General features: G+C 37.2%; 2 protein-coding genes across 3 annotated transcripts; one reads left to right on the forward strand and one right to left on the reverse strand.

The window, feature by feature from the left end:
* Positions 1-35,479: 35,479 nt before the first annotated feature.
* On the reverse strand, positions 35,480-104,392 carry MYOF (myoferlin). Of its 2 annotated transcripts, XM_054071577.1 has the most exons (54): positions 104,161-104,392; positions 98,843-98,898; positions 97,871-97,962; positions 87,006-87,114; positions 85,647-85,731; positions 83,298-83,458; positions 82,669-82,797; positions 82,047-82,109; positions 81,884-81,934; positions 80,286-80,316; positions 79,686-79,801; positions 78,908-79,034; positions 77,551-77,654; positions 76,755-76,823; positions 76,592-76,635; positions 76,093-76,175; positions 74,702-74,740; positions 72,100-72,224; positions 71,533-71,649; positions 70,985-71,162; positions 70,009-70,133; positions 69,410-69,516; positions 67,018-67,210; positions 65,775-65,930; positions 64,584-64,715; positions 63,942-64,105; positions 62,048-62,162; positions 61,827-61,932; positions 59,963-60,105; positions 59,486-59,659; positions 57,102-57,213; positions 55,582-55,659; positions 53,585-53,766; positions 53,336-53,494; positions 53,083-53,181; positions 52,649-52,810; positions 51,968-52,133; positions 51,286-51,362; positions 47,535-47,546; positions 46,178-46,276; positions 45,413-45,538; positions 44,506-44,661; positions 44,303-44,394; positions 42,814-42,984; positions 42,130-42,278; positions 41,766-41,905; positions 40,796-40,884; positions 40,615-40,710; positions 39,852-39,993; positions 39,442-39,541; positions 38,346-38,539; positions 37,233-37,342; positions 36,742-36,889; positions 35,480-36,265 (listed from the first exon to the last, which is right to left on the reverse strand). In XM_054071577.1, exons 1-54 carry the CDS (start codon positions 104,246-104,248, stop codon positions 36,230-36,232), a joined length of 6,177 nt encoding a protein of 2,058 aa, XP_053927552.1. In that variant the 5' UTR covers positions 104,249-104,392; the 3' UTR covers positions 35,480-36,229. The 2 variants fall into 2 exon arrangements, with proteins under 2 accessions (XP_053927552.1, XP_053927553.1); XM_054071578.1 differs by lacking the exon at positions 74,702-74,740.
* A 1,588-nt stretch (positions 104,393-105,980) lies between these two features.
* Positions 105,981-120,002, forward strand: CEP55 (centrosomal protein 55). Its single transcript, XM_054071664.1, has 8 exons — positions 105,981-106,404; positions 108,094-108,378; positions 111,472-111,537; positions 112,921-113,062; positions 115,151-115,467; positions 116,829-116,900; positions 117,539-117,664; positions 118,575-120,002. Exons 1-8 carry the CDS (start codon positions 106,225-106,227, stop codon positions 118,758-118,760), a joined length of 1,374 nt encoding a protein of 457 aa, XP_053927639.1. The 5' UTR covers positions 105,981-106,224; the 3' UTR covers positions 118,761-120,002.
* Positions 120,003-129,410: the final 9,408 nt, after the last annotated feature.

Raw genomic sequence — 129,410 nt, forward strand, 5'->3', positions numbered from 1 at the left:
TTTACTGTCTGTTTTAATCACCTTTAGTGAGGCAATAGAAGAGCAATATTTCTCTTCTTATACATATCTCTTGCACAAATAGATGTTCAGAATCTAATTCACTGTGGCAGGTCCTAACATAATCAGTTCTCCTATGTATAGTAATTGCTATATGGTGTATTTAATATATTTTAGAGTTATAATGAAAAAAATCAATAAAAAACAAGCGAGTCTCACTTTTTGTTAGCTGTTTCTTCCCAGAGTTCATCTAAGTTCTGTGTAGGAACAAATAGCAAAAAATCATAGGTGCTGAGATTCATGGCTGAAGTTATGTAAAAAAGGTCATACTCATCTGGTACTAACTCATAAATTTGACTGTATTAATCTCTTATATTGCTTTGACTGAAGTAGAATAATATTGATGATAAATACAGTCTATTTTCCCATTCAGGCTGCTGTTAATTGGAACGATGAGGTTACTTACTGAAAGGAAATAACTCTAGGATGGGAGAAAAACAGGCATAGGTGTTGCATTGCTTGTGAAAACTTGAACAACTAGGGTTTTCTAATTATTGTTATTTGTTGTTTGTTAAAACAAATTCTTTAACAAAGATGACAGATTTGCTACATTTGTTATTTATTGTAATTTTATAAATATTTTTATTTATATTACTTATGTTGATATACTGACTGTGTGTCGGCAGAGAAAGAAAGCATGTTGCCTGCTTCAAGAATGCCGAAGTTCTGATTTTTGTTGATTTAAACACCTAGAATAGTGATAGGTTTTCCTAAGCCTTCTTGAGACTTAAAAAGTTGACTTGAAAACCTGAAACACAAAGTTATTTCTGGTATTAACCTCTTGCATGTCTATTTGCACATATTTGTAGAAGAGAATGTTCAGTGGTATTTTGGCCTTTTGGCTCTGCTTGCAAGGTAAGTAAGATTGAAAAAACATTAAAGTGATTTCAGAAACATTCTGTTTAGACTTGATGTAAAAACATTTAAAATATTTTTGGATGGCAATGGTGGAAATTTTGTACATTTTTTCCAAAGGCTGAACCATTACTAATTCAGTGTTTCCTGATCTTATCCACACAATGCGATAGAGGCTTTGAACTCCTTTTTCAAATAGTATACCTCAAGAGTAAATATTACAGTGCTATGTTTTTACTTCATAAATATGTCATTACTGTGGTTAATTACTAGATGCGCCAGTCTTCTGGGGACTGACTTAGAGTTTAAACTGAAGTAGTGTAAAATAAGGGCGGAACAACAGAAAAACTGAAACTGGTACTGAGACTACAGAGAAAGGGTTTATGTGCTAGTGTATGGGCTTACTGTGTTAACAGAAAGCACACCAAAAGTGTGAGAGCCTGGTCATCTGACCGCTCAGAAGTCTGAGAATAATTTAGTAATATTGGTGTGTTCCCAGAAGGGAACAGGAACTTGGTAAATTGCAGCCCCAGCTCAGAGTCAGTGTGGTCAAGTCTTGCATTGGTTTTGGCAAAAAGAGGGTAGCAGCGATAGTTCCAGTTTTGCCATTGGTCCAAAGGGGCTTTGACATGTTTCTTCGAGTGACTGGCCCAGGTGTTTGTGTCTTTAACTGCCTTATCAGGAGTGTTTAAATACATAGCAGCTTGCTTGGTGATGGCAAAGAAACAGATGATGAAAACAATAGTAAGAGAATAAATGAGAATATTCAACTCTAATAACTCCAACAAGAAGTTTGTCTTGGCTTTGTCTGCATTGGGATTCTCAAGTGTTTTCTTTGACATCCTGCTAAGGATACTGTAAAGAGAGAGCTTTGCTTTACTCTTACAGAACAATTCCCTAACTATAATTCCCAATTCGGCTAACTATAAATGAATGCAGTTTCATGTTTCATATCCTCCTCTTCATCAGATCAGGTACTCAGCCAAGTTGCGGTTGGCAGATCTCATTCTTTGTATTGTTAGCATGCTGCAAGACCGCAGTTTACCTAAGCCTCCAGCCCCTTGCTTAGCTGCTGCCCTCGCTTTCCATAGTCGTCTTTGAACTGCTTTTACTATAACAGTTAAAAGGGTTTTTTTAACCTCAGCTTTTTCCTGGCCAGATGAAAGTAAGGCTTCACGGCCCATAAAAAAACTCTATGCTACTGATGGTTTTCACCACAGTACTTTGGAAGTAGTACTGTTGTAGGAAGCTGCCAAGGTGCATTTCTCTACCCTTATGGACCTGCCCAAGGCCACACAGTGAAGTGTCACTCCTCACTGGTTTCTGTGTTTCCACCTTGGTGTGCCTGAAGTGCTGCTGGCTTGTCCGGTGCTCTGGGAGGTTATCCACCCTGGTAAAAACGCCAGATAATTAACTAATTCACTGTAGTGACGGTGCTGGTGTGTGTCAGGGCATCCCCCGCTGCAGGTTTCCGTTATGGCCAGTTCTTAAACTCAAGTTCTGCATATGTTTGCTTTTCTAATGTTTCAAACAAGTTTTACCAACCTCTGCAGGAGCTGCTTCTCTGGTCAGTTATATTAGCGGACTTCCTGATGACATGTTTCTGACTTGAACTGGATACTACTGTCCATTCAACAATTTGATAATTTGTTTTGGCTCTGTAGAGTCAGTCTGAGGAAATAAATTTCTTTCTTTAAACAGTCCACTGTTTAATCTGTAGATGGATACCTCTCAGACTCTGGCTCTTTCACTTGGTTGACAGTTCCCTGCTGTCGCTGACTGACTGTTCAGCCTGTGTTTTACTTTGGGGACATCTGACTTCTGTAGTTTCTGTTTTCTCTAAAATCATGAGTTCTCAGCCGGTGAATCTGAAAGTGTGTGGACATGCTGGAGATCAAGATCTCCTGCAAGTTCAAAGGATGCTGTGCTTGTTTCTTTTGCGGTTTGGATTCTTTGTTCTTCCAGAAGGTATTCTTTAAAACTCATCTATTTTACTAGTAGTCTTAATTATTTGACTTCGTATGAGCCTCATGTAAATACTAATAAGGAATGACACTGCAGCTTCAACTGTTCTGTTGGTGTAGGAATTATGCCTTTTTTCCAAAACCACTGTATTTTAAAGGAAAAGATGTGCAGAAAGCACAGCTCAGGAGAGGCAGAACAGAGGAAATGTCATCTTCATTCTGCTTTTACTGTGGGAGCTGGTTAGCTTCTTACACGGATGTGCTTGGAGCAGTCTTGCTTGAATGCTGGTGAGCTAGTGTGGCCTAAGATAGGGGAAGTACCTAGCCAAAAGATTAATCTTCCATATGGAAAGAAAGCATAGGGCTTTCTATCTCTGGCTTCCATAATGATGTCTTTATGCAGCAGAATAGCAGAAAGAGATCCATGATCTTTTTTGGATGAACAACATTTTGATCTGCTGGAAAACATCCAAGTCTAAGTCCTGACTGCACTGTTTCCTAGAGAATATCTCATCTCCTTGTACTGGTATGTTTATGATGTGAGGTTTTTAGCAGGACTGTAAGGGTCACAATTTTTCAGATGATCCAGTATTTAGAGCAGTGCAATGTTGTTAGAGTTAAGATTGGCCTACTGAAATTTAGTGAAAAGACTGGATTCCTGGGATGACTGCTTAGAGAGAAGGAAAAGGTAAAACCAAGAGTTGATGAGAAATTGTTTGGGCTGAAAGGATGGATTCATCATATCTGTCAGTGGAATTTTCAAATAACAGGCCACCTTTTAGATGTTCTTGCATCTGTGATCTCTGCTCTGAAAAACCTCTGCTTGCATTCTTTCATCTTACAGCTGGAATATTGAATAAGTGACCTTTTCTGACTCAGACACATTGTTGTCTCTGACCCCCTCAAATGATGGTTTCACCTTTTTTGCTGCCAGATGCCCGACTACCTTCCGTCTCCCATTTCTCTGCACCTCAAAAACTGTCCTTCATTCCTAGCTGAGTCTTTCCTGTTGGTCTGTCACAGAACTGCTTTTCTCACCACTTGCCTCTCAGATCATTATAATTGACAGGCATTTACATTTTATTCCACTTTAGGAAAGCAGCTTCCATATGGAAAACACATTTTATTTGATGTTTGATTTAGCCAGGAGCTGATCTTAGTCATAATAACTGTTTTTCATTCAGGGTTTCTGCTTTTCTTTCTGCATTTTCCAGCTGGACTGTTTGAGGCATAGGAGGTCAAGTGACTTGTCCCAGACTATGAGTCAGTGCTGTGAATTTGGACTAGGACCCAGTATCCTAAAGGCTCCCATTCCTCTCTGACCATCACTAGACCATGCAGCATCTCTGAAAGCTTGGCTCTATGGAAAAATACACATTAAGAACACTGAGTTTGAATCTTTAATTCCCAGAATGTAGTTATTGAGCCTTGTTCAGATTATAATAAAAACATGTTTTTTTAAGTAAATAAACCATGTAACAACTTTCTGAGTTTTGGCTTTGTCTCTTTCTCTGCCCAGCTAAGTAGTGGCAAAATGTTTTTTATCAGCAACTAATGCAGGAAGCGAAACATGAAGGGGAAGAAATCTAGAAATGTTTGGCCTAACTGTGGCCATCATTTCACACGTTTTGGAGAGTCTGACTCCTTTTGCAATTGCATTTGGGTCCCTCTTACATTATATTTGAGCATACCACTCTTTACAATTTGAGATTCAAACCCTCCTTGTTATCTATGATATATACCGAGTTTTTTCAAGAGTGCCTTCTGCAACTCTTAGACTTCAGAGATCTTAGTTTAAGACATTTTGTTTTCAGAGCAACTCCGCAGGGTGATAGGGGCACCCCCCTGCATTTTATGAAGTATGTTAAAAATGCAGGAAGTTGGTGCAAGAGTTTCTGCTAAGTTTGGGACTCCAATCTGAGTGTTCAGATCTGATATATCAGGGAAAAAAATTGTTGCTTATGCGTTAAAGGATTTTTGGCTATTGTTGGCTGGTGGTTCTCTAAGGAAAAAGATACAAAAATTACTTGTTTATGAACAATATCAGTGTATTTCCAGAGTATGCATTTTCATAGAGTTGATCCCACAGAGACTTCAGCCACAGATTTTGCAGTCACAGTACCTGTAGCTTGTTGTGTACTCACTGGAGAAGTAATTTGTCTGCAGACATGAACTCTTTTGCTGAAGTCTGGTCAAACCTTTTTCTGTTTTCTTTCCCCATCCACTGGCTGCTCCTCCTAGTCTCCAATTGCTATATAAAGGTCTCCCCCAGCCAAGTCGTAAGTCCTTGTTCTCAAGCATTATACTACTACGCATTATCATCTGAATGTATTGATGGGGCAAAGTTATCGCTGCTCCCTGAAATGAGAATACCATTGCACCAAAGCTCTGCAGAAGACTTTCCCAAGGCAGGGAAGAGGAATGGGAATGTTCAGATTGATTGGTTCAAGAGTCATAAAATTATAGGCTGTCGAAAAGAGACTTTTATAATGCAAAATATTAGAAAACCTTAGCTTTTGCCTAATCAGCTGTGATTAGAATGAAGCTGACAATGGTATGTTGGTTTGGCAAGAGCCACTGTTATATTATCAATACAGCCATCAAGCTGAGTTCTGAAGAAAAGGAAACAAAACCTGACTCGTAGACTGCACTGATTTTGCTAGGTACCACTGCTACAACTTTGCATTTCCTACTTTCTTTTTAATAACATACAGCCCCTGGCTGATGCCTCCCCATATGTGATTGCGGCTAAACTGACTTTTAATCTTAGAATAAATCTATCATCAGTGCTTTTGAATTGCATATCTGTATTACTATAAACCAATGATAACAGCACACCTGGTTATACATTATATCGTCCTTTGCCAGATATTTGAAGTACAGAAGTTCACCTCATTTTGGAAGTGCTTAAGTGTGATGATGTCACACTGCTTTTGGTTAGCTCAGCAGATTACCAGAGTTTGACTGCTTCATGTGTCACATATTTTTGCTGTTCTTCAGAATTTATAACAGTATTGATGTTCGTTTCTCTTTAGACTTTTCTAGGTAAACAGTTGTAGCAGGTCTGAGACCATTCCACCACACATGCAAATTAACCAGCTTACTAGGTTTTAATTTAAATTTGAATTTAAAATTTGAACAGTTTTATAAGCATCTAAACAGAGGGAAATAGAGATGGAATTCTCACTGGTGCTTCCCTCAAAGTGTTGAGTAAAGCGGTTTTGCTGCAGTGTAATTTAAGGTTGCATTGAAAAAATGGGCACAGGTGAAATGATGTTCACATGCGATAAGATTCCAAAGGAAATATTTCAAGGTTAGCTATTTTTAGAAGATATCTGCTCTTTGAAATTCAGTTCTCGTGGTAATTCATATTCTCATGAAAATTTCAACCAACTCCTAACAGAGTAGAACTGGAGCAAGTCTGTCTGGTTTTGATTGTAAGTGGAATCAAAGCTGCTGGTTCATTCTTGGACAACTTGAAAGATCCTGACTGACATAGCTGAAGCTAATTTTTTGCTGAAACTTTAGGTGAATTTGGGCACTACAGTTGAGGTTCTGATTATAATTCCTCTGTAACAGACTCCACATAATCATATGCACACGTAACTTTTAAAACTCATTTTACTGATAAAACTCATTTTACTGATATTCACAGATTAAGGAAATGTTGCATGCAGTGGCAGTTGTGGTGGGGGAGAGGAGGGTATTTGTTCAGTTTGTTTGTTTGTTTTGTTCAAGCTTGAATTTGAACTCTGGAGGTAGGATTTTCCAAAGAATATGTGTCTTGGGTATTTTTGAGATGTAGACAATTGTGAAATGGAGAACATCTGGTTCACCATTGTTAATCGCTATTTGGAGAATGCCAGTTTGTTGTTACTCACACTTCATGGTGAAAAGAAAATATTTTGTTTTCCGATATTGTCTGTTGTTTTTCTGCTTTTGAAACTGTCCTGAAATAACGGGACAGAAACAGCATGCATTTTGTAAATATAATGAATGTGTTATGTAAGCGATGAGTTTTGTTGTTGTTGGGGTTTGTTGTTTTTTGTTTTTGTTTTTGTTTTTTTAGCCCTGCAACCGGGAAACGGAGAGTTTCAGTGCTAGCTCAGTCTGGAAAGATGCGCTACTCTAAATAGCAAATTACCGTTCTGCTTTATTGTGAGGCTACAGTATGCAAACTTGCAGTGTAAACTGTTGCATTCAAATGAGAGAAAATGAGGGCTATGGAGGCTTGCCTGGTTTTTCACCTGCTGCAGTGAACTTCTGACTTCACGGAATTTGTATAAAGCCTAGAAAAGCATTGAAGTTTAACAGCTACCAGTCTTTCATCAAATAATTTGTAACCACCAGTGCTCGGAATACAAGTTGTTCCCTTGGGTTTCATATGTGCAACACAAGAATGTAATTTTACTTTCACTCTTCCCGATTTTGCTTTTGCTCGTATTTAATAAAAATTGCCTAACACTTTGTAAGGTCTGCTTTGCAATGTACTTTTCCAGTCTCCCACAACTGTAGTCAATAAGGAGATTGAAAATATTTCCTTTTTTTATTTTCTTTTAATTTTATTTTCTGCTTGGAACAGACCTTTATATTGCCAATAATATTTGTCATGGACATTTCTTCTCTCTTCCACAGTACTCTACAAACTGGGCAAATGATCATTTTGCTCATGATATAGTAATTAAGTAATATAAAGTACATTTCAGCAAAATTCCCATTAAAGGCTGCTCCTACCTTTTGAATTTCCACTGTCCAATCTATTTCTTCCCAAAAATGTGCTCTTGAGGTTAATTGCTGACCATAGTTTTCATCAAAGGTTCTGCCACATTATTGGAAGAGGTTAGCAGTATGAAAAGAAAGGAAAAGCCATAACACTCTCTTTATTTATTAGTAGGTTTACTTTTACTGCAGTCATGATTGAGCATTTTTCTGCAAGGAAAATCCGTTGGAGGATTTGAGTAAAAGCAAACAGCTTCCTCAAATTGTGTTACTTACAATAACTGGAAAGTTAAATTCAGCAAGCCCTGGTGGTATTTTGCTTGGGGGAGGGGAAAGGTACCTATATGTCTAAGATTCCCTCTGAAGTGGGGAAAAAAAGCTGTGGGAAATCTACTTTATCTTTATTGAATTTTCTTTTTAATCAGTTATGACATGGTGCACCAAGAATGGCTATTTCCCTCTTCCCACCCCCTCCAATGAATTCTTCAGCAAGTAGCAAATTATTTAAGATAAATGCCTACTGCTGTAGACAGCTGCCAGAATAGAAGTGAAAATAAACTGGTGAAAGGAAACTGCCCAGTTCATGGAAAGGGCAGCAACGATATAGTGCAGCAAGTCCATGACATTTCTGGATACACATGCTGAAAGACTTACCCGGGCTGGCCTGCTACAAATCTCCCAGTAATTCATTAAGGGGAAACGCTCCTTGCAACATTTCACTCCTATTTTAACACCCTTTGTCTTTACCTTCCATACGCGGTGGGTTCATTCCTATGTCAAGTGAGCCTCAGTGAAACCAGTTTTTCATTCCCGATAGAGCATACTGTTTTGCTCAAGTAGTAATATTAGATGGATGCTTTTACTGTAAGTATTTTAACAGTCTGTGGTATTTTTTTCAAGGATTGGGGTCATAAGAAGGATATGATCATTGTGATCTAATAAATAATATAGAATTAAGTAGTGTGACTAGTGACTGAAACAGGGGTGAATGTTATGTTTTGCTGTAACTTTGGGAAAACACATTGAAGAATCAGTCATCCTCTAAATATAGTGCAGTCAGCTGTATATTAAGATGGAAATACAGAAATCTATCCTGGTTGTTCTAATCTGCTTCAAATCCTTGACATTACAAAGTTAATTTATTTTCATTATCACAGGGGCCAATTTGCTGTAACTGTCTGGGGAGGAATCCCATTAACTTCACTTTGAATTTTTCTGAATGCTGACTATGGGATTTGACCTGTTTAAACAAAGAAGCTTAGCATTTATTTCAGCTGGTATTTAGTTACATCAAGTGTCTCTATTCCTCCTTATGTAACTTGACAACTCTAAAGAAAGTTGTAACTGAGTCCTGCTTTAGTAATTTTGTATTTCTAAACCAGATCACAGTGATGCCACAATACTTGCATTTACACAATAGTTACTGAAATATGTTGGCAGAAGGCTGAGTCTGGATAACCTGAATATATCCACAGAAGTAAAACTGTCATCTATTGCGTGTAGTTTACAGTTTTATGAGATTAGGCAGTTTGAGAGGGCAAAGAATGGCAATACTAATATTCCTGGTATACTTTTTTTTTTGAACTGTAACAGCCACACAATGGTGTAATGGCAATCGCTGCTATATCTAGACCTGATTTGGTTTTCTAAACAGCAGTGCAGATCCTTAAGCGCTGTTTGTGGAAAATGGTTCTATCAAGCATTCTGTTTTCTTCAGGCTTACTTGCTTTGTCTCCCTGCACAATTCCTTATCTGTAAATTGCTTCCTCACAGTACCTCAGCATTGTCTTTTCAAAACCAGACCTCCAGAGGAATGCAAAATCAAAGTGCAATTAGTATGAAAAGCAAATGGTAATGAAAGTAGAAGAACTAAAAAGATTAGTAAGCTTAGTAGCTAACAGAGAAAAGAATGAATGATGAGTCTTAATAACTGCTTTGAGTTAATGTGATGGATATACTATTAGCTAATGACTTGCTATTACAAACATCTCATAAAGCAAAGTGATGCCACCTGGTAAAGCAGTAGATTCACTGTTTTTTATAACTCTAAAATTAGTTCTGTTAAGTAGTGAACTGTGTATAGTAACTCCTTGCAGAGGTGGTTTTCTTTGTCAGATGAGCTGTATTAACAAGCACATGAAGATTTAACTTAGCTCAAAAATGGAGACTCGTTACAGATGGAAATGAAGCCAAGGTACTACGCTGTACTTTAGAATATTGTTAGAAGTTGACTGCTATATGTGAACTGATCATCTTACAGAGTCTGGTTTTGCTGCCTAAAAAAAGTGATCTGAAGTACTGGTGGCATGCTTAGAAGGAAGCAGCAAAACATAAAATCTGATTAATTTCTTTTCAGAGTTCATAGAGGGTTGGGGCCTGTGACGCCCACTGCTGTCACCTTTTATCCTGAATTTATTTCTTGATGGGAACACAGAGGTTTGTAATACTGCTGGAGATGTGACAGAGTGGTTTGTCGACCAGGTTGTGAGAGAGATTTCAAAGGCTTAAGTAATGCATGTGCTGAAATCTTATGAAGTCTCTCAAAGAGTCTGGCACCTAGTGTGCATCTACCAAAGGTGCAATTTTCTCTTACTTCATTTAGAAACCTTAAAAATGAAGGCTACTCTGTTTCACACTGCAGAGTAGGCCTGTCCAATAATAGCTTTAGTTAGTGCTTACTTCTCTCTTGTTTGGTTTATAATTGTTTATATATGACTTCTTTAGGTGTTGACTAGCTTTGTGGAGCTCACTAATGTAGAATGGTTAACAATGTCCGTTAAATAGATACATGTTTGTTGGCAGTTAGGAGCTTGTTTCGGTCTCTATTTCTTATCTGCTGTCTTTTTTTGGCTATAAGGTTTTGTTCCATACCTTGGCTGGTACAATGCACTTCATTGGTGCTACCATATTTTTTTTTCACCTTTTAAATTTAACTCATGTTCTGTTACTGCTGTGGATCGTAAGACAAACTTTCTAAACAGATTATTATAGTTGTGCTGATCTGGTAGTTTCTGAGTAATGGCTTTCAGCTAACAGAAGCTGAAAAACATATACTTGTTTACATAAAATTTGCTCTATACTAAAAGAAAGCTTACTTTTGGAACCTTCTTCTGTATAAACTTCAAACTTCTAAGTGCTTAATTCCAAATAACCATAGAATCATAGAATGATTTGGGTTGGAAGGGACCTTAATGATCACCCATTTCCAACTCCCCTGCCATGGGCAGGGACACCTCCCACCAGACCAGGCTGCCCAAGGCCCCATCCAACCTGGCCTTGAACACCTCCAGGGATTCGGTGGCCACAACTTCCCTGGGCAACCTGTGCCAGTGCCTCACCACCATCATCATGAAGAATTTCTAATCTAAATCTTCTCCCTTCCAATTTAAAGCCATCCCCCCTCATCCTATCACTACATGCCCTTGAAAACAGCCCCTCTCCAGCTTTCTTGCAGCCCCTTCAGGTACTGGAAGGTCGCTGTAAGGTCTCTCCAGAGCCTTCTCTTCTCCAGGCTGAACAACCCCAGCTCTCTCAGCCTGTCCTAATAGCAGAGGTGCTCCAGCCCTCTGATCATCTTTGTGCCCCTCCTCTGGACCCATTCCAGCAGTTCCATATCCTTCTTATGTAGGGGATTCCAGAACTGGAATGGCTCTTTTCATTAAAATCCAGGTGTTAATTTGAAGCTTGGAGGAGATGAATGCACTTAGAGAGGCTTCCAAAGCTTGAATCAGAAAAACGTTTCTGAGTTGGGTAATTTCCTATTAATTCCTTACTGTTGGCTTTGTTCTTTTTTTTTTTTTTTAGCCCTGGGCACTCTACTTGTCCTTGGAAAAGACCAGCAGGTTCAGAGCAGCCTTCTTCTCTTCCACCTCCTCCTTTTCTGACTCCCTCACAAGGTTCTAGCCTGGAATTGTAGGCCAAGTTAACTATAGATCAGTCTTTCTTCGTGGAAAAAAAGGACTCATTTAGTGTATATGCTCACCAATAAGCCGGCATTTGTTTCTTACCCATGTTGTGCTACTAGAGAAGGCGGACAGAGATCTTCCAGGAAAAAAATTTAAGAGCTCTTTTAATCAAATCTGGGGAGCTCTGCATAGCATAGGACAAAATTTTATGGAGCATACTTCAGAAAAACACCATTGGCTGTAGCGTAGCCTGTATACTGGTCTCAAATATACACAATTCTTATACCATTTTAAAGTTTTGTTTAAAATTATATTATCGGTTTTAATAAATTAATATACATTTGGGAGATCTCTTTGTGTACAAATAAGATGATGTATGACCTTAAAATTAGCATTTAATATGTTTCCATAATCCATAAGATTTTGTTTTTATATAAATAGTCTCTTAATTGCTGTATGTGAAGTGGGAATGGGAATTATATACTCCACAGGCTTTAAGAAAAGGAGAGAGGTGTAGGGTTTTTTGTAGGGTCTTAAAGGTGTAGGGTTTTTTGTTTGTTTGTGCCAGAGCATTCTTTTTTTTTGAAACAATTAGTAACGTTGAGTAACTAGAAGTCATTTTGAGAACATTAGCTTCAGAAAAAGGATCTGTGCCTTACTGAGACAATATTAAACACTTTTGTGTGTTCAAGGCTGACAAAGTAAAACATCTCTAATTCTTAATCTGTTCTGGTAGGTAAAAGTAATAGATTAGAAACTACTGTTGATTAAATCACTATTTGCATGTAAGGATTATTTATATTGTTTGAGCAGGGCAAATGTATACAAGGAAATCTCGCTTAAGTTAAAAATGAGAATCCCAAATTTTAAATGAAAGCACACATACAGACCTGTAGGGCGGAGTGTTTGCCTTACCAAGGTATCTTAGTTTAGTATAGCAAGAAAGGAAAGAAAATCTATGATGCATAGTGCAAATATGAAGGGGCATTATGAGCAGCATTGCTTTGCTGATCATGCTTCAGCATCAGTAAAACATCCCTCATTTAGGAAGCATCAAAAATAGAAAAACAAGAGACTAGGAAGAATAATAATGTAAACACACCTAACCGGGCATGAAAAGAAGAAATGGCATGAGTTAGAAATGTCAAGATTCCATAAGGCTTCTGCTCCATCAAAAATTAAGGAAGAAAAAAGATTTCAAATATGGAACTTGCATTAATCCAGTTACCACAAGTGTGTGCTCCGAGAATTGGCAAAAATTATTGCTAGGATAGGACCTGGCAAGATTGCTTTCATCATGCTGTTTTTCTTTGTTGTGTGTTGTGCCACTGAATGTATAATAGGAAGTGTGTCCTGCCATTCTGCTATGACATTTTAAAAATGGCCAATCCAACAAAAAATCTGAGGTTAGTGTACCCGGAACAACTGGTTACATTTTAATCTGGAAAAGAAAAGAATTACAGCAAGTGTTAGGGAGGAAGGAGGACATGTGGAAAGCAGCAGGTTTCAGAAATGTAAGTTTCCAAGTGTTCCAAAGCCTTGGAGATATATAGACGTGAATAAAATAACTTTACAGAACAGTGTATGCTGTAGTGGATAGCTGCATATTTTCTGAATTAGGTCAAATAAAATGCTGGATTAGCTCATCCCTACCTCAGCCACTTCAGAAAGAAGCCAGGAACCTCTTGGAGTTATCAGACAAGTAACAGCTCAACCATGACTGAAGGTGCAGCCCAGTAATCATGCACCCTTTCATATGTTTAATGTTCTCATTCCTTTCTTCCTGGGATTCTCTCTCCATCAGCTAGTTTGCCTGTGAACAGCTGAGTATTTCCCAAGGGCTGAAGAAAGCATTTACTGCTAAATTCAGGACATTGGCCCTTTTAGAATTGGGCTTGGGTTTTAGAATTCCTTGTGACAGTCTTCATTCAGGTGACATAGAAGTTGTCATAGCTTTGTCTCCTAGGTAAAATAAAACTCTCAAGACACTGGATTTGGAGTTGCCTTGATACTACCATGCTAAAATACACCACAGAGAAGCCAACTCCAACACCACTAAATTTATGTAAACCTTTAGTATGTGAGATCACTGCTAACAACATTTGTATTTGATGATGGCTACTTGCTTAAGAAGGAAGATAAATAGGAATTAAAGTGGATTGCAAAGCAATTCAGTACATTTAAATGAATACTTTTAAGTAGGAGAGCCTGGTGTGAGTGGGTGTGCTGATATTGTCCTTCTTTAAAAGGACTGGTGTAAATTAAGACCCTTGCTGTGTCAGTAAAGTAATGCTGGAAAATGTGTGCATATGGCTGAGTAATGAAATGAGTCACCAGGTTCTCTTCACCTTTTCAGTTGCTGGTCCACTGAATAGAGTTGCACAGGTATTGAAAAGCTTGGAGAAGCCCAAGCTGAATTGAAATCACAGTAATAGCAGGAGAGAGGGTAAAGTTTTCTGTAAAGATTAGGAAGGAGAACTGGTAAAGTTCTCTTCAGGACAACTATGAGTGGAGGCAATGACTTCCTCCTGTTTCTGTCTGGCAAAGTATTTTCTGTGTTGCTATATGGATGTCTTTGGTGTCTGGGTGGTCTTAAATATTGCACAGTAATTCTAAACATTTCCAGTGCATTCCCAGTTTTGGAATTCTGAAGCATCAGGTGGTGCTGGCTGATGGCCAGCAGCCTCATCCTTGTCATCAGTGACCTTTGGAATGGATCTGAATGCCACATATAAGTCTGTCGTCAATTATACTTCTGTTCCTTGCCCCTTGTTAGTTACCTTCCTATATTCAGCGCTGCACTTCCCGTTGGGACTTTATTGTGAGAACACAAACACTACTGGCTTGCAGAGGATCCCTGTGCTTGATTTGGAGTGAGTAGACAGAAGGCAAGAAGGCAGTGTTGACAGTAGGTTATGAGAGTGGGGGTGACTTAGGCACTGCAGAGCAGGCAGAGCCCTGGGAGCAGAACACTCCTGCCTTAAAGTGAGAAAAGAAAACAGGCTGGTGTTGAGAGTCTCACAGCAATGACGGGGACACATTTTTCCCCCCTTTCTTGAACACAGCTGGATGTTTTAAAATATCAAAGAAGGAAAAAAATAGATGGAGGAGTTCAGAAGTCTGTCTAAGTTTTAGGCTTAAAATTTTAGTTACTACTATATTACAGTTACTGGGTATCTGGAATACCCTCTTGCTACCTTCAAGGAAGGGTATGCAGTGGGGAAAAGGGGTATTCATTTATTCCTGGGGAGGAAAAGTGAAAACCTCCAGCTTCATGCTTAGCCATAACCATAAGCAACAAATCAGCTTTCTGCTGTCACAACCACCAAAGTGCATAAGACCTTTATTGGAACATAAGTAAAGTGAAAAGATGGCAGTCTTGTCTCAGAGAACTTTCTGAGATGGGCATCCTCTCCATGTACAAATAGTGAAACTGAGCTCACAGAAGTTCTGGGACTGGCTGTAGATCCCTTAACACAGGATGGTCAATGCTAAAATGTGAAATTATTTGAGAATGAGCTTCAGTGAGCTGCCATGGGGGTTATTTGGATGATTAAGAATCACAATGAGTAAATCTATCCCACAAAGATTTACCTAGTATCACATGACAACTTAATGGCTGTGCCAGGAATACAGCCCAGGTCTCTTGGCTTCCAGTCCAGTGACTTATGCGTGGCCAAACGCAAACATGCTGATTAATGAAAAAGCATCAACGTGGATTTTGGCAAAAGTAGGAACCCATATTATGGTTGAGATGATAAATGCCAAAAGGTTGTTAAATTCACCTCTTAAAACCATTCAACTTTACAAGTACTTTAACATATCTTAGTTGGACAAATGAGTGAAAGAGAACATATGTAAAATTCCTAATTTATCTTCTTTTATTTAGTTATTTCTGTAATTCAGGAAATTAGTCCTGCTCATCTAGAACACATTTTCAAATTAGACTGAGTTTAGAAAAAACAACAACCAATCCATTTTTTCTGTTGAGGTCTCGGTTAATTGTAAGAAATTTTATGTTCCACTGACTTTAGTAATGTCTTAGAGTTTTGGATGTTTTCCCCTTGTGGTTTGTTGTCATTTCCAGATATTTTTGGTACTCTTTGCAGAAAGCATACCTGATTTACTGTGTCTCTTTTAACTTGAGTTACAAAGTTTTAGAAGTTCAATAATAGTTTTTCTTGCTATGAAAAATGAAGTTCCTAATGAAAAAGGCTTTTATATGATGATTGATAGGTCTACTGTATTTCTGGGTTTAAAATTCACTTTGTTCATTTTTTGTAAAGTAGAATAGTGTCAATATTACATTCTATTCAGACAAGTCCACTAAAGGCACTCAGATGTCAAAATGTTTCAAAAACATATAAAAAAATAAAGAAATGAATAGAAGCTTCCTTGTTCCTTAAATTATTACTGTGTTACCCTGAACTGTAAGTGAACCCTTTTTGCTTATAAAAGAAGCAGCTGTTCATGCGATTGAAACCATGGTTCATTACAAGCTGACCTCAAATTCAGGAGTAAAACTTCCTCTATTTTACTACAACTATTCAGACGTAGACTAGAGATAAACAATAATCAAAATCAGGATGAAACTTGACTGGGAAACCCTCTATACTCTTTGGCAGAATTATAGCAGCTCTTGGATCACCAAGAGTGATATAATGTTAAATGACCCTAAAACATTCCCTTCTCAAATGCAGCAGGTCTGTGCTGCCAACTCTGTAGCAAACAAAGGCTGATTGTAATGACTCCTTAAACATAAGAGTATAGAAACGTTAATTATCACATTTTTTCACATGAAACATTTACAGAGAGTCAAGATGAAAATTGTATATTGATTTTACATTTCTTTTTGGGTAAATCATGTGATTAAAGCATATTTTCACTGTGTGTGCATCCTATTTGAGTTTCATATCTTTCCTAAATGGTTTTGCTTTTTAGCTAATTTTGCAATTATATTGGATGTAAAACTAATGAAAGTAAGCTAATATGACACTACTCTATTTTTACTGAAGATGTACGTCTAGAATAATGTCATACCATTAAAAAACGTAAGCTAAATTAATGCTCATTACTAGCCAATTCTTTTATAAATGAAGTAGGGCAGTGACATAGTGCCTTGAATGTATGTTTCTCTCTTTTGGTCTATTGTGTTTATCCCTCTTCTGTAGCCCCCTTGTTTGTTGTTGACCAATTTTGAGACACAGCAATCCTTTCTAATATTATACATGACCCATATAATGAGACTTAGGGATAAGATCTTTCACTCTTTACTGGTGTGCTATACCGAGAACCTAAGATTTGATGATTGCATATAAATAGCAGATTCTTTGTGAATATGTGTGTGTTTGCCATGATAGATTTAATTATATGGGTTTGGGGCAAAAAAACTTTGAGACAGACTGAAATACAATATGCATCATGTAGAAGCAATATTAACATTACTTGGAATTCCTCGTACTATAACTGTGTTCAGATAATTTTGTTTTGCATTCTGACCTAACTTTCTTATCGGGACCTTAAGAACTTGGTAATGGGAATGTATCTCTGGGCTTTTTAAATGCTTTATGGAAGTGTCTTAAGAAATTGCTGGGGGAGAGTGAAAAAAAGAAAAAACCTTTTCTCCTATGCTTAGAAATCTGCTGGCTGGAGATGTGTAATACTGTTTTGAGATAAGCTGATGCTGTCTTCCATTGATGGATAGTTTTCTCATACCATATTCACCCATTGAAGCACTTGTGGTGTTTGACTTCCATTAATCTGCATAAAATTTGTTGCTCTCCTTTGCCCACAATTTTGAGAGGTCTTTTTGCCAAAGATGAGATTTGTTTAAACTGTCAAATCTTTGAATATTAGGAAAGCAAAATGCATTTCTGTTGAAGTGTCATTTTGAGGGAAGGTAGCTGAAAAGCTAAAATTGTAGTTTTCTCAGAAGTACTTCCTTAAATTTATTGTATCTTTCCTCATAATGTGTGTACCGCTTGCAGTGTCTTTTACTCTATTCAGTAGAATTCCATGCCATCTTTGTCCAGGCCTATTCCCTGCCCTTCCTCAAAAAAGCCAGGAGGACACCACCTAACTTTCAGATCATGATTTTAGTAATTCCACTGTTTAGATTCATCTCATCACCTTTCAACTGCATGACATTACTCATGCCTGCTTGCCAGAGGATCAAGGATCCTTACGTGGCATCACACATTGAAGAGGTCAGAATCCCAAAAAAATGGACTTTTTTCTTTCTCCTTTTTTTTTTTCCTCCTTAAGATATTGCCTTACTGGTGCAAACTCAGCCATAGTCTAAGCAGGAAAAAAAAAGAGGAAAAGGAGGGAGGGAGACTGGACGTTTGCTTAACTGTGACCACACTGTATGACATGGAGTCATGCTTAACACAGACCACAGATGTCTATTGCAAAATATGACAGCTCTTTTCTCTCTCTGGACTCTTAGGGATGAATCTCTCATGTGTTGCATGTATCCTCTTTTCAGTTGGTCTTTATGTGGCTTGTTTTCTTCTAGCTGCCGAACTCAATCATTATAGTTGTGCTCCTTTCTTGTGTTAAAGGTCTTTACTCTTTTGGATCTCTCTTCTCTGCTTTTAAACTTCTCGTTTCTCTACTTTCAAGACAGACTTTCTGGTTTTGTTTTACTGTCTGGTCACAGTCCTACTGATTACCCATTGCATTTTTTCTGTAAGATGGATAGTATTTTAGAATTCATCTTTTAAATTATTAGTGAGTGATATTATGGTCATTAGCTAAGTATGTCTACCTTGAGTGTAATACGGGATCCTATATATCATGTCTGATATTTAGACCCAGCTGCCTTCTTTTTGAAGTGATAATCTGCAAGTACATTTACACTGCAAGTATGCAGTGCTGTTGGTCTTGACGCTGATGAATTTTTTGCTTTACCCCTATAAATGCCCTGAAATGTTTAATGATCTAAGTGATCGGGAATATTGTTGTGCCTGTTGTAGCTGAGTGTAGAGTTCAGAGTGCTCCAAAGCCAAAAGGAGCACTTGGTAGGAGTAGTGCCACCTGCTGAACCCATGTTTCCATTTCTTACAGCATCCTGGCTTATCCTATGGGTTCCCTTGTCTGCCCAGGTTGACAGTAAACTCTTCAGGTGACTGTGTGATGGCACAGCTTGTAGACAGTCTCTTCTGCTTCACTCTTCAGTCCGAGATTAATTTCATAGATTAATGTGTCATTTTAACAATTTTTCAGTGGTTTGGGTTAAAGATGAAGTGTCAGATGTAACTTTTCATTTCCTGCCTATTTCATTTTAGGGCAGGTCTTTTGGCATTATCTAATCAGTGTGATATTTTAATTCAGCTCTTGACATGTGACTCTTGCTCTAGCACGTTTCAGAACCACTCAAAATGTCTGCAGCTTAAAAATAAGAGCAAATTGTGCAAAATTGATATGAGGAAGAAAGTAGACTTTTTTTTCTCCTTTATTCCTAAAAAACAATAAAACCTGGTTATCTTAACATAGCCTAGAATGGACTCCATTTAAAAAGACAAAGATAAATGTGTTTGGAAGATGCTATTTAGATGTGGCTCGTGCAGATAAGAAACTGGTTTAAACTGTGAGGGACAGTATTATTTTAAGGGACTTCTTAATATTTTGAGACTTTGAGAAGTGGTAGATGCAAAGTTATCCACAGCCACCTGTTAATAGTAATATACATACATATGTGTACCAAACCCCAATGCTGGGTAAAGCCTACAGAGAATTTAAATAGCCGCTTTCAAAGCCGGCTGTGGAGTGTGCTGTTTGATGTCATTCACTCCCTCTCTTTTAGGGAACTTAGATGTCCCCGTGATCATATTGAATTGACTCAGGAAAGCATAAAGGGGTCTAAACATCTCCAAGGGAGGTTTTCTGTTACCCAATGCAGAGGCTGCTCATCTTGTAATGTAGTTATATTTTTTTAAAACAGAGAGTCAGAACAAAACCACCCTTCCATGACAAAAAATAAAACATCGGATGCCTTAAACGTATTAGCCTTTCAGTGCTGCCCTTGTTGTGATATTACATCGTCCGCCACATGCTACGCTGTGATTCTCTTGAAGTATTTGTTTATTTCTGCAGTGTCTGAAAGTTTGTGCTGTTGGTGTTAAAAACTCATAAGAAGGTAGCACTGTGTCTAAAGATCTTACAAGTATAACAGATGGGATACAAAGGAAGGAGGGCATTTTTATTTATTTCTACTTGCCCTTTGTTCGTATTTTGTTTTGCCCGTTCTGCTGCTTTATGTAGCTACTTTATTTTCTAACTGCTTTCTGGAGCTACTGGGCATTCTCTGTAATTGCACATAGATGCCTTCTCCCTTGTGTATCCCTTTCTTAGTCTATCACACAACTTTTATGAGTTTTTCCATTTCGTTTTACGTTTCTTCTGTTTTCACATTCATGTACAAAAATTTCTTTCAGCAGTAAAACATAATTAGGTTGTATTCTGCTTCAGACTGTTTGGTGGTCCCAGGCCTTTTGGGGAATCTCTTTCTAGCACTTAGGCTCTTGTTAAAAATGCTGCTTAGTCTGCTCTTGGTCTTGCTATGCAAAAGCCAGGGGGTCACCCTTGTGGTTAGGAAAGATGTGTCTAAAGCAAGAATGAAAACTGAGCTGTTCTTCTTCCTCCTGGTCTACTCTGTTCTTGCTAGCCACAAGATATTACAGCCTGGAACCCCTTTCACTTGGTTGCAAGAACAGTAACAGTGCGACCTACACACGCGAGTCCCCAAACACAAACACAGCCATTTGCTCGCAGTATTAGGATGCTGTTGTCTGTAAGGAGGAAAGGTTGGGGAACTTAGTCTCCTCCATGGTTGCAGAGAGGCTAAAGAAGAATGCAGATACTAGTTTTTGCAATCCAAACATGTTAATGGGGCAGATTGTTTGCAGAGGAGAACGTAAGATAAGTTCTGTTCTTGTTATTTTTGCTGCCATTTTTCTCCATAGCTATTAAACTAAGAAAATTTTAAAAATCAATGTAGTATATGAAGAAATAATGATAGCTGGACTCAAAGCTAACTGCCACTGCAGTGTTCTTCAGTTGCTACTCACGGTTTATGTCATAATCTCACTGAATGAACTCTTAAGAAATTTTTTTTTTCATTGTCCCCACTTCGTAAAACTCAGAGTATTCTCAAAAACATCAAACTGTTAATGAAGCGAACATTAATACTTTCAGAACAATTTACTAAATGAGTGAGGCTGGGAAAGTCTTATTTCAGCCCCAAGTTCAAGATCTGTGAACTGGCTTAAATCCAAAGGCTTTGACATAGTTTTTGTAACTGCGCTCATGTTGCCTTTTGTTTTTATTTGGTTTCGGGTTTTTTTAATGTTTACTTTAATCACTTATCTTCTGTAATATAAAACAGACTGCAGTGGGAGGGAACAGCGTGCGTGGAAATTACATGCAAAAAGGTTTGAAACTCAGAAGTCCTTAAAGAAACCCCAACTTCTCAACCTTTTAAATCAAAGAAGAGATTTATCAGCTATTCTACTTTACTGTCAGTATGACAAATTTGGTATGAGTCAAAACTTCTGGCTGAAAGCTCAGAACAGCAGATTTTCAACTGCCTAAAGATGCAAGTTTTGCCTTGTTGTTGATTCTTGACAGAAATCATAGTGTAAGCTCTCCTCACTTTCCTGAGACATCAAGGGATGGTGCTGGCTTTCCTCCAGCTGAGGCAATATTCCAGGGAAAGACAGCATAGCTAAGCCAGTCAGCTGCCTAAAAATGGCTGTGTTCAAAAGGAAGAAAGAGTGAGAATAGAGAATGTCTTCTCAAATGAAAAAAAAAAAGTTATTTTAATATAGATTTTTTTTGTAGATTTATTCTGACTTACTCCTAAAATGTGCCTCAACAGTTTTTCTATTGGATCCCTAGCTTATCATCCCTCTGCTGGAGGAGGCTGAAAAAAAACTGGCTTAAAGAAAAAGAGCAAAAAAAGAAAAATGAAGTCCTCTATTTTAAAAACTAACCAATCAAGCAAACAAAATCCTAAAAAAAAATCCCCCAAAAGCCCAGAAATATAAACCCATCTCAAGGAAAAACAAAAACACCCACACTAAAAATTAAACCAACAGATTTAGTCAATGAGTATCATCAAAATTTCATTCAATCTGAAAGACATCTCCCCCAAAAGCTGAGATGGGTGAAAATAGCATCAGTTAGTTTACAAATCAGTGACTTGGAGACATTTGAAATTCAGCATCTTTTAGTACCAGTTATGAAGTAATTGTTCCATTAAACCAGGAGATGAGATCAAAGAATAAGAAATTATTTGATAGGTGGCTGAACTAAAACATCTCAGTGAAGTGTGCCCTGTTTTCCTGCATGTGCTTCCCTGGGCGAACAACTTCCATGCAGCTAATGCTTTGTCCTGTATGGCTTCACTGCAGTTTGTGACTGCCTCTTCCCATTGCACATAGGAACATAATTTCCATGGAGTGACAGCAGTTCCTAGGATCACAATGATGATTTTAATTCTGTTTTCCTTCTCTAATATAGCTATATATTTCTGATGATTTGTCACTGTCTATTGGTGTTGTTTTCAAATTTATTTTCATAACATTTCAGTAGGTCCAGGCTTCTTCAGTGCACCTCTGGAACTGAGGATACAAATGCATTAAATCTTGCTCTAATGAAGGACCCAAAGAAATTGTATTCAGCTGTAGTTCTCTCCGCTTTGCTAAGATTAATGAATTTCAGTGCTCAAAAGGCCAAGTCTGTGTTCACCACAAGCAGGAAACCCACAGGTGGGTGCCTTTGTCAGACAGGAAAACAGAGTCTGGTGAAAATAGCTTTGATATGTGTGGTCACCAGGTCAGCTCTAGTATGTTATAGTAAAGCTTGAATGGATAAATGGCAACTGTAATGTGTGTGTGTGTGTAGTTTGTTTTCCAGATACTCTCAGCATCTCTGGTTTATGCAGAGGTCCACTATTGTAGTCACCTGTGGGCTACTCTTCCCTCACTCCCCCACACCCCATACTGTCAGCATTCTTTGAGTGGGGAGGTGGGTGTGTTGGTGGTGTGAGGTTGGATATGTGAAAAGACTTAGACCTTGGTGGCATTGGGACCAATTTATTTTCTTTGGGATTTTTTTTTTAATTGGAGGGGTTTTTTTTGCCATTTCTCTTTGGTCTTTTGATCCTGAAATGATTTGATAAAGGTTTAGCCTCTATAACACTTTGTTTCTCCTGGCACATCCTAAAAATCAACAGTCTTTGAAAAAATATTCTAAACAGAACTGAAAGTTCCCCCATAAGCTGATGGCAGAATCTGAAGATGTATTGTTTGTGTGCCTTATGATAACAGTAGTGACAAACAATTAATACTTGGTGAGTACAGTCCAGGATTTTAAAATAAAACAAAGTATTTAGTGAAAAAACAAAGTGAGCACCACCTTTACACAAGATAATAATTGGATAAAATTAACAACAGTCCTTGAGGGCTAAAATTCCACATTAAGTGGGCTAAACATCAGTTTTGATGTAAGTCTCTTCCCACAGGGGAGGCTTCAGAGGGTGTACTTCAGACACACCTGCCCTGAGTTCTTCTCCCTTGGTAGGTGTAGGCTGTTCCATGTGCTGACTACTTTGACTTTGATTTTCTGTCATCTGAATTTTCATATATGCTGCTGGTCATCTAGAGGCCTTGTGTATTTGAGATGAAGCCTGGCCAGCAGCTTCAAGCCTCGTTAGGAAAGGATGGATGAGCGAGGGATTGACAAACAATACAGCAGCATAAGCCTTTGTTTCTTAGGAAACCAAGCTAAAATCCTGAATTTGGAGAGTGTTTCAGTATCTGCTCAAACCTGTGTCTTAGAAGGGACTTGAAAACACTATTACTTTCTGGGTTTGTCTTTTCTTGCTGTATTTGTCTGGTTTTCGTGTTGCCTTATATTGGATCGTACAGAAATATGCAAATTTAATGAGTTTAAGGTACCTTACAAGCCTCTCAATCCATCTTTTCAAACATTGGCTTAGAAAAATTAGAAAAGTCATGTCGGAGCATAGAACCTTGAATGCTCAGTCAGGTGGTACTGGATTCTGTGACTTCTTTTGTTCCATTTAACCCTAATATCAAGCTCACTCAATAGGACAGAAGAAAGAGTTCATGGGACAATCCATCAGCTTAAAAATGGCAGGGGCATGTTACCTCTCCCTGCCTTTCCCATTAGTGGCTGAATGCTCCCTCTTGCACCCCCAGTTTGTGTTTTAGTAGAGATTCCTACTCCTGTTGCATTAAGGACATGTGCCTTGTTCAGCATCAGCCAATGTCAGTGACACTGAAGTTGGTGCATCTGCACAGTTGGGCATAATTTAGCACAAAGATAAAGCTCTGATGCTCAAAGCAGGATACTAGTGATACTCATGAGGGACTGTACATTCTCAACACAGTTTATTATATGTGTATGGCACTGATTTGACTATAGCAGTGGAGAGTTTTTTCTATTTTAAATACTCTTTCAGGCAATAGCTGTGTAAAAGGTACATTGAAATCTCAGAGAAAGTTGTTTCTTTTTTTTCCTAGAAGATTAAACCTTGGACCAGAATTTAATAAATCTGGTTTCTGTGACCCCTGACCTGTTGGATGAGAGTGAGCAAATCATTTTATCACCCTGTGCTTGTTGCTTACCTAGTTAAGTCTGTTCATATGCACTGAAGCTAGATATTTTTACACACCTAAGCCAAGAGTAAGAGTGTTTCCTTAGAATATGAGATGGCTTAGTCTGATGTGACATTTATCTTCACTCATCAGAAGTGCAGTCAGTGGGGAGTTACCCAGATCTTTGTTCATGAAGATAAATGTCAAATGATATCTATCTACATTCTTATATAGTGTCTATCACCATGGTATCTGAATGCCTTCCAAAGCAATAATGTACACAAATTAGACCTCAACCAGTCAGCAAATTATCATCATAAAGATGTCACTGACAATTTTCTGGCAGTGGCTGTTTGGATCGAATCTTTCCTGTTTCCTTTCATTCTGTAACAGACAGCAAGGGATAAGCTTGTTTAATTATTGGGAGGGGAGGGTGGAGAGGATTTAAAAAGATAGGCTCGGACAGTATGATGGAATACTGAATTCATAATAAATTCTTTCTTTCACCTTCCTTCTAGTTTCCTTTTCTGCCCAGGAGGCTAAAGACATGTTCTCTCTTCTAAAGTCAGTCTAGGAGTAAGCACTGCCAACAAGGCCAGGTGTAATTTAAAAATATTTATGCATTGTCAGTTCTGGAATTAATCTTTCTTAATTGAATTGACACGAACTCATGTCTGCAGGTAATGTAAACTGTCAAACACTCTGCCAGTGACAGCATGTTGGTCAGGGTGGTGAAGCTAATGAGAGATCTAAATTATGATGGAATATCTCAGTGTTGGCTTTGGAGCCTGGTGTTTATAAATGCATTAGTAACATCACATTAACTACAGGCTACAAACTCCGGGGTTCAGAAGAGCTAATTATTTGTTTGCAGTTTCTAAAAGAACTGGAGATGAGAGTTGTACCTCGGAAACACTTTAGAAGTGTATTTGCTGCAGTGAAATTTCTTTTCCTTGAAATGCATGTAATGGAATTTTTAAACATAATATATTTCATCTGATAAACAGTGCTTTTATAGTCTGGAGATAGTGTTTTAAAATACACATATCAAAGCATTTATCAGTGCTGTTTAGGAGGGTCTTACCCATTTCCACTGACAGCTAGATCAAGTCTGCAGTTACCTGTTAGCAGAGCCCTTATCACAGTCTGATAATGATGCTTTCCTTCCCTTCCCCTCATGGCAAAACAAAATTACTCTTAGCTTTCTAAAATCCAGAGAGTGCAGGGAGCATACTGTGTATGTGACAGAAATAATGGATAACGCTTCTGTTGAAGGAGGAAAATTAGCAGAGAAGCCTTTGCTTGCCATAGACAACTGTTCATGAGGATTTCCCAGGATCTTCCATGCTTGGTGAAGCATCACAGGCTCTGCGTGATGTGCTCAAGGGTGAGGCTGCAGACAGTTTTTACTGAGAGGAGGTAGGAGCTGATGAATCCGCAATCTGAATGATCTGTCCTGATGAGTACTTGCTTATGAGCCCTCGAAAATACTAGTGAGTATGAAAGTGGTTTCTGTGCCGATTTAGAGTTCAGACCCTCTTTACTGCATGCAGGCTGAGCTCAGGGGAGATTTACCATTCTTAGTGCAAACAGGATGCTGATTAGGTTTTAAATAGTAAGGTTTTTATCTTGATGTAGATGGGCCATAAAAGAAGACCTAACGGATAATAATGGGTCCAATGATCCATTCGTCCAAGAACTATGCTCTGAGGTAGAGCCCTGGGCACAAGAAGCTAAAATGTTTGACTATCAGTTTGATATTGGGACAGTCTGCCTGTGGGTTTAAATGCGGGGCAAGACCCAAAGGATCCCAAGAGTCCTTTCTAGCCTTTTTACAGGTAGGATTCTGAACTGATAAAAATTCCCTTTCCAAACTCATGGATGTCCTAGGAGAACTAATGAACATAGTTTACCCCTTTTAGTCTTTTTCTTACAACTTTTTTCAAGGGACAAGATAATCCATAGTAAAAGTAGGTATCCTAGAATTTCACTGGCTTTGGTTTGTTTTAGAATAAATTATTTTCTGAATAATTGGTCATAGTAATTCAAGGCTGGGTTAGATGATGCCTTGAGCAGCCTGATCCAGTGGAAGGTGTCTCTGCACATGGCAGGGGGGTTGGAATTAGATGATATTTAAGGTCCCTTCCAACACAAACTATTCTATGATACTATGATTCTATGAATTTGACATAAGTTCACAATTGGAGTGTTTATAACTTTTGAGAGGTACTACACAAGAATGTTGACTTAGCATATGCTGTCTGTTACAAAGAAGACCCTTCCAGTTATCACATCAGAGTGCAGAGAAGTGAAGGAAGGATTTTTCTGGGTAAGTGAACGAAACCAGCTACAGTTTGAAGTAACCTGGCTTGCTATAAGATGGGAAAAGGGAGATAGTGTAGTAAAGGTTAAAGGATTAGTCTGCTAATCACTTCAAAACATAGTTAAGGATTTCCTTACCTACTGTGGCACTTCTTTCTGTGGATGGTTTACATAATGAAAGCACAGAATTGTTTGACACATTTGGAGGAAATGCTGATTGAGTTTAGCCATGCAGCTCTTTGTACTCAGCAGGTATGTATCATGCTATCAATGTTATTCTTTGCATCTTATGCACCAGAATTGCTGCTCAAAGACTGTGTTGGGAAGTGAAGGCTCTGCAGGTTGTCAGAGTAATGTGTGGCTGAAGAGTTGCAAGGGAGCCGAGTCTGCTGCCAGAAAACACAATCAGGGAACCTGGTCAGGAGCCATTCTTCTTCTCTGCTGATGATTCTCTGGTATCATTAGGACTCCATTGCTTATGAGTATTATGAGTAACAATACCACAGGCTGATGGTTGTTAGGTAAACTCCTTCTCTCCCTTAAATCCTCCCCAAACCCTACATCCCTCCTTGAGCTGCTTAGTGATTCTATGTCCTGTGCCAAATAATTTATTTTAATGGGGTAATTCTGAGTTATGAGTTAAGACAAAGAAGTTTAGAATTGAGTTTCCTTTAAGACATACCATTTTGTTCTGAAATTGGTTAAAACTACTTGTCTTTTTCAGACGTAAATCTTCTAAAGAGATGTACTTACCTGAAGGAACTAAGAAACAGAAGCAAAATTTTAGGTTTGTGAGTTTTACTTTTGGCTGTCAGGTATTATTAATAACAGATTATCCAACACCACAATGAAGGTGTTAGCTAATGTACACTGACATCTGTAAGGGCAGATCTGCTTTGTGGTGGAAAACGCATTGTATGTAAAGAGGAGAAAGGCTCTTTTTTGGTGTAACTGTCCAAGTGGCGTTACATTTATGAGAAACTTGTTGTTCTGTGGTCTTTCTTAGTTAACAGTCATGGATGAGCAATGTAGATTTTTGGAAAAGAAGAGTCCTTTGATAGCCCTGTTGGAGTGGGTCCAGAGGAGGACTACAAATATGATCACGATCTGGGGATGTTCAGCCTGGAGAAGAGAAGGTCCCCAGGAGACCTTATTATGGCCTCTCAATAGTTAAAGGGGGTTTATAAGAAAGTTGGGGACAGACTTTTTAGCAGGGTATGTAGTGAAAGGACAAGGGGTAATGGATTTCAACTAAAAGGGGGTAGATTTAGATTAGATATAAGAAAGATGTTTTTTACGATGGGGGCAGGTTGCCCGGAGAGGTGGTAGATGTCCCATGTCTGGAAACATTCAAGGCCAGGCTGGATGGAGCTGTAAGCAACCCAATCCAGTTGAAGATGTCCCTGCTTATGGCAGGAGAGGTTGGACTAAATGGCCTTTAAAAGGTTCCTTCCCACACAAACCATTCTATGATTCTATGATAGCAGTCTACAGAAGCTGTCATGTTCACTGCATAACGTTATTCTCACCAGATCACTCCAGTGTTTTTTTTCCTCCAGGAAAATAAATAATCGGTGTTTTTCCTAATATATCTTCTTACAGCGTTACAAAGCCTGAGAATTCTGTAAAGCCACATTATTACAAGGCAATGGCTCATATGGCATAATTCAATATACTGCTAATTTGTCTGCTATTATTTTGATTCCTTCCCTGTTGCTCCTCTTGTCTATGTAATACTAACAAAGATTAAAGACTTTTAGAACTAGCTTATAGGAAAAATGCTGACTTGATAAGACTACAGTTCACCAAGATCTCTGCACCTATGTCTTCATGTTAACACTTGGCTTTCACATTAGAGTTCATTCTATGGTGTTGTGGCTGCCAGCTATTTCCACATGTTTTTTCATTGTTGTCTTATGTGTGGACATGTTAAAGTAGACCTGTTTATTATATTTTGACTGGTGTTTCATCTCATTCTCATAAGGCCTAGATGATTTTTCTGTTTTTCTGTTAAAATTACCGTAACTTATATTAATCATTGTGAGTGATAGTGTGGGTCAGGTCTTTTATATTCATACCATTGAAAATGTTTAGTTCTCCCTTAATCCTGGACATATGAACAATGAAAAAATAAATTAATAATAGTAAAAAAAAAAGGACTAGAACATAAATAAGTAACTAATTCCCCTGGCCTTGTCTCTGTGAATCAATAGAAACTGTTTCTACCTTGTGCAAGGCTAGGAGTAGCTTATTTGGTTGGAGCTACCGCTAGAGAGACCGCTTCTGATTCAGGGTAAAATGTAATTGCTTCATTATGCATAAAAGAAAACATAAGCTCATTGGGCTTGACATTTCAGTTGAGGTGTTTGTACTGCAAAGGTAAGACTGAGTTGGAGACTTGCTGAGTTGAAGACTTTTTCCCATGCGCTCCAAAAGGGACAAAGAACAGATGGGTCGTTAGAACTGATGCTCACAGCAGAACTCTCCCATGATCTGGCAGGCTGAGCCTTCTTTTGCTGTGCAAGACGGGTTTGGGTTTCCAACCCATTTTTTTTTTCTCTACTTATTGCCCTGAGAGCACAAGTTTGTTTCCAGGGTCTTTTGCTAGTTTGGGAGCAGGGGATGTAAGGTCCTCTTTCATTGCTTTGAGGGATTTCCATTCCTTTTTCCTTTAATTTGCTCCTCCCTGTTAATCGCATGAGAGAAGCTTAGCGTGTTAAGTGAACAGATAATTCTAGGTCCATGTATATGAGCAGGAAGAATTCAGATTTGCATGAAAATGTGTATTCCTCAGGTTAGACCTTTACATTTGGAAATAAGCTCTTTTCAGGTCTATTTTCCCTCCATTGTTATGTGTTTTATTTAATGTGAATGGTGGATGTTTGGGGAGGGACAGAGGTTTGTTTGACTATTCAGACTCATTGGCAGGGTTTAAGTTGGCACAGCGTGGGGCAGAGCAAGATGAGTGTGGACATCTTATTTCTAATTAAAAACGCATGCACATATATTTGTGCAGTTGAAGTAAAAATAAGTCCCTTCTCAGAGCTGATTGCTGCTACCGCTCTACTTTTGTGTGTGTGTGTGTGCAATTGTGTGTTTCCAAACTCACAGCACAGTGGGATCACCCCATTTTGTTACAGGTTGCTTTTAAGGCAAGAACAGAACAAAAAACTAGAATAGGTGCCCAGTGACAGAGCCCTTCTGTGGTAACATCAGATGAAGATCTCGCCAGGTGTTCTGAGTTCCTTTTGTTCTTGCAGAAATACTTGTCTCAGCTGCGTTTTCTTCTTTCTTAATATTCTAGCTGCAGCAGTTGCACATTTGTAGGGTGTGTACAGTGCAGGCTTTTGCAGGAGGGCGGGTGGGTTATGTGGTAGAACATGTGTGTTGTGGGCTGGACGGATCTGATGGGACAGGATTAGTTTTAGAAGTTTAATTAGCTGCGTCCTACTCCAAAGTGGGAACTCCTCGGCCTTGATAAAAGCCCTCTGCAGTGGATCTCTGCCCGGCGAGGCAGTGCCAGGGGTCCCGAGCAGGAGCTCATTGCGGGGTCCCCGTGGTGCTGGAGCCTCTGAAGGCCAGGGTCTGCTCCTTGCAACCGAGAAGCGAGGGAGTAAGGCTGAAAGGAAGGCGCTGACTGACTGTGCCACCAGTGGTCAGCCAGAGAGCTGTCTGAACAAACAAATGCTAATTATGTTAGCGAAAACAGAGGCTTTGGGTAGCCAGGAGTAAAAGCAGAGCAGATGCATCTACAAAATACTTCTGCAAAGTTTCTCCCCTTGAAAGCAGGATGTTGTCTTTTGAGTGTTAGGGAATCTGGTATTTTGGTGCTGAAGCCTGATGCTTTTTTTCTCCAAGTCAGTGATATCTGACCTCTAAAGTTTTGCTACTAAGTAGACTTTTCATTTTTTTTTTAGCATAAGTTAGTGTCTGTCTTTTACATTTAGTGTAAGTGTTGGGCTTCTTAAAGGATTCTTTATCTCACCTGATAAGTTGTCACACTTGCAATGTCCATCCCTATTTTTGGTACATGTGTGGACAAGCGGCTAAGAAGTTTTTTGGTTACTTTGTTTTTCTTTATTTATTTATTCTTATTTTATTATTTATTTTGCTTATTATATTTGTAATCCTGTGAGCAAATAAATTCTTCTGAAGGTCGTTCCTGTGCAGCTGATGTATTCTTGTCTCTCTAAGTCTGCCTGCAGTCCTGAAACAGAGTCTTTAGGAACCTGCTGATGACTCAGTTTGCAAATATTTTGTGTGATGACTCCGTCAGCTTAAGATGTTCTTCTCAAGGGCATAACCCATGATTTCTTTCCACACAGCGTGGTATTATGTTTTGAAGTAAATAAGAGAATATTCCCACAACGAAAGAAAAATTAGAAAGGGTGTAGGAGTAGGCTGGTCATGTTTCCTTTTTTTCTGATTTTCTTATTGAGGGGCATGGTACTAAATGGGAATATATATCTAAAGTTAGCAATGCCATCAGTGCCAATGCATTGTGAAATCAACGGTGACTCCAAAGCTAGTCCATGAGAATTAGAGGTCGCTTTGTGTTATTTTATCCAATAACCCGAGTAGTAAGAAGTGTGCACTCAAGCCTAGAAAACTTGGGAATTCTGCAAGGAAGGGTATCTCTCAGAGCTGTGAGTGCATAGTCCTGCTCCCAGTTGCACAGCGCTGTCCGTGAGAGGAACACTGTTCTGAGTGTGGGATCCAGTGAGTATAAGAGCTAGAGTGTTCTGTAATGTTGTACTAATATGTAAATGCAGGGAGGTATTACAGCTTTTGTTTGTTCTTATTAAAGCAAATAATATGGTCTGTCAGCGTGTTCCAACACTGATCTAGAATCTGCACTAAAGCGTCTCTTTTAACCTTTGGCAATTTTTTTGGCCTTTCATTTTGTAGGTTTTGAGGGGGAAGAAGGAGTCTTCATGTGTGCACATGCATGGTTTTAATATAGTCCTTAAAGAAAGGCATCTGATTTATATGTTCTCTACCTCTCTGTAGCTTACTTTAGATACTTGTTATATTCTTGTTATTCTGCCACTTTCCAGGCTAGTGCTGACCTCTTAAGCTCTTCTTGTACAGGAGCCCTTATCCTTGGATTACTTTCACTGTCCACATTTGACTCTTTATTCATTTATAATGTGCCTCTTTTTTGAGACCTGTAACAAAATGAAATATGAAGTTTGACCAAAGGAGGATTATGATTGATACAGCACTAACATATTATGGTTTATTAATTGTTCATTGTTCCCTCTTTGCTGATGCCTCTATCTTTATTATTTCTCCTAATTGCTGTTTCATATTGAGCTGATCTCAATGGCAGACCCAGCAGAGGACACAGCTGTGTGAAGGGGTCCTGATGGGAGTTCTGCTGCTTAGGTGCAAACCTACAACTGTTCCATTACTGCGTAACAACAGGTGCACTTAAGGTTTATATAAACTCTCTAGTCACTCCTAGTTCTACGTCTCTTCCTTTCCGTCTTCTTACGGCTGAGCAGGTTGGCACCTCACCTTCATTGTGAACAGAAGTTTCAATATCTCCAAAGGTGTGGGCTGAAGGTGGTAGGCAGTCTGAGGGTACAACCAGCTGCAGTGTAGAATGCCCACATTTTCTTTTAGGAGATAGTTGTGGTTCATTTTCTGTTTTATTACCATAATTGCCTAACAGTGACAGGAATTACACAGGAGACTGGAAGCATAGGTGCAGGTAATTTCTCTGCCTGAGAGGTTTAAGCCAAAATCTGCTGCCTGGTTGAGCGTGTGATTACTGATGCAGTGTTAGTGGGAACGCTTTCCAGCATGGTGGTTGTGGTAGTAGCACTGAAGGGAATGGAAGGGAGGTGGTTTGTTCTGCACATCCCGAGTGGGTGCTGACATTCTGTTGCAGCCCTGAGCTGTGGGGTGTAAGGCATGCTCTTGGGCTCATGTAAAATGGTGCTGTAGGCTCATTGTCTCTCACTGACCTCTCTCGGTAGCTCCCCTAACAGAATTCAGCAAGACTCTCTCCCTTCTGTGCTGCCATGGTGGATCTCTTTGAGGTGGCTGGCAGTCCTACTGTTCCTTTCAAGGTGTCTGTGTGTCTCCTGCTGTGTGCTGAATGCCCTGGTGCTTTTTGCTGCTAGTCCTGACGTCTTGTAGATCTGGGAAAGGAACAGAACTGCCATGGAGTCATTCATAAGCAATTATAATGCACTCAGAGTTCTTTATTAGCTTCAGGGAAGTATGTTTTTTCCCTACTGTGTTCCTCATCTTGCACTTGTATAATGAATGGATTTCATCTCTTAGCCACAGCAAAGGTTACAAAGGGTAGCTTTGTGGTCAGAGCGTGGTCAGACTCAACAGATATGATGTGTACTCTCATTTCTTTTCTCCGTATGAATTCTTAATACCTGCTGCACACAACTCTGAGCAACAGCAGGTCCTGTGTAAAAAGGTGAGTGCTGTTGACTAGCTGAGCTGGCATTGGCACAGGATTCAGCCCTGAATCCTGCAATCTCGCTCTTTGGTACTGCTTTCAAGTTGCTAGAAACTTTGGAATTTGGTGGCATGAAGTGGAAATCCTACTTATACAACAGCATTGAAGCCTGTGGGGACCAGACTTGGAGTCACTTCCTCTTTGAGCGTAATAGGCAGGTTCCAAAGGTGCTTATAGCTGCACCTTCCAAATACACTTAGAAGCAATGGATTTTGATGGGACTGTGTTTTCCCTTAACTATTAAATATATCTTGTTGTTAATCTCCATATACCAGATGCATTTACGTTACAAGTGAAACAGAAGTGCTGGAAGGACTTGGTGAACACATGAGACTTGGGATGTCATCTTGTGGTTGTTCAAAGAAATGCAAGAACAGTGTGTAGGTGTCAATGAGTTTACTGCCACTTTATTTTATGCTGAGCTGGCTTAGGTGCAAATTTTTCTTCTTGTGCTACATGATGATTCTTTCTTGAACAACCTGTCTGCTTGTAAAGTACATGACAGTAGCTGTTAACCTTCTTACAGCCCATTCCAGTAGTCAGGGTTTGGGGTGACTACGGCAAGCAATCAAAGTCGCATGCTGCTTGAATGCCTGAGTGTATTGACTGTGGCTGCTGTTGTTTGAATTTACATGATGTCAGAGACAGGATGATGCTGTCATACTGCTGGCAAGTGACATACTGCTGTTATTTAGCTATTTTTGTTAAAAGCACTTTAGTTTAGTTTTAGCCTTTCCGTGGCTGTTACAGCATGCTACCATCTCATGTCTGAATGACACACAGGTGCAAGGAAGGTACCATCATCAAACATTTTATTTTCCCAGAACAGAGAAGTTACTTTAACCCAGATTATTTGGGGACCAACTGAGGATGGTGTGCTGAGGACTTACTGATAGAATGCGGCTGAACTGGTCCCATCAGCTCACAGGCCAAAGTATTTGTCAGCTTATCAATTTAGGCAAAGCAAACTCACAGGAGGAAGAATTCCTGGGGTTAAGTAATTCCCTGTTATAAGGAAGAGCGTTATCAGGTACATACACATTCTACTCTTCTCTTCTGTGGCTTCATAGCATGTTTGCTGGGAACTGGAGCAGTACAGAGCTGTCCTGGCCAGTGACCATCCCCAGTAGCCAGTGCAGAATACAAGCTGCCTAAAGTTGTTTCCTACACAGGGCTAAATCCTTGCTAACTGTTTGAACTAGGCAAAAAGCTATCGTATGTTGGAGTCACGCACAGCAGCTGCACCACAGATTACAGATTTCACTAGCATTGTGTGCAAATATTAATGATCACATTTTCTTTCTTGTGAACACATGTTTTCTTTTGTTTGTTACTGGAGCAGGCTGAGAGACAGAATGGCTTCTCAGACTTTTCAGGTATGTTTTTAATAGCATTGCCTAATTGTAGTGAAACCCTCAAGCCTCTGCATGCTTGGACAAAAAGGCATCTGGAAGTGGGTGAACTCAACTCAGAAGGGCAGTACCTGCCACTCTTCAAATGCTGGGTGAACAGGCCTGCTCAGATCTCTACTCCATTTCATAATTGTTTTCTGGGGAATGCTCTTTCAAATTAGATGCTTTCTAATTACAACACTTAGAAGCAACACACTTTCTTGTCTTACAGGGAAAATAAGGCTGCTGTGATTTTTACCGTCTGTCAGATTTATGGCATTGAGGCAAATTTCAATAGCGGATGATCAAACATTAGCTCATGCAAATTGTCAGTTATTTCTGGAGTGCTGTTTCATTATTAGTGAAGGGACAATCTATCTGATTAGTTCCAGCTCTGAGCTCTTGTTCATAGGTCAAGATGCTTGAGAGTTGAAAAAATAAGGGTGGTGTTATCTTTTTGACAGGATAACTGCTGCTTGCACCACTCTAGCCGATGGGACTTCACATTCTGGAAATCATTTTATGTGATACCTTCGCCTTGTTCAACAGAATTAAGTCAGTATAATTTACTTATTTTGCCTGACAAGCGCATGTTTATTATACAGTACGGTATTATAAGAAAGTTTTAAGTACCACAAAACACAGTGACAAAGATTTCTCAAGACTAATTCATTCTTGCAGTTATTTTTGTCATGTTTTAAAGACAGCTGAGGTTTTTATCCAGTCAAGAGTAGGACAGTCATATAAAATGCTGATTTCAGGTTCTGCTGCAGACTTCTTAGATTTCAAGCACTAGAGAATATTCAGGGAGATGTGTCTGCTTTGGCCCTCTATCAAAGTGAGGTGGAATCCCAGACTATAACCTGATTTTCAGTGCAGATTATATTTTACTGTGCCTGGGGAGAGGAGACAGGCTAAATTAAATACTTCCCATGTGCAGATCGGATTTCAAGCAAGGGTTGAATCTGTGTTGTGTATCCTCTTCTGTTTTGATTCAAGATCATCTCTAAATATATATAAATATATTCAAGATCATCTCTAAATATATATAGTGAAACTGCTCAACAAATTTCATTTCTTTACTAATTTCCTAATTAATGAAGGAATTCATTAGGACTTTGTCCAGGAGCATTTCCTCGTTCTTCACTGTAAAGATAACAATAAAATACCTTAAGCTCCAGACTTGTGGCATTACACCCTCTGATAGACACTACACAATACCTAATGCATTGTAGTTTTGCAATAGATAAAGAAAACTGGAAACTTGCATTTTACTTGTGGATAAGTTTATTTAAACATCTGCAAATTAGTAAACAGTATATTATTTATTTCTATGCACATGCATTTGTTGTTAATATACATACATAGCATTGTCAAGTCTACAGTACAGTAACTAAGAATTTTAAGCAGCATGGTGCTGAAGAATTTTCTAGAAGCAATGTTTGACCCTTCTTTGATTGCACTGTGAGGTTTCTTTGGTATACATAAGTACTGCTTGTTTTTCGTTAAGTTAAAATGCAGAGTTTCAAAGTGTGCCCAATAGAAAGGAATTCTCAAAAGGAAGTATCCATTAAAAAAAATAGAGATAGCAATAGCAGGAAGCCTCCTGAGTGATTTTTACGAAAAGTCTAGTTTAAAAGCAAGAAAGTCAGAACTTTACCATGTGTAGTTACTACTGAAGTAAAAAAATGTGCATGGAACATGAGGGAGTTTATCCTTTGTTTTTTAAAAAACCCTGTCATGACCCCTTGAACCTTGGGTAACCTCGGTTAAATTCTTACTTATCTATTTTACAGTTCCAAATACTAGCAGATAAAAAGGACGCAGAGCTTTGCTGAATTTGGTCCACAGCCTGAGGCAAAACTTCTTTACTATTTAAAAAGATGAGGTAAAAAAAAAGTCTTCTTTAAATTGGTTTCACAATCTTCATTGACAAATAGTTCTGTTAGGGGAAGAAACATTTCAGGTAAAAAGCTGTACACAAAATACTTCAGTGTAGTTTTGTAAGAGACATTTGAGGTATTAAAATGGATCAGAATATATCCAGGGTATGGTAATTTCAGTTAAAATACAGTAAAATGAGCAAGATATTTCAGATTGAAGTACATTGAAATCCAGACTGTAGACTATCTATTAACTATTTTTAATTGTGTAGGTTATTAACACTTCTAAAGCACTCATTTGTTGCATCTTCAGTTAATTGGTTAGTTTTAACATATTTTTTAATTGTTTCTCAATAAAAATCAGTTGAAATTGTTTAGCTATATATTGTTTAGCTAGTGTTATAATACCTATCTTCCTGCTAAATCTGAGTTGGTAGGATCTCTTGTCTGAGTAAGGAGTGTATACTGTTGATTAATCATACATAAACTACCTTCATACCACAGCTGAAGAACAGTAACATTTAAAAGTTCTTACCGGCAATGAATAGAGGAGTACTGCCACAAATAAGAATAAAATCAGCAAGATGATAAGGCCTATGAAGAGCCACTTAAACCTGCGCCACACAATAAATTTCATTGTCTTGCAGGGATTTGTAAACCAAAGGAAGGAAGTATCCGGTCGGCTGCATTTTGAAAGAAACAAGTATTACTCATACTATAAAAACCAAGGAATACTTAAGGGTGAGAGCATAATGCATTAAAACACTCCGGTTCAGAGGCTGAAGAAAACACAGGTAGTTTTGTAATGTAACATAGCAGTTTCAGTAAACATGTGCCATTAATACTGAAACCACCTTGCATTCTACCCTTATGCTTGCAGAAGGAAACAAGTCTGACTTCTATAAATAAAATTTTGCAAAGGATAATTGATGCCTAATAGATCCTTTACTGCATGCAGATTTTGTCAAGAACTGTAGTAGCTAGATGTCATATGCTTCTCAAGCTAGTGAGAGAAAATTATCTTACTTTGGTAGATCTAGTTTGGGGTTCATGTTGGGCTCGTCTCTTCCTTTACCAGCTGGCCTTTCCTCAGCTTCTTTTTCATTGACAACTTCCAATGTCATTTCAACTTTGCCCTTCAGAAAACATGCAACAAGAGACAAGAATCTTCTTAAAACGGCACTAATAGCACTTGTTTGGTACTTACAAAGCAGAGTTTGGGATAGGCTGTGTGTGTGTCTATGTGGTTTCCATTTCCTTCTCAACATTTACTTATTTCTGCACTATGACAGTCTTGCAAAACAGTATCGGAAAATGAAAAATAGAAAAAAAAAAATGCAGTACATAAAATGGTTCTGCTAGTTCATTTGTAGTTCTAAGTTATACACTTTTTTCCCAATTTAGCAAAACAAAATCTTCTTTTCTTTCAAGTGCAAAACAAACACAATTCTTCTCTTCTTTCAAGAACAACTCAAAGACTGCATCTTTCCCAAACAAATAAGCATCTCATTTTTTATATTGCTGGGGTTGACAGATATTGCAGAATATTTTTCCGCATTTATTAAATTACACTAATAAAGTTTAGAGGTAAAAGCATTAGAAAGAAGAAGCAGAGACAACTGAAAGGATTAATATTCTAGCAAGTGATAAATAAGCATTTGTATTCTTCATATAACAATCTGAAATGCTTTAGGTATTCTGATTGCCCTCAGAATCATGAAGCTAGTCTGCGTTCTTGGTATATAAATCATATTTGCTGTGTACAAAAATACTTTGGATTTAAACCTTTTTACTTAAGTGTTTAATGCATTTAGGACATTAAGCAATAACATGATAAATTCATTCACAAAATAACTCTATTGGCTACTTTGGCAAGATAACACGACTCAATCTGCTGCCGAAGTCCTTCAAGTATTAGAAGGTTTAAAAATAAATTCAAGTATTAAACTCACTTTAAACCAAAAAATTGCTGATGGAGAAAAATACCTGAAATTGTGTATGGAATGTTCTATTTACTCCTCCTCTGTCTATCCACTGAAAGCTAACAGCTAAGTGTGGAAATCTTTGCAGTCTTTCTTTATAATTTGGAAAGCAAGGTGAGCATGTTTTAAGTACTTTTTAAAGAAGTAATAATCATACCGCTAAAATACGGGAGCCATCCTTTTCGACAGAACATGGCCACCATCCTTTCATGGATTTCTGTTCAAAGAGAGAGGTGGTCCTTGGAGCCTTCTGAGAACTCTCTGCCTTGTATTCTGGAATCATGTCTAAATTGCACTTCTCTGGAACTTTTGCTGGAATGATTGTTTTATGTAAATCAAGTTCCACAAAGCCTAGAAGGTGGATAAAATAAATAAACATTGTGTGATACAACCAACCATACAGCACAGTGGTTTAACATCAACCTTTTGTATTTCTAAACATGTTCTACAGGAAAAACAATCAACATACACAGTACATTCTTGTTTGTCTAAGAATGTTATGAGACAGGGAATTGGGATGCATCAGGCTGTCTTTAAGCCCATCTTGCTGGTGTAAAGTGCTGGTGTCGATAAATTGAACTTAGCAAGTTCTCTTCACCCTTTTATAATGCAAGATCACTTGATTTTTAAGAGGGCTTATTTTTCTGCACACACCTAAACAGAAGATAATCAAATACAGCAGTATAATATTAATGTAATTTCTGATAATTAAATGTATGATTTAGCTAACTGTAATAATGGTTATAAATCAATTATTTGTTTTCAGGTTTTGAGGCCTGTATGGTTTGCATGTAAGCTGAAGACTTTGGAATTGCCAATACAGGGCAGAGAATCTTCTGCAGAGCAGTAGCTCTATATGAGATTAATAATGGTGTGAAGAAGAATTAATAATGATGTGGATCACTTAACCTAAATTACAATACTCCTATTTAAAATTTAAGTACTTTTGTTTTAAGTACTTATACTAAAAGAAAGAACTAAAGTAGGTTTTCATGTACATTATGATTTCATGCACTTTGTGATAGGGTTTACCTGAATGAAAAGTATCTTGATTTGCCTGCAAGTAAGCCTTTACTGAGTGAATATTCACTCATTCATTCATGAGCACAAGTGACACTGTACTATGTGGGAAAGCAGGAGTGTATTTGCTACTTAGTGGCTCACTTTGTAAACACAATCCTTTTGTGGTAGTTTAAAATTCTTTGGTTTTATCTCTTTGCGACAACAATAATTCTTTTTCTTAGACGCCTTACCCAGGTAGTCATCCAAGGAGAACTTGTCGTTATCCCATATTTGAATGATCAGTTTGGGTGGGATTCTGAGTTCTGTCTTGTCAAGACTCCAAAAATGTTCCTAAAATTTAAAAAAACAAAACCCAAGCCCCTTTTAAAATTGCTTATGAAAATTCAAAGCTGTGGTCTGTTAGTACTTGTGAATTCTGGGGATGGTGCAAGTATTAAGGATCTAATTTTGCCCTTCCTAAGAGGAGACTGCTGTTGATGCCAGTGTGTTGTTCCTGACTCAGAGGCAAAACCCAGTCTTCACAACAGCAGTCTGAGAGAAGTATGCAGAACTGAGCCAAACTGTCTCATTCAACATGTAGCTACAAAATTATGAGACTAATTACAATCTGCATTCTAAATATTGAAATCTTAGGAAATACCTTTTTGGAAACTACACAGAGTTGCTCTGCTGGGAGATAGTCAAAAGGAAAAACAAATCTCCAGTTAAAGTTCCCTTCACCATCCAATGATCGGTAGTGAACATCGGTTTTCTGCTTATTTTCTTCATTACCAGGCATCCATCTGAAAATACAGAGAAATGTGTCTGGTGTTTGCCATGGGACTACAGTGGTCCTTGTTTGTACTGTAACTGTGTCATTAAGTGACTGCAAACAAGCTGTAAGAGTTGTTCACAGAGGGCTGACGAATCTTTCACACCCTTTCTCAGTTTAGTTCCAAGTTGGCACTGTAGATAGAAACACCTGAACTGAATTTCTGATCTGCTAAGTACAGTATTGTATCAGTGGTGAGTTGTTGGTATTTTTTTTTTTCCTTTATTTTTTAGGATAAATTAGACTAACAGCCTAGTAGTATATTTCTATGATTTCTATTGAATTTTCTATATTAAGACTAGGAAACGTACAAAAGTAAGAATCCAGGTTATGCAGCATCAAATCTAACTCACTATCTTTTCAGTTGCTTCTCAACTCAAGAGATGAACTTCTGGGATCTTTCACTGCATGTTAACTGCTCATCCTTTATCTCATAGTATGTCTGTATTTTCCGATGTTAGCACTATTTCAGAGGCTGTAGTGTGCCTTGACTTGGCTGAACCAAATCATCTTTGGAAACCACGGTCCGGGCATTCGCAGAACATTCTGAATGTCATTCATTTCTAAGTGTTACATGACAGGGTGCTCCTACCCTTTCACGTAAATGTCACTCATTTCTTCCCCTGTGATGCTCTTTTCATCCAGAAGGACATCTTTGGTGTTCCAGACAATCACCCGCAAGATATACCTAGGAGAGAAGATGTTTAGGGAAAGAGAATTGAATTGCCTTCATCATGGCGGCGAGATGGTGTGTGGTATCAGCAGATACTCACTTCTTGGCTTTTCGGGGAGTGATGTTGTAGGGAGGGCCTGGAGGTCCTAAGCTTTTGGGGAAAACATCAACCCACATCTGGAGCTTTCCCTGTAGCAGTGGAGAAGATGGATGAGGGATGGTTTGTTGCATAGACATTTGTCATGCTAATTCATGGAACTGCCTGCTGACATGCTTAGTACTAATTTTAGTTATAGAGCAGCGCTCACTCAGGTTACCAATGTCAGAACTGTTACGGACTTCAGGTAGGATGGAGCCAAATCCCTCATGTTATATAAGCTTCTTCAATTCAGTGCAAGTTAGGTGCCTACATAGTTCTCATTTGTAGGTCCCACTTTCTGTTCTCTCAGAGGTGGTATTAAGTACAGTGTCATACGTGTGGCTGATACTTTACAGCTAGTAAGTCTATCCAATGTAGATGTTCAGTCCCTGTAACTAGACTTTGAAGTAAGGCAACCACTGCAGATTTTACACTGTATTTCAAATGCAAGCCCCTTTATTTTTGCAGATAAGTTTACTGGTTGCTGGAGAAATTTAGGAAAACAACCACTGGTTAGCTAGTAAAGTCTGGATAACAAATGTTAGCCTTTCTTCCTCTCTAACAGAGAAATAAAATATAAGACTTTGTGTTTAAACTAGCATCTCTGGACCTCATAAAGAAATGACAAGTTTGGTCTCATTTGCTGAATGTAGCTATTACAGAAAACTCTTGTGCCAGGCTGTCTCCCAGTTATTTCAGTTACAAAAGAATAATTTTTTCCCAATGTCTACTTTGTCAGCACTTAAGGTGTTATTTGGGGGTCTTAATGGCACAATACAACTGCATTTTGTTGTTTCTAGACTAATCTGCTTTAGCAGCCAAGCAATATTAATTTGCCCTAGGTGATTCCGCTCTATTGACAACATGATATAAATGCAGGAACACTCCATTTCTGGATTCAAGAATGCAGAAGTAAACCAGTTCATAATACCTGGGAGATGTTGGGCTGAAAGGTGCTATATAAGGTCCTCGTCTCCACATGTTCAGGTACCAACCCCTGGGTTCTAAGGATATGAAGGGCTAGCCGCTCTTCACCTGGACCAAGATGCTGATGTAAAATTTTGTTAGCTTCTGAAATAAAGTAAATGGGAAAAGAAGAGGGACTCGTGAACCAGAATTTGTATATGAACTTTTCTAAAATTTTTAAACCAGATATTTAAAATTGAGCAGAAAACTATGCTCAATGTTAAAAAACTCAAAAATATTTTTCTACTATTTCATAAATAGCTGAAAAACTTGATATTTGTATCCATATTAATTTAAGACAGAAATATAAAATAAGTGAATATGCTCACCAGCTTCCTCCAAAGTATAGTCTCGTCCCCCGTAGTTAATCCTTCTACCATTCTCAGAGAGAATAGGAGGAGCATAGCCTTTAAACCTGGCTACATTTTGCAATAACTGGGTTGGTTTCAGTTGATCACGCCAGGTATTCACCCCTGAACTTTTACGGAAGCAACAGAAACACATCCTAAAATTATTTACCATTCAGAGCAATTACATGTCACGTAAAGTGTATTATTAAGCTAATTCAGAAAGGGCAGCACTGTAACTGCCTAGATTGAGGCCACTTCAGTTTGATACAGTGACATAATTTTGTACCAGCTCAATTACCTTCCAAGACTGAGTGGGTTTTTATATAATCAAAACAATTTATGCTAACAGGTACTTTCATATTTATTTCCATAAGTAAGACAGAAAATTCTATAAAGTGTGTGCTTTCTGGACAGAAATAACACACATTACCCTATAAAGAGAATATTAAAATATTTGACATCATGGCTTTCAGTCAAGGCTCTTCTGAAAACTTTGCAGCTTAACGTGGAATTAAGATGATAAGACTGCGTGCAACAAACACACATGAGAAACCATAACATTGTCTTATAACCATATAATTAAGATGAAGGAAGCCCACTTTTTTTTAGAGACCAAGTACTAGATCATACAGATAAAAATTTTCAATAGACAAAATGACTTACATGCAGTACTGCTGTGGGATACCACAGTGAGATCCATAACGAGAAAGGAATCTGTTCTCAAGATCAATTATAGTTTCACCCACTTTTTCATCACGGGTCAATGTGTCATAGTCATAGACTGAAATTTTCAGATCCTTCTCTTGAGGCAAGAAACAGCTGAGTTCATACATTCTAAATATAAAAATATCCGGTTAATGCTATTTCTCTTTTGAGCAATACTTTTAATTTTAAAACTTAGCCCCTTCACTTTTTAGATTGTTTTTAAGGATAAGTCTTTACAAGATATTAATGGGATATTTCCATTGCTGAGAAATCTAGCAGTACTTACTGCTCTTGCTCCGATTTCTATTTGCACTTCTTAATAATAGCATTTGTACTCCTATCTTTCCTTTCCGCATCATGTATTACTTAGATGTTTTCTGTGCGTCAGAGTGAGTTGGAACTGAGAAGGAAATTACTGTGGCTCTGCCAGCCACTCTGTAAAAAGGATGCTTGTTTGATCCATAGTTTATGATTAGAAATATTTATTTTTTTTTACCACAGTACAAACACAGTTAGAGTCTTAAAAAGCATGGTCCAAATGTGTAGCTTCTATGACTAAAAGGGATTATTCTGTCATCTCGATGTCCTACATAAAATAGACTGTAGAGTTTTCTCAAACTAATTCTCTGAATTTACTTTCAAGACACGCAGCCTCGTGGTTTCCACTATTGCCAAATCCATTACCTTTAAGGTAAAATAGTCCATGGTTAATTATTCTCTTCATCTTTTTGTTTGCTTTATTTCTACTTTTAAACTTTGATTTCCAGAATCACTCACTCTTCAAAAACTTGGAATTTCGAAGGTACTTTGTACCTGTAATCAAGTCTCTTTGTTGTCTCTTTCTTTGCATAATCTGAACAACTGAAGTCCTGTAGCACGTCATTGCAAAGTATGCTTTCCAAACTCCTTTGTAATCCTTCTTCTTCCTGTCCTCCTTTCCTAACTTCCTAATTTATCAAAATCCTCCTTTAACTCTGGACACCAAATCAGAATTTCATTAGTAATTATAAATATTACATAATGTCTCCTTTCCTAATTAGTATTTTCCTATTAATTTATTTCAAAGATATCATTAGTCTTTGAAGGAAAGACCAGTGTACTGGGAACACATGTTAAGCTGATCACTCATTGTGACATCCAAGTAGTTTTCAAAGTTAAAACTTTTTCCATATTCTATAAGCATGTTTTGTTATTCTTGCATGCATAACACAGAGCAGTTTTAAGATTTATATATTGTTTGACTTCATGCACACAATACAGAAAATCTATAAACTAGCCAGACACCTGTATTGTCCAGTGTTTCAAAGGGAAATGCCATATGCAACTTCATTCACAAGTAACTGTCGGCATAGAACTAAGCACTGGATATTTAAAAAAAATGGAAACAATAAACAATAGGAAAACATTCTAAAATAAAATAAATTGAAAATACAAAAAAGTTTGTTACCTGCCAAAAATTGGGTTGAGTGTATTAGGAACATAATTATCTCTGTCTTCAATTACTTTTTTACTTAAGGATATTTTTATATAAGGATCACACTATTTAAAATAAGAAAAAAATGTTAAGAAATAGTTAGCAAGACTGACTTTATTTAATATATTCTACAACAGAGTTATCTCACAGATGTTCCAAAATGCAAAAAGCCTTACCAATCCATTATTATCCTGAGGTTGAAGCTGCAAAGCTCTAACAATATAAATTCGCACAATACACTCTTGAGGGCCACTGTCTGGTAGCTCACGGAACTGTCGAGGAGGAGGCGGAATAGAGGGATCATCTGGTAATGCATAGATTTTAAAGGATCCCTAAAAAATAATATAAGGATTCAGTAAAGAGAAATGTAGAAAAGTCACTCTGCTATGTTTGTGTTTTTTTCTTATTTATCCTAAACATACACAGTCTGTTTTATACAGGAATAGCAAATATATAGCCTGATCCACAGTCATTTGGAAGCCTTTTGTTTTACTCCAGTGCATTTTGGATAAGACTTACCACAATGGCAAGATTTTACCACAATTACTCAATTTGCTCCAGCTGAGCACAACTGCATATTCATTTCCCTTTCCAAAAGAATCATTTAACATTTAGATTTTTGAGGGTTTGGTTTGGGGTTTTATGTGTATTTTTACATACAATATTAACATTGTTTCAATCTTTAAAAATCATAGACAGACTCATAGAAACTATACAAAATACCTTTTCCAACTTTATTCTAAAAATGTACTTTGCTCAGAATAGCTGCAGGTGAAATTTTAGCCCTGTTGAAGAGGATCTGGGAAAGTTTTATTCCACAGATACCAGGGAAGGTCACATTATCAGGAATTGTATTTCTTTTAGATTAGCATGTATCACATTTAGTGTGAGCAATGTGTAGCTGTACCTTCCTTGAAAAAGAAAGGCCTGTACCTAACTAGTCGCAAGCATCTGTTCGCCCTGTTAACACATGCATCCATATTTAAGCTGAAATGCTTGCATGTGGAGTTAATGAAATGAAAACTACTTACATAGAAAATATTGCGTCTAGCATTTTGTTGTTGCCCATTATTTGCAATTTACCTTGAATTCCCCGACTACTGATGGATCGTCATTGTCCTCAGATCTGCCTCTATATAGTTTAAATGTATCAGAGAAATCTGTTAAGCTATTAAATTCAGGTACTTTTTCCAATTCACAGTCGTACACCTTAAGAAAAAGGAAAATTAAAAAGTGCAGTTTAGAAATTATCAGCTCCACTATTGTGGCATTGCAAAGTGTATTCTATGCTTGATGGAATATCTTAAGGAACCAAAGCATTTGAAACTATTTTAATTTTACATCAAAGTGGAAGCAAATGCAAAGTTTGGAGAACATGCTGTCAAGCTTCATTTAGACATTGTTGAAAACAGTAACAGAGTAAATAGCATTTCACAAACTTATCTTTACTTTCTTCATTAGGCATATTAGATGAGGAATGAAAATGGCCTGGCTTTAACTTTTAACCATCAGACAGTAAAAGTACTGACCCTCTGTGTTCAAACTTCCTCACTGTGTATGTTTACTTGGGGTGCGCCTGGCAGCCAAGGAAGTCAAGAATAAAATTCCATTTGACTGAAGGCTTGATTAAACTCTTAATACATCTCATTGTACGTGTAGTTGAGTAGAAAAGAAGCAAAGATGTCATAAAACCTTCATTTCACCACATGAACTAGTAGTGGACCTTCACAGGAAATCCTGTACAGCTGAATTTTGAAGAGCATTTATAAAACAAAGGGCACAGTTCTCACCGGGTTTTAGGCCTATCAACATTGAGAGATGTTAATTTTATTTTATCCTGAGCAATACCTTTAAAGTGTCATATCCTTTTTTAATATACTGTCCACATTTTTCATGTTCCCCTACTGAAGCATAAAATTTGCTCCACCAGTCAACGATTTCTTCCTCCTTAAAAAAAAGCAAATTAAGAAAAAAAATCTTTTATTGTGAGATGAAGCCTCTTTTATATCATGCTGCACATCAGAAATAATGAAAAATCAAGCATGCTAGAAGACAGTATACTCTAAAAGTTATTATCAACTAAGTAATGTTAAAGGTTCATCTGAAAGAGAATTACAACGTAAATATTAAGACTTAAAAGATGGACTTGCTCTTACTCAGGTTTAGTTATTTAGTGTATAAATTCAGCTATGTTGCTAGTCAACAGCCAACCATGTCCAAGCACGTAATTAGTTACTGGTATCTAGATATGTATGTCAAAGGACTGATTTCTGAAGGTGTGTGCATTTCTCTCCTCCACCTCCTGGCAGCGCAGCCCCCCGAGTTCTACCTTACGTAAGTCAGAGGAAGTGAATGTACACTTAGCTGATGCAGTCATTGTTTCAGCTGTTAAGGAAAAACATCATCATACCTGGTATTCATTACAGGAATTTTATGACTGTAAAAACTACAGCGAACATGTTGAAAACTTTTTCTTGAGGGATAAAAGTGCTAGTTTGCCTTCAGCATTCCCATTTATTTCAAAACTGTTTCTATATAATAACACTAGGACAGACCTGTAACTGCTTTATGAACACATCATTCCATTAAAACCAGTGGAAATTGTCTGTATAGTGACAGAACTTTGCAGCTGGAGATCTATCCTAATGTTTACCAAATGCAGTTGAAAAGGAGGAGTTGAGACAGTATTTCTGTGGGTTTTCTTAATATTTGTATTTATTTAAGTCTGATAAGCGCTTTGTTCAACAGAGTGCTATTTTCTCTATTTATCCTCAGGGATTGCATAAGAAAATAATTTGCCCCATATTTCAGTTGGTAGTGAATAGTATTCATTTGCTGCAAATTAATACAAACAACAGTGCTCATTCATTGTGTAAATTTGAAAAAAAATCTTTATGGTTGTTTGGATGTAAAGAGAGTCTTAAAGTATTATTCAGTTATTAAAGTATATTAAAGTATTATTCTTAAAGATCATTAAACGTGAGGGGTCTTTTCTAGTATATAGTGGTTATTATTTCTGTCTTGCATATTTTTCCCACATTTACCATTTTACAACTGATTGTAGGTTTTATGTAAAACATTTTCAGAGATTACTGTTCTCATTCACACACTTAAAATGCTAATTTAGGAGGCAGTATTGATTTTCAGTTGGACATTTCATTTACAAGAAAGCAATGTTTAGATTTTTGAAAGTAGTGTACTTTACCTTTTCCGTAAGCTGCTCATGAGGATCAATTCATAAAAAAAGAGCAAAATAAAAACAATGGTAAGGATATGATTTGTAGTATTTTATACAGTTAAATAGGCTTTAAAAGTTTAGAGTTTTGTGTAAAGTATGTATATAACTTTCTAACATCAATAATTTATAAATAGTTTTGAAGAATATTCAGACATTATGTGCTTAACTTATCCTTTTTTTTTGCTGCCGTTTGTGTATTCTAGATATTAAACTGGAGCATATATATAAAAATCTTAAAAAGGAAGTTTTCAGGACTGTAAGAAATCATCACCCTGGGCTTTGTTCTTCACAAAGCAAAACTGTCAGAAACTTGATTGTCTTATTGTATCATGGAAGCGTTACACTCTGGTCTCCTGTTTATTGACTGCCACAGTAGCATCATTCCCTGCTTTCAGTTGTGGTTGCAGGGAGTACTGGATCTGATTTACTTCAGGTGATAATGTTTTTAAAAGCACTTAGAAAAGTGAATCTATTCCAGAGATTCTTTTCTAAACAGATTTCACATACATAAAATTCAAGTGATTTTTTTTCCCCTTTCTGAATATTTTAATATTGCTTTATAAAGCAATTTGCTGATACTCAACAGCCTTTTCCCTTTTCCTTCTGCTATCGTTTCTTTTTTTTTGATTTTTTACAGGCTGTAGATTTTCAGGAGTCTGAAAAAGAATTATGAAATACAGTAACAACAAGTAGATGTGTCTACAGATTCATCTGTGTAGGTGGAATAATGGTCTGCACAATCCAAAATGCTTCACCTGTTGAATCACTGATACTGTAATTATGACCCAGTAGTCCATTAAAAGCAAGCATCATGCATCCCCTTCGGAAACATCATCAGCAAGTGTGATTTGTCCTATTGCTTATGTATTACACCTCATGTTTTAATTTAAAGACATCATTGCTACATTTTTGAGCAAAACAGAGGAAATATGCAGAACATTTTATGAATACAAGCCAATTGCATCAATAGGTCAGGACATCACTCTGGTATATCATACTCACCTACTCTCATTTCTACTTTCTAAGTAATTATCTTGCTGGCATGTTCAGGTCTACTGCATTTTAGTCTTGTCTAACTTCAAATACAGCATAATTTTTTCAGATTTGTATGGGAATGTCAGATTTTCTAAAGGCAATTGGAGTGATTTATTCTCAGAAATCATATAATTAGTGATTTGCAAAACTTACTGGCAGAATTAATGAGGTAATTTTTAATATTTTGCCATATTTAAATTTTACTTTATTTAAACACTGGTTTTTAGTGTTGACAACATGAAGAATAGCTTGCAAAATTACGCAATAATAATTTAAACTCCCAATTTAAAGCCTTTTCACAAAGTTTATTGTGTAGAACTCTGACTCTTTCATCAAAGCATGCTGTTGGAAGAGTTTAAATTAGTGGGTTTGGGTTTATGTTTGTTTTTTTTTTTTTTTGACATACCTTCAAATGTCCCTTCAAATAATGCAGTTGGTAGCTTTGGGAAGAGGAGGTTAAGAAAAAAACCAAACCAAAACCTCAAGACCTACTTTAAAAATTCCCAAAGCAAATAATTAGTCTTCAATATTAGGATATTATTGTTACTAAAACTGGTAAGCAGGACGTGCTCAGAGAATGCCGAAACAGAATAAAATACCATATGATAAATTTGAGATTTTGGAGTGACATATCCACATGGTAAAGATTATTCATTGGTTACTGTCCTTTTTTTTTTTAATGTACCCCGCGACTTCACTGTAGATCGCTATACATTAAGTTTTAAAGACACCAGCACTGAACTATTAGCTTTTTGAACATCTTGAAATTATGGTAAAAAAATTTAAGAGATACAGTGGATCTCTATAAAATAGTTAGAATTTTATGTATTGTAGATTTATTTTATTCTCCAGAACATAGACTTTTAAATGCAGTTTATATACTAATAGTGTTAAATAATTCCCGTTGATTTTTATGCTTTTAGTACATATATGCCAAATAAACTGACACACAAAAAAGGTTTTTAATTGTTCATTCATATTGTACACACATAGTAAGACTTTCAGAAGAAGGATACCTTAATATTTTCAAGTAATCATACTAGACTTATAAGCATCATCTCCTCCAAAATCTCTCTGTGGAATAACTGCCAAGAGAAGCCTCACGACCACATCACATTAACATTCTTCCCCCATCCAACCCCATTAACTCGGTATATACATACATGCACTGTTGTTGGAGAAGCCATTTTGCTGAGTGCTGTTGACATACTGCTTAAACACTGGAAATCGGAATGTAATTGATGAAATTTTGGCATTGTGTATCCTCAGGGTGTTGTCTGTACATCACTTACACTTTTCCACAGTTGTACTCACTTCAATTTGAATTGTTTTGAATATTCTTTCCTCTCTCATATGGATGCTATCACTGTATCTACTGTTACAACATAAATGGCTTGGGTGATTCCAAACTCTAAAAGAAATTGGGTTTCACCTTATGCAGCATTTAAAATTCTCCCTCTTATAGTTTAAATCAACTACACAAGTTCAATCAATTTTGCCAGTGTTTTCAAAGTGCTAAGTTTTCTTTATTTTTTAATATATTTTCTAAGTTTTTAAAAGAAAATAAAAATTCTCTGTACCAGCTATAAAGCTGGTATATTACAATGGAAGGCCTAATTCACATAAAAGTTAGAGACTGTTCTAAATGAAATATTAAGGACAATTTACATGTGTAATGAAAGTAAATACAAGAACACAGTCTATAAATTAGAGTCTGAATATTATGACGTTGAGATACAGAAGAAGAAATGAAGGACAATAATGCAACCAATAACATACTGAAATAGCAGTGAAAGTTCAAAAGTTTAAATTTAGTTGTATTTACTTTGGGACCTCAGTAACAAAAAAAGACTGCATTTTTTAAAAATCAAAGTTGTGGATTAAGAGCCTGCAAAACTACTCTATAAGAGCATAACTTTTGTGCTTCCTTTAAAATAACGGGCCATCAGAAATTTGTGAAAACACCTTCTAGATAAGGGGAACATTTTGCAGTCCTAAAATAACTGAAAATTTTTCCTTGAAAATGTACTGTCTGAAATTTTTCTTCACTCCTGTTCCAACTCAAGAGTAAAATTCTGCAAGCTGAATTATTTGTTACCTGGAAAGTAAAATTGTATTGTGGTGGTCCTGAAAGAATCAGAGCAGTAGAGAGATTCACAAGGCACAACAGAAAAGGAAAGAAAAGAAGTGTTAGAGGAGAAAAAAAATTCAGTGGTTCTCAGTCTCATGGTAAGAGAGGCAAAGCCACAATTGTGATAAAATGAATGGCTGAGGATCTGTGTTACTACAGCTTTGATTCTGTACCCATCAAAGCATACACCTACTTGTAGCTCCCCTATTTAGAACCATCTGCGCAAGATCAGGCTGCTCTAAAGCATCACCAATGACAACCCGGTAACGTTCTATCATATCTGTCTTTCAGTACCTACTGAACAAGCCCATTCATTATTAAGCTTTTGGGTGAACATTACCATGCACAAAAAGCTATAGTTCGATGTTTACTATATGAAAACAGAAGTTAAAATGATTAACATATTTCCTTTGCTTTCCTGTCACAAAGTAACTTTGTTCCATCTGGCTTTCCAGAAGGTAGCATGTGTTTCTGGCCATTTTGCTCTCTAGATAGTTTCTTAGAAATCACAGATCTGAAGAAGAAAGTCACGCATCAAATTTCAAAGATTACCTGAGCTGCTAGCAGTGGCTGTGTGTCTTCCATTTCTATTACCGTATCCCGGCGAGGTGCAGCACAGAGTAGACTAACTGTAAGCCAAAGATTTTATTAAGGAAACATGGCATAGGAAAATATATCTTACTAAACTTATTAATCAGATTTGAGACCCAAATAGTTAGAGAAGATATAAAATAATTCATTGGCTGGATGTTTGATCCTTCAAAGAAAGCTATGGGTTGTCATTTTTTTTGCTAAAAATAGATAATATACTTTGGTGTAGGATACACAAACTTTTCTCAAATATATAGAACTAAAAAAAAAAGAGTAGAACTTGAAAAAAACATAGAGGAAAATGTCAGCATTCTGTTCAGAGCATTCTTGATGAAATACTGGATCATTACTTCGGTACTTAGTGCGGGGGTAATCTGCATGTGAATAAATTACAAGCTGATACTAAAGAGGAGCTTCAGGGAACCAGTACACTAAGTCTGAGAGTGAATTTGCCTTTGCACTGTGTCCTCTTATGCTCCACAGAATATTGCACTAATTACTACTCTGTTAGATGTTTTTTTCTTTCAGATCACATTATGTCCAAATAAGTACAAAACACAAGATGATTATTCATCTCTACAGTATGCAGAGTATACACCGAAGAAGTTATTCTAGCATCGCATAAGAAATAAGAACTTTTTACCTTTCATATGTGGTGCAATGTCTTCTTTAGTAGTGTAGGGGTCACAGCGAAAGCTTTCCAGTAAATCAATAGTACACTGTCCCACGATGGGCTTCCGTCCAAATGGTCTGTGGTCTACTACTTTAATAACAAGAGATGGAGCGTATAACTCCTCTTTTGGCAAAAGCTAAAAATGAAAGGTTAGAGTTTGTTTATAATGCAAACAGAAAGAAAATTAATAATAAAAGTTTTCCCCACACCCCGCTAAATTAAAGCTGTTAATTAATTTATTTATTATTGCACTACTATGTTCTACGGCTGCATGGTGAATGAAAATTTCTAACCTTATATTATGATTCAATAGAAGTCAGTAAGAATAATTTTAATTTTCTCGACTCCTGCAGAACTCCCATCTTAGCAGTAAGAAAGCAGCCACACATCTACTGTTAATTCTATGCCTTTTCAAATAAAAATAGATATACTGCACAGGATTGTGCATATAAAATTGTATAATATATCAATGACTGTAGAGATGTGTTTACATGATCTTTATCAGGATTTTCAGGGTCAGTAAATTGCTTAATTTAAAAAAGCATATGCAAGTTCTTCTGTTCATTCTTGCATAACAAATCCTTGGCCTTTAAAAGTACAGGATAACTGACTGTGCTAGAGATGGTTGGTATATAGAGTTTTTCAACATACAACTTCCATGAAGAGAATAGAAGATGGAAAATTCGGTGTCTTTTTGAGGTTTTTGATCACCACAGATTCCACCATTTGACCCCCACATTCCACAATAAGGCTTGGAGACATAACAGGTGCCAGTTGGTAGTTTTTCATGTTCCGCAACCCCCAAGCCAGAATCTGTAAAATAAAATCCAATGTAAGCAAAAGCGAGAGCAATACGCTTAATATGGTACTCAAAAAGTATTTTCAATAATAAAATGCAACTGGCAAAATATTTCGAGGTGGTTGCCCCAGGAAAGTTAAAGAAAAAAAATAAACTCAAAAACACTTAAAGAAAATAACCTTCCACTAAGTAATACATTTTTTTTCTTGCAGCAAATACACAAACTTACTACCTAGAGGAGGAGACAACTGTACTTGTATTCAGTTGTTTTAAGAATAAATCATACCTCAACAGCAGTGCGTTGAACTACTGGTCTGATTCCTTGAGGTACCATATAAAGCTTTGGTGCTCTTTGTGATGGAAGAATTGGAAGGTTGGCACCACCCTATGAGACACAAACATGAGTATAAGTTTCTCTCATCTTCCTTAAATGAAAAACCTTGCAAATATTAGGACAATTCTTCACATTATGACTCACTGTGAAAAGATACATGATATATCATATTGTATATACACACAAAAAAATATGAGGTACATACCTTGTCCCTCAAAATAAGTTCTGCAGCAAAAAGAATGTCTCCACTAGCTTTGCCATTATTTATTACGGGATACCAGAGCAGTTTTGGTGTGATGTCCTCTTCAGGGATTAACTTGACCATAGGGGAACAAACACTTCTTCCAAGGAATTCATCTTTACCCTGCAACAAAAAAATAGCGATCTTAGCCATTAATGTTATTCTCAGTTAATATAAATAGAAAAGTGATCAGGGTAAAAAGCATCTACCTACCACTTGGTCACTGTCAAAAAGTTCAATAACAACATTAGGTGGGTTTTGGGCTACTGTCTGTGGATTCCCATAGATCTCAATTTCATTAAAAATGAGAGTTTGGTCCCATGTAGGATTTAGAGTTGAATGAATTATCTCAGTTGTTTTGCTTTGATGGAGGAAAGAAACATGAGCATAGGGATCTGAAATACCATACAAAGGTTAAAAGCACAGTTACAGACAAACAAAACCTCATCAAGCCATAAGGCACACAAGCACAACTTTTATCAAACAGAGTGTTATTTTCTTGTGTTGTTATTAGTTCTATAAGCCATTGTATATAAACCAAAAGCCCCCACATACACATAATTTACATTTAATGGAGCAAATTCCATTAGATTACTAAATAGCTTCCTTTATACAGTCTAATGATTAATAGAGTAATAAATGAAAATGGTAAAACATCTTACAAATCAGAAAAAAAATGTGAAAGCTAAAATGAAACACTGGCTATACTAATATCTTCTTAAATATTGTCCATACAAGCTTTTTTTGTTGTCTCTGTACAGCCTCATAAATAATACAAAGAAATAATTCCAATTCTGACCAGTTGCCAAACAATAAATTCTCCCAGGTTATATTGCTCAGATCAAGCTTTGGTTTCAAACATGCTTATTTATAGCAACCTTCTCTTGAGAAACAGCTGAATGATTAAAGTGATCGAGGCTCAGTGTTTGGCAGGTCTTTAAATCATCAAGAGCTCTGTAGAAGGTATCCGATGATGGTCATTAACATTTCCTGTACAAATTGCAACTACTAAGGACTAGAGGCTATTTTAAAGGTTATCTTTAGGTCAGTTTAAACACATGTAAACATCTGGATAGGTCGGAGTTTTACAAAATTTGGTTGACTTCAAACTAGTTTTAGACGGAAACAGAATGTACATGTGCTAGTTTATGTATGACCGCATCGGAGGTACCTATCTTGATTTCTACATACGCAAATTAGAGGCATTTACTACTGTTGCTTTGTATTTCTTTTAAGTGCTGCATATTGAACTAAAACCAAATACACACTGGCAGCTGTACCAAAAAACCCTCATTACAGAAAACAGCACTAAAATATCTATAGCTCTCTCTCTTCTGTAATAAATTAACAAATGCATTACACTTAACTCAATTGTTAATTAAAACAGGGAGAAAATGGATGAAAATGGAAGTTGATGGGGAAAGAAAATTTTAAGCTGTCCATTTAATCTTTAGTTTTGGCTGAATTTATGTAAAGAAACCGTAAAGTCACAGTCTTACAGAATCTAATTTCAATTTCCCTCTGACTTCCCAGTGGAAGTTTATTTCTAATTAGCTAAATTAAATACTTGATAACCTGAATATTGAATTAGCATGACTACAGAGACGCCAGATGGATACAACACTGTTCAAATACCTAAGAGCTGGAAGTAAAAAGGCAACAGGTACACTTGTATAAACAAACAACCAATCTTATTGGTAAGGCACAATGAACTCGATCCTAGAGGTTTTTTCCAACCTAGTGATTCTATGAATCTATGAAGTTTTCTACAAGTTTTTCTCAGTAATGAATTAATATAAAATACTGAACACTGAGAGGTAGTAACAGTCACCCAGCTTTCTTCATACTTGTTTTTGTGCAAGCTTCCTGCAGGGCAGCTTAGGAACTGTATGTAGGCTTTGTTTAGAAGGAGAAGCTAAGAGATAAGGAAAGGGTCGGTCACAGGAAATTCACATCTTATTTGAATACCCATTCCCTGAGAATTCACTGGCAGAAGCAGGCACTGCACATTCAGAGCACATCATTTTTGGCACCTTCTGGTGCAGTACTAACCAAATCTGGATCATACTTAATGAAGCTGAGACTTCCTTTATGGTGTAGTTTCAGTAGCTGGGACCTATGCACAGATCTTAAGCATTTAAGATACTAAATGAAGTTACTAGTTCATTGCAAAAGTGGGTTTTCTGCACCAATAGCAGTGTTTGCCATACCTGAAAAACTGTCTTTATCTAAAGCCATGAGATTTCTTGCTTGGTAAACGTAACAGCGAAGATGGTAAGTGTAAACTCCTGTATAAAATAAACAAAAAAAGTTCAACTGCATTATACAGGTTTCTTTTCTGTAGTGAAGATATTTTGAGTTTATAAAAATACCTTACACATTTTAACTCAAGCACTGTAATATCATTTCTGCTTTGCCTTTCTAGTGACGTGAGTACTAATACCAATGAGCCAGCACCTGAGAACATTTATTCCAACACAAATTAAAGTAGAAATTAAAAAAAACCCCACTAATACTATTTGAGCTATTTCCCTCCACCCCACCCCCCCAGCAGGATCATCTAAAATGCTTCTATTGAAAAAGATTCCTATTTGAAGTGGTGTGAAAATACAGCTCCTCTGAAGAGAATCAAGAACCGGGCATTCCTGTGCTTAATTTAAGTATTTACTACTGGACTTGCAGAGACCTGGGAGTTAAACATTTTTAGCTATTAGCTCTAGAAAAGTATTCCAATTGAAACTCTGCCTCTTTGGCTAAAAGCTTAAAACAAGCAAACAAACAAAAAATCACTGCAGGGAAGGTGGAATAGCTTAAAAGGGCAATGTGAGAGCAGCGCAAACCCAGGTCAGCATGTGGCTAAGTTACTACAGCCTTTCTTTAAAATATGTCAGCTATAACCCTTTCAGCCTTGGAAAAATCTGAGTCTCTTATAGCCTCAATGAACTAAAACCTGTGAACACTGGCAGGAAAAGGTGGCATTTTCCTCCTGTTGTGGTTGTTATTTAAAAGAAATTGCAATAATCTTCCACAGCTTCTGAAGATTGAGGGAGCCATTCCCAGCAGCCAGATCAAGTTCTGTAGAGCCCAAATGAGAACAAGTGATTCCATCAGCGATCCTCAAAAAGGATTTTGAGCCTTGTGAGTGGATGGGATCGCCTTATTAACTGACAGTGGCGGTTCCCACCTCAGTGTCCCTGCTTTTGTGAATCCAAAAGTAGTGCTTCCAAGGCATTTAAAGCCTTTAAAGGTTGGCAAAGTTGCAGTTTTGTTCAATTTGCCAACTCAGCTACATGGTCTTACAGCTTCCTCTGGTCCGGGCATCTGACCCTGCAGTGAGCCGGTTACGTGAGCTAAACCAGTAAAAAATTAACTGTACATACATCATCTCTGCTGGCTTAGCTCCCTGCATTGTTATGGAGAGACTCTAATGCACAAAATGCATCATTTAAAGCACCCTAAAATTCAGGTGCTGCAATAGTTACCTTTAGAATTACAGTCCATATAGGTTTTAGAAACGTCTGCATGACAATGGACTGAAATATTGAAATGACTGTCATTTTTCTTTTGGTGGTCTAAATAGGGCCCAATCAAGGATCAGAGAGTAATTACAACAGGAGGTATATAAATCTAGATGTAAAACAAAGAATTACAATTTTGTTTGAGACCAGGGAGGAACAGACAAGAATTGTGAGAAAGAAATTGTTAAAGAACATATTGTTAAAGAACATACTGTCAAAGTAGCAGGAAACAAGCGGTGTATTGGCACCAAACACCTTTGTAGCTGAGTCCTTGGTTTTGTCTGAACTCTTGCCTTCTCCATCATCCACAGTGGTGTCTGCTCCCTGAAGTTATATATGAAAGAAAAAAGGTACTGCGTATTTACAAACATAGTAGAAAACTGATAAAAGTGGACTGTGTGTGTAAACAGGTGTATCAGTCGCTACTCCAGGACAAGGAGAAATTTACTTTCCTGAGTAAAGATACTTTAACAGCCTCATGTCCAAAGATCATTTCTTGTGGCTATTGAAGCTGTGTAGATATCAGATCCAGTCATTTCATCTTGGTTTCCAGAATGTCTTATTTCTGGAGATACTCTAGTTACCTATCAGCTCTTACTGAAGGAGAGGCTGCAGGTCTTCTGCGCTGAGAACTGCTCTAAGGCTTTATCCTAGCAACAGAATCATAGAATCATAGAATAGTTTGGGTTGGAAGGGACCTTACAGATCATCTAGTTCCAACCCCCATGCCATAGACAGCGACATCCAACTAAATCAGGCTGCCCAAGGCCCCATCCAACCTGGCCTTGAACACCTCCAGGGATGGGGCATCCACAACTTCCCTGGGCAGCCTGTATCAGTGTCTCACCACTCTCATGGTGAAGAAATCTTTCCTAATGTCCAGTCTAAATCTGCCCCTCTCCAGTTTATACCCATTCCCTCTTGTCCTGTCCTCACAAGCCTTTATGAATAGCCCCTCCCCAGCTTTCCTGTAGGCCCCCTTCAGATACTGGAAGGTCGCTATAAGATCTCCTCGGAGCCTTCTCTTCCTCAGGCTGAACAACCCCAACTCTCTCAGCCTTTCCTCATAGGAAAGGTGCTCCAGCCCTCCGATCATCTTTGTAGCCCTCCTCTGGACCCATTCTAACAGCTCCATATGCTTCTTATGTTGAGGATTCCAGAACTGGACACAGTATTCCAGATGAGGTCTCGCAAGAGAGGAATAGAGGGGCAGAATCACTTCCCTTGACCTGCTGGCCACGCTTCTTTTGATGCAGCCCAGGATATGGTTGGCCTTCTGTGCTGTGAGCGCACATTGCCGGCACTCATCGAGCTTCTCATTGACCAGCGCCCCCAAGTCCTTCCCTGCAAGGCTGCCCTCAATCACATCATCTCCCATCTTGTACTGAAAATGGGGATTGCCCCCACCCAGGTGCAGGACCTTACACTTGGCCTTGTTGAATCTCATGAGGTTCTCAGAGGCCCACTTCTCTAGTCTGTCCAGGTCCCTCTGGATAACATCCCATCCTTCTGGTGTGGCAACTGCACCACTCAGCTTGGTGTCCACTGCAAACTTGCTGAGGGTGCACTCAATCTCGCTGTCAATGTCATTGATAAAGATATTAAACAGCACCGGTCCCAGTATGAACCCCTGAGGGACACTACTTGTCATGGATCTCCATCTGGACTTTGAGCCATTGACCACTACTCTTTGAATACAACCTTCCAACCTGTTTCTTATGCACCGTACCGTCCACCCATCAAATCCATATCTCTCCAATTTAGAGAGAAAGATGATGTGGGGGACCGTGTCAGAGGCTTTACAGAAGTCTAGATAGATCACATCTGTCGGTTTACCCACATCCACTGCTGCGGTTTAGTTAGATGAGAAACTGAAACAGGAATTTTTAAACTCTGTGGAGCCAAATTAAGTGAAGAAAGAAAATGCTATAAATGAATTAGGGGTTGAAATTTGGTGCAAAAAAAGAGAAATTAAGCAAAAAGTACTAACTTTTGTTAATGCTATACAGTCAGACTCAGAGACATTATTTTAGTAGCCTCACATTATTTGCTTTAGTTTGTATTTTGGTAAATAGAGCTAATCTATGAAGCTGTGTTAACCTGGAAATCTGAGGAATAATTACATTGTGGTGATCTGTTTGTGATGTATGAAATTCTGGCCTCTCCAATACTTTGCTCTCCTTTCCTGTGTTTGGCTGTTCATACAAGCAAGTATTAATCAAGGGCAGCTATTTCAGTGCCTGTTCTTTCTTGTGCTCATGTTAATACATCTAAATTATGCATATGAAAAGCTTGAGTTATCTTTTCACTTTACTTGCAGAAGGCTCATGTGTAATTCGGCCTTTTGCTCTAAATCTCACGTAATTTAATAATAAAAATAATTTGAAAAATAAAGTAATAAGCATGTCATGCAAGAGGCTCTACTCCAATTTCAGTGGTCCCTTTCAGATTTTAAACAATATAAACTGTATTAGATCCTCAGTTATACATCAGTCTAACAATTTAAGGACTAAAATAGCTAATATACTCAATTGTTTACTTAACGTAAATTAACAGATTGAACTTTTAAAGAGTTTTTTCATACTCTTTTCCTTACCAAAGCACCTTCAAGTTTAAAGATAGCAGCTGCACCATGTGTCTCCGAGGGACCCATTTTTCGTCTCCATCGTCTTCGCCGGAAAGTATCAGAACTGCGTTGTTTCCAGTGAAATTTCCAGCCAATCAAGGAAGCGTATTCCCATCCTTCTTGATCTTCATATGACGACATTCCCTGGAAGACATAAATCCTTGTTATCCACAGTGTATTACAAATGTAATGAAAAAAATCAGCACTTGCTGTGGCAGACGTAATAATCCCCTCATAAACCAAAGCCAGAAACAATTTACAAAAAGACAAAGAAAAGGAATATAATGAAAACATACAAGGTTGTTCTAGATTTTTTTGTTTGATATTAATTTTTTTCTTTATTCAGGACATGAGTAATCTTGTGGGTGTAAACATTGGTGTATTTTTTAAAAAAGACACTCAAACTGTTAAAATGTGCAAGTCTCTGACTGCATCTCTTCTGCTTACCCTTCCTGCTGCTACTGCTTGTGCTGGATCCCTTCTACGTTTCCGCACCAGTCTTAGTCGTCGATGTGTATGGTACATTTTCTCTGCAGCAACCCATGACTTTGGTTTAGTGTCTGGAGGAATAGTAATTCCATATTCCCATCCTATAACAGATTAGATTAATTGGTATTTTTCCAGAAAAACAAACAAGTTACAAAGAAGAAAAGCAAAGTTATTGTTTCTACAGAGAGGTCGAAGCTTTACTCACACAAGACTAGATATCGCTGATCCTAAATGCCTAATAGCTAGGAGACAAGTGATGACATTTTATGATGATGCTATGCTCTAGTATATGTGACAATAAGGATCTCAACATTAAAGCATATACAATACATTTTAAGTTCTTTTCTTTGCGTACTTGTTTGTTCAAATGTTAGGTGTTTTGATACCACATTTTCATACTTCAGTACAGGGAAAACTCATCCTTAACTTTCGATAATTCTGGAATATCCTGTGTACTTTTGCAACTCCAGCAGCTTGGCTTTGAAAGGAACACCAACTATTTGAACCCTGATCGTAAAACTTGAAACCTGTTACTGTATTTTGGCTCTAAATATTATAATTCACTTGTCAGGTATCTGGGACTCAGACTTTTATTTAGATTGATTTCTTATTAAAAAGTTACTGCAGACTCCTGCCAGAGGTTCCAGTTAAGACAGATATCAGTACTCTGCAAGATAAATAAAATAAATAAAATCTTTTTTTCCACTCAAATTATTTATTTTTTATTTATTATTATTTATTTCATTTATACTTAAAAGCAATAACTATCTGAGAGTTTTCAGTCTTTTAAATCAAATTAGAATTCATGACAGTTTTGCAAAATTCTTCCAGGATTTCAGATTCTTTACAGAAAGACTTGGAAGTCTTTTTCATTTCAGAACTGCCTAATAACCAGTTGCATGCTGTTAAGATTTCATTCTGATTGGTCTTGCATGGCTCCTTTCCTACACAAATTCAGCACAGTTATTCTGCTCTTGACAATGTAGGAATCCTCCACACACTTGCATAGACTGTGGCCACTACAAACAGGTTTCTGACTTCCTCTGATCCTCAGACCTCCTGGTTCACCTCTTAGCATTGCGTGGTGACTTGTCCCCTGGCTAAAGGCTCCTGGTTAAATTACCAGATGACAGATCCAAAGCTAGCTTTGCCACATATTCTTGGTACAATAACAGAGGCTTTATGTCTCAACTTAAGCTTCCTGCTTCTCTGAAAATACCCAAATTACTGCTACTAGTCCACATCTTACAGGCCTGATCCTAATCATTGGACTGCATTAACACTAGTCTTGGGGAAAAATGTTTTGGAAATTTACTCCAGACAAGGATGGGTTCTATTTCCAAGCACATCATTTATGCATACAGATTTCCCAACTGGAGCCTCTCATTTTAGTAAATTGTTGCTTGCCTTAGCCTTCATTTTTTTTTTTAACTTTTCAAAGCTTTTGGCTCAATATTGTCATCTGCTGCAGCCAAGATCAATGTACAGTTTCTTAGATTATAAGATTATTTCTCTAGTAGGCACATATAAATGCATTTATTACATATACAGTTTACAATACCAGTTCCTTTTGATCTAAGAAAGGCTCAATGAGAACAGTGAGTTTGATAGAACAGTGATTAAAATGAAACAGATGCAGACAGTGAACACTTTCTCAATGTCATTTTTTCTGATTCCTTAAACAATTGTTACCTAAAAATTTCCTTGACATTTTTCCATAGGGCAACCACTATCATGCTTGGGACATTGCTACAGTCTTGACATGTGTCCTCCTTCATTATTGACTATAGCAGATTATCCTGCAGATAAACAATAATCTTACCGTGCTCATCCACTGCTCGATTTAAATCAGATTTCCAAGCATCATCTTCCCACATCCATCCAAGAGGACATGTGAACTCATGTGGCGGTGGTGCTTTTTCTCCGTTCTTTTAGGGAAAACATAATAGTACTGTGCTTTAACAGATTAAATATACTGTGTAGCAAATTCTAGAACTCCTTCATTTAAAGCTTTACTTGTCCAGTGAAAAATATAAGTCTTACCACATCTGTGTAACTCTCTTCAGCTGCCTTCCATTCCCCTCCAGGATAGCGACTCTCATTTTCATATACTTCATCAGTAAACTCAGTATGACCAGCATCAGCTTCAGTCAACAAACTGCAAGTCCAAAGTAAATATAATACTAACCCTAACGTATTTATTTCTATATATATATGGAAATAAAGCACAGAGTGTGCACATGTGCTGGAACTCGGGACTGTCCATCTTTGTGAAGATGCTTAGTCGAGCACAGTGTAGGGCTCATCTGTATAAGATGAGCTACTTATTTCCTGAGAATATCTTCCTAAAACTAAAGCAACTCCAGTAGTAGTAAGCAACAGGAGGAAAATGATTCATAAGAATGAGTGACTAGCAGGAGTGTTTTAACCACTGTGTTATTCAGGATTGGCTTTCAACACTTCTTCTTGGAAAAAGAAAAAACACCATATATTTAAGTGTATGAAAACCCCAGAATGCACATGACAGTTACAGGCACTTCTAATTTTTATATATCTAGCTGCTGAATAAGATTTGGCAATGTATTTAATTTTGTTCCCACTTATGCTGCTGACAAGGCAAGTAATCAGTTGGCTAATATTTGTCTAACTTGCAAGTAAAAGAAAATGAGAACATTAAAGGAGGCAAAATAGCCGTGATTTCCACTTGTCATTAACTATGAGTCAGAAAGAATGAAAGTGTGTTCTAAAATGCCATCTGCTGGTCAAATAAAGCCATGCAGATTATTTTCCAATAAAACCAGATGCAAGGCATATACATGCTTATCCATTTTAAAAATAGGGTTTTCTCAATTATCTGAGGAAATATTTTTCTTCATGTCAAATTATTAATTGAAAAAACCCTCGTTTTCATTTTTCATGGAATACGAAAATAAATCCATCCATTCATACCTTTGAACTCACTTAATTTTAAAACAGATCAAATAATAGCACATATTTTTCCTGCACAGTTTTCATATAGCAACAGTCCTGTATTATTTCACGATCAGAATTCAGGACTTTCAAATGGACTGACCCTTTTGTTTAAAGAAAAAAGAAAATAACCTCTTTTTCATGCTGGCCTTTCATAAAATAAAGAATTTACTGAGCCTGGTTTAAAGTGTGGCAACACAAACAGCTGAACTGGCACAACTCAGGAGTTGGAAACAACAAACAGAGCAAGACTGAACCTGCAAAAGCTGGGGGAAGATTGGCACCGCATGAATTCAGTTTGCTAGCGGAAGAATTGTCATATAGCACCACCACTTTAGGGTCTGAAAATGACCCCTGCCTTGAGTCAGTTTGAGAAATAACCTGTGACAGTTGTTTAATGAGGTCAATGGAACTTCTCAACATTTAGTGAAATAAACAAAACCCTTCCACCCACTGTATGCCAACAACCATGCAAATGCTTTAATGGTATTGATACAGCATGAACTGCAGTTTTATACTGGATATCAGGGTTAAGTTTCTATCCATAGAAGATCTAGCTTAACTAAGGGAACTTAGTTATCTAAGGATCTGAGAATCTCACATGGACACAAGTGATCCTCACAGTAGCTTTCTAGGGCAGGAAAACTATTATTATCCCTTTTTTAAAGTCGAGGCGCTAAGACACAGAGAATATAAGGAATACACCCATCACCACACGGGCACATCTAAACCATAAGCTGGATCCTAGGAAATGGATGGATTCTTCTGTTGTGTGTTTTATTTTATTTTTTTAAAACGGTAATGTTAATTTTAGTGTTAGCTAACTTTGACTATTGACCAGGTTTTGCTGTGCTAGAAAGTCCAGTTGAAATCCCATTTTCAGCCAAGAAAACAGAGAGGAGCCTTTACTCTATGCCTTGAGAGTCAATTCCTTTATTCCTGCCTGCATAAAATTAAAAAATCTGACCTTCTTTCAGGATCAACCATCCATTCTCCTTCCCACTCCCAGCCCTTTGGGGGTAGAAAGTATTCTCTTTTCAGTTTGATTTTTCCTGTGACATCGGAAAACTTGTGGCGACCAACAAGTCCTGAGGTACCCCACTTTCCAAAAAGAAGAGCCTGATTTTCATACTGTTTAAGAAGAAAGAAAAAAATCAATACTTTAGGAATAATAAAAAGCTTTTAGGATAGAAAATTAAAAACTGCTATAACTGAAACATAGATCTACTGCTACAACAGGAAAAAGCACTTGTATCCAAGTACCATTTGTAGAAATGAAGAAGCAATTAAAATGAAAGGGTTATTCACATGCCAAAATATAATGGTTTAGATCCCAATCTTGATTACACTGATAAAAATCTAAAATATATTTATTTGAAATCACTGGAATTAACCAGATTTTTACCTGATTAACCAGTTCAGAATCTGTGGTAGGCACAAGAGACTTCATTATTAGTTGCCTTGAATAGGGTCTATTTGTTTCAGTATAATAAATACTACTCTCCCTTTCTGCCTGGCATGCAATAAGTAAATTCAAAAGAGCTCCAATTTAATTGAATTCCTAACATTCACATCCAAGTATAAAGTAAGAAAGCAATGATGGACATACCATTTCTGCAAAAACACTGAACGTTCCCTCTGCAAAGCTATTAAACTTCTTTTCAACAGCACTGAGTCCAAGCCAAATGTTAATTCGCAACTCCACAGGCATTTTGACATCTTTCGTTTTGTCCTGTGGGTACTGGCATACGAACAGAAAGAGTTATTCTTTGTTATACTATGCAGGTATTTCAGCTTTCAGTAAAATATATACAATAACAGAGATATGAGTAATAATACAAGATTTATTTATCTCTTCCTGTACTGCATTTCCTCAAGCCAATAACAAATAGTTCAGGAAGCAAACATTCTTTAATGTTACCTGCCCAGGGCACATAAGAAACAAACACAGTAACAGTAGTATCGTCCCTGTTCCTGTATATTCTCTTCCAAGATTCATAAAGCAATTATTTTTTAATTATCACAACAATTGAAATTTCAGCATTAAGGTTCATGTTTCTAAACAGGAGACTCTAGAAATGCAGAGTCACAATGGTTCACTAAGTGTAGATGCAATGCATTGTAACATGCACGTTAGGAGCATTTGCACGAAACCATGAAGACATAGGCTTGTCTGCATTGAATCAGGAATATAGCTACAACACATTGACAAACTCTATAAATGCTATTGTCCTACAGTTGGATTGCCTTTTTCCTGGTTATATTTATTGCAATTAAAGCCAATATTAAATGGAGAAGTGCATTCCTGTTCAAGAGGAAGACTCGAGGCAGAGACATACCAGGGAACTTCTGGGTGTAGACATGCTCTACATTACTTGCAGAAAGCCATCCAAAACTTTGAATAGGTTTTTGGAACCACTCTGACTGTTAATCACACTAATTATTCCCTCTGAAAGTCTCCATTCACCCCAAAACACCAAACCCTGTAACACTTCAAAAACCCTATCTCAATTTTGAGCTCTTTCAGAAAAGCCTCAAAGTTAATTGCTGATGTTGGTTCCAACTGGCTTATGATGAATTTCACATTATGTGTGAAATTTGATTTGATTGTGGTATTTTGAAGAAGCTACATACAAGTTGGCTTTTAATCTGTCCTGAGTTTTGATACCTCACTGTTCATAGCTTGTTTGCATGTTTCGTGCTCATGTCAGAGGGTATCATGGTTTAGGTAGTTAAAGTTAATTATTTTTTAAGGCACGGAGGGTGGGGGGTGGTGGAGTGGGGTGGGTGTGTAAAGTACCTTTAAGAAGATTGTTTGGGTCTTTCCACAGTATTTACCAGATGATTCGGGGCTTGTTGTGGAATACAGCACTTGGTGTGCAGGAACCCGAGCATAAGCCAGTCTTTTCTCCCCTCGGATCATCCATATGATTACATCAGGCATGCTGTTTTGTGGCTGTGCATTGTTTGCAGAAAAAAGAAAATTTAAACCAGTAATTAATAGAATGTTAAACCAATCTAATGCTTACACAACAGAAATATAAATTAGGATTTATTCAAATGATTTATGACTCAGAATGAATTAACATGAATTTATGATAAGCAGAGGAATTTTTTTTACTTTGCAAGTAACTTAGTTCTGAAACTATCATTAAAAATACCATTGAGATTGCTGGAAAGCAAGTAAGTTTTATTAAAAAAACCAATTCCTAGCTTTTGCAAATTTTTCTAGAGACTTTTATATCTGGAATGCAAGTAAATTTTATTAAAAAAAACAGTTCCTAGCTTTTGCAAATTTTTCTAGAGACTTTTATATCTCGATTCCATTATGGTGACTCTAGTGACTCTTCCCAAATGCTAATACTTTAGACTAACCTGCTACATTTTTAAGTGCTTATAATGCTTCCCCATTAACAGTAGATCATAGTAAGCCTTTTAGCAGAAGGCAGAAAGAGCCTACTATCTTTTTGCAGCTTGGTATGCTATCTGTGAGCCTGCCAAATGAACTGCTCTTTTTTTTTAAATTAGTAACTTTTCAAAACCAAAGTGACAAAGAAAAAATAAAACATTTCTACAGTGTTGTGAAGACCAATTACTAGATAACCAAGATGAAAACTTAAGATATTGCTGAAAACTTAAAAAACACAGAAACAAAGAGGTTTAACTCTGTTAGGAGTTGACTACTATGGCTAAGAGGCTGCAAAAGTACAATGTATATAGCCTGCAGTCCCTGAACCAGCAATGCGACTTGCAATTCCGGAAGAAAGAAAAGGACAAAATACTGTCACCGTTAAAGAGAACAGAGTCTATTCTACAAATCTTAGCATGATTAATTCCCAACACACTTGCTCAGTGAAGACAGCTAACACACTAGAACATTATATTTAAGTAAATCCTAATTACAGAGGGGGATGTGTTTACTTTCACAGCATCTAAAATTACTATTCTAAGGAGAGTGGATATTGGCTGGTGAACATTACACCAGTTTGTGTTAGACAGCTATTTCTAAACTAACTGAATCACTGGTATTACGTAGTACTAACCTCTTCACTCAGCTGCAGTAACTTATCCAACCAATCCTCAATTTCTGCCAGAGTGGCTTTCACTTCAGTAGCTTCATTTCTCATCCTTGCTGCTGCTTCTCTAATCTGTTTGAGAGACCTGAGGCGCAGTTTTTCTATCTGAGTGTCAAGGACTGTAATATTAGATTTGCCTTCTATGCGGGGAAATGGTTTACTGAAAAGAGAAGATTTATTATGGTTAATAATGTAAGTGAAATTTATTTAGTCACACACTAAATATGGACATCCATACAGTAGCAACAGCTTGAGTGCTATTATTTCCAGTGATTGCAAACCACTGGAATAGTGATATAGCATCTACTTCCTATCACTAGCTATAGCGATATAGCAGAGAGTTCCACCTGACAAAGTGTTTACGGTAAGCAAGGGAAATGCTGTGCTTACATAAAAAGCACCAGCATAGAACAGCTCAAGGTATTTACTGTAATGTAATTTCTGCTAACCAAACCAAGCAAAATCCGTTTCCCTGTATCTCTGAATTAGAAAATTATTGTCTCAGCATGCACATCTCAGGGATTAAATCAGTGCCTTCAGATTAGGTTCCTTTCTTTCACTGGAAAATGTGAATTCTCAGAAACTCAATATACAAATATGGCTTGTGTCTATCAGTAGAGTTATTTAAACCTCTGGCAAGAATTCAAAAAGGAATCTGTGACACAAAACTTCTGACTCACCAGAGGGCAGAGTAATGGTTCAGTGAAACCAAGAAATCCTGTAACATCACAGGAAAAATCAGCTTTTTTGAGTTGGTGGAGGTTCAAGGAAAAGGCAGCTTTTCAAAGACAATGACTACATCCCTTTAACAGAGTTCATTAAGAGGTCTTTAATATCATAATTTCTAAAAACACTTCCAAGTTTGAAAAGACTGACTCTTTTCTGATGTATTTTTAATGACAAGACATGCACTTCTAACAGCTTTGATTCTGCAAAACCTTAACACTGACTATTGTGCCTTCCACTACAGTTAGTCTTACTAGTCCGAATGCAAGTGCTGCCTGCCATGGGTGCAAATACTTATACCTGAATCAAATGCACAAGATCAGAACTTCCAGAAAGTCACCTCATTTTAAGTTGAAATAGCGCACTGAAAACTCTCTCAAACTCCTAACTCATTTAAGCTTTAGCATAGCAAGGAAAATCATTGTATGAATTCCACACAGGGAATTCTCTCTTTGACACAGGTTTAATGAGTTTGCTGAAAGAAACCATAAAGAACATTGCATCCTTTGAAGAACTGGAAGCTCATTTGATGGATGTACCCAGGCGCTACCCCTTCACAGAGTGATAAGGTATTTTATAAAATAATGGACTGAAGTAATAACAGTGCGGATGTGTGTCAGGAGGATGGGCTGACATAACTGATATAAAACCTGAAGCTCCTACACCCGCTAGATGGCTCCGTGTCACAATCGTTTGCCCTTCATACTTTGCTTTCCTAATGTATGTCAATTCTCTCTGCTTTCTCTCAGATCACAGAAGGTATTCTATGAAGCTACTAGTTTATATTTTGCCTTAAGCTTTCTGTCATATAATTCTTTGCTAGTATATATCCAACATTTAATTTTTCCTCAGTCACTTTTATATTGGTTCTACAGCTTAATGAATTTATTCTCCCATTTCGTATTCTGTTATTTCCTCTAATGGATAATAACTGTTCTCTCATTTTCCCTTTCCTTTTCCTGTGCTGTTTCATCGCCCACTTGTTTAATGTTTTTCAAGCATCTCTTCCCACTTCAATGTCCCCTATTAATGTCTCTCATACAATTACTTCCTCTCTATTCATAATTGGTTCTCCTTCAAAACTCTCAGTGCTGACTCTTACTCCCCTCTCTGAACACGCACACACATACAGCACTTGTTGACTAAAGGCTTACACAAAAATATAAACTCTATGGCCTTTAAGCTCTAAATAGCTTTTATATTTTTTTTATTCTGGGCTTATCAGTAAATCACAGAATTTCTTCCTTCAGTCTGAGAAATAACATTGAAACATGGGTAAACAAAAAGGTATACGAGGAATTCTAAAGCAGGCAAGATGGAAGAAAGGCAGCAGAGATCCACAATTTCACATTTGCAGAACAGTTCTGACAGATTTTTTTGAAGAAATGCTGTTTTATTATTGTCAGTGACTAGGATAAAGGAGAATTACAAAACCAGATGGATGACTTCATTAGCAATATCCATGCTGTTTTACTACTTTCAGAGCCTTCTGGAATTCCAGTTGTCAGGACAGCTCATAGGGGTAATCAGTTTTATAGTCCTTAGAATTTGTTTTCTGACTTAGTAAAGGCAATAGAAAAGATTCTGAGCAGGTCAAGAATGATAATGTAAGAGATAAAAAAGATGCTTTTACCTTATATCTTCTGTAAGTTCATCAATCAGCTTCAACCACATCTCAGCTAATCGGTTTTCAGGAATTTTAGCCTGCATTCCTGATTTTAAGGTGGCTAAATTGGATTGCTGGGGAATTTAAAAGAAAAGGATTCACACTTATGAACTTCCATTGTGGTTTATGATCAATATGTGTTTCAAGACTAAAGCCTAAATCAAAAAAGACTCAGATGTTCAAACTTGATTCATATTTAACAGGACTATTCCTATGTTCTTTCTCACTGTATTTTAAAATACATGATAATACACCTACATTCCAAAGCAAGTAACAATTCCAGAAGCTTAAAATGCCCCTACCCAACACCAAGGACACTCCTTCCTATGGGAATTCCCTGCAGATTCAAGCAGGAGTGTGTTGAGCCTTGCCACAATGCAGACCTATGATTAGCAGCACCATTTATTCCACTCAGCTGTTTAATTTTGTATAGGAAAAAAGGAGGGAAAAGTGTCAGAAAAATGTTTCATTATTTGCACAAAATGTCACTTTTTGATTACACTTCAAAATTAAAAAGAGTGAAAATGAAAAGCATACCAGCAAAAGAAGGATCTTAAGTGTCTTACCAGTCTTCCAGCCATGTTTAGGATTACATTCACAGGGTCTAATCTATGACTTATGTCCTCCCAAAACGAAGTCAGTGTTACAACTGGCTTTGTGTTTGCCCATGGTAAGTAGTAATAGTAATTACCTGGTGTGAAACATTTGGATGTTAGAGTTAAAATTCATGTCATGTACATACTATACACTGCACAAGTTGCGAAACTTATTTCATTTATGTACTACAATTCATTAAGAACATACAAGCTAGCCCAAACTCGTCAAAGGATTTATATTTTTCAGCCAGTGTAGCATCTGTTGGATGGTAAACTTCTACTTCAAATCATTTCAAAATCCAATTGATTTTTTCTTCAATATGTTTCAATATATTATGTGTTAACATGTTCATTATTCTTTCTTATAATTTACTGATGTAGATATCACATTAATATAAGTGCATTTCTGAAATAAAATATTCAAATAATTATTTTCCAGAGTAAATCTGATTACTTAATTCAATACACAGAAAAAAAGAACTCCTACTCTTTGCAGTCAATAAAAAGTTATAGCCAAAATACATTTTCCCGTGATCTAGCTAGGTTGTTTTCTTCTAAGCTGACAGACACTTGGTTTAAAAGCAAAGTTTTGTTTTATTCTAAATCAGAATGTTCAAAGGGTAATTTCCCCACTTAAACCCTAGTTTTTAGATACCTGCAAAATGATGTGATTTTTCTTTTGCTGATTTTCTTGTGCACATCTAGTACACGGTCAAAAGATTTCACTGAATTCTGCGAACATTTCTTTACTAAACTTAGTAGGCTTTGCAGCATGTATTCCATACATGTAACTTCATCTTAAAAGCTGTAAAGAACCACAAGCTCTTTTCTGTCACTTTTTCAGTAAGCTTTTAGTGCAGTAAGGGCTGTCATTCCAAAGCTATAAAATAGCACCTCGAAAAGAGAATTTTGCATGACCTTATCCCCATACCAGCAATAACCTTACCATCAAAAACAGCACGGCTGTATTGAGTTGTTGATGCCAAAGGTTTACAGGTGGTATCAAACTTGTTCCCATAGTTACCAATGCTAACTTCAAACTGGATAGGCTCACCAGTGTCTTGCAGCATGGTAGCGGAATGAAACACAGCAGCCAAGGAGAACTTTCGTCTGCGCTGGTATTTCTAGAAGAACATTTTCAGTTGTATTTCAATATTTGTAAAACAGGACCCACAATGATAGAAAATAATAGCAATTTTTAAATGAAAATAATAATTCTAATATTTTTACTAATTTCTGAAAAGCAACCAGAAACATATGTGTGTATAATAAATTACTGTATTTGAGATTATAAAAATGTTTCAAATTAATATTTCATTTTACAAGAAACATTTTTGTAGACATACCATCAATAAACAACTCTCTGAATTTTGAGATTCATCTGAAATCATATCGTTTAAATTGTTTCAATTTGGTAAGATAGAATCATTCTCTAAAAATAACCAGCCAAGGCACATTTCCATTACCAACAGTGAAAATTAAACAAGGATTTACCTCAACAACCAGTAAGTCATCATTAGGAATCACATCTAACTTGTTATTAACAGGTTTGCTTTCCAGTATTGTAGACAGTTCAACCAGAACTCTCCCTCTATAAGCAACTCCTTCTCCCTGTAACATAATCACGTGTTAAAACAAATTTTTTTTTTCTCCTAAAGAAGCATACTCTTCCTTCAGCTGTACATGACTCTGGCTTCACTGAAGTGTTCTCAAAACTTCTGCAGAGGCACGAATTTATTCAATTTATTTGTTCAATGTTATTTGAACAAATGAAACAAAGCAGTTGTCTTTACCTAATGCTAGGAGTGAAACATATGCTTTGATGAAAACAACAAAATAAGTACAGATGCTTGCAGAGATGCACATAGTGAGAACCGCCAAAAAAACAGCTTTAAAACAAAACTAGCTCAGAATGGAAAATTTACTAATCATAAATATAAAATATTATTCAAAAAGAAACAGAAAAGTTAGTGAAAAAAACCACTTAAATATTAATCCATTCATTATTAAAAGCAACTGGTGTTAATCCTTTTAATGAAAACAATGAATAAAGAAACTGACCTTTCCAAAGTTTAATTCATCATATGGATCTGGGAATCCAGTGTATTCTCTTGGACTTCCATAAAAGTTTAGGTAACAAGGCCCAAATGTTGGTAAAAAGCCAATTTCAGTTTCTCCAGTGTTTACTAACAGAAAACATTACCATTATATCTCTGTTAATTATCATTCAGAGCCAGAAAAACAATTTAACATTACTATCAAATCAAATAGAACAAATGTTAGGTATTAGTTAGGTATTAGTTATTAGTAAAGTAAGAACACTTCATTCTCTGGGTTTACTATATGAACTTAAAGTAATTATACCAGTGACTACTTGTTCCTAACCTCCTCCTTCATTGTACAGTACTTTGTAGATACTACTTCATGCAGTAAAACTCCACCAAATAAACAGAACTTCTGCCCCACTCCAAATATCAGGTTTTCATTTATGTGAAAGAGTAATACACTCTAGTGTTCACAGAAAACATGTTTTCTAGAAATAAATGAAACCGTTTAAAATAATATTTGCCATTATTTAAATGCACAGGCCATTGTTCTAGATAAACAGCTACAAAAAGGATGCACACCATAGCAGGAAAAACTCCTACTATACAGCAGTTAATACTACTGTTCTAATGTTTAGTATAATTTTTTTGTGGTTACACTTCAGGGTAAAACACAAACTACTGCAAACTCTAATCAGAACCGCTACAGTGAATTGTTTCTCACAAGATCCCTTTTCAGTAAGCTAAAAATCATACAAGATTGAAAGTCTGCAAACTTAGTTAATCCTGATCACATTAAACACTGATTTCTATATTATTCTTATTCCACAACTAAGAAGCTAAAATTTCCTAACTTCTTAATCTATCTCATAAAAAGAATTAATATGGATTTAGATATTTTTGTCAGTTTCAATAGCTAAACTAGGAAACTGCACACTAGAACTATTGTTTATTTTCACATATTTAAGACATGTAAGAACTTGAAAAGGTATTTCCATTGCTAATGCTTACTGCTACAAGTTTATATTTTTGAACAGTGTTCTGCTTTTTAGCAGAAAAATATATATAGGGAAGCCTCAGTATCATTATTACTGTGGCTCTTGGGTTTGCATTCATGCCTTGCCCATTTATTAGATGAATGAGATGCTAAAAAGCTCCTTTTAGAACTCATTACAATTTATACTCAAGGGAGTTAATTATTATTTCAGTAACAATCAAACACAGCTCAAAGCTATTGATTGAAAAATTTTATAGTAGTGCAAAGAGAATTGAACAAGGTAAGCACCACACATGCAGAAAAACACTGCATAGTTTTCAGTGAACAGGAACACTTATACATTCCTCTCCTTCTTGTATTCTAGCCTTTGTCTTGGAAGAAATGATCCTGGTATAAAAAGGTAAGAATTGGGTTCTAAATGTTGCAACAGATACCACTTAAGAGTGATCTGCAGCAGAAAGAAAGATGTGTCTACAACAAGAAAGGATAAGGAAGTGAAATTAAAGGGTTACACCTTGTATGACTTTGCCACTGTGACTACTGAGTGATGCATAATAAAAATGAATGTCACGTCTTGATGTAATTTCCTGTCAAGACAAAGTCACATGAAATCTGTAAAATGTACAAAATGATCTGCAGTTTTCTATTTTGTGCTTGGCTAATTTCATATCCTTACATCTGAATTGGAAGCAGATCAAAATTTGAATGAAAAAGAATTCAGATTCTCGTTGGAATACTGTCCATTTTTTAAGAAATGCTACCACTGAGCTGCTTATATCAGGTCTCAGTATGACTAGATTTAAGCTACAGATCTGTGTTGAATTAGTACATTCACTACTTACCGATGCTAATAAATTAAATGGAATATAAATTTAAAAACAAAACAAAAAACAAAAAAAACCCTCTAAAACCTGGAATAAAAGGAATATTTTTTGTATCTTTCACATTCAAAATTCAATTGTTTACATTCAGAAGGCTGGTGATCACATAGTACAGAAAGTAATTCCAAAAAATTATTTCAGCCTTTAACGTTATATTACTTCTTAAGAAAGATAGTACATGAAGTATTTGTGTGGATGAACGTGTGTTACATTTCAACTGCACACCAGATGTATTTATTTCTTGCTATATAAATATTTACGAAAAAGTCTTTAAAAACTGGATGTCAATCTAGACAGTTACATAAAAAGCTGTCTCTCCAGGTTTCAATATTTTTTTTTATTTGTATAGCCAGCTAAACATAAAAAAACCAGCCACTAATTATTTTAGGCAGTTATTTACTACTGCAAGGCTCTGTAGCTGCAAATATAGCTGCAATCTCATAGCTTAGTTAAAAATAGCAAGCCATTGTTAGACTAAGCACTTTATAATTAAAGCAACTGCATGCTGAACTCAAAAATGCAGCTTGAAGCACCAGCCAAACAGAAATGTTTTCAAAGCAGTTCCAGTGCCAAAACTGTTTTATACAATTACTTATGTTTGATACTCTTCAATCATAACGGTGAAATCTTTTAGACAAATAACTACTTAGAAATATTTTTTAAGATGATGGGTTTTCTTAAGCAACAGTTCTCAGTTTGGGCAGTGGAAAGAAAAATCAGTAACAGATGAAGATATAAACCTTCATATGATGAAGCCCCTGCTCCCGAAGATGAAAGTTCTATATTATGAAAAGAGAAGAAGTTACATGACAAGTGACAATAACATTTTAGAAACACATCACAGAGCAATTGATTTTAAAATAAAGTTGAAAGCCTGAGAAAATATAGAGTTCATATGGGCCAGAATTCAGCCTCCTGATTAAAATACAAAGGTATTATTCTTCCTGTACATATTCCAAAGGGAAAAAAGAGCATGTAGCCGACAATATATATCGTTTTGATGCTTCTATTTCAGCTTTGTATAGTTCCTCCCTACAAAACAATTTTTTTTAATAATTTTGAAATCTTAAGAACATTTAGGAAAACTGTTACATTTCAGGGCCCACTAAGATATCTTCACATACTGGAGACCATAGACTACTTTAGCTTCCCAATCCTTCAGAAGCCAGACCAGGCTTAAGGGATGGCACTGACCCCAAAGGAAGATAATCCGTGGTTTTACATGGAAATAGCCATTCCAGTGTCTACCCCAGTAGAGAGAGAATCCAAATAAGATTTTCTCAGTTACTTAAGTGCCTGGGTTTGAAGTATAAATGAGCTGTGATTCAGCAGTGTTCAAGCGTTCTGTGGGTAGTACAAGTGAGCCCTCAAGAGCTCAGACCCATGGATTTCCCATTCCTTTTTTCTCTTTTGCTTCTAGTGATGTGTGGAATACATGGAAAGAATGTTTGAACAAGTCTTACTTCAACAGCAGTGCTTCTAAGAGGACTGGGTTATAAGCTTGAAGTTATGTGATTGAAAATACAGTTCCAGCTGTTAAGATAAATACTTGGCTCAAGTCACTACAGGATTAAAGCCAGTAATTTTGTTTTTAAACTCCTGACAGTGCAACCAACTTAAGGTCAAATTGGTCTCTTTCAGAGAAGTACATATCATATAGATTTCATAAACACAACAGAAAAAATAGTACTTTAGATTCTTATTGTGGCAATGGCGGAAATGGGTTTGAGCCAGTGTCCTTCAACCTAGTGTAGACAGTCAGATAAATAAATTTTGAGCCTGTTTAGCCATGAACTTTACAATTCTATATGTACAGCTAATATGCCGTACTATCTTTATTAAAATTTTTTTTGGCAAAATAAATAAATTAATTAACTTCATATATGTAACAGAATTTCAAACTAGTTACTGCCATTTCCATGGTGATGTAGTTTAAATGTTACAATTGTAACACTATTTTGAAAAGTCCCACAGCATTTTTTCTAAGAGCATTGTTTTGAAAACTGCAGAAACAGATAATCTTGTTGCTACAGAATTGAGGAACAATAGGAAAATATACTTCAATATCTATCTTTGCTGTTCCTCATAACACAAGAGAAGATAGCAAGTTACATACTGATCAATCAATTACCTTCTACTTCTCCTCCAGAAGAAGCAATTTTTGAGAGACTTAAATATGTTGTTCCTACTATATCGTTTTTTGTAAGACGATCCCTACAAAATGAAAACCAGAAAGATTTTTTATCAATGTAATGCTGGTCATCCTACACAGAAGCAAACTACCAGTGACTAAATGCACTCCAAGATAGCGTACAAACATTTTATATCAATAGGAATGCTTTATTATTATTAACACAGATGGTAATGGCTACAAAAGTTACAATGGCTACAAATGGTTACAAAAGTGGGCTGCATCATGAACTCCCCTGACTTTTACACTATCAACTAAACAGCAAGTGCTCAATGCACAAAATTAATAATACTGTCATGTTACGCTAATCAAGTCTCTTATAAAGAAACAGTAAAGGAAGATACTGAAACACTTGCTTAAATACATGTATAGAACCAGACTTTTCTTCACGTTATGTAATTAACTTTCTCTAGTACTTTGATTAAGAATCATAACTCACCAGTCAACAACTGCAAGTTTTATTTTCTCACACATTGAGGGAAACTGAAAAAAAAAAAGCAATTAAAATATAATAACCCATTACTTATTTCACCTCTGTAATGTTGATGCCCTGAGTTTTGGAAGGATGGCTGTTTTCTATAGAAACAAGAGAAAAAACTGACCTTGACTTGAAGATAAATAATTTTATTCCACTCTGGATTAGCATTTTTCTCAATTATATTTGTGCAAACCTGCAAAAAATGAAACCAACTATGCAGCACATCAAAGATATAACAGATTAAAGAGCACATACTAAGTATGATTTATGTTTACAGTAGCTACAATTTAATGTGCTTTCACACTGGTACTGATCTCTTGTATCACAGCAGAGAAACAAGATGAAGGAATGACTTGATTCCAGCTTGCTTTATGCATATTTCAGAGAAGATGAAGAATGTATTCTATGGAAGAGCTTATATTATTTCATAGTCATATCTACAAAATCCTCGACATTGCTGGGCGTGGCAACTTGACTCTATAACATAATAAAGGACTGACATTTTTCTTCTTAAAAAAAATAAAAAGATTGGCTAGCAATGAATATAGATTGTGCAATTGTGCTTCAGCTCCAATGTGGTATTTGAAGGAACACATTCATAATAAAATGTACAAATACTATTAACCTGTCCAGAAAGATCTATATCATCAGTTACTTAAAGCAATCAGGAACAATTGGTCGGCAAGCAATCTGGCACGCATCAGTTCCTACCATTTAGTCATACATTCCTTTTATTAGTCATCAGTTTTACACCCATTCTACAGTACCCTGTAGCTTGTCCTCATTTTATGAAGTGAACTTTAGGGCTAATGCTTTTTCATTTCCATAATTACAGTAAACTTAAAAATTTATATTGGCATATGAAATCTTCCCTCAGAATTATAATCAGAATGCAAAGATTGAGATATTTACTAAATTACCTTTTTCCCGGCAAAAGAAACTTCTACAAATGGATCTACCAGGTTTTTCTTGTCTGGTTCTCCTCCAAATATTTCCTTGACAGTCTGTGCAAAAGCATCATCCACTGGAGAGGTGTCAAAAAAGCAATTAAGCTTCATGCTTTTAAAAATTATTTTATTTATTTATTCAGCCTACATAAGAAATCACTCATAGCAATTCCACCAAAATCAACCATCTTACAAATCTAGATACAGTAAATTCTAATCTGATAAACACTATGCTGAACAGTGTTACTGGCTAAAAATGGAGAATTTGGGCTTAGGAGCAGTTTCAAGAAAATACATTTTTGAAACATCATACAAAATGCTGATGTGTTCCTGAATTTAGAGGCATAGTTTTATTTGAAAAATATTATACATGTACCTGTAGACATTGCTTTTTGTTGTCACAGGTATAGGTGAGAAATTTTGCTAAGAAGATATAAAAAGTCACCTATATTCTATCAGAAAACACTGGCATATAATGAGAGAAAGAGCCTTTGTCTCAGCAACATGGAGTTGACACAAGCAAAATCTCACTAAACAAATTGAAGTCAACATTCTTAAAAGCTCCCCTGCCCTCCAACGCTGTTTCTTTGAGCTTATGGTGTTCGACTTCTAGCATGCAGCTTTCTGGGAAATGGCCAGTGCCAGCTCCTTATTTCCTGGGACCACTCAGGAGCAGGTTGCTGGCAATACAGCCTGAGTTGGCCGTCACGGCAGTGGCTGACTGATTTCAGCAGTTCTATGGCCTCTCCCCCACTGCAAAATAGCTGCAGCTTTGAGCACCTATAAAGAATTAATGGATTGCTGGGAAGAGGAAGGTGCAGGGGTCCATCAGCGATACTACTTATCTACTAGGATCCAAATGGCTTGCAGAGAACCAGCTGTCTGATAACCCCTCAAAGGTGGGCAGGGTTTTGGATCCCACAGGAAGTTGACACACGCACTGTATGCTTGAGCTAGACTTGCACAGAACATCCAGCTTGTCTGCAGATCAACTGCACTTGAATGTTACTTGCAAGTACTTCTGCAATTGGAGAAAAGCTAATGAAGATGATCCTTTCCCACTACCAGAAACTGTATGGCCCACTCAGCAACAGAGAAACATTACTAATCTAATGGGTAATATATTAAATCATCCATTACAAGAACTAGGCTCGCTGAGCATTACCAAAGAACATGAAATGGGCTACTTAAGTCATCACAGAACTATTGGCTCAAGTAACAATGTAAAACACCCATGCTGTTTTGTGTTCAAGCAGTGTTTCTGGACACATAACATAATTTTTTCTAATGGTCATCAAACACACCTATGGACAAGTGAGAAGTGACATACTTTGTGGAATGTCCTCTGCTCTGTAGATTTTGAGAAGGAAAGTGACCCATCGAAGAGCAGTTCCAGCAGGTAATAACAGATTGCTTTCCACATCGTCACTTTCATTCTCTCTTTCCCTTTTTTCAACCTGTTGGGAGATACAGTGGTATATAGTGTCTGCTATATGAGAAACACAATGTGATTACAGAACTAAGGTGATTAGTTAAACTGGTGCCCACAGTACTCTCCAGAGGACTGCTGTCAGTTTCATTATCAAGAATGAGATTTTGTCAGATTATCAAGACACAAAAATGAATTCTACCTAAACTCTTTTACGTACATGTTTATCTCCAAAGTACTGAATTACAGGAGCTCATTATAATCACACTTTAAAAATCATCATCGTCAGATAATGGTGATTTTGGCAGTTGTACAATGCAAACTTCATTAATATGTTGATCAGGCTGATTAGCTACGCTAAGAAGAATTAAATATTAGCTTGCATAAAACACAATCTAACTCATCTCTGCTTCCAGGATGCGAAGAAGTATCTACAAATGGTAGATAAATGCACCCAGAACTGGTCCACAGTTTGCATAACTTGACAAGATAATAAAATAAGCTTTGAGTTAGCCACTTAATATTGGATGCCCTTGGAACAACTTCTAAATCTCATCTTACTTTTAAATATTACTCACAGAGTGAATTACACAGTGAATTTCTATCATAAATGATGGGGGGACATGAATAAATATCTGTGGGGTAGAGAGGGGAAGAAAAACTTTGAAATGAAACTCACTGGTGGCTCATCTCCAGTTCCTAGAACAAACATGCTGACTTTCATATAGCCTTTAGCTCCTGAATTCGTATCTTCAGGATCATTCAGCAAAAGCCATTTTCTCATGACTGCATGGCCTAAAATAAAACAAACACCATGACCAATATCCCTTAAAAAATGGCAGAAATCATAAAAATCAAAGTCAACTGTTCCAAAAGCATGCTTTATCCTAAACCTAATTATTAAATCATTAATATTGTTAAAATTTATTCTGTCCTAGACAGGTCTCAACAGTGCCATTCAAAACAAGAAGTCTAGTGGTGTTAAAACGTTTTGGCCTGATAATTCATAGATATAATTATCAAACATTTTTGCATTATTTTCCACATTTTAGGTCTTTGATATCAAAACTAATATCCAAATTTGGGTGCTTGTACTTCATCTTGAAACCACTGAAAGGAGTTATATATTATTGGATCTTTTTAAGTTTATACTTAAAGCTTATACTTGCAATCTCAAATAACTTTCCATTATCTCTCTTCTTTTACTTTTGAAATGTAATGAAATATTCCAACTTCATTTTCAAGCTAGGAAAGAGGCTCTGAAGTAACTGTTACTTACCAGGTTCATCATAAACATAGCCAATGTCAATCTGAAATAAAGATCAAAGGCATTACCTCTGAAGAAATACCAAATCAGAAAAATGCTAGGGTAACTGCCCTCAGGTTTTTAATGAGTGCTACTACACTGTTTACTTCTCACAAACAGGAAAGTTTACATAGCACATTCTTGGGACGAGAAAGAGAAAATGCTTTACATTAAAAAAGATGGGATCTTGAACAGATACAGCAGCTCAGAAGAAAATGCAAAAGATGTATTAGAACTAACAGTTGTAGTTACTTTCTTCTTTCCTCAGATCCCCAGCTTTTTCATTTATCACAGACAGAAGAGAGGACTAGCTTACTGTTTCTTGAATTCCCTACGTTTCCCCATTATTTTAGGTTCTGATATGCTTTTCAGAATTATTTTGTTCCTATTTTCTGCTCAAGACCTCATCTTTCAGTTCCAGAAATGAAGCTTGTTTCTTTAAGGAATAATTTCTTTTTTTTCTTTCATGAAGATTATAGGCAATTTTCCCCCTCACTGTGCCAAATCTGGGCAAGATTGCACATATACTGTGACAGTATTTCAAACATGTTCAGGAAGGCAAGTTTGTTTGCTCATGGCAATTGAGGCTAGTATTCCTGGCTTAAAGGGTGATTTTCCAGAGAGAAAGCTCTTGGGGTTTTCTTCTGGAATGTGTATCTGCAGGAATAGAAAGCGGCTGAATGACATGCTGACGCATGCTTAGTGAAAGAGCAGTCCTTCACAGAGCGATATACCACTTTCTGAAACACTAAAAATTACACAGATAAGTGGGAGGCAAAAGCACCCAGCTCTGGGGCAGGAACAGCATCATTTAAAAAATAGTACTCTTCTATATTTGCATATTTTTCTAAAAACATGACCTTGAGACTTACTGAATTTATGCAGTAGAAAATAAGCAAACAGAAAATAGCAGCCAACACCGATGCAAATGTTATAATAGGGGATCCCAGTAGTCACTACTATTGTTATGTCAATGCTTTGTCTATATTGCTTTAGGAATACCTTCAACAGGCATTGAAGTCTACCTCCCAACATTGACCGTAACAAACACAAATAAACACAATCTTACCAATATCACCAGAACCACAGAAATGACTTGAAGTAAAAGACTCTTCCACCATCTCTTTTACTTAACGAAATTCTGACCAAAAGAACACTTTTCCTCATTACTTGACAATGTGTGTATCTTTATGCCACCACACACATCATTATTGTCCCTATTAGTTACCTAATAAAATTAACTCTTCAAACCCTAACTCATACCAAATAATCTCTGATACCTTTTGAGGAAAAAAATTACTTTTTGGTAAATATTTTTTTCTCTTGGATGCAAGATAGGGAATTTGGTGTGTAGACCATACAATTTTCTTTAACAATAATATTCTACTCAAATATGAAAACTGTTTACTAGTGCTTTGAGCAAATGGTCTCTAGCACGAGAAGCAAGACATCATCAGGTAATTCTTTGGCTCCATGCTAAAGTAGTATGAATTTAAATATTTAAAACATCTGCTTTTCTCGCATTTTATGTAATTCAGCCAAGATATGGAAGTTTTTTTTTTTATACTAACCTTAAATTCTCCCATTAGACAGTCTGCTCGCAGAGAATGAGAATCATACACCTAAAAAGACAGACAATCATGAAACAGGAATGTTCCTAAACATCATAGTGAAAAGGCTGGACAATGCTATATGTACCTAGCAGGCTTTTGGGCATGCATCATTTTTTCTTACCCGAATGCTAACTGTTTCATCAAGCAACTCTAAAGGAGTCATGCGGACATTGTAGAAAAATATCTGTTAAAGTAAAAACAAACAAAAAAACTGTCTCAAAATGAAAAACACAATTCTCTGAACAAAAAATGCAAACCCCTCATTTTAAGAGACTTGCCTCCTACAGTACTTTTGCCTTACCACCTCGCTGGACATATTATATAATAATTCAATGCACAGTAAAAACCTAAATTCAGAAAAATAAAATTACTACAAATAGACAAAAGACAGTTGCAACTTCCATTTGAATGAAAGCAATAGGCATAGTAGTGCTGTAAGCTTTCAGCACTGCCCTTGCTCCTTGCTCTGCAGTTCACATTTTTCAAAGAATATGTTCCATACATCTCATCTGAAATTTGACTTCGATCTAGATAGCTTTATCTGCTAAGACTGACGGCAACAGAGATGTGTTTAGCGATGTGAATACATAAAGAAAGGGACTGGGAACTGCAAAATACATATTAGTCATAATAACCCTTAAATATTAGAAAATTCTTATTCATTGATCATAATGAAAGCTGTAATAACTGTCTACATTTGATAGCATCAACGTTTCAGTTACAGTGTTCTTAATGCCACTTACTTCATCAAAATATGGGTTGTTTCCTCTTTTGATTCTTGTTCGGTGTGTCTGCCCACAAACATGAACTTTGACTACTGGTTTTATGTTATTTCCAGGCAACTGACGACCTTCAATGATTCTAACACGAATCTGGAAAATAAAATTTCAGGTATTTGTACTAATTCATTCCCTATATTATCTATCATCCCGGTGGCAATGATTTCTTACTCTATCATCAAAAAAGTCAGCCAACACCTGAAGTAGGTGGCACATATGGACTGGCCAGGCTTTTCAAACTTCATTATGATAGCAAGTATAATTTTACATTCATTTTACAAGAGAAGTTGGGGACAATTATTTCAGTAAAATTTTTTTTACTTGCTTTTATTACTTATTTCTAAAGTTACTATTGCAGTTTGATATCTTATAACTATACAGTAAGTAAAGTTCATCTAGATTTCAGGCAGAACTGTTAAAAATTGGACATCTCTGTAACAGGCAAATTTGAAGAATACTATTGAAATACAAGCTTTCAAACGAAGAGATTAATTCTCTCTATGGTGCATTAGATTTACACTCACACTACGTAGAAGGAGAAATGTCATGTCAGGCAGGAAAAGGGAAAATGCAACATTTAATATATCTATTACCTGGAAATCTTGAGGTTTGTTAGAAAGGATTCTTCGTGTTTTCTTTCCTTTAGTGATGCGTTTAGCTAGCTGGGCTTCCTTTGTGCCACTTGGAACTGTTGGTGTGATAACATCAACTGGACCCTCCATACCATCCTCATAACCTCCATCATCTTCTCCATCTCATACAGTAAAAAAACAGTGCAATTAATAAACAAATAGTACAGTCTGATATTAAAGTTACAGATGTAAGAGTCTGATATCCAAAAGTTCCACTAAAATTTTATTATCATCTCATTTCAATAATTTTTTTTGCTAACCACGTGATTCCAACTCCCTTTGAAATCTCATCATTTTAGCCTGCTTAAGAACAAATTTATATCCTATCCAGACTAACTGTAGATCTGTCCCTCTTCAGGATGCAGAGTATCTAATACAATTCCCACACATTCTTTTGAAACAATCAACTGAAGTTTCAGCAAAGTGTAGTTCAGCTGTAATTGTCACCAGAATAGTTCACAATACACCAGAAGTGATTAATTTTATTCTAGTTGAAGCCGTTTCCAGGCAGCAAGACTAGGCTATAACATAGCATTGGTTTGTACCTCAGAATCATATAAAAATGAAAAGATTCAGGGTCAGCAACTGAAAATAAAATTCTGAATCCTTTGCCACAGCATTTAAATGTAGAATAAGTTAAAGTTTCTTTGTAAGCCTCTTTGACAGTTCTGAAATCACAATACCCAAGTGGAAGACTGTTCTACAACCACATGACACTACAACATTGGATCATACAGTAAAATTCCAGTATTGCAAAAGAGGATCTGTAAATATCTAGACCACAAAAGTGTGTCAGACCCTTGTGTTTGCAGCTCCGTTTCTTATCTGGAGGACAGTGACTATGGTAAAGTCCACAGGAAAGTTAAGCTGTCTCTCTGGTGGTTAGTTTAACAGAATGTTTGTTAACTTTATGAATTAGTTTGCCAACACAGGGTGATGATCACTGCATAATCCTCAGTGATCCTCGTAAGAGAGATATAAAACTACAGAGATTGACATACCATGTATTTTAAAACCGGAAGACCCCACCTCCCTAACATCTCTCAAAATCCATCTGCCTAGATGGATCCATGAGACTTCTTTATTACACACCCTTACTTAGCACTTTCTAATTTCTGAAACTGAGCTGCAGCAATCTCAGCTGATTTTATTTCATGGGAAACAGATGCTTACGGTAATTAACTAAGGTGTGTTTGATAATTTGCACTGGAACAATTTTCATGCAGTCACTGGATGATAGCTAAAAACCAGCCACATTTTATTTTACCTGTACTATCTTATAGTTCAAGTATATTTTTTAAAAGCTATCAAAATAATCTTATATAAGTTACTTTGCACTTCTAGCCTTCACGTCCATATTTATATAAAATTATTTTGATGTGCAGTGATTTAACACACAGCTTTTGTATTTCCGTTACCTATCCTTCTGCAACCCAAGAACATCTCTCAGTGAAGTCAGTGGAATCAAAATTTCCCACCAGAAAACTTATTATTTCACTTTTTTTGTTCTTATTATCTAGCAGTAGATAATGGTCAAACTGATCTACTTCTCTTCAAACATATAATACATTTACTTCTTTCCGCACGAACATAGACTGGATTCCAATTAGGGTAATTATTTGCCTGTCAACTGCAAAAACCTCTTGTTACTTCACAGATATTTTTAGAATCTGAAAAACGAGAGGATCTCAAAAATACTCTCAGCAAAAGCCTGGTTCAAATGATATAGAGATTAAAGAACATTCCCTACTGATCACAATATTTCACAGGCTAGTCAAATATCAAGCCTAATATAAGATACAACAGTGTCTTTCAAAACTTGCATATCTACAGGAAAATAAGTGTAATGATTTAAGACAATCTTTTCAAAAAGCTCTCTGACACTGAAACATGAATATATTTTTCATGTAACAGAATATATTTTTCAAAAAATGTGACTTTCCTGCATTTTTTTGTTCGCCCTAACATTACAGCAGATTACTGCTGTATCTTTGAACATTCAAACCCCTTTGTTTCCTAATGAAAAGCCATTCTGAAAAGATTTTTAAGCAACACAATTCTTTTGTAATCTGATTCCACTGGAGAAAGTTATGCTAAAAAACTTTTTATGTCAGGAAAAGCCAATTTTCTTCCTAGCTGTAGTTCTGAATCATCCTTAATTTATTTAAAATCGTTCTGTGGCAGTCTTGACATGCTTGCTTCTAGTTACATTTGTTTCTGATAACCAATGCAGTTGAAACACTTTCTTGCCTTATCTTAAATACCTCCATAATCTACTAACAATAATGTCCTGAGAAAAGGTTGGAATACCTTCTTGTGTATTGGTCCCTCCTGGATCATTTGGATTTGCAGGTCCAGCTGGTGGCTCATATCCTACTACCAAATCAATTGTTGCCTACAGAGAAATCCACTGTTTTTTTATGTAGCACACAGAATTCAAGACAATTGATTTAAAGCAGTAAGTTTTGCTATCACTGTACATGAACAGTTAACTATTCATAGTCACAATACAGTTTATAACAAAATTTCAGCTATCAGTAAATTAATAAATTGTTAAGCTATATATACACACAAACAAAAAATACATGATTTGCAGCTATGTAACAGGCTCTAAAATAATACCTAAAAATGGAATCACTGTGGTTTTATTTAGAAAAATCTGTCACAATACAAGTATATAAGATATTCTACAAATATTAATTTATTTAGTTCCACAGTATTCATGGCAGACTAGGTGACATCCTAAATTTGCAGATGGAAAAAACAAAAGAAAGAAATAAAACTCCCTGATCAACAACATAACAAGTTTGAACCATAAGTAACCTATCCTATCTGGCTCTTCTAATTGCTTCTTCAAACCTCCATCCTGGAAGAAAAACACTATGTCATTTTCCATTCTAATTATAGGATTGTCTTTTTTTGTGCTCAAGTGTGGTTTTGGATTATTGAACAAATCATTATTATTCCTAGTTGCCACAGTAACATTTGAAGTCAGCAAAAAAAGCCCAACCTTGTGACCAACTAACCATGACAATAAACTACAGCTGATGAGATACTGGAATTACCCTTAAAGCCTCTTATTATTAAGTGTACTGGAATGCAATATGAAGTGCTTTAACATTTGGACTGTACAAACACAGTAAGGTCGCAGTTGTAGAAACTACTTGATTAATAACTAAGTTAATAAGTTAATAATTCTGTTAAATTTAAACATGTGCTAAACCAAGTTAAGCAAGTTCTTGTGCCACTTCCTGAAGTGAGCTGGCAGTGAACATGTGCATACATAATTATTTGCCTTCTAGACTCAGAGCTATTACACAGGTAGAACTTAGAAAGAATACTGCAAAAAAGTGCACCCGGGAACTCCATCCTTTCAACATCAGGCTGATCTCCAGGCATACCCTGTGGCCCATAATATTTGCAACACATATATAAAAATACATAATACTTGCACAGAACACAATTAATCTAAATTAAAGGATACTCAGATGATATAGACATAATTGTATCTTACTACAAATTTCCTGTCTGGAGCTTTTGCTATAAAAATCCAAGCATTTAACCTATAAAGTAAAAATAACTTGAAAATATTTTTGTTTCACTATTAGCCCTGTTAATGGAGCATTTTGGTCAAGAATACTGTAAAATAAGGAAATGTAAGGCACTCACTCCAGTTTCTTGTCCCCTTTCATTTAGTAGAGGTATGAATTTGAAGGGAAATGATCTGCTTTGGTTACCTACAAGGTCCTTAAGCGCTATTGATGCAGTGCCAATTAATCTGAAATGAAGTAAAACTCATCATTAGAACGCAAGTATATATTAAACAGAAGTTCCCTTTTGTCTTTTGCTACCATCTGTTAGTCAACCAAGTAACTCCAGACATGACTCGAAAACCCAAAAAACAACAAAAGATCTTTGCAAATGTTATCCAGGGATTGTGTACTGCTAATTTGGGGTTTTTTTTCCTTTTTCCCTGCACTTACATGTGCTGCAGTTCCTTAAAGAAGACACAGCTTTAAGCTAATAGAGATTAAAAAATAAATTTAAATAAATTTTATGTATATATTTGAAAATAATCTTCTGTATAATTTTCAACAGCCATGTCACTTGTTTCAGCCACTGAATTCTCACTGGTAAACTAAAGGATGTAATACTTCCTTCTCTATATAGCTTTGCAAACTCTCAGACAAGAAGCAATGTCTAAAGGCTAGATGTGACAGATGTTATACTACACAGAAAGAGACACAAAGAGACATACATATCTCTGTAATGAAAACAATGAAATAGAACACATGTAATCAATGTGCTTACTAGAGGCTTCACAAAATTAACCTTCTTGTCAATACTTTGCATTTTGGAACACGTTCATCTCCTTGTCTCTAAATTCTCAGAATGTTTTGCTACGGCTGTAGCGAGGCCTGCCTAAGGAAGCTGCCCAGGAGAGTTGACGTTATGTGGTAGACTCTTCTGAGCTACTTCTGCCTACTTTGGGACTGCATCTGTCACCCACACCCATCCTCTTACAAAAAGTGAAAACAGCATTTACTTTTAACCCGAGACACTTCTTTTAAGCAGAGTTTCTAGTAGTTTGGCACTGGTCTCGTGATATCTGGCCCTGTATTGCATTCCCGTAGTATGCAATAACAGTTTACTCTTCCACTGAAGTGGATTATTGGAATAACTGAGATGTTTTTCAAAGAAAAAACTCAAGACAATTTCACTCTGTAAATATTACAAAGAACATGGTTCACAAAGAAAATACCAGCTTTGCTGCCAAAGTAGAAAATGATCTATATGTGGAGAACTTAACTGAGGTCCCACTGAATTGATTACAACATTTTCTCATGGAGAGGCTAAGGTTGCAAGGGCATTTTTTGAGATGGATAAAAAGGATTGTTATAGCTACTCCTAGGTGCTGTGTCATGAGAATATAATTCACTTTTTGCAAAGTACATTAGGATAGGTAAGCATAAAACATTAATTTCCCACAAATATACATTCTAAATATTATACGTTCCAGCTGTTGTTTAGCTGTGCACAAAAACTAACTACACTTTCTGTTTTAGTGACCTGCTGGAATTACTTTGGTGCTGTCACCTCCTCAGTCAACTCCGCTTTCTCAGTTCACCTCACTCCTTCAATCCCAGTTATCTTTTTGATAGATCTGACTTGCTATTCAAACTTTTATTCTTCCCCCCAAATTGCCAGAGCATAGTAGTACTCCAGCTATGCTTCACATATTCATCACACATACGAGATGAGCCAGAAAAGCAATTTAAGATCAGGCCATGCTTCAGAGAAAATGCATGAAGATATTCTAGCCTTTAACGTGACCATAACTGGAATTCTGATGCCATTTCTAATACCTGACTCTCCTCCCTTTGTGGAACAGAGGTACAGATTCTGTATTGTACGCTTGCTCCACTGTCCTTTGAAAATCTACGGAAATATACCTAGTTATTTCAGTGAGCATTACATTAACCCTACGTACATTTTCATTTCTTAGAAACTGTTGCACAGAGCTGGACATCAGCTGAAACACTGACTCTATGCCTTTCTCAACTTCAGGAAGCTTAAGAAGCAATTACACCCGTTATGTTATGAGAATTGCTTTCAACCCACAAGATAAACCTAGATTTGGAAGATCAGATATACATACAGTGGTCTTCTTTATCTCTCCAACTGTTTCATCACTAAACAGTAATGTCCACCTAGCTCAGGAAACAAGTTTCTCTCAAACAGAAAGAGGCTTTATCTTTTCCCCTGTGGCTTCAACAGTCCAAACATTAGTGATATACAGAAGTCAAATAAATCCGACACTATATACCAAAAAGAACATGTTCCTCTATATTTGACCAAACTTTTCTGTAGAAAGGGCAGGTGTCGTTCAGACATACACTGATAATACTCAACAGTCAAAGAAAAGCCAAAAGGTTCATTCCGTATTAGCTGCAAATTCCAAAGCAGTTAACAGAAAAATATTGGGTAGCTTAATGCATTTTTCTCTTTATTACATAGCCTTCTGACATGCTAACACCCTTGAAAGCAGATATAATATAAGCAAATGGGAAACTATTCCTTCAGGAAAAAAGGAAAAAATGCTTGAATTTCATTTACACAGCTGTATACTTAAAGAAACCAACTTCTCTTCACTCTTTTTCCTTCAATGAAAAATGAATCAACAAAACCTTTCAATTCCAAATACTCTCATTCTCCCCAAATCCTTCAACTCTGACTATGCCTTCCTACTTGAGAAAAACAAGAGAGAAATATACATACTTTGAGGTATCGCAGAAGGGAAAAACCCAACAAGATCACTCAAAATCAGCTAGGCCAAATCTAGGCCTAAAGAAAGGCAAAGAAAAATTTTTCCCATGTACGATTGCAGAAAAAATTTGTAGGCTTGCTCTTTTCATTCGATATGAGCCAGAGTGACTGACATTAACTCCAAGAAGAACTTGTTCAGAAGTCACCCAGTCTCAAATAATCTGGATGACTGTTTCAGCAACCACACCCTCTTATCTGGTGACATTAACTCAAGAACAGTTGTTCAACTATAGTGCATTTGAAATTTTCCAGTGTAAATTTCCATTTCTACATCCTCATCCATCTTGTGCAAATTATAACTGAGTATAGAATTGAATAGACAGCAAAGATTTTAAAAATTCTGATCACCTTCATAGGACTGAAAAGAGATTCAGTTATATAGACTACTTGTTAGCTAATAATTGCCTCTGAAGTGCTTTATTTCCCCCTTCTTTAACAGGCTGAGCAACAATAGTCTCCAGTCTTTTTCCACTCTAGCAAGAGTGAGAATCTGATATTCAGCATTCTGGTTTACCACAGAATAAGATACTAAAGATAAATGCAAAGTTCATATATTCAATATACACTGTCAGCCTATTTCTAAGGTTTAGCCAAATCTTACGCTTTAGGCAGTCAGTCTTTTGCCTTCCGCAAAGCGGTCCTGTTCACTGGATTTGGGATGACTGACCCCTCCCTTAGCAGAACCACAGACCGGATGAGGTTGGAAGAAACTACTTCAGATCACCTAGTCCAACCTTTCTGCTCAAGCACAGTCAACTAGAACAGACTGCCCAGGACCAAGTCTAGTCTTGGTTTTATCACACAGCTACCCAACAGCTGAAGTAATGTTTTCAAGAGTAACAAGGAATGCCTCAAGGTCATTGCTAGCTCTCACGTTTGTTCAAGTCTTGGAGAAAGCCTTTTTCCTAAGATGCATCTCTGAGGTTTCAAATCTTTGGGCTAATTCAGGTAAAACCAAGTCAGACAGCAGACGCTGTTGTTGTGCCACCACATCTTGTAAGAGTTCATTGCTGTTTAATGCTTTGCTGCAAAGTCCGCTACTGTACTTTCTTCTGATATTTAAGTAGATCACCAGTTCTCTGCATGACTACTGTGAAGTAGCTGTGCTCCTCTGAACTCTGAAGACTTCTTACCTTCAAGCAGGATTGCCTGCCATCTCCCTCTGAAATCAGGGTGACTTTCAGGGTGAGCAGGAGTCATTTCCTTCCAGCACAGATGAAAAGAGTTGCTGTCACCTTTTCAACCTCAAAGGACACTGCTCGTTGCTGGATCCATTTCAGCTTTCTTCCTCTTGCCTGGGCAGGCAACATTTGGCCTCTTAATTCCAGATCACACTGGTCTCTTGATACCATGAAGTGGGATAGTTTCTGCTTTCAGAACGGCTCAATGCATCCTCTGATCTTTTGTTTATCAGCTGTTTTAGCAGCAGACAGCCCATCAGTATTGCTTCTTAACTCTGCTTAAGCACCTTTTTGGCCACCCCAAGACATTTACATATACAGTGCCCAGTCAGCCAGTCTCTCCAACTTCTCCAGCTTTGTAAAAGTAAAGCAAAAAACCTGTCCCACCACAAGCAGTTTACATATTCTGGTTTACCACTGAATAAGACACCAAAGGTAAACACAAAGTCCAAATTTAGAGGCAGATTTTAAACCACTTGAAACATACCTTGTTAGTACTAGGACTATGATACCAGCCCCCTAGTACTCAAAGGGGAATAGTTTATCAGCATGAAATTAAGGAACTACTGATGACCAACTATCAAACAGAGTTTTGCACTTGTACCAAAGCTAATTAATCCGTTAGGGCTATGGTTAGCACTTCCTGTTAGCTGCCCAAATAACCAAGAGAAGTGAAACTTCACACCCATGCCCCATCAGGAAATGCTGACTCATAGTACCAATCATTTTATTACTCCTGCTTTGTTTGAAGGCAGCAATTTATGCTAAATTCTTTAGCCTATCACCTCCTCCAGCTGCTTGCATGCTACTTCTACTGGAAACACAGTGATTTTAACCCCCTGAGAGTCAAGCATTTAAATTCTTTCGACTTATTTTTAGGGATTTATTTTGGCAGAGGTTTATACTGATTATTTTCATCAGCAAACTTGATCCCACGCTGCAGTTATAATTGCTACACTCAACCTCTCTTTCTCAGTATCTGTGTTCCATCATAGATTCTATGCTACAAGACCCAACACCCACGTTCTGTTACTCCTGCTTTTTTTTAAAAAAAAAAACCAAAAAAACAAAGCATAGATACTATTTTGTACAAGGCAGAAAACCAAGACTGGATCTTGTATACAATGTATAGAAGGAAACCCTGCAACTATGCACAGCCACACTGACATGGAAAAGAATCCACATAAGACAGAAAAGCTGTAGGAGGATTCAAACAATTTAGAAATTATTTCACTATGGAAAATACTTAAACATGACTAATTTGCTGCACTGGTCGTTTGTGGCTGCATTTTTCTGCTTGAGAAAAGGGTGTGCCATATCTGTTTTTCTTCTGTGTCACTAGGCTACTAACTATGCAAAGAACATGGGGAAACGCATAATCCCAATTCTCAAATATAATGAAAATCATTTCATTCAAACACGACTGTAACTTCCTATTAACAATTTTTTTTCCTTAACTTTAGTGGGGCGGTGAAGTTACTGGTGTTTCTTTAACTGCATAAATATTTGTGTTCTGAGAGTTTGAAATCTTTCTACAAACAGTATTAGACACAATAGGAAACAGATGTGTTCTCTTTTCAAATATCTTTATGCTGGAACATCTTGCTAAGCATGGATCATATGAGTACTCTCTTGTTTATTCCTATGATGGTCTGCATACATGTCAGTGTGGTTTGCTTTACTTATGTTTTTCAATGACTGTGTCCTTTTTACCCCCTGAAGAGCACTCATTTAATCTGTCTGCAAAAGTTTAGTGATCCTGTAAATGAAGCAGTAAACTCTATCTCCAGGAAAAAATGAAGTGGAAAAACATTCAAATGTTCTTTCAGGCTTGATTTCAGAAACATGCCAGAGCCATGAGTAAAGTGTTCCGGCGCAGTCTAAAACCAGAATAACATCCACTGTGCTCCTCCTCCTGTGTCAGTACAAAAATGGGCTGGATGAACCGCTAGGTAAGTTTCTAGGAGCTGTAACAAATCATGCAATATACTGCAGTCTTCTTCTGTGTTGTTGTAGAGGGGAGTATGGGTTCTGTAGTTGCCTCTAAGGTGCAGCAATGGACCACGTGCCCAGAACTAGTGAGGAGTAACACAGCATGGAATAGCAGATTGTGTATTGGCTAGGAGCTTCGTGAATGAGCAGCCACAGAGAGTGAGTTGTGTTAAGAAACACATTGTTCAGCTTCTAGCTTACACTGCAGCCAAGAACGGTGCCAGAACTTTTAAGCAAAAGTTGTGTCTGCCTTGAAAATAACGACAGCAATCCCCACTGCTTTTTCCACCCCACCGCCCCGCAAGACAGAAAAAAAAAAGACATGATGTAGTTTCTTCTCAGTGTGCTTCCTCAGGTCAACAGTCGCCTAGATGTACCCTTTACACTCAAAAACTAAATCCCAATTCAATCTGCTTTAAAGCAAAACATAAAAACATGAACCTCTAAAGGAAAGATCATTGATTTAGACTCAAATCCTGCTTAGCTTAAACACTAGTTACACTTCCTAAGTTGATGGGTCTAGTCCCGAAAAATGTCAAAAGCACATGGCGAACACTGGGTTTCTGAAATACTGGACCTTTACCTCTGAAAGACTTCAGTTCAGTTAACTCCATACAATTTACATGTAAAAATCAATACAAAATTGTCCAGCCCTCACAAAACCTCCCCTTTTTAAACCGTTTCAAGTTTTCAGTCCTGACAGGACACTCTTCCACCAAGCATCTTTTTGGAATGAGACAACACTGCAGGCACGTATGTAACTATAGACTTTTCTTTAAATATTTAAAGAGAATACTGTAAAAGAATGACAAAATGATGATATGGTAGAGTCCTAAATCTCAAACTCGGTATTAGTAAATAGAAATCAGTAACTCTACAGAAATACAGGTTATGCATACATGTAAGTAATATGTGGGAAACTTATTCCACCTTCCCTCTTTCATATGCTCCTTTGTCTAAATGTGAACGTTCATGAATACCAAATCTCTTCTTCTGGTACAATGCTTTGTGTCTTTAAAAGAAATCCAAGATGACATTTCCTATTATCTTGTTACAGTCAGGAAGCCTACTCATGTTTTTCCACTTCTCACCCCCTTATCCTGTTTCCCTGCCAACAGCTCTTCCAAACACATTACACAGTGAAAGTATGTAGTGGTTTTGAGGATTTCTTTTCAAAGATCATTACTTTGAAGGTGTTGCTCTGTCTTTGACATGGACTGCATATATTTTTGCACAGCACTAAACATGGAAGTCACTCTCCCAAAGAATTTTACTGATTTACTTTTTAAATTGTACACAGAATAAGTGGTGGACAACTTCCAGTACATAAACCCAAGCAAAACATTTTACAAGCTGGGAGTTAAGCACTACAAATATGAGTGCAGATGATATTACAAATACAATTTGGAAAAAAAACAAACCCACATGCCTGCTTAACTTTGAACCCATGTGCAGACTAAAATATTGTAGGGGTTTCAGATGAACACACTCCTTTATTTTCTGATACACTGTAAAATCCATTACAAAATTCTGATTACTGGCAAGCTTTCCTATATGGAGTTCTGTGATTTCTGGGATTTCCCTGAAGTCAAAGGCTTGCAATAAATTCCTGCTTTACTGACCTAAAGGAATCTCAAGAATGAGAGATCCGAGGGCATCAGCTTGACTCACAGTGATTTTATGACAGAACTGCTGGAGTATTGTAAAAGCCTGAATTCACATATTAGGATGAGACAGTAGCAAAGAAAAGCTAATAGTGGAAGTAGACTACTATCAATAAATACGAAGGTATGCCTAGCTCAGTGTCATAAAATATCCAAATTTGCCACTAAAAAAAGAAGACGTGATATCACACTCCCTTCGAAAATAACAGCCAACAGTATTTAGCATTGACAGAGAAGAGAGTGCAAGAGCGCAAAAACCAGACAAACAGATCCTTGTTTAAAATCTAGGACTTCATACAAAGAAGTAGAGAACTGGGATCTTATTTTTGATAAGCTGTTTTTTTCCTGCACGGATTTTAAGAAACATGTCTGAGTCACACTTGTCCAAATGTATATATTTACTCTTTTAGACAAAAATCCTGATTTAAGCAGAGATAAGCAGCAGATCTTAACCACTATGGGACAGCTAAAGATTAAACAGATTGACGAAGCTTTATCTTGTTATGCACGTTAAGAAAGAACTCTTATACTCTGCCAAAGCTTTCAGTACAAGCATATTTCAACACAAAATAATACACTATATCCCTGCTGTAGATTAGCTAAAAGAAAAGCTTTCTGATTAGCTTGTCACCACCCATGACCTTACCCTTTTCCTGCAATTGATTTTAGAGACCAGGTTTATTTCTGTGTCAAAAGCCATAAAGCAAATGGCATGCAGAACATAAGAGGTTGCTAAGAATTTCAACTGGTAATTTATGTCATCTTCATTAAAATTATCTGCATGCACTGCTTTAAGGTATCATGTACACCTCCAATTCAGATATTAAATTAAAGCTTAAATCCTACAAAACTCAGTTGCCTTTTTTTTTTTAATTTTCTATCATGTTATGTTCAGAAACACATAAAATTTCTTAGTCTGCATTATGTGTATTTGTTTCATCACAAAAGCAGCAGGAACTTCAAAGTCCAGGTCAAGATGACCAAAACTACCAGCTTTAATGAAGTATATATATTATGCTTTTTAATAGACACACATTAACTAAATTGTAGTGTTCCCATATATTTCATTACAATTTTTCAGGGCAATCATTTTTTTCCAATGGCCACAGTCACAATGTCCTATCAACTCAATTCACAGAAACAAATCTATTCTTAGTAAAAAAAAAAAAGTTTGAAAATTAGGAAGATTACTCTTAGAAGTTAGTCAAAGGTGAACAAAACACTTTACTTATGTTTACTTTTTACATGTTCCTATTCTGTAATATTATGAACTGCAAAACATGTTTAAATGCCAACATGGACACCTGACAACATTTCAGTACCCTAAAACTTTTAATCACGTTATCTCCTTTGACATAAAGATAGAAGCCTCAATTCAAGGTGGCTCCTTTCTCAGTTTCTTCAACAGCAAGATTAAACATTAAAAAATAATAACTTCCAGAAAATCATACACTGTGCATCTTTTCTGCTGTAATTACTTAATGCGTAGGAAAAAACAGATGTATTTTTCACTTTTTAGTTGAAGAAAATCTATTTGTGCTGTGTGAGATATCCTTCCAGGCACACGTTGATATAGCTACTGCTTGTTTATCTTCAGTTCTCTAAAATTAATACTAAAATCTGATTTTGTCAAAACTAAAACTAAGCATCTTATTACTACATGAATAAGTTTTTAACTCAACACTGACGACTCAACAAACAACTGCTCAAATGAAACTTTTCTTTAACCTCTCACAAATGAAAAAAATAGGCCACACACAAATATCTGCAGCCTTAGATCCCACGATACTTGAATTTTAGATATCTGAAAAAAAGCAGAATCCTATTTTAGGTATATAGGTACTGTACATACTGCACTGGTAGAGTTTAGACAAAGATTCAAGCTTATTGACATGCACTAACAGCACTAACCAAACCAGAAATGGTGCAGGGGGGAAAAGCCTTAAATTCCTGCATGTTAGTGGCAAATGAAATTGGGTATTTCTATCTGCTGAATGCCTAAACTCTAAATACTTTACTGATAGTAGGAGTCTCTGCCATTCTCTTCCAAGAAATGAATGACAGAGAAGGCAATTCTCAGTGGCTTCCCCACTCCATTTTTGTAACAGTCTTGAGTCCTCCTCTGAGAAACGGGACACTAGATATTAATTTTCTTCAGCTGCTGAGGTTACTCAATTTACTTTTCACAGAAGACTCTCTTAATATTAAATGACAAATTTGCTTTAAAAAAATCAACAAAGCAAAATTAAAAAGCAGAACAGCCAAAGAAAAAAGAAACCTCAATCCGTTTTTAAACAATGGTTTAAAAATATAAGCAAAAGAGGGCATAGCAACAGCACTGCCAATCTCCCCTCTATGCAAGGAGCCTGAGGCTTATAACGCTTGGCCAACAACGGGAGACAGATGTTTTTTCTCTAGTCAGTGTGAGAGGACTTACTCTCACATCTGACATTGAAAAAAAGAGTTCTGCAAGCTGATCTTAGGCAAGTTACTTTTGTTTTCCAGTTTCAGCTTTGTAATGACAGAGAGCTCATGATACTTTGGGCCAGGAAGAGTACAGTAGGAACATGACATTTCACAGACCCCATTAGCTAGGACACACACGCAACCCCCCCAGAAACACAGATTCCTTTCCCAAGATAGTTTATGTTTTATCCAACATATTTATTGTGATGACTAAGTCAGTCTCCCAGATGAGTCTAGCACTTCAATGCCTTCAGATAAGATAGGAAATTGAATTTAGGTTTCACCTCTTCCTAGGCAAGACTCAAATAAGTGATGTAAAATATAATGTCTCAGGGAAATTTTTAAAGATAATCAAGAGCCTTAACTGCATTTTGTAACTTCTGGTGGTTTGTGTTAGCTGTGGTCTAAGAATGCCAATTAAGAGTTCTTCAAAAGTACTTTCTGGACATTTATTATGTATAATATTCTTTGGTACTGCCCTGCACCATTTTGTAAGATGACAACCTGCACCAGGTATTTGTAGTGGCATAAACCTAGTTACACAAGGACCTTTATTACAAGTAAGCCCCAACCAAAATATAGTAGCTGTGGTTTTGAAATGACAATAATAGGTCAAAGGATCTAAATTCTACCCAAATTCTGCCCTAAATGCCTAAAATGTTCCTTGAATTTAGCTTCGGCATGTCTAAAATTATGGAGAAAAAGCTGACACTTTGCTTCAGAGTAATAATCCAGTTGGTGAGGGATGGAAAGCCCACTGGCTTACAGGCTATAAGTAGGTATTACATCAGAAACCATCTAATTGCATCCATCATGTCTTTCCAGCAACTATGATTTCCATTTTCCCCTGGGCTTCTATATTGAAAGTTGTGTTTAATACTGTAGAAAAAATAGTAGAACATACTTGTTTTGTCCGATTGTTTCAAAATCCTTCACAATAATTGTCAGGGAAGACGAATTATCCAGAGCAATTCCTTTCAAGTCAAATTCAAGAATCTGAACAAAAAAAAATGGAGCAAAACAGCATTATAATTTCAAGTTAAGTGTAAATTAATTAACAGCAGAGTAGTGTATATAACAAAATTATTCAGAAATAAAGTTTGAATATAGTAAAAGACAGACCCAGACTAGCTTACATTTGCAAAAGCAAAGTTAATAATCTGGGTATTTGCTCATAGCACATTTTTTATTTGCTAGTTAGAAGTAACAGCAATGGAAAAAGAACTAAATTGTTTGATACTGTGCCACAACCTGTTTTGCAGTTCTGCTTCCTCATACTAACTTAAATATTTTCTTAGAATTTGTAAGATTTGATACTATTCTCCTGCAATACTGGTTGAAGTTAGTTGCTGTTGAATTTAGACAAATATTTGTAGGTTCCTTTTCTTTGTATTTCTAATCACAAAATGTAAGAATGATCTTTAACTTTCACTTCTGGTTGTGAAAAAACACTACTAAGGAAACATTTTCCACAAGAAAAACATTACTGAAAATGCAAAATTGGACCAGTGCTACAAATAAACCATGAAGAACTTCAGTACATGATTTATCCTAATTCTGTAGGGCTTTTTTCCTAGTATATAATAAAGGATCCAATTATGTTCCCATATGTGTAGCTAAGCAATGGCTGAATATCATTTGGTCCAAAGTAAGAGAGAACAAAACCAAGCAACCAACTCATTCCATCTACTTTTACATAAAAGCATTACTTAATGAATTGTATGACACGGTGCAGGAAAAACCCATTCACCTGAATTTAACACCCTGAAAGAACACTAGATCCAGTTTCTGATATTCACAACTGCAGAAATTGACTTACCAGTTTTACAAGAATTTTGTCTTTAAAGAGACCAAGAATGGATTTTAAAAAAATTACCTCATTCCAAACAGGATTAAGTTCACTGTCAATTTTCTTTGTTTTCTTTTTTTCATCTGCAAATGCAAACAAAGCGTGATGATCTGTTTTTGCTAAACAAATACCACACTTCTTCCTTTCACTTTTCAAAAGAAAGTTTGACCTTTAAACCAAATGTTCCAATTCTTTTTGCCTCTTCCAGTAGTTGCAGTTTTTTTACAATCAAAAAGTCCCTTGGGCAATTTTAGTAGCTGAGGCTTTTTATTCTGTTTTGTTTAAGCATAGCTAGATGTATTCCCCAAAAGCAAAAATAATGTTTAGGTTTCTCAACCTTTTATGACTCTTCATTGCAACTTCAGTAATGATGAAAGAAGACCGACTAAAGGACTTGAGCCATCAAACCAAACAGTAACCTCAAAGTATTAAACTTCACTTGTGAAGAAAATGCGTTACATGCTTACCATATCAGAGTTACAAAATACTTATAAGTGTTTAGCTCAGAAATAAAACTACTTGGCAAAGAAATAATCTTAAGAAGATATGCTTACAGTGTCAGTGCTTTCTGCTTTAAATGAGCAAATATTAGCAAAAATACACATGCATATAAGAGGAAATGCAGTCCTGCCCGAAAGAATGGTTTCCTGAGGCTATACAGATTGCTTTACTGATGTACAATATAGCCTGAAAATTACAGGATTTCCATACTTCACAGTAAAATTTGCATTTGGTCAACCTACAGATCATTGGGTGTGGGGTAAATTAGATATAGTGTGGCACTTCAATTCAAATTCCTTCTCCTGAGAGGAATAATACAACTCCAGTGTTGCAAAGGCCCTTTGCAGATCCCCCTCATCTATTAAAAAGGGAAACAAAATTCTGTTCTTAGGACAGGTTCAAAGCAAGTAATGTGCCTTTTACTTTTTAGTTGCACTATATGTATACAGCTCTGACATTGAACAAGTCTTAACATGATGCTGGCAAACACTCAGCTCTCTAAACAGAAATTGCATATGTTGGTGATAATAAATGAGTGGATTTAAGTACAGTCAGTTAACTATCTGCATAGGATCTGTAAAATGCTCAGCAATCACAAGAAGGCTATTTCAGGCACACTGCTTGTATTTAAGTAGTACAGTAAAGGTAACAGCATTTTCATTATTTGCAACTTATGGCTATACTTTGCCAGGAGAATGTTGCAAAGGCCTGGAAAGCAAAAATAAAGATATGCCACATGGACAAGCTCCAATATCCACTACTCAAGCAGCTGACTCTGATGGTTCTTTTTATTGGATGAGAGTGGGATGTACTGAAAGGAATAAAGTCAGCTCATACTGCCAATTGCGAGAACTGACTCACATTTATGTAACAGGAATTGTCTACAATTTATACAGGATATTGACTCACATTGTACCACAAAGGAAAGAACATTCATAACATACCACACTGTGAACTTGTATTTTGCGGAACAAAGAACTAATTAATATGCTAGTAAGAGAAATTTAACTTCATGTTATCTAATAGGAGACAAAGCCTTTTCAAGATTAAATATCCCAGAATACCTAGGGTTTGGTCAGGTACTCCAAGTCTTCCTACAAACAGGAGCTAGGAGTAAGGGAAAATATGTTCTGAGGGCTGGTGAAAAAAAGGAACAGCTGCAGCACTTTGTAAAGGAGATTGTGAATCACAGTCCTGATCCTGATGAAATTAATGGAGAAAAGTCCTATGATCCCCACCTAAGTTCGAATGTAACCCTGTAAAGTAAGCAAAGCCCTGGCTTGAGCAACAGTCAAGACAATTCTTGATAAGGAGTAAAATCTTCCACTCTGGACTATTCATTTTCATAAAAACAAGAGTAAAATTTATGAATCCACTAACAATATGCACATTTGAGGTCATACTAATAAAAAAAGCTTTTTGTCTGTTTCGTATTTGTGTGAAAGTTGGATAGAAACCACTGGGAAACACAGCCTACATTGCGTTTTAGTTGTAATTTTAGTCAGAGTATAGCATTCACCTTTACTGACCACGTATTTTGCATGCATTTTCTTCACTTTGCCAACAGTTTAAAACAAACAAACTAACAAACCAACCCCGTGTGCATTAAAAGAATGAGTAAAAGTGTAATAAAGTCAGTAAAGAACTTTCTTCTTCCCATCAAAAAAACCACCTTTGCCAAACAGGGTAAGATGGACGGCCTGTATATTCCAGGAGCTCATATAAGTTCTCAGGCTGCCTTCCTCTACTGGTAAAGAAACCATCTATAGTAGCTTAGACTGTAAACTGCATCAGGATAAATGGTAAGATAGGGCCACAAATGGAAAAAGAAATCTTACTCAAGCTGGCCCAATCAAACTGAATGCCATTTCACATCTGTTTTTAATGCACTAAGCTGAAAGAGGCAGTCAAAAGGAATGATCAAAGCACTAAAAGTCCCAGTGTTGACTAAACAGATAAGCAATTGGTTTTTTGTAATTTTTATATTCAAAGAGAAGAATGTAATACAATTTTCTCCAGCTTGATATATCTGACAATCCAAAAGAATTTTACTGGTTTATCATTACCATTTTGCGCCACTTCAGCAAATGGCAATAGTTTTTCATATTCATTTGACTAAGAATTTGTCTCGTAGAGAACAACTCGGAATTATGCAGTAGCAGCAGCCAGTTCCAGACAGCAATACTTGTTTACTCTCAGGGTGTAGTTCTCTTTGAAGGGTGAGTTGTTCTTACGGCAAACGTGAAGTTCCATCCCATGGGACTGAACATAAATGTGTGTTAAAAAGTGAGATGTTTGCACAACCCCCCTCCATTGTAAATAAGATATAACAACAGAGACAGATGCCTATTTCCTCTTAATATGGACTGTATATGTACTTCTATATGCCACTGTATTAATTATACTGACTGTATGGTCTATAACTAGCTTTGTTAAACAATTTGACAATGTCTATTCTATACATAGGTGAAATCATAATAACATGTGTGTTAACATATAAAGCATTTGCAGAATCACTTACATATTAATAGTTGCAAGATCATGGCCTCTTCACTTCACAGCATGGCCATAAAGGTCTAACCCCGAGAGATAGTATGTGTTTTCAATGAAGTCTTAAAATGACTGAACCTGACATCTGCAAAGGCTATGTAAGTTAAAGACTGAGAAGCTAGCAAACAAAACTCTGTTTAATGAAATGTCAACTTCCATAGCAATTTTCTTTCAAATGAGTGCTATTCTCTTAAGAGTTCTCCAAGCATACTCCAAAGGCAAACAAGAACATAAATATGTACTGCACAGCTCCGGCCAAAGTCCTGCAAATGCCTGAGTTTTTCCCAGTCTGGAAAATGAACTCACAATTGGGTTTTTCATGTCCCCCAGGAGATACAGTGGGTATGGACTGCTGTTCAAGACAGCTGCCCTTTGACATATGCCTTCCCAAAATTAAGCCTAGTTTCCCATCTCTACACACTAACAGAGTAGAGAGGGGAATGGATTCTACACAAAACACATTTATAAACAAACAGCCAGACATTCAACATATTTCTGTCATGATCTCTTCACCCTTGAACCTGGCAACCAGATAATCCACATACAAATTATAGCAGAGCCGCTCAGTACCTGACAAAAGCCTGATATTTTTTGGCCCTCTTGAATCACTCTGGACAGAAAGCAAAAAAAAAAAAACAACAAAAAAAAAAACACAGACTGTTGGTATATAGTTAAACCACATAAAGAGATGAGGCAGTATGATAAGAAATTAAATATCCTATTAAAAACCTGTCACATTTATGAAGATATATTTAAGACAATGGTCGAGCACGTTTGTGAACAAAATCCCAGCTATAGCACAAAGTATAAATAAAACCTCATTCCTTTCACATCTGCTCTTCAATTCCTGTGTTTGGATAACTGATGGACAGAGAAGCAAATCCAGGAATGCAGAAGAAAAAAAAAAGGTAAATCTTTATTTTATATTTACAAGGTAAAACTGAATTGCATTAGAGCACACAATAGGAGCAAAAGATTACAAGGAAGAATTAAACAGATACCTAAGGCACAAAGAAGCAATGATATAAACAAACTCTGGAATATGAAACTGTAGGAACAGAATTAACACAGAAAACTGTAATAGGAAAGCAAAGAGAAATATAAGGAATTGAAAAGAGAATATGGGAAGCAGCAGGAACAAATGGAACAAACCAGAGAAATTACCATACTCCAGTAACAGCACTTCTCAGGGCAAATATAATCATATTTTAAGAATTAGGAAGTTCCAAAACCTACTGAGACAGGCTCAGCCACTTGCCTAACACACAGGGGTTTAAAAATGAAAGGCAATCGAATGATATTACATCTTTCTGATGCTGCAATAAAGTATCTGAAAACTTTTTATTTTGGAAGTTAAAATACTGGAGCTGCACTGCCTTGTCCTTTTCCAGCTTCCTGCAAAGCATCATGATTTCTGAAGACAACAAACCCCTGCAATGATACTTCATACTTTAGGAAATACCATTTCCATTTCAAAGCACAGTTAGGAAACCAGGTCACCAGGAATTAAGATGAACGTTTGTCACAGTTTAGTATAATGTATTGCATGATCCAAAAATTGCTTGGAGGTTTCTGCACCTTAGAGATAAACCAATAGTTGAAATCAAGTTCCTTCAGTCTAGCAAAACGAGGAAATTATGGTAACAGGTAAAATATACCGGAAAAATATAATGTACACATAAATGCTAATTTTATCACAGTATTCTCCTCCCATATGTATCTGATGAGCAATGGAAGAGCACAATGCGTTTTCCTTCTTAAATTTTTATTTTAATTAAATAATCTCAACAGGCAATTTTTAAAGTACAATTCAGTTTGTGAAAAAACACCTTCAGTTATGGTAGTACTCTTTTTCAACATGTTGGTAATAACAACAATAAACCAATCACAATAAAAGTTGGTGTAACACTGTGCAGTAGCTGTGCAAAGTAATCAAAACAGAGGAATATTTTTTCCAGATGGAAAGCAACAAGGTAATCTTCAACACTTGAATTAAAAGTCAAATTATCTATGCAGTTACATTTAGGTTTTTAAAGCAAAGGACTAAGCCTTTAGAAAAGCTCGTAAACTCTGGATCCTGAAACAGAAACACTGCTGGACAAAAAAGACCAATGCACTCCACCCAGTTCAAGCTTCATTCAGGTAACTCTTGTCTCTCTAATTAAGAAGTCTTCCCTAAAGTTACATCAGAAGTAACTTAAGGAAAACGTGTTTTCAAAGATCATCAAATATTTCTTTAGGCATGTCATTCAGAAAACCTCCTCCCCGAGTACATTTATGACAGTTTTCCTTACCTTTAAAAATAACAGAAACAATAGGATCTGGTTTTCCAAATTTGGTTTTAGGGATGTTGGTAGCAGACTGCACAATCACCCGAAGCATTGTTTCCAGTCTTGACTAAACGTCTGTTGTTACTAAAGAAATTCTAGTAAGCCTGAAGTTTCAAACTTCTTGACTTCTGGACTGAAATGCTAGCAGGAAGAGGAGGCAGGGAATAGCTGGCTTAAAGTAAAGATGGTCTATGGGAGGAGGACCTATGACGGACTCGCTACTGGTGGCTATGAAAAAAAAAAAGGACCTGTAAATTGACACCAAGTTCTGTGGTGCATAGGAAGAGTAGTCGCTAGAGAAATCCAGTAACAGAAAGAGCACATTCTAAGAATGACTGCAGATTTTTTTTGTTGTTTTCATTCTGAATCTGCGTGGAACGTCTCTTGTAAGTGACCAAAGCAAGAATAAACACAAGCTACATGAACGCTAAGCACAACTCCAGCAATCAACATGGATCACAGCTGCCTCTTGCTATACCAAAGTTCTAAATTTCACACAGTGTTATTTGGTTTTTTTTGTTTTTCCTCTTGATTTTTAGAACTCCATTGTTTGTAAATAGTTTTAGCTCACTGCCGTGTCAGTGTATAATCACCAAATACCTACAGTCTTCAAAAATAGTTTAAGTGCTCCCCCTCCAGTTGTGCTTTGGAACAACGTTTCACACAGAATAAATATTACAGATTACACATTTAATTGAATTTACTAAATACACGTGCATAAGTAAAAATAAAGAAGAAATAAGGAAATACATGCAAAAATATGACAAGACCCTTTGTTATTATGTAAAGTGTTAAATAAACAGTTTTGTCTCACCATAAACACATGCAGTAGACCAGTAATATAAACCTAGGTAAAACATGGCAAGTAAAAGGAATTATTTGCTCTAAGCTTCCCCCTGTCCAGCTTTACAGCAGTTTTTCTCAGCTGCAGACCAGATGTAAAAGAACAAGTAGCACGCAGTGCCACTGCCAAATACGTTTTTAAGTACAGATGAAAGGGGAAGCCAGCAAGGTAGAGCAAAATGAGTCATATGTGGACGGGGTCCACCCTAGTTTTTATATGGCCGCAGGAGAACTATCCTAGGTTATACTTTTGAAGGCAAGATGGGCCTTGCTTCCTTTCTAAAATTATTAGATTTCGGGTAGCTGAAAAAAAGGATTTCAGGGGAAGGAAAAGCAATCTAAAACCAACACGTGCTGGAAGGAAAACCAAGATGCAGCACTGAGTGGACCCAGAAGACTTGGCTGAAGCATCACAGAGGATTCTTCCGCTCTTACTCATCCCAGTCTCAGAGGGCTCAGGCGGTGCAGGGCCAGAGCCCCAGGCCAGGCTCTCAGTCCCAGGCAGATGGAGCCGGTGCCGTCCTGCCCGAGCAGTGAAGGAACCAAAACCCCGCACTGGGCAGGGGAAGCTGTGTGAGGGCTCACATGCCAACGCCCCTCCTCCTCAACAGCCCTTCGACCGCGAAATGGAAATTCCCTCAGAAGAAAAATGAGGTACAGCCTCGCCAAGCACGGTCCCGGCACCAGAGCACACACTGTCCCCAAGCACGTGCCCCCCGGCACCAGGAGCGGAGACGAGAGGGTCCGTTTTATGGACCAGGCCGATCACGTGGTCTCACGTCAGCCAATGGGGAGCCTCTTCTCAGAAGAGCCACTCAGAGCCTGGCCCCTCGTGTCCTAGCCCCGCCCACACGGGCTCGCCCCGCCCTCCTCGAGCCAGCGTCCTCCACGGGCTTTTATGACCACTCGGAGACGCCGTAGCTCTCGCTTCAGCTGCGAGGCGGCTCGGGCGGAAATGACGATACAGAGCCGCGGGATTCAAACTCCCGGAAGTGCAGCCGGAGCCGCTGCTGCCGGGCAGGGTTTCCCCATTCCCTGCCGAGACTTGGGCCCCCCGGCCCCTCCGCCCCTGGAGCCCCGGCTCCGAGACTGCCCGAGCCTCGCTGTAGCGGAGTCGGAAGCCGCCTCCTGCCTGGTGATAAGCGGTCGCCGCTCGTACCGCTGAAGTTTGAGAGTTGCTTGAAGATGAATGCCAAGACCGCCAAAGAGATAATTATTGGGAAGTGGGGCTTAAAGTCGGGTGGCGCCAGAGCCGAGGGTGATCTCGAGAAGCAAGAGCAGGAGGACGTGGCGCTGAGAAAGCCCACGGAGAAAGCTGTGAAGTGGAAGAGCGGAGCTGATGTGGAGCGGAGCGGGCTCCGAGAGGTGAGGGCGGCGGCGCTGAAGCCCATCTCTGGGGTGGCCAAGTGGTGCCCGGGCAGCGCCAGTTGGGCGTGTCCGGCGGTGTGAGCAGGATGCTAGGCTTTTCTCCTAAAACCTATCTTACCGCCATGTAACTGCCGTTCTAGTTTGGCATTTTTGTTCTTAAGTATTTTTAAGTGATGACTGAACTAATAAAACTACAATCATCCGACAATGTTGCTCAATACAAAGTCTTGAGGCCAGAGGTGCCAATTAGTCCATTAAGACCTGTCCTCACGTGACCAGCTGTTCGGAACAGTTGATCCCAGAGAATTATTTTGAGCACTTTCTGCAGAGAACGTTGTGCTTGCAAGCAGTTCCCTCAGAACATGCCAAACAGTGCTGAGTATTACCTTGAACTATATTCTCAAGCTCCCAATTGGCTATAGGCAAATAAAACTGTAATCTGTTTACCAGATTATTTTTCCATTACAAACACAAAGCAGAAATTAAGACGCTGCAATTTCCATGCGTTATAGTCTATTCAAGGAAACCTGTGCTTGCAGAGAAAGAAGTTCAAGACTTAGTATGCGACCAAGTCACATACTGTTAGGCTTCCCAGAAGGACTGGGAAACTTTAAATGGATTCTTTCAAAGGATACAACTGATGGAGACAAGCCACACTAATATTTCTAGGATACTTCCTTTGATAATAAGGCTTTTCATGTGTCTGTGCTACAATGTCAGTTGAGAAGCGCTAACCCAAGTACCAGGTTTGGCTGGACAGCTTTTGTACTATTGCTGAGTTCCTTCGCGTATTTGTGGTGTCTGGTGGAGTTTGCTGCTTGCTCAGTGTTGATAACTTAATGTTGGGTTCCTAGTTTACATGTTGGAAATCACAAGCATGTTTGGATACACTAGCTGCTACCTGGTGTCAGTATTTTAATTCTAGTGAGCACTGTGTGTTCTTCAATGACTCCCTAAATAAGGCTTTCTAAAATTCAGTTTCTTTCAGTTTCTCTGTCACCTACTAATCATTTGATATAGACAAGTAGGATTTAAACCACAACCTTTCTCACGGAAAATGAAACAATATCTGAACAAAAGTTTATGTAGAGCCCCAAGGTTTCGCAAATGCTATGTAATAATTACCTGTGCTGGAGGCCTACTGAAAAGAGAGTACCTGTTGAAAATATATACTAAAGCACATTTTGAAACTGAAAGGCGAGATAATTTGGAGAGCAGGATCCTTCTCCTGAATGCTTTGTTGTAACGCTTTTGTAACTTTTCTTATTGTCGTTTATTTTGTAAGGAGGCTCTGCTGCTTCTCAAAAGCTACTAAATATGCTAACCAACACTAAGAAACGTATTGCCAACCTCTTCACTGGAAGTGTTCAAGAGTTCTTGTATTGCTTGTGTTTTAGTTCATCTATTATAGTGATCTGTATTCATATGCAAAACTGATTACCTACCAAGTCTGTGAAATGCACTTCTTTGCATTTCTGCCTTGTTTCATATATTTCACACTGTTTTTACTATCACTTGAAATATTTCAGATGATCATTATAGTATTGTCTTTTTTGAGTAAAAAGTAATAGTGAATTGAAGGCTAAGAAAGGGCCTTTCAGAGAAAGTAAACTTGCTAATGCATTTGTTGCATTGACTGGCACTTACTGATTTTTTTTAACTTTTTTTTTATTCTGTCTCATTTAGAAAATACTTTCCCTTGAAAAAGAAAAAGTAAAACACAGCCATCTCCTTGGAGAGAAGGACAAGGAAATCCAAAACCTGAAAGACAAGCTTAGATCCAAAACAAAGAATAGTGAAGTCTCCTCATTACGAAGTCAATTAGAGGAAAAAACGAAGGAAGCAGAAAAGAGAGAACAGTTACTTCATTCTCTATCAGAAGAAATTAACAGGTTAAAATGTAGTTTATCCACCGTTACTGCAAAATGTTCTGTGCTCGAAAGCAGAGCCGGTACTTCTCAGGCATCCCAGGTAAGCACTGAAGAAACATTGTATTTGCAAATTTCAAGTCTAGACTTGGAATTTGTGCACACTAAGCACCAATATATGTTATAAAATAGGACAGATTTTTAATCATCTTAGAAGTTGCATTGCATGCTGAAATATTCTTGTATGAAGGGAGATGCTATCCACATTGAATGGTAAATGAGAAGAGTCAGGGAGCAAAACTTCAGGCAGTGCAGCTGGGGAGGGAGTTCTCTAATGCTGTACAGCAAGTTCCCTTTTTCAAGCTCACACGCAGGTGGTATGAATGCTGGTACGACATGTCATGAGCCACTGTTGCTTAAACAAATATTATTCCCTTCTTGGGTTTGCCTGCCCAGTGGTTAAACAGACTGAGAAGGTATCAGTAAGAGACATGGGGCATTAAGAATGACCAGCTAAGCTCTTCCCTTACTCAGTTTCAGTCATGAGCAAGTCAGTGGTGTCAAGACTGGAGGCAGCCTGGGCTGCAGTGATCACGCATGGGTGGAGTTTGCAGTCCAGAGGGATATGGGTCAGGCAAAGACTAAAGTCAGGACCCTGAATATTAGGAAAGCAAACTTTCAGCTGAGCAACCTGATCCATTTGAAGATGTCTCTGCTCATTGCAGAGGGGTTGGACTAGATGGCCTTTAGAAGTCCCTTCAACCTAAACTGTTGTATGATTTGTTGACAATATCTTTCTCCTTGTTGTTTGTATGAATCCTCGTTTGTTCCTTGGTTGTTAAAACTTGTTGCCTGTACTTCACATGGCATCACACATGGTAAATACTTCAGTGTGACAGAAGATAGGACAGAAACGATGACTGGCTTCTTTCAGTTAAAACTGTTAATAGATATGGTGCCAGGTACTTGGCAGCTTTTACAAGTGCATTTAGATTTCTAGAATTGTTTTTCCACCCCAGCCTGTTCTAATGTTCCATGGAAAATGCAGTAGTATCTCAGTGAGGAACATGGTGAAGGTGGTGCCTAAAAGGAGGTGCATGTGAGTCTTTTCCAGCTTTTAACCTGCAGATGGTGCTGGTTGCCCATGCTCCATAGGGAAGTTGTGTAATTTCTAGAAATACAACTTTAGCCAAAAACATAGCAAAATAGCTTACTCTACTAATTTTCAATTATAATAGATAAATGCAGCACTTCTAACAATGAGGTATCCTGGGAAATGCCACTTTAAACGAAGTGTGTTTATTTTTGATTTCAAGAATTTGAACTTTGTTAGAGAATTGAAAATGTACGTTCATGGAACAGATTTCCATTATATTTTTGTAAATGAACTACCAAAATATCTTTTAGCTTAAAACCAGAATTTTCTTTTTTTTTTTTTTTTTTTTTTTTGCTGATTTATCGACAGAGGACTGATATTTTGACTGGATGTCATGGAAAACTTGGAAGCAATTCACGCAATGCTGCTTGAAGGTGCTAGGTGGCATATGAGCAGCAGGTATACTCTAAAATGGAAATGATAGTTGTGTGCCATGATGTTGAGAAAGTTTTCCCTGAGACAGAGTTCTAATACATATAGAAATAGGAGTCCAGGCAGTTGTAGTGTCTCTAAATCGTATTTTTATTAGGAAGTGCTGAATTTAATAATTGCATTCAAAAGTTATCCTGTAGTTATTCAGCTTTAAGGCTTGTTCTAAATTGTGTTCCAAAAAACACAGGAAAACTTAGGAAAATGTAGCTTGGATTTGGGTAGTAATCTGCATTTTTATTTCCTTTAAAGTTCCCTCTGACTTATATTTACATAATTTAAAAAAGCTTTCTATCATGCACTGAATAAATATGTCGGATTATGAAAGAAGTAGAACCTTTTAACTGCTTTTTACTATTAGATGGTTCTAAAGAGCTCTGCAACTCATGCTTTAAGCACTCTGCTGTGGATCAGATCTCAGAAAAACAGTCAGTACATCCTTATGGTTCCAGACAGGTTTGCATGCTTTTCTAGCATCATGGTTTAACTCCAGCCAGCAAGTGAGTACTGTGCTGCTGCTTGCTCACTCCCCCTCGGTGGGGTTCTTGAGAGAATCAGAAGAGTGAAAATGAGAAAGCTCATGGGTTGAGAAAAACCCATGTTTTAATAGGTAAAGCAAAAGCTGCACATGCAGGCAAAGCAAAACAAAGAATTCATTTACTCCTTCCAATGGGCAGGCAGATGTTCAGCCCATCCCCAGAAGAGCAGTGCTCCATCTTGGGTTACTGTTATTTACGAAGACAAATGCCATAATTCTCAACGTCTTCCCCTTCTTTCCCCCCAACTTTATATGCTGAGCCTATATGATGTCATATGGTGTGGAATATCCCTGTGGTCAGTTGGGGTCAGCTGTACTGGCCATGCCCTATCCCAACTTCTCACGCATCCCCAGTTGACTTGCTGGTGGGGCAGGGTGTGAAGCAGAAAGGGCCTTGACTCTGTAGGAAGTGCTCAGCAATAACTAAAACATCCCTGTGTTATCAACACTGTTTTCAGCAGAAATCCACAACACAGCCCCATACTAGTTACTATGAAGAAAATTAACTCTGTCCCAGCCAAAAACAGCGAACCCAGATATTTATAATCCTTCTATTATCCCAATGATATAGTCAAGATCTCTAGCTTTCTCCCACAGGTCTACCTTATTGTCAAACATGATAATGAAAAAACCCCGAAACACTTAGCTTTTTGTATGTATTTAAATAATACCCTAAATATCTTAATTTTTCAGACACTGTCCTGTACGCTTCAGAAGTTCCAAGACAGCGGTTCAGCAGAAGACATATGATATTCTTCTTAGGAAATGTTTTAACATAACTATGAGTTGTAGAGTTATAGAGCAAATTAAATGTGAAACTTTTTTTTCTTTATCTTCCAAGAGACTTTATTTTAAATCTATGAAATGGTTTTCTGCTTGACTTGGATCCTTTTATTTTCTTAAGAAAAAAAAAAGACTATAAAGGTCTTTAAGCACGAAAGGCATGTGCATGCATCTGTTTTTCATTTTTAAAGTATTCTTATGCTATTTATGTAAGATTAGCAGTTACAGAGGACTGGATTTACTGTTTCACCTTTCTATTTTAAAGAATGCTAACAGATTATTCTTTGCAGGAAGCTGTAACAAACAGCACTGGATCACCAGCTAATCTTTATGAAGTTGAAAACCAACTGAAAGATGTAAGTTTCATGTACAATATTGCAAGTACAATCTGTATCAAGATGCATACAAATATGGTACACATATATCACCAGTTTGGGGTAGTATGAGACCTCAGAGTATGTTTCCCTCTATAATATAATATAATAAATAATTATAATATATATTATATTATAATAATATAATATAAAAACACAATCTCTAAAATTATTTTGTGACAATAATTTAAATTAAAAACATAAAATTGAAAAATAAGACAATGTTTCCATCATAATTGAAAAACTTCACTTGGAATGCTGGAACAAAGGTTTTGCTGGCAAAACAGGAGTCCCAAGTAACCTGATCGGACCTCAGAGCTGGTGCTGCCAGGGATACCATGAGGTTGGATTAGAAACCTCCTGAACTCCCTTCCAACCTGAATAATTCTATGATCCAATCAGATGTAAAAATTTATGTCTGTCATGGTTTAACCTCAGCCAGCAACTAAGCACTACACAGCCCCTCGCTCACCTTACCCGCAGTGGGATGGGGAGGAGAATGAGAGGAAGAAAGAAAAAAAGTGAAACTTATGGGTTGACATAAAGCCAGTTTAATAGGACAGCTAAAATAGGAGAGAATAATAGCAAGAACAATAGAATATACAAAACTAGTGTTGTAAAATACAGTTGCTCACAACTCCATGACTGATACGCAGTCCCTAAGCAGCTATTGCCCTCCCTGGCCAACCCTCAGTTTGTACACTGAACATGATATCATATGATATGGAGTATCCCTCTGGCCAGTTTGGGTCAGCTCTCCTGGCTGTGTCCCCTCCCAGTTTCTTGGCATCTCCAGCCTTCTCACTGTCAGGGCACGAGCAGCTGAGAAGTCCTTGACTCTGTGCAAGTACTACTCAGCTACACTAAAACATCAGGGTGTTAACAACGTTATTGTCATACTAAATCCAAAACGCAGCATTACAACGGCTACTTGCAAGAAAATTCACTCTATCCCAGCCAAAACCAGGACAGTGTCCTTGTTCTTACAGACTTTAAGTGCAATGATACAGGTTCAGTTTATTCTGTTTTAAAGATCTGTTATTTTATATTTGAGATTGAAAGGTTAGTTCTTCATAATCAGGGCATGACTCATGGAAATCTTTTGTTTTCAAATAATTTTCCCATTCGAAGAAATAAGCCTTAATATTGCTGCAATTTTAACTCATGGTCAACAACTTGATTTACCTTTCCAAACTCAAATGGATTTTATTTATTGTACAGAGGAGACTACTACAATTTGCAGCAGAATTAACTAGCTTCTTTTTAAACTGTATAATATAGTTTTCAACATTTTTAAGACAGTACTTTAAAAATCTGATAAATTATGAGAGGCTTTTTTGTTGTGCTTTGTTCCTTTTCATGAAGGCTCTTGAGAAAAACCAGCAGTGGCTATTGTATGACCAGCAACGTGAAGCATATGTCAGGGGACTTCTTGGAAGGATCTTTGAACTTGAGCAGAAGTCACAAATAGTTAGCCAACAAGAATCTAAAGAATTCAGTTCACAAGGTATTGACTTTATTTTTCACCACAAGTGACCCAAACAATTATCTATAGAATAAGTTTTCTGAAAACAAATTATAGCACGGTTAAACAAAATCAAGACCTTTTTCCTAACATTTTGGTTTCTTAACTGTAAAACTTGGTTAAATAAAATTTCTTTGCTTCCTGTTATCTAGCTACGTTACTTGATAGACAGTATTTCGTGTTCTTATCTACTTGAGAGGTGGTTTTTAACAGCCTTGACACTCTATTAGCAACCTCTCTGTTTGCAGAAAGTGTTGAGGCAAATGTACTTGCGTCTCCCATCCTTCAAAGTACACTTTCAATGTACATAATGGAAGCACTAAGGATTTATTAGCTAGGTGTGGATCAGGTCTCTTTAGATGTTTTGTTTTTCAAAATAAATAATATAAAAATTACTCAAGACTGCCATGTTCTTTACTCACCTTCTTATAGGGCATTAACTCCTGTGGTAGGTTTTGGCTGCTGTCCAAAACAGTATTTCACAATATGGATCTGGCCACCTTCAGCTCATTTCCATGTTATGTAGTTCCTGAATAATAAGCACCCATTCATTACCGTGCATTCAGATTCACTTGAATTGCGCTTGAACAGCGTGTGGAATAAAATTAAAATCACATTGAACAGAAGAATCAGAAGGAGTTGGATTGCTTTTCTTATTATAGAATTATTAATTTTATATATACTGCAACTGCTCCACGAGGTAAATTCACTAAATAGAACTAATATCATCAGGAGTAAGAGGATGCCCATAGATACTAACCACATAGTAATTGATGTGCAGCAGCTTGGTTTGTTTACTGCTTGAATCTTTATGGAAAACAGTAAAATACCATTGTCTTGTTTTGGTGCTCTTTAGAAATCTATGAACAGTATTTTAGAGGGAGACAGGCTGAAGTAGCTCATCGGGAAATATAACTCGGAGTCATTGCAGTCAACAATTTGTTGTTCGAGCAGCCAGGAGACTAGGAGTATGGGTACATGAAAGTTCCCCTCTTTGAACAGCTAGACAGTAACAGAAATCCAGGTTTCTAAGAATCTCAATACAACTGAGTATTTTTTTTTTACTGAACTGGATTTTAATACAAGATGAAAGTATTTTTTCCAAGAAATAGTATTTTTCCAAGGAAATACATGGTATCTATCTGAAGATCTCACCACCCTATAACGGAGAGTTGCTAACAAGAAGGTAAGGTTAGCTTATCATTAAGGGGAGGGAGAACAGTCAATCAAGAAAGTTTCCCTAGTAAATTACACTTTGAAGAATGAGGGAAAGCCTTTAGTAGAAAAAATGTCAAAGTCAAGAAATTTACAGTGTCAAAACCCAGCAAAGCCTGTGAAATTCTGCATTCCTTGTTCTACTTTTAGGTATATTTTGTGTTACTACTGAATTTCTACAGCCTGCCTCCCTTTTTCTTCCTATTTGCTAAATTTTTCTTGTATCAGCAAGCAGAAATCTTTCAAACTGTTTTAAGTTGCAGTCACTATCCAAGAAGCAGAAATTTTGTATCAAAGAAAGCTATTCTAGTCCCTGTTGTTTGCAACTTACAAGGAAATGATGGCATAGGATTTGAAGAAGATACTCTGCAAAAGACAGTGGATAGACTTACTTTGGTCAACAATAGTGAAGTAGAGCCCACTGGATCCTCAGGGTATCTCTGGGAATGTAATGCCAGACTAATGCCAGAACCAGCCTAAATCTGGAAATGTTATTTTCTTTGGGCCTTGATTCCCATGTGTCAGTATAATGCATAAGGCCATATAAGAACCGTGTGTAGGTCATGGAGCTCAGGTAGTAAAGGATATAATATTGCTATAAGGTTTAGTGAAGGCAGTGTCTGTAGCACAGATTAATATATGCAACCCAATTGCAGTGTTCCAGTAACTACATTGGAAGGAGACTTTACTGCATTAGAAGTACTTGAAAGCTTGGTGACAATCTGAGCTGTGTAATAGCTTAGAATGCCAATTTCTGTCATTATGCCTTAAAATGCTGTCAAGGATTTAGCGTTCTGATTTTTAAATGTTTTTTTTCCCTCTACATCACTATCTCAATTATTCTGACTCATTAAGGTTGTCTACAAGAGGAAAAGCAAAAATATTATGACCCGCTGTTACTAACTGCTAAGAATGATCTTGAGACTGAAAGACACACTGTAACCCAGCTGAGATCTGAACTTAAGGAACTGCAAAAGAAGCATGAAGAAACACAACTAGAAATGTCAAGTTTAAATGGCTTATTGCAGCCGCAACACGTTGATGAAATGAAGACTCTAGAAATTGAAAATAAAATGAAAGAAGAGAAAGTGCAGAGACTAAAACAAGAAAATGAAAGCATTAAAGAACAGCTCAGAGAGGAAAAGAAAAAGTCTGAAGCTCTTTTATGTCAGGTAAGTGGATGCATTTGGAGGTTTAAGATCAGTAGCAGAAAAGAGCTGATGAGTCACACTTAATCGCAGTGGGCCATCACTCACTTGCTCTGGTAACTATTCTTTATGTATATCTAGACTCACGTCCTTGAGGTTAAACTGAGTTCTTCGAATTTCTGTGAAGGCTGTTTTATCATATGGTCCTGAGATGGAATACTAGTGATATTTGCTGTCACCTGGCTGCTACAAATACAGACATGGGCTTGCAGTTTCATACTTACTGTCTAAGCAGCTGTGTCCCTGGACAGTGCCTCCAGCCAACCATTGTGGTGATGCAGCTGGATGTTTTTGTTTGTTTTTCCATTCAGACAAGTTCCTGTATATTGTTCCCTATCTGATGCCATGGAAAAGAATGATGCAGAAGCACCTGAGTACTAAAAACAGTGGTCAAATTAGCAAGGGAAGGGATAGACCTTAAGCTGTCACTCTCTTGAAGACAGCTGTGGTAGAAACCACTGAGAAGAGGCTTATAGAAAATTACAGAACTGAGAAGTGCTTGTCGGACAGACTGTTGCTAGATCTGTTCTATTGCTTTTGCATTAGATTCTAATTGTTCACAGGGCTTTCCTATCTCCCAAAGAGTACCATAATGACTTTGTTGAAATAATTCTGTTCATATGTGAAGTTCTTCATTTCTCCTTTCTCCTTTTTTTGAGCCCAAAACCTTTTGGTTTTTTTCCAATTGCTTTAGCCAGTCTGCCTGATCAAAGGTGCCGGAAGACACGTATGTGCTATATGTTTGTATTAAAAGTATTCAGTGCTTACCTCTTTTTGTTTGTAATACTCATGAGGACTTTGCCACTTCTCTTACATGGAGAGTTACAGTAGTGTCTTGGAATATTTCTATCAGTGCGGTGACACTATCAACAACAACAAAAAATCTGTTTTTTTCTTCTTGACGTGAAATCAAGACAACATTTCTACTGAAGAGAAACTAGATAGTCCTGCTTGAAGGACTGTCCTCAGGGCATCCAAACGAGATAGACTTGCTATTTGGAGAAGTTTGTAGCCAATAATAAAGTGAGGTAGAACTGAAGTTTTTCTGCAGCCTAACAATCACCTGGGAAAGTTCAGTTTGATTTTTTTTGAGCTATGACGTGACAACCTGCATTCCTTCTGCGCAATGCAATGATAGTATTTCCCTGGGGTTTTCCCTGGAGAAGTGGTGATATTTGAATTAGGTTTGGCTGTTGCATAACAGGTATATGTTTTTCTCTTGGTGTTGGAATAGAAAAGTTTGCTTCTTAGAGTCATTATTTACTAAGCTTATTAACTGTTGTATATGGAAGTTTTCTATTACAAATGTTTTTTCTGCCTTGTAGGTGCAACTTCTTCATAAATCATTGCTTAAACAGCAGGAGGAACACACTAGGATAGCTTTGCTGGAACAGCAGGTACCGAATTATATGCTTAGATGCTGATACTTAATCTGTATTATGCACAAAAGCTTTCTAGACTAACTTTTCAGATTAAGAATGAGTAGTATATTAAATAAAGTAATAATTAGATGTGAATATTCAATTGCGAATAATCTCTTGATGCTTCTAAAAATCTTGACGAATGTGTCAAGAGGAAAATCTGTAACCTTTTACATATAGGAGGGCGTGATCAGCCCTGATATTCTCTACAATCACTTGTTCCAACTGTACAGACTCAGATTAGGTATGGGCAACATCCTAAAACAGGTCAACTCAAGATAGCTTGAAATACCCTCCAACCAAAATAATGGAGGGTAATAATCTACCTCTAATAATGTAGGTATTTCTCTGTAGTGAAAGCACAGGTGTTTGGGTGATTTTTATCTCATTTTATGATATAATAACAGAGTAAAACTTACTTTAAACATATAAAGGGAAAATGCCTCTCTCTCTCTGTCTGTCTCTGTCTCTCTCTCTCTCTCTGTCTGTCTCTGTCTCTCTCTCTCTCTCTCTCTCTCTCTCTGTCTGTCTCTCCCCCCCACCCCGCCTTCTCTACACCCAATTCTTAATAATTCTGACTTTAATTCTTTCATTTTCACTTTGGGGGTGGCCAGATCCAGATATGCACCACCGACTTTGAGAATGAAAAGCTCGATCGCCAGAACTTGCAGTATCAGTTAAACAAAGTCCTTAAGGAGCTGCGGAAGGCCAGGGAGCAAATAACTCGCCTGGAACCTCTGGTATGTACTGAATAACTTGCAGTGAATTTAGTCAGGGATTTCATATAAGTGTACGTATTTTCACTTTGGGATCTTATTTCAAAACGTAGTGAGTCTTCTGTTAATGCCATCAGATATTCACTGTAGGCGCCTACATTCTTTTGGTACGTGGCCCCAAGGTACAGATCCCCATGTCAGCTAGCTAGCGTCATTTTTCTCCCCAGCATACAGGGAGAACTGGTACTGCAAAAGGAGATCCAGGATACTCAGGTGCCTGGGCAGGGAACTTAGCTGTATTTTGTATTATGATCTGGTTTTGCGTGTTGCACAGTGACAAAGCTGCAGTATGCTTCCATGCAGACTTGCTGCTAGTGAACAAGACATAATCCTTAAACACAGATGTTGAATTCTTCCCTCACCTTCATCTCATACAGGACGGGTCGATCATTAAAGCCTGGGCTTTTCATTTCCAAAACAACAAGCTCCTGACTACAATGAGAAAGGAAATTTGTTATATTGTGAGGGCCTTGGTCTGTTTGCTGCCTATTATGTAAGCCCAAAGAAAGCCTTCTAGATTTGAGCCCTAGACTTAATGGAGAAATTTGTAGAGAGGGGTTAAGTATTAAGCAAGCTGTTGATCTGTTCTGCTCTGTCATGTCCTGGGTTGGCCAGGTCTTGAGCAGAAATGCATTTTGACTGTTGGTGCTTCTGGAACTCTACAATAAGGATCTTGTAAGATCAGCTGATAGCTGAAGAGGACTGTCAAAACTGCATTTCTGGAGTCGAGTTACTTAAATGGAGTTCAAAATGGAAATCAAATACCCGTGCCCTTTGTTAGATCAGATCTGATGCCTCCTCTGTTTTACAAAGAAATAAAACATAAAAGCTGCTAACAAGTTGCAGACTTACACTAAAGCTTCTCCTTTTCCAGAAACTCCAGGAATATGGACGTGTGGAACCACAAGAAGAGAAGCTGACCACCCATGACAAAAGTCCTTCCCTGAAACATACAGGCCTTCTTGACGAAAGTTTTCTTGAGTGTCCCAAATGTAAAGTGCAGTATCCGACAAGTCAGCACAGAGAATTGCTAGCACATATCGATTTTTGTACAGCTTGAGCTCCAAATGGACTGACTATATTTGATTTATACACACTGCCAATATGCTTTTCTATGAAGACAAAAGATATTTTTAAAACTTTATTCTTAAGGTTGTATAAAGGACTACTAGTTTTACTATTCAGCTCCACAAAAACATTACAATAATTTATTTGACCTCAAATATTTAACTTTATGTTCTTGCAGAAAACAGCAACTGCATTTTTGTTTGCAAATGGAAATATTTTTTAAATTAGGACTATCTTAAAATAGTAAACTACTGGCTTTTTTTTTTCCAGTCTTAAAAATGAGAACAGTAAAAGCACACCTATTGTGTGTCAAACTTTAATGTTTGAACTTTCCAGTTCTTGGCTGGTGAATCTTGATGATTGTGCTTGTACCATAACTGACAGTAACAGCTGCATAGGAGTTTTGACCCTAAGTAGGTGCACTATATATATATATATTTATATCTACATGGGATGTTTGTATGTATAGTGTATAATATACCCATATGTGCCACATACATGTATAATGTATCACCATCTTGATACATTAAAACTCAGGAAGGTCATGTTAAGAGGTCTTTGCTGCTTAAGATTCATATTGGGAACATCAGTCATAAGTAATTTGTTTTCATGAACCACAGTCAAGGGTGACTCCGAGCGCATATAAAAATGCTGACCAGGGTTTAAGTTCTTCTCAAAAAAATGTCATTGGGAAGATAAACTTCCTAGCAAATAGAAACTGTATTGGTATAGAAAAAAGTTTACATTTCAGACAATGCCAGAGACCATTTTTAAAGTTTGGATATAGAATTTTCCTAAAGTAAACTTGTTTGCATTGATGTGTTTTAGAGGTTAAAGTTGGGAAATGTCAGTTATTCAATCTGCTACATACAACAAATGTCTCGATTTAAAACTGTGTTTTTTAATAAATGATTTGAAGTGTCACTGTATTTTGGTATGAATACAGAAAGCAAGTTAGCTATCAATTCTTGAACAAATTAGAAACTGGCAAAAAAATCCCTTATGGATTTCCAGTCGCAGTGGTCTTTTCCTCTAGTACCTACTATAGACCTGGATCTATTATTAGCACTTTGCTACTTGCACCTGTAGTTAAAGTCCAACAAGCAGTTCTTTCCACAAAACTTAAAGGAAATTTTACAAAGATAATTAGTTAAGATAAATTTGCCTCTATAACAAGAGGTGGTGTACTGATTCTGACTGCTGACTAGTATCAACTTTTTCCATCACACCTTGCTCCATCACACTTAAACTGCATACATTTTCCCCAAAATGTTCGCCCTGATCACTGGTGGTTACATTTTATTCTTAAATGTGAGTGTTTTCTGAGTTCTTTTCAATAACCATTATAATATCAAGTGATGTTGTTATCGATTAAATCCAGAAAATGTTGAGTTATCATCATTACATTGGATATATCTTTGTCGAATCTATTGCATTAGCCACTATTTATTTGCTTTTACTGACCATGTCTAAGGCTAATCTTCATGTCTGACAATTTGCTCAATTGTTTTTTGCAATTGAGCAAAACACTCTGACCAAAGACACAATGAAAGAATGAGTAAAACAGATATTATGTTTTAGAATCTCAAGGTTATGCTATGAGGGAAACTCTAATTTCACATCTTTCTTTCTAAACATCTTTTAAATTTGGGGTAATAACTAAACTTTTCATTGCCTCATAATAATTATAGTCTCTATTTAAACTACTTTGGGAAGTTTAAGTTGTCTTTTAACAACACATTAATCAGCTGGTATTCTATTCCCAGATGCATACTTAGCATAGTTTCTGCAAAAGGAAATTCTGATATTTTATGTATTATAGATGAAACAAGTTTGCCTACTACAGGTCAGTCTGCTGTAGTTCTGAGCCTTTCTGAAATTGGCATAAAACACTTCCTCATTAGAAGCTGATGCTGTAGAGGGAGACTCATAAAGTTGATACTATGATAGCCTTTAAAAAGTTTTGTTCCTTTCAGTTCTTCTGAACTTTAACAATGCATTTAGTCCTGCTTGCTATTATTAGACCTAAGCACAAAAAAACCCTTACTGATAAATTTATACACAATGTCAGTGTAGTATCTGTTGAAAAATACCAAAATGATACTCCAGTGCATAAAAAAATCTGTTTTGAAGGCAGAACCTCAAATACAATTATCACTGCTTATATCTGACTAAAACCAACTACAAAACTCCAACTCCACAAAGCATGTAGATCATAGCGCTGCTTCTTTTCACCCTTCAGAAATTAAGGAGTCTACGACTGAAAAGTACTTTTTATCTCAAAAAGTAAATGAACATAAAGAGGTCTGCTGCTCTTCTCTCTAGTTATATGTAGGAAAGAGTGGTTTGTGGCTAATGAGTCCATCTTAATGCTAAGATTTAGCTGTAAGTTTAGTTCTTTGCAAGGCAAGAAGTAATTTTAAAAAATGCTGTTATTTCAAGCACTTTGTATTTAGAATTTCAGTAGTCTTTTTCTGAGCTAAGACATCTAGCTACCTTCTATGAAGTCTGCATCGTTTGAAGATGTTGGTCTAGGGAAGCTTTTGGTTTAGCTCAAGGGTTCACCAATACTAACTAGTACATTTATAAATCCTAGCCTTCACAGACAGCATTCTTTGTAAACAGAAAGTGAAATAGGTGTTTTTGATGCAAGGTGGTATGGTTGGAGGGACAGCTAAACTGTCTAACAAATGACTTTTTTTTACACAAGGAAAACTTCTAGTGAAACAATAACAATTGAAATATGGTTCTGTTATTTTTCTTGTACCATATGGATCAATTTCTAATCACTAATGAGCTTGTGCAGCTTTCTCTCTTACTCTTCATTTTGATAACCACCTTTGACACAGTTCTTTGCCATGTGCCAATAACTGTACTGCAGGCGTTTAGGCAAACTGCAATAAGCCACTTACATTTAACTATGCAGATAAACTGTGGCAGGGAGGGGTAGTGCTGGTGATGCTGTAAAAGAATCACGCTGAACAGCACAAATATTTAGAGACAATGGAACGTCACTGTTCACCTGGCAAAGAACATTAACGTAAATGGTGCAGTGTCTTCAGGAAAACTAGGGAGAGTATTGCTCTTGTGATAGCTCCATAACGCAGCAGAGATGGGTGGGATTTTAGAAGCAATGAGAGTGTAGCAGTAAGGGAGCTCTAGGCATTTCCATTTTAATCAGGAAATCAATCAGTCCACTAGTTTCTGTATCTTGTAATCTGATTGAACAGTTAAGGTTACAGCAACAGTTGTGGCTGTGGTTTTATCTTAAAAATAATGAGCAATAATCTCTATCATACAAGAAAGATAAAGTGTATATATTGTAATATAAAGCTACATTATGTGCCTTGGGACTGTGTAACCCAGCATTTCTAAATTTATTCCTTTCTCTAATTTGGAAAATGTGACTGAAGAAGGCAGCCAAGTGGTACTCCCCGTAGTAAGGGATGGTCCTGCTGAAAGTCTCTGGGCGTTCAAAATATGGCCATATTATCAGTATGGGTGTCTGTTTGGGTTATTTTCATGGCAGCCATCCAGAGCAAAGGAGTTGCACATCTCCCAGGGAAGGGAAGTGCAGGACCTCTCTGAAGCCACCTGCATAGTGAGCAACTGTGTCGGAGAATTTGGCATTGTATGTGTGATTTTGAAAGGTGGGTAAGAAAATATGTGTGGTGTCCAACAAGGAAGAACAGAAGCCAAAGAATTTTAGACCAAATCAGCCTAACAATTCCTGAAAAAGCCCACTGAATTGTGTCATATGTCCACAATTTTCTTAAGTCAGCAAGTGCTCGGGATAGGGGAAATGGAAAAGATGTGCTAACGTGGACCTTTTGATTCAAATGCTAGTTTCTTAAGAATGTATGGAAATAAAATTATTTCCTCTAATCTATACAATGAGTGGCACAACTGGTTGAAATTACATAATTAAGCATCAATAATTTATAGGTCTAAGAACATAACAGCAGTGAAAAATGGATCTTTGTTCTGATCCACAGGGACAAAACACACAGTGTCCCTGACAAGCAGCCTGAAGTGGATGCTTAGAGTATAGCCTAAGGATAGGGAATACATATGTGGGACCTTCTAATAATCCCAAGCTTTAAAAGCCAGATGCGGTTCCCATGTGTTAATACCTCTCAATGGATTTTTCTTCTAGCCTCCCCCTAAACCCACTTTAAAACATGAAATGACTAAGAATAACATATTAGACAATTCCATGGTAGTCTATCTGATTCCAGAACTATTGTTTTTTTCATAGGCAATGCAGATGGTACAGGAGGACACATAAGATCTATGATTCTCCAAGGTAGGAACTTAGACCTCTTTAGAGGACAGCAAGAATTTTCAGTTTATCAACACCAATGATATAAAATAAACAGGATGCAGTATTACATGTAAGAATAATCAACTACCAAAGCCCAAAATAAATACTATGACAGTATATTGACTTCTTAAGCAAGTTTCTTGGGATTACAGTAAACAGAGACTTGAACATGACTCAATATCCCACCTGAATGATTTTGCAACAATTTTACAACATGATGAATAAACAGACTCTTACATGTTTTACAAGCACGCTTTCATTTCTAGTCAATATAGATGTGATTTTAGCTGCACTGCGGCATCCAATTTTGAGTATTGTGTGTCAAGAACAATTTAGACTAATGCCAGTGTAGTTAAAGTCTTTCAGATTTCTGATCAAATCAATGAAAGAATCATGATTATGCAATCTAGAAAAGACCATGAAGAAAAATGACAAATTTTAATACAGAGGAAAGAAATAAAGTCTTCCTGTTCTCAGTGAGAAGAATAACAATCTCAAAATTGCAGCAGGAGAAATTTTGACACAAGGATAGTCTTCCTGGTCATTGGTATAGATGAGCAATGAAACACATTGCCTATGAAGGCTGCAAAATTTACAGGGAGATTTACAGGGACACTTATGTAACTGTCTAAACCATTTCTGAAGATGAGTTTGCCTTGGGTCAGGGACATCAGCCAGATAATTTCTCATAGTCCCTTGAAACCCTGTTTTTAATGACATATAGACCTGCAAACAACACACCACAAGATTTAAATAAACAAAAAGTGGGAAACAGTGGTTGTTCTGCACTGACTTTTCCTGTTATTTCACTCCATGCAAAATTAGTAGCTACCCGCCAGAAGTCAATATAACAATTTAACTTGACTTGTTTCTCAACTGGAAAATTACTGGCATTCCTATGTCTAGATAAAATTCTAGTCTGAGCAGATAAAGTAATTTAGAATCAATATTTATACTCGTGCATCTCAGCCTCTCTGGAAAACAGGATAGACAACTTGATGTCACTTAACTTCCTAATGGTGGGAAGTGTTCTCATTCCCACATTGTTTTAACAAATAGTCCTGTGCAGTCTGGTTCTCTGGCATTTGGGGAGTTTTGGCTCCCCTCCACAGGCTGCCCAGGAACAGGATTCAGGGAGCCAGTGAATTGAGTGGGAGCTACCCAAGCCAGCCAGTGAGAAACATGACTCCTCAAGAAAGGCTAGGTGTGCAGAAAGGAGGGGCTGCTGAGGATTCAGAGATGTCAATTCTCTTCTAGGATTGGCTGCCTATGACGAATGAGTCTTCTCTTGCAAAGAAAGCTGACTTCAAACAGGACACATAACCATGAAGTGAGACACCCAGTCACTCTTCAGACTTGGAACAGAGCTCCCCACCAGTAGCCAGGGACATACACTCTGGCTCTTGGACCAACCAGAAGTTTAAGTATTTCATACTGAATAGTCTCAAAAGATGAGAGCAAGATGAGGTACCTCAGAATGTGCCTCAGGATATGCCATAAGAAGCAAGCCTGGGACCTTACCATAGTGACACCCATCTGGCTTCTCAGCAAGTGCAACAAGGTTTAATTTCCCTAATCAACTCAAATCTGGTGAATGAGCACACTGCATCGGCAAAAGCTCAAGCTTTATCAGTGTTACAAGTGTGATCTGATTAGTATTATCTCATTCAACCAGATGGAAAACTGTACAGTCTAATTTAGACATCCATGCTTTCTGGACGGAGTTTATGAGAAGCTTTAAGTCACATCTCTTTAATTTTCTCATATTAAGTTATAATGCAGCCAGACCAGCCACTGGTAATGAAAAACAGGAACAGTGTGGGAAATAACATGATTTAGCATTATTCTTGGGAATTCAGAAGCGTTTACAGCAGAATTTAAAACATTGTCTCCATTTGCTCTCATCAGTGTAGCAAGAATGTTTCTTTCTGTTTCTCTAGCCCTAGGTTAATGCTATCTAAGCCCAAGCCTTCAACACGGACAGAATTTCTTTGCAGCAAACAAGCCACCTGTAAACATAACTTCAGAAATACCTGACTTTTAAAAGTAAAGTTTTTATCCTGATGCTGATGTAAAGAACCCCTGTTACTCCTAAGAAGTTATTCTTCTAAGATGAGACATAAGGGAAAGACAGCAATCCAGTTCTCCTTAAGCCTCGTGAATAAGAGCATTCTCTAACCACTGGGTTCTTGAATATGAGGGAAAATGACATCTGTGATCTCTGCATGAGTGCAACCCATCAGACCAACGTGTTTAGGAAATGTCTGAGCATGTCTCATGAGCAAGAGAGGTTGGTGGCAAGTTTTGTTGTAAATCCTTCAGAGGCTCACCACAGTATTGGCTTTGATGGCTCCACACCAAAGCTCATCAGTAGGAATGTAAGTAACTTTATGCACCTCTGAAAGTTGGCAGAGGTCCAGTGGCACTTAAATATCACACTACAATTTTGCAACATAAATCTCACTCAGAGTCTCATTTCCTTGGTGAGAGTGTTCTACCAGATCCTGCAATGTCTATCTGAACTGCTCTGATACCCTGTCTTCACTGATAAATTAATGGGCTAGATGTATGTAATACAGTATCTAGAACTGTCAAGAAAGAACCTTGTTTAGTTAGAACAGTCTATTTGAAGCTGAGTGACCCTTGGTTAATGTGCAGAGATCATGACCTTCCAGGGGAATTCTCTGTTACATGGATTATGTACTTACATTTGCACTTGGTTCAGAAAGAAATCCCTCCCTCACTGCAAGTCACAAGGAAATTGATTAATGTTGCTGTAGGCAAGAATTCTAGTGGTCTTGATGACAAAATCTGGTCAGCTCTTATCAGGAAGCATATCTATTAAGAATATTAGCAGCAGCTCTGCTTTTGATCAGGGCATTGGTTAATAATGCTGCTGCTACAGCTCGAAACTACAGCACCACTGGCATATATCCCAGGAAGCATAATGGCTTATGATGGATACTGACAACAGAAAAATAAGACTCCCAGAAGAAATAGTGACTTGCTCACTCCCCAGAAAAAAACAGGGGCTAGTTCTTGACATGATCACACAGATCCATAAAAGCACCTGGTATTTTTAGTGGACATTAGAATGGGCTACCGCATGAGGACAAACAGATGCATTTGCATTTGCACTACAATTTTAAAATTGTCCCTTGGACATTGGTGGAAATGCTTCAGCTCACCGATAACAGAAGTATGCAATGGGGGAGCAGTATACAATGGGGGAACAGAAACAAAACTTAAAATGGCATCATTTCTAAGCACAGAATTAATAGCATCTAGAAGCAGAACAGTTTTAGCATGGTATGTACAAGCAAAAATAAAAATAGAAAGCTTGGTGGCAACTTACGCTACAACCTGTATTATATAGACCCAGCTTGAGTCACCTACAATCTTGGAACCTCTTTTATGAAGACAATGACTCAACATTTCTAATGCAATGAATTTAAATCACTAAGCAAACATTAAATATGCAATACAGCTATTACAGGAGTCAGTACTATTTACTCTCTGTGATATAGGTGCATGAAAATAGACCAAAAGACTTAAACACCAATCTGCATGCAAGAGGATGCATAAATAAGGCAAAACCCTTTATTAGGTCATGTCCAAATGGGAAAAGAGACTCCATCTCCCAGAATCACCTGGCCCAAGAGGTTCTTCTGTCTGGGAGTATTTTTTACACCCAATAAATAAATACATTGAACTATACCTATCTGTTGTGACAGTTCATGGTTGTCAGGGGAACAATCTGAAAAACAGAGCTTGACTTATGATACCAATTAATATAGCCCTCATCTGCCACAGGAAAGGCAAAACCTCAGACTTTCATTCAGGACAGAAAAAAACCACACAAAAAATCCCACAAGATTTGCCCTCACTGGGCTAGCTAACCAGCTCCACAGAGGTCCCCGCAGCTTTCATTTAGCCTATAACAATGGAATCTGACTCTGTTTCACCACTTCTGAGCATACAAGAGCACATAGGGTGAAGAAATGGTATAAGTTAAGCAATCATAACAGGTTTCCAAGCATTCTGTTGATCACTTCCTTGTCCTAAACTCACGTGGAGTATGTACCGTACACAGCATCCACCTATTACAGTAATGCCAGAATAACTCTATCAAGATTATGATTCCTCCCTTCCTCAGATTTCACGTTGTGATGGTTGCTATGAGTGTAGCGATCCAACAGCAAATACAGCTTTTGTACTTCATGGGAGGGAAAATAATTTTTTTTTTTCTTTTTTGATAATGGAACCATTAGACCCATGAGTAATCAGACTGGTTTTGTTCCTGCAAGAACCTCCCATTCAATTGATTAAACCCTGTGGAAACGGCCATGACTCTTCACACCTCTGATGTTCCCAGGCATGGTATTTTGTTCACAGGTCAGTGAGAAGCTCACTAACAGTATACTAAAAACAGCATTTTGCTTCCATTCTCTTGAGCAAACAATAGGTTTATGCCAAACAAGTAAGGTTCCCATTCACACCTAAGGACTAAAACTAAAAGTGATCTTTTCTAAAGAAAAGTCAGGGTCCATCCAGATACTTCCACACATGATCTTATTTTCAAACTTTCTGTTCCTTTATGGCATTCCTTTCTTCTCTGACTGAAAATACCTTAATTTCTTGAATAATGCTGCTTTGGATGGTTTTCTCCCTACTTTTCTCCCTCTTTTCTGTTTCAAATGTACTTACATTACCCTGAATTGATAGGAGCAGTTTCTGATTTCGTTTTCCACTAAATGCCAAAGGAGCTAATGACTTCATTTATAACCTGATGTGCTTTGATCTGTGCTACCATTTCCAGCTGCCTACAAACCATCTTCTTAATGTCATCCAAGTTTTCACACTGGCACAACCAGACTTCTAATGACGGCTCTTTCCCAAATCCCAGCCTCCAATCAGAGCTAACCACATCACTGCTCTTGCCAGCTGCCCAGAAATTTGGGGCTAGTTTGTCAGCTTGTATAAATCCCCAGCACTGTGAGGCTGTAGCAACTGGAAGGTATTTGATACATTTCGAGATCCACTAGGCATTTTACAGAATGAGTCCATAGCAGAGCCAACATAAATTGATACGTCAAATTTTGATCATAAATATAAATAATCATCTTCTGTAGTTCCATTAAATTCTGAAACTTTTGCAATATGGCCACAGTTTTTTGTCTCAGCAGATGATGTAGAATAAAATAAGTGGTTTGAGTTACTTGCCAGTCACTTGCATTGCTGGCTGCCAAAAAAATAATCTTTGCAAGTTCTCTTATTGCCTTCATTTTAGTTCATAGTTCTCAGCAGCCACCCACTTAACAACAAATCTCCCCACATTTCATAAAGTCAAAGAAATCAGCAGGAATTAGTAACAGCACCTCATCCATCTGTTTGATAAGACAGCACAGGTAGTTAAAACCACTTATAGCTCAGGAGAAAACATGCTAATTAAAATCAATGTAAATTCTACACTGGCAAAGATGTGGGAAGCAGTCCAGGAAAGATCTCATTCTTGTCAGTCCTTATTAGGAGATCGACCCTTAGAAGGACCAGGTTCTGGAATCCCCACTAATGCCATTGCGTAAGTGGTTGATGGCAAGGTCACAGCCAGGGTACGGCAGAAGCACCGCCCGGTCACCCAGTCCCATAGGCACAGGTGTTTGGAACAGCTCTCACCTAATCAAAAGGTGCAGCTCCACACGGCCAAGCCTGTAACTGCATCCTTAACCACCTACACTGTCATGGAGTCAAATGAATTCATCCAGAGACGTCTAAAGTTATACGACTGTTTACGTACTTTATAAAAATATTTTATCTTCTTTTATGAGACATTATGTGATCGTCTGTAATGTTTTATGTGCTTCACTCCCAGTCCATTTCTGAATTGTCTAGAACGAAGAGTGTAAGCACTTGACGGTCTGCTGCCATTTACAATTTAAGCAACTGCTTTCAGGAACTAAAGTCCAGGTGGTATTTTCTAGGTATGTCCTAATTTACCAGGCTTCTTCAGCAAGAACTCATACCGCAGGCGGGCAAGACTCTGGATCAATTTAGTAAATGGATCCCAAAAACCTGGACTGTGACACTTCTCCATATTGGACCATGGTTAGCACAAGCAGTGCACAGCACTGCTGATTCCAAAGGCTGCTGTCAAGACACAAGGCAACAGGTTAAACTCCTCTTCTTTTACCTTAGCATAGGTGCTGGTTATCCTGGGCTCCTGAGAAGAGCTCTTGAGGTGGTCTGACAGCCACCCCTGAGTTTTAAGCCACACAAGTCCTGCCAGCCGAGGGGAGCAGCCTGGGCATCCCCGGGCCC

Source organism: Cuculus canorus, chromosome 7 (genome assembly GCF_017976375.1).
Source record: "Cuculus canorus isolate bCucCan1 chromosome 7, bCucCan1.pri, whole genome shotgun sequence".
NCBI classification, from domain to species: Eukaryota; Metazoa; Chordata; class Aves; order Cuculiformes; family Cuculidae; genus Cuculus; species Cuculus canorus.

What these genes read in the sequence shown, in the direction of transcription:
- MYOF (XM_054071577.1), bottom strand. Translation starts at nt 104,248, where the DNA reads ATGCTTCGGGTGATTGTGCAGTCTGCTACCAACATCCCTAAAACCAAA. An exon ending in AAACTTGCAGTTGTTGACTG is followed by an intron (nt 76,176 to 76,591) that starts GTGAGTTATGAT and finishes TTCATTTTGTAG; the next exon opens with GGATCGTCTTACAAAAAACG. An exon ending in CTATTCTCTTCATGGAAGTT is followed by an intron (nt 52,134 to 52,648) that starts GTATGTTGAAAA and finishes TTTCATTTTTAG; the next exon opens with CTTTTGCCAAAAGAGGAGTT.
- CEP55 (XM_054071664.1), top strand. Translation starts at nt 106,225, where the DNA reads ATGAATGCCAAGACCGCCAAAGAGATAATTATTGGGAAGTGGGGCTTA. An exon ending in TAAAGAATTCAGTTCACAAG is followed by an intron (nt 113,063 to 115,150) that starts GTATTGACTTTA and finishes TGACTCATTAAG; the next exon opens with GTTGTCTACAAGAGGAAAAG. An exon ending in TAGCTTTGCTGGAACAGCAG is followed by an intron (nt 116,901 to 117,538) that starts GTACCGAATTAT and finishes GGGGGTGGCCAG; the next exon opens with ATCCAGATATGCACCACCGA.